A 144,179-nucleotide genomic window follows, 5' to 3' on the forward strand; every position below is an offset into this window, starting at 1 on the left:
GGTGTTTGATAAAGTGGGCAAAGCTTATACTTGGGCCAGAAGGCAGAATAAAGGAAACTACATGAAAACATGAATAATTCAGTGAAAATGACTGTAAACAGATGAGAACTTGTTTAGAACAGCTGAAAGAGAATCTCCAAGTCAGTTCTTAGTGTAGAAAAGGTAGCTAAGATAAGGAAAATCCTTAATTCGAGTTAAGATAACATCAAACACTGTATGAATCCTATATTCTTTACTTAAAGGAAACTAGAGTGGTAAATGTGTGTTATACAAGGCAGAATACCATTGAAATAGAGAAAGAAACACGTTTGGCAGCTTTGGAAAGCTTTACACTACACTGAAATGTTGTACTACACTCTATAACACAGTTGAGAGACAATGTTCCCTAGCTCCCTCAGTTAATAACAGTGTGTAGGAAGTTGTTTGATAAAGTGGGCAAAGCTTATACTTGGGCCAGAAGGCAGAATATAGGAAACTACATGAAAACATGAATAATTCATTGAAAATGACTGTAAACAGATGAGAACTTGTTTGGAACAGCTGAAAGAGAATCTCCAAGTCAGTTCTTAGTGTAGAAAAGGTAGCTAAGATAAGGGAAATCCTTAATTCGAGTTAAGATCACATGAAACACTGTATGAATCCTATATTCTTTACTTAAAGGAGACTAGAGTGGTAAATGTGTGTTATACAAGGCAGAATACCATTGAAATAGAGAAAGAAACAAGTTCGGCAGCTTTGGAAAGCCTTACACTTCACTGAAATGTAGTACTACACTCTATAACACAGTTGAGAGACAATGTTCCCTAGCTCCCTCAGTTCATAACAGTGTGTAGGAAGTTGTTTGATAAAGTGGCCAAAGCTTATACTTGGGCCAGAAGGCAGAATATAGGAAACTACATGAAAACATGAATAATTCAGTGAAAATGACTGTAAACAGATGAGAACTTGTTTAGAACAGCTGAAAGAGAATCTCCAAGTCAGTTCTTACTGTAGAAAAGGTAGCTAAGATAAGGAAAATCCTTAATTTGAGTTAAGATAACATCAAACACTGTATGAATCCTATATTCATTACTTAAAGGAGACTAGAGTGGTAAATGTGTGTTATACAAGGCAGAATACCATTGAAATAGAGAAAGAAACAAGTTCGGCAGCTTTGGAAAGCCTTACACTTCACTGAAATGTAGTACTACACTCTATAACACAGTTGAGAGACAATGTTCCCTAGCTCCCTCAGTTCATAACAGTGTGTAGGAAGTTGTTTGATAAAGTGGGCAAAGCTTAGACTTGGCCAGAAGGCAGAATATAGGAAACTACATGAAAACATGAATAATTCAGTGAAAATGACTGTGAACAGATGAGAACTTGTTTAGAACAGCTGAAAGAGAAACTCCAAGTCAGTTCTTAGTGTAGAAAAGGTAGCAAAGATAAGGGAAATCCTTAATACCAGTTAAGATCCCATGAAACACTGTATGAATCCTATATTCTTTACTTAAATGAGACTAGAGTGGTAAATGTGTATTATATAAGGCAGAATACCATTGAAATAGAGAAAGAAACACATTCGGCATCTTTGGAAAGCCTTACACTTCACTGAAATGTAGTACTACACTCTATAACACAGTTGAGAGACAATGTTCCCGAGCTCCCGCAGTTCATAACAGTGTGTAGGAAGTTGTTTGATAAAGTGGGCAAAGCTTATACTTGGGCCAGAAGGCAGAATATAGGAAACTACATGAAAACATGAATAATTCATTGAAAATGACTGTAAACAGATGAGAACTTGTTTAGAACAGCTGAAAGAGAATCTCCAAGTCAGTTCTTAGTGTAGAAAAGGTAGCTAAGATAAGGGAAATCCTTAATTCCAGTTAAGATCCCATGAAACACTGTATGAATCCTATATTCTTTACTTAAAGGAGACTAGAGTGGTAAATGTGTGTTATACAAGGCAGAATACCATTGAAATAGAGAAAGAAACACTTTCGGGAGCTTTGGAAAGCCTTACACTTCACTGAAATGTAGTACTACACTCTATAACACAGTTGAGAGACAATGTTCCCTAGCTGCCTCAGTTCATAACAGTGTGTAGGAAGTTGTTTGATAAAGTGGCCAAAGCTTATACTTGGGCCAGAAGGCAGAATATAGGAAATTACATGAAAACTTGAATAATTCAGTGGAAATGCCTGTAAACAGATGAGAACTTGTTTAGAAGAGCTGAAAGAGAATCTCCAAGTCAGTTCTTAGTGTAGAAAACGTAGCTAAAATTAGGGAAATCCTTAATTCGAGTTAAGATCACATGAAACACTGTATGAATCCTATATTCTTTACTTAAAGGAAACTAGAGTGGTAAATGTGTGTTATACAAGGCAGAATACCATTGAAATAGAGAAAGAAACACTTTCGGCAGCTTTGGAAATGCTTACACTTCACTGAAATGTAGTACTACACTCTATAACACAGTTGAGAGACAATGTTCCCTAGCTTCCTCAGTTCATAACAGAGTGTAGGAAGGTGTTTGATAAAGTGGGCAAAGCTTATACTTGGGCCAGAAGGCAGAATAAAGGAAACTACATGAAAACATGAATAATTCAGTGAAAATGACTGTAAACAGATGAGAACTTGTTTAGAACAGCTGAAAGAGAATCTCCAAGTCAGTTCTTAGTGTAGAAAAGGTAGCTAAGATAAGGAAAATCCTTAATTCGAGTTAAGATAACATCAAACACTGTATGAATCCTATATTCTTTACTTAAAGGAAACTAGTGTGGTAAATGTGTGTTATACAAGGCAGAAAACCATTGAAATAGAGAAAGAAACAAGTTCGGCAGCTTTGGAAAGCCTTACACTTCACTCTAATGTAGTACTACACTCTATAACACAGTTGAGAGACAATGTTCCCTAGCTCCCTCAGTTCATAACAGTGTGTAGGAAGTTGTTTGATAAAGTGGCCAAAGCTTATACTTGGGCCAGAAGGCAGAATATAGGAAACTACATGAAAACATGAATAATTCAGTGAAAATGACTGTAAACAGATGAGAACTTGTTTAGAACAGCTGAAAGAGAATCTCCAAGTCAGTTCTTAGTGTAGAAAAGATAGCTAAGATAAGGAAAATCCTTAATTCGAGTTAAGATAACATCAAACACTGTATGAATCCTATATTCATTACTTAAAGGAGACTAGAGTGGTAAATGTGTGTTATACAAGGCAGAATACCATTGAAATAGAGAAAGAAACAAGTTCGGCAGCTTTGGAAAGCCTTACACTTCACTGAAATGTAGTACTACACTCTATAACACAGTTGAGAGACAATGTTCCCTAGCTGCCTCAGTTCATAACAGTGTGTAGGAAGTTGTTTGATAAAGTGGCCAAAGCTTATACTTGGGCCAGAAGGCAGAAAATAGGAAACTACATGAAAACTTGAATAATTCAGTGGAAATGACTGTAAACAGATGAGAACTTGTTTAGAACAGCTGAAAGAGAATCTCCAAGTCAGTTCTTAGTGTAGAAAAGGTAGCTAAAATCTGGGAAATCCTTAATTCGAGTTAAGATCACATGAAACACTGTATGAATCCTATATTCTTTACTTAAAGGAAACTAGAGTGGTAAATGTGTGTTATACAAGGCAGAATACCATTGAAATAGAGAAAGAAACAAGTTCGGCAGCTTTGGAAAGCCTTACACTTCACTGAAATGTAGTACTACACTCTATAACACAGTTCAGAGACAATGTTCCCTAGCTCCCTCAGTTCATAACAGTGTGTAGGAAGTTGTTTGATAAGGTGGGCAAACCTTATACTTGGGCCAGAAGGCAGAATATAGGGAACTACATGAAAACATGAATAATTCATTGAAAATGACTGTAAACAGATGAGAACTTGTTTAGAACAGCTGAAAGAGAATCTCCAAGTCAGTTCTTAGTGTAGAAAAGGTAGCTCAGATAAGGGAAATCCTTAATTCCAGTTAAGATCCCATGAAACACTGTATGAATCCTATATTCATTACTTAAAGGAGACTAGAGTGGTAAATGTGTGTTATACAAGGCAGAATACCATTGAAATAGAGAAAGAAACAAGTTCGGCAGCTTTGGAAAGCCTTACACTTCACTGAAATGTAGTACTACACTCTATAACACAGTTGAGAGACAATGTTCCCTAGCTCCCTCAGTTCATAACAGTGTGTAGTAAGTTGTTTGATAAAGTGGCCAAAGCTAATACTTGGGCCAGAAGGCAGAATATAGGAAACTACATGAAAACATGAATAATTCAGTGAAAATGACTGTAAACAGATGAGAACTTGTTTAGAACAGCTGACAGAGAATCTCCAAGTCAGTTCTTAGTGTAGAAAAGGTAGCTAAGATAAGGAAAATCCATAATTCGAGTTAAGATAACATCAAACACTCTATGAATCCTATATTCTTTACTTAAAGGAGACTAGAGGGGTAAATGTGTGTTATACAAGGCAGAATACCATTGAAATAGAGAAACAAACACGTTCGGCAGCTTTGGAAAGCCTTACACTTCACTGAAATGTAGTACTACACTCTATAACACAGTTGAGAGACAATGTTCCCGAGCTGCCTCAGTTCATAACAGTGTGTAGGAAGCTGTTTGATAAAGTGGGCAAAGCTTATACTTGGGCCAGAAGGCAGAATATAGGAAACTACAAGAAAACATGAATAATTCAGTGAAAATGACTGTAAACAGATGAGAACTTGTTTAGAACAGATGAAAGAGATTCTCCAAGTCAGTTCTTAGTGTAGAAAAGGTAGCTAAATCCGGGAAATCCTTAATTCGAGTTAAGATAACATCAAACACTGTATGAATCAAATATTGTTTACTTAAAGGAGACTAGAGTGGTAAATGTGTGTTATATAAGGCAGAATACCATTGAAATAGAGAAAGAAACACGTTTGGCAGCTTTGGAAAGCCTTACACTTCACTGAAATGCAGTACTACACTCTATAACACAGTTGAGAGACAATGTTCCTAGCTCCCTCAGTTCATAACAGTGTGTAGGAAGTTGTTTGATAAAGTGGGAAAAGCTTATACTTGGGCCAGAAGGCAGAATATAGGAAACTACATGAAAACATGAATAATTCAGTGAAAATGACTGTAAACACATGAGAACTTGTTTAGAACAGCTGAAAGAGAATCTCCAAGTCAGTTCTTTGTGTAGAAAAGGTAGCTAAGATCCGGGAAATCCTTAATTCGAATTAAGATCACATGAAACACTGTATGAATCCTATATTCTTTACTTAAAGGAAACTAGAGTGGTAAATGTGTGTTATACAAGGCAGAATACCATTGAAATAGAGAAAGAAACAAGTTCGGCAGCTTTGGAAAGCCTTACACTTCACTGAAATGTAGTACTACACTCTATAACACAGTTGAGAGACAATGTTCCCTAGCTCCCTCAGTTCATAACAGTGTGTAGGAAGTTGTTTGATAAAGTGGCCAAAGCTTATACTTTGGCCAGAAGGCAGAATATAGGAAACTACATGAAAACATGAATAATTCATTGAAAATGACTGTAAACAGATGAGAACTTGTTTAGAACAGCTGAAAGAGAATCTCCAAGTCAGTTCTTAGTGTAGAAAAGGTAGCTAAGATAAGGGAAATCCTTAATTCCAGTTAAGATCACATGAAACACTCTATGAATCCTATATTCTTTACTTAAAGGAGACTAGAGTGGTAAATGTGTTATACAAGGCAGAATACCATTGAAATAGAGAAACAAACACGTTCGGCAGCTTTGGAAAGCCTTACACTTCACTGAAATGTAGTACTACACTCTATAACACAGTTGAGAGACAATGTTCCCGAGCTGCCTCAGTTCATAACAGTGTGTAGGAAATTGTTTGATAAAGTGGGCAAAGCTTATACTTGGGCCAGAAGGCAGAATATAGGAAACTACATGAAAACATGAATAATTCAGTGAAAATGACTGTAAACAGATGAGAACTTGTTTAGAACAGCTGAAAGAGAATCTCCAAGTCAGTTCTTAGTGTAGAAAAGGTAGCTAAGATAAGGAAAATCCTTAATTCGAGTTAAGATAACATCAAACACTGTATGTATCCTATATTCTTTACTTAAAGGAAACTAGAGTGGTAAATGTGTGTTATACAAGGCAGAATACCATTGAAATAGAGAAACAAACACGTTCGGCAGCTTTGGAAAGCCTTACACTTCACTGAAATGTAGTACTACACTCTATAACACAGTTGAGAGACAATGTTCCCTAGCTGCCTCAGTTCATAACAGTGTGTAGGAAGTTGTTTGATAAAGTGGGAAAAGCTTATACTTGGGCCAGAAGGCAGAAAATAGGAAACTACATGAAAACATGAATAATTCAGTGAAAATGACTGTAAACAGATGAGAACTTGTTTAGAAAAGCTGAAAGAGAATCTCCAAGTCAGTTCTTAGTGTAGAAAAGGTAGCTAAGATAAGGAAAACCCTTAATTCGAGTTAAGATAATATCAAACACTCTATGAATCCTATATTCTTTACTTAAAGGAGACTAGAGGGGTAAATGTGTGTTATACAAGGCAGAATACCATTGAAATAGAGAAACAAACACGTTCGGCAGCTTTGGAAAGCCTTACACTTCACTGAAATGTAGTACTACACTCTATAACACAGTTGAGAGACAATGTTCCCGAGCTGCCTCAGTTCATAACAGTGTGTAGGAAGCTGTTTGATAAAGTGGGCAAAGCTTATACTTGGGCCAGAAGGCAGAATATAGGAAACTACAAGAAAACATGAATAATTCAGTGAAAATGACTGTAAACAGATGAGAACTTGTTTAGAACAGATGAAAGAGATTCTCCAAGTCAGTTCTTAGTGTAGAAAAGATAGCTAAATCCGGGAAATCCTTAATTCGAGTTAAGATAACATCAAACACTGTATGAATCAAATATTGTTTACTTAAAGGAGACTAGAGTGGTAAATGTGTGTTATATAAGGCAGAATACCATTGAAATAGAGAAAGAAACACGTTTGGCAGCTTTGGAAAGCCTTACACTTCACTGAAATGTAGTACTACACTCTATAACGCAGTTGAGAGACAATGTTCCTAACTCCCTCAGTTCATAACAGTGTGTAGGAAGTTGTTTGATAAAGTGGGAAAAGCTTATCCATGGGCCAGAAGGCAGAATATAGGAAACTACATGAAAACATGAATAATTAATTGAAAATGACTGTAAACACATGAGAACTTGTTTAGAACAGCTGAAAGAGAATCTCCAAGGCAGTTCTTTGTGTAGAAAAGGTAGCTAAGATCCGGGAAATCCTTAATTCGAATTAAGATCACATGAAACACTGTATGAATCCTATATTCTTTACTTAAAGGAAACTAGAGTGGTAAATGTGTGTTATACAAGGCAGAATACCATTGAAATAGAGAAACAAACACGTTCGGCAGCTTTGGAAAGCCTTACACTTCACTGAAATGTAGTACTACACTCTATAACTCAGTTGAGAGACAATGTTCCCTAGCTGCCTCAGTTCATAACAGTGTGTAGGAAGTTGTTTGATAAAGTGGGCAAAGCTTATACTTGGGCCAGAAGGCAGAATATAGGAAACTACAAGAAAACATGAATAATTCAGTGAAAATGACTGTAAACAGATGAGAACTTGTTTAGAACAGATGAAAGAGATTCTCCAAGTCAGTTCTTAGTGTAGAAAAGGTAGCTAAATTCGGGAAATCCTTAATTCGAGTTAAGATAACATCAAACACTGTATGAATCCTATATTCTTTACTTAAAGGAAACTAGAGTGGTAAATGTGTGTTATACAAGGCAGAATACCATTGAAATAGAGAAAGAAACAAGTTCGGCAGCTTTGGAAAGCCTTACACTTCACTGAAATGTAGTACTACACTCTATAACATAGTTGAGAGACAATGTTCCCTAGCTCCCTCAGTTCACAACAGTGTGTAGGAAGTTGTTTGATAAAGTGGCCAAAGCTTATACTTGGGCCAGAAGGCAGAATATAGGAAACTACATGAAAACATGAATAATTCAGTGAAAATGACTGTAAACAGATGAGAACTTGTTTAGAACAGCTTAAAGAGAATCTCCAAGTCAGTTCTTAGTGTAGAAAAGGTAGCTAAGATAAGGAATATCCTTAATTCGAGTTAAGATAACATCAAACACTGTATCAATCCTATATTCATTACTTAAAGGAGACTAGAGTGGTAAATGTGTGTTATACAAGGCAGAATACCATTGAAATAGAGAAAGAAACACGTTCGGCAGCTTTGGAAAGCCTTACACTTCACTGAAATGTAGTACTACACTCTATAACACAGTTCAAAGACAATGTTCCCTAGCTCCCTCAGTTCATAACAGTGTGTAGGAAGTTGTTTGATAAGGTGGGCAAAGCTTATACTTGGGCCAGAAGGCAGAATATAGGAAACTACAAGAAAACATGAATAATTCATTGAAAATGACTGTAAACAGATGAGAACTTGTTTAGAACAGCTGAAAGAGAATCTCCAAGTCAGTTCTTAGTGTAGAAAAGGTAGCTAAGATAAGGGAAATCCTTAATTCCAGTTAAGATCACATGAAACACTCTATGAATCCTATATTCTTTACTTAAAAGAGACTAGAGTGGTAAATGTGTGTTATACAAGGCAGAATACCATTGAAATAGAGAAACAAACACGTTCGGCAGCTTTGGAAAGCCTTACACTTCACTGAAATGTAGTACTACACTCTATAACACAGTTGAGAGACAATGTTCCCGAGCTGCCTCAGTTCATAACAGTGTGTAGGAAATTGTTTGATAAAGTGGGCAAAGCTTATACTTGGGCCAGAAGGCAGAATATAGGAAACCACAAGAAAACATGAATAATTCAGTGAAAATGACTGTAAACAGATGAGAACTTGTTTAGAACAGATGAAAGAGATTCTCCAAGTCAGTTCTTAGTGTAGAAAAGGTAGCTAAATCCGGGAAATCCTTAATTCGAGTTAAGATAACATCAAACACTGTATGAATCAAATATTGTTTACTTAAAGGAGACTAGAGTGGTAAATGTGTGTTATATAAGGCAGAATACCATTGAAATAGAGAAAGAAACACGTTTGGCAGCTTTGGAAAGCCTTAAACTTCACTGAAATGTAGTACTACACTCTATAACACAGTTGAGAGACAATGTTCCTAGCTCCCTCAATTCATAACAGTGTGTAGGAAGTTGTTTGATAAAGTGGGAAAAGCTTATACATGGGCCAGAAGGCAGAATATAGGAAACTACATGAAAACATGAATAATTAATTGAAAATGACTGTAAACACATGAGAACTTGTTTAGAACAGCTGAAAGAGAATCTCCAAGGCAGTTCTTTGTGTAGAAAAGGTAGCTAAGATCCGGGAAATCCTTAATTCGAATTAAGATCACATGAAACACTGTATGAATCCTATATTCTTTACTTAAAGGAAACTAGAGTGGTAAATGTGTGTTATACAAGGCAGAATACCATTGAAATAGAGAAACAAACACGTTCGGCAGCTTTGGAAAGCCTTACACTTCACTGAAATGTAGTACTACACTCTATAACTCAGTTGAGAGACAATGTTCCCTAGCTGCCTCAGTTCATAACAGTGTGTAGGAAGTTGTTTGATAAAGTGGGCAAAGCTTATACTTGGGCCAGAAGGCAGAATATAGGAAACTACAAGAAAACATGAATAATTCAGTGAAAATGACTGTAAACAGATGAGAACTTGTTTAGAACAGATGAAAGAGATTCTCCAAGTCAGTTCTTAGTGTAGAAAAGGTAGCTAAATTCGGGAAATCCTTAATTCGAGTTAAGATAACATCAAACACTGTATGAATCCTATATTCTTTACTTAAAGGAAACTAGAGTGGTAAATGTGTGTTATACAAGGCAGAATACCATTGAAATAGAGAAAGAAACAAGTTCGGCAGCTTTGGAAAGCCTTACACTTCACTGAAATGTAGTACTACACTCTATAACATAGTTGAGAGACAATGTTCCCTAGCTCCCTCAGTTCACAACAGTGTGTAGGAAGTTGTTTGATAAAGTGGCCAAAGCTTATACTTGGGCCAGAAGGCAGAATATAGGAAACTACATGAAAACATGAATAATTCAGTGAAAATGACTGTAAACAGATGAGAACTTGTTTAGAACAGCTTAAAGAGAATCTCCAAGTCAGTTCTTAGTGTAGAAAAGGTAGCTAAGATAAGGAATATCCTTAATTCGAGTTAAGATAACATCAAACACTGTATCAATCCTATATTCATTACTTAAAGGAGACTAGAGTGGTAAATGTGTGTTATACAAGGCAGAATACCATTGAAATAGAGAAAGAAACACGTTCGGCAGCTTTGGAAAGCCTTACACTTCACTGAAATGTAGTACTACACTCTATAACACAGTTCAAAGACAATGTTCCCTAGCTCCCTCAGTTCATAACAGTGTGTAGGAAGTTGTTTGATAAGGTGGGCAAAGCTTATACTTGGGCCAGAAGGCAGAATATAGGAAACTACAAGAAAACATGAATAATTCATTGAAAATGACTGTAAACAGATGAGAACTTGTTTAGAACAGCTGAAAGAGAATCTCCAAGTCAGTTCTTAGTGTAGAAAAGGTAGCTAAGATAAGGGAAATCCTTAATTCCAGTTAAGATCACATGAAACACTCTATGAATCCTATATTCTTTACTTAAAAGAGACTAGAGTGGTAAATGTGTGTTATACAAGGCAGAATACCATTGAAATAGAGAAACAAACACGTTCGGCAGCTTTGGAAAGCCTTACACTTCACTGAAATGTAGTACTACACTCTATAACACAGTTGAGAGACAATGTTCCCGAGCTGCCTCAGTTCATAACAGTGTGTAGGAAATTGTTTGATAAAGTGGGCAAAGCTTATACTTGGGCCAGAAGGCAGAATATAGGAAACCACAAGAAAACATGAATAATTCAGTGAAAATGACTGTAAACAGATGAGAACTTGTTTAGAACAGATGAAAGAGATTCTCCAAGTCAGTTCTTAGTGTAGAAAAGGTAGCTAAATCCGGGAAATCCTTAATTCGAGTTAAGATAACATCAAACACTGTATGAATCAAATATTGTTTACTTAAAGGAGACTAGAGTGGTAAATGTGTGTTATATAAGGCAGAATACCATTGAAATAGAGAAAGAAACACGTTTGGCAGCTTTGGAAAGCCTTAAACTTCACTGAAATGTAGTACTACACTCTATAACACAGTTGAGAGACAATGTTCCTAGCTCCCTCAATTCATAACAGTGTGTAGGAAGTTGTTTGATAAAGTGGGAAAAGCTTATACATGGGCCAGAAGGCAGAATATAGGAAACTACATGAAAACATGAATAATTAATTGAAAATGACTGTAAACACATGAGAACTTGTTTAGAACAGCTGAAAGAGAATCTCCAAGGCAGTTCTTTGTGTAGAAAAGGTAGCTAAGATCCGGGAAATCCTTAATTCGAATTAAGATCACATGAAACACTGTATGAATCCTATATTCTTTACTTAAAGGAAACTAGAGTGGTAAATGTGTGTTATACAAGGCAGAATACCATTGAAATAGAGAAAGAAACACGTTCGGCAGCTTTGGAAATCCTTACACTTCACTGAAATGTAGTACTACACTCTATAACACAGTTGAGAGACATTGTTGCCTAGCTGCCTAAGTTCATAACAGAGTGTAGGAAGGTGTTTGATAAAGTAGGCAAAGCTTATACTTGGGCCAGAAGGCAGAATATAGAAAACTACATGAAAACATGAATAATTCAGTAAAAATGACTGTAAACAGATGAGAACTTGTTTATAACAGCTTAAAGAGAATCTCCAAGTCAGTTCTTAGTGTAGAAAAGGTAGCTAAGATAAGGGAAATCCTTAATTCCAGTTAAGATCACATGAAACACTCTATGAATCCTATATTCTTTACTTAAAGGAGACTAGAGTGGTAAATGTGTGTTATACAAGGCAGAATACCATTGAAATAGAGAAACAAACACGTTCGGCAGCTTTGGAAAGCCTTACACTTCACTGAAATGTAGTACTACACTCTATAACACAGTTGAGAGACAATGTTCCCGAGCTGCCTCAGTTCATAACAGTGTGTAGGAAATTGTTTGATAAAGTGGGCAAAGCTTATACTTGGGCCAGAAGGCAGAATATAGGAAACTACAAGAAAACATGAATAATTCAGTGAAAATGACTGTAAACAGATGAGAACTTGTTTAGAACAGCTGAAAGAGAATCTCCAAGGCAGTTCTTTGTGTAGAAAAGGTAGCTAAGATCCGGGAAATCCTTAATTCGAATTAAGATCACATGAAACACTGTATGAATCCTATATTCTTTACATAAAGGAAACTAGAGTGGTAAATGTGTGTTATACAAGGCAGAATACCATTGAAATAGAGAAAGAAACACGTTCGGCAGCTTTGGAAAGGCTTACACTTCACTGAAATGTAGTACTACACTCTATAACACAGTTGAGAGACATTGTTCCCTAGCTGCCTCAGTTCATAACAGAGTGTAGGAAGGTGTTTGATAAAGTAGGCAAAGCTTATACTTGGGCCAGAAGGCAGAATATAGAAAACTACATGAAAACATGAATAATTCAGTGAAAATGACTGTAAACAGATGAGAACTTGTTTACAACAGCTGAAAGAGAATCTCCAAGTCAGTTCTTAGTGTAGAAAAGGTAGCTAAGATAAGGAAAATCCTTAATTCGAGTTAAGATAACATCAAACACTGTATGAATCCTATATTCTTTACTTAAAGGAAACTAGAGTGGTAAATGTGTGTTATACAAGGCATAATACCATTGAAATAGAGAAACAAACACGTTCGGCAGCTTTGGAAAGCCTTACACTTCACTGAAATGTAGTACTACACTCTATAACACAGTTGAGAGACAATGTTCCTAGCTCCCTCAGTTCATAACAGTGTGTAGGAAGTTGTTTGATAAAGTGGGAAAAGCTTATACATGGGCCAGAAGGCAGAATATAGGAAACTACATGAAAACATGAATAATTAATTGAAAATGACTGTAAACACATGAGAACTTGTTTAGAACAGCTGAAAGAGAATCTCCAAGGCAGTTCTTTGTGTAGAAAAGGTAGCTAAGATCCGGGAAATCCTTAATTCGAATTAAGATCACATGAAACACTGTATGAATCCTATATTCTTTACATAAAGGAAACTAGAGTGGTAAATGTGTGTTATACAAGGCAGAATGCCATTGAAATAGAGAAAGAAACAAGTTCGGCAGCTTTGGAAAGCCTTACACTTCACTGAAATGTAGTACTACACTCTATAACACAGTTGAGAGACAATGTTCCCTAGCTCCCTCAGTTCATAACAGTGTGTAGGAAATTGTTTGATAAAGTGGCCAAAGCTTATACTTGGGCCAGAAGGCAGAATATAGGAAACTACATGAAAACATGAATAATTCATTGAAAATGACTGTAAACAGATGAGAACTTGTTTAGAACAGCTGAAAGAGAATCTCCAAGTCAGTTCTTAGTGTAGAAAAGGTAGCTAAGATAAGGAAAATCCTTAATTCGAGTTAAGATAACATCAAACACTGTATGAATCCTATATTCTTTACTTAAAGGACACTAGAGTGGTAAATGTGTGTTATACAAGGCAGAATACCATTGAAATAGAGAAAGAAAAAAGTTCGGCAGCTTTGGAAAGCCTTACACTTCACTGAAATGTAGTACTACACTCTATAACACAGTTGAGAGACAATGTTCCCTAGCTCCCTCAGTTCATAACAGTGTGTAGGAAGTTGTTTGATAAAGTGGCCAAAGCTTATACTTGGGCCAGAAGGCAGAATATAGGAAACTACATGAAAATATGGATAATTCAGTGAAAATGACTGTAAACAGATGAGAACTTGTTTAGAACAGCTGAAAGAGAATCTCCAAGTCAGTTCTTAGTATAGAAAAGGTAGCTAAGATAAGGAAAATCCTTAATTCGAGTTAAGATAACATCAAACACTGTATGAATCCTATATTCATTACTTAAAAGAGACTAGAGTGGTAAATGTGTGTTATACAAGGCAGAATACCATTGAAATAGAGAAAGAAAGAAGTTCGGCAGCTTTGGAAAGCCTTACACTTCACTGAAATATAGTACTACACTCTATAACACAGTTGAGAGACAATGTTCCCTAGCTCCCTCAGTTCATAACAGTGTGTAGGAAGTTGTTTGATAAAGTGTCCAAAGCTTATACTTGGGCCAGAAGGCAGAATATAGGAAACTACATGAAAACATGAATAATTCATTGAAAATGACTGTAAACACATGAGAACTTGTTTAGAACAGCTGAAAGAGAATCTCCAAGTCAGTTCTTAGTGTAGAAAAGGTAGCTAAGATCTGGGAAATCCTTAATTCGAGTTAAGATCACATGAAACACTGTATGAATCCTATATTCTTTACTTAAAGGAAACTAGAGTGGTAAATGTGTGTTATACAAGGCAAAATACCATTGAAATAGAGAAAGAAACAGGTTCGGCAGCTTTGGAAATCCTTACACTTCACTGAAATGTAGTACTACACTCTATAACACAGTTGAGAGACAATGTTCCCGAGGTGCCTCAGTTCATAACAGAGTATAGGAAGGTGTTTGATAAAGTAGGCAAAGCTTATACTTGGGCCAGAAGGCAGAATATAGGAAACTACATGAAAACATGAATAATTCAGTGAAAATGACTGTAAACAGATGAGAACTTGTTTATAACAGCATAAAGAGAATCTCCAAGTCAGTTCTTAGTGTAGAAAAGGTAGCTAAATCCGGGAAATCCTTAATTCGAGTTAAGATAACATCAAACACTGTATGAATCCTATATTGTTTACTTAAAGGAGACTAGAGTGGTAAATGTGTGTTATATAAGGCAGAATACCATTGAAATAGAGAAAGAAACACGTTTGGCAGCTTTGGAAAGCCTTACACTTCACTGAAATGTAGTACTACACTCTATAACACAGTTGAGAGACAATGTTCCTAGCTCCCTCAGTTCATAACAGTGTGTAGGAAGTTGTTTGATAAAGTGGGCAAAGTTTATACTTGGGCCAGAAGGCAGAATATAGGAAACTACATGAAAACATGAATAATTCATTGAAAATTACTGTAAACACATGAGAACTTGTTTAGAACAGCTGAAAGAGAATCTCCAAGTCAGTTCTTAGTGTAGAAAAGGTAGCTAAGATAAGGAAAATCCTTAATTCTAGTTAAGATAACATCAATCACTGTATGAATCCTATATTCATTACTTAAAGGAGACTAGAGTGGTAAATGTGTGTTATACAAGGCAGAATACCATTGAAATAGAGAAAGAAACAAGTTCGGCAGCTTTGGAAAGCCTTACACTTAACTGAAATGTAGTACTACACTCTATAACACAGTTGAGAGACAATGTTCCCTAGCTCCCTCAGTTCATAACAGTGTGTAGGAAGTTGTTTGATAAAGTGGCCAAAGCTTATGCTTGGGCCAGAAGGCAGAATATAGGAAACTACATGAAAACATGAATAATTCAGTGAAAATGACTCTAAACAGATGAGAACTTGTTTAGAACAGCTGAAAGAGAATCTCCAAGTCAGTTCTTAGTGTAGAAAAGGTAGCTAAGATAAGGAAAATCCTTAATTCCAGTTAAGATCACATGAAACACTCTATGAATCCTATATTCTTTACTTAAAGGAGACTAGAGTGGTAAATGTGTGTTATACAACGCAGAATACCATTGAAATAGAGAAACAAACACGTTCGGCAGCTTTGGAAAGCCTTACACTTCACTGAAATATAGTACTACACTCTATAACACAGTTGAGAGACAATGTTCCCGAGCTGCCTCAGTTCATAACAGTGTGTAGGAAGTTGTTTGATAAAGTGGGCAAAGCTTATACTTGGGCCAGAAGGCAGAATATAGGAAACTACAAGGAAACATGAATAATTCAGTGAAAATGACTGTAAACAGATGAGAACTTGTTTAGAACAGATGAAAGAGATTCTCCAAGTCAGTTCTTAGTGTAGAAAAGGTAGCTAAATACGGGAAATCCTTAATTCGAGTTAAGATAACATCAAACACTGTATGAATCAAATATTGTTTACTTAAAGGAGACTAGAGTGGTAAATGTGTGTTATATAAGGCAGAATACCATTGAAATAGAGAAAGAAACACGTTTGGCAGCTTTGGAAAGCCTTACACTTCACTGAAATGTAGTTCTACACTCTATAACACAGTTGAGAGACAATGTTTCCTAGCTCCCTCAGTTCATAACAGTGTGTAGGAAGTTGTTTGATAAAGTGGCCAAAGCTTATACTTTGGCCAGAAGGCAGAATATAGGAAACTACATGAAAACATGAATAATTCAGTGAAAATGACTGTAAACAGATGAGAACTTGTTTAGAACAGCTGAAAGAGAATCTCCAAGGCAGTTCTTTGTGTAGAAAAGGTAGCTAAGATCCGGGAAATCCTTAATTCGAATTAAGATCACATGAAACACTGTATGAATCCTATATTCTTTACATAAAGGAAACTAGAGTGGTAAATGTGTGTTATACAAGGCAGAATACCATTGAAATAGAGAAAGAAACACGTTCGGCAGCTTTGGAAAGGCTTACACTTCACTGAAATGTAGTACTACACTCTATAACACAGTTGAGAGACATTGTTCCCTAGCTGCCTCAGTTCATAACAGAGTGTAGGAAGGTGTTTGATAAAGTAGGCAAAGCTTATACTTGGGCCAGAAGGCAGAATATTGAAAACTACATGAAAACATGAATAATTCAGTGAAAATGACTGTAAACAGATGAGAACTTGTTTAGAACAGCTGAAAGAGAATCTCCAAGTCAGTTCTTAGTGTAGAAAAGGTAGCTAAGATAAGGAAAATCCTTAATTCGAGTTAAGATAACATCAAACACTGTATGAATCCTATATTCTTTACTTAAAGGAAACTAGAGTGGTAAATGTGTGTTATACAAGGCAGAATACCATTGAAATAGAGAAAGAAACAAGTTCGGCAGCTTTGGAAAGCCTTACACTTCACAGAAAAGCAGTACTACACTCTATAACACAGTTGAGAGACAATGTTCCCTAGCTCCCTCAGTTCATAACAGTGTGTAGGAAGTTGTTTGATAAAGTGGCCAAAGCTTATACTTGGGCCAGAAGGCAGAATATAGGAAACTACATGAAAACATGAATAATTCAGTGAAAATGACTGTAAACAGATGAGAACTTGTTTAGAACAGCTGAAAGAGAATCTCCAAGTCAGTTCTTAGTGTAGAAAAGGTAGCTAAGATAAGGAAAATCCTTAATTCGAGTTAAGATAACATCAAACACTCTATGAATCCTATATTCTTTACTTAAAGGAGACTGGAGTGGTAAATGTGTGTTATACAAGGCATAATACCATTGAAATAGAGAAACAAACACGTTCGGCAGCTTTGGAAAGCCTTACACTTCACTGAAATGTAGTACTACACTCTATAACACAGTTGAGAGACAGTGTTCCCGAGCTGCCTCAGTTCATAACAGTGTGTAGGAAGCTGTTTGATAAAGTGGGCAAAGCTTATGCTTGGGCCAGAAGGCAGAATATAGGAAACTACAAGAAAACATGAATAATTCAGTGAAAATAACTGTAAACAGATGAGAACTTGTTTAGAACAGATGAAAGAGATTCTCCAAGTCAGTTCTTAGTGTAGAAAAGGTAGCTAAATCCGGGAAATCCTTAATTCGAGTTAAGATAACATCAAACACTGTATGAATCAAATATTGTTTACTTAAAGGAGACTAGAGTGGTAAATGTGTGTTATATAAGGCAGAATACCATTGAAATAGAGAAAGAAACACGTTTGGCAGCTTTGGAAAGCCTTACACTTCACTGAAATGTAGTACTACACTCTATAACACAGTTGAGAGACAATGTTCCTAGCTCCCTCAGTTCATAACAGTGTGTAGGAAGTTGTTTGATAAAGTGGGAAAATCTTATACATGGGCCAGAAGGCAGAATATAGGAAACTACATGAAAACATGAATAATTAATTGAAAATGACTGTAAACACATGAGAACTTGTTTAGAACAGCTGAAAGAGAATCTCCAAGGCAGTTCTTTGTGTAGAAAAGGTAGCTAAGATCCGGGAAATCCTTAATTCGAATTAAGATCACATGAAACACTGTATGAATCCTATATTCTTTACATAAAGGAAACTAGAGTGGTAAATGTGTGTTATACAAGGCAGAATACCATTGAAATAGAGAAAGAAACACGTTCGGCAGCTTTGGAAAGGCTTACACTTCACTGAAATATAGTACTACACTCTATAACACAGTTGAGAGACATTGTTCCCTAGCTGCCTCAGTTCATAACAGAGTGTAGGAAGGTGTTTGATAAAGTAGGCAAAGCTTATACTTGGGCCAGAAGGCAGAATATAGAAAACTACATGAAAACATGAATAATTCAGTGAAAATGACTGTAAACAGATGAGAACTTGTTTATAACAGCTGAAAGAGAATCTCCAAGTCAGTTCTTAGTGTAGAAAAGGTAGCTAAGATAAGGAAAATCCTTAATTCGAGTTAAGATAACATCAAACACTGTATGAATCCTATATTCTTTACTTAAAGGAAACTAGAGTGGTAAATGTGTGTTATACAAGGCAGAATACCATTGAAATAGAGAAAGAAACAAGTTCGGCAGCTTTGGAAAGCCTTACACTTCACTGAAATGTAGTACTACACTCTATAACACAGTTGAGAGACAATGTTCCCTAGCTCCCTCATTTCATAACAGTGTGTAGGAAGTTGTTTGATAAAGTGGCCAAAGCTTATACTTGGGCCAGAAGGCAGAATATAGGAAACTACATGAAAACATGAATAATTCAGTGAAAATGACTCTAAACAGATGAGAACTTGTTTAGAACAGCTGAAAGAGAATCTCCAAGTCAGTTCTTAGTGTAGAAAAGGTAGCTAAGATAAGGAAAATCCTTAATTCGAGTTAAGATAACATCAAACACTGTATGAATCCTATATTCTTTACTTAAAGGACACTAGAGTGGTAAATGTGTGTTATACAAGGCAGAATACCATTGAAATAGAGAAAGAAACAAGTTCGGCAGCTTTGGAAAGCCTTACACTTCACTGAAATGTAGTACTACACACTATAACACAGTTGAGAGACAATGTTCCCTAGCTCCCTCAGTTCATAACAGTGTGTAGGAAGTTGTTTGATAAAGTGGCCAAAGCTTATACTTGGGCCAGAAGGCAGAATATAGGAAACTACATGAAAACATGAATAATTCAGTGAAAATGACTGTAAACAGATGAGAACTTGTTTAGAACAGCTGAAAGAGAATCTCCAAGTCAGTTCTTAGTGTAGAAAAGGTAGCTAAGATAAGGAAAATCCTTAATTCGAGTTAAGATAACATCAAACACTGTATGAATCCTATATTCATTGCTTAAAAGGAGACTAGAGTGGTAAATGTGTGTTATACAAGGCAGAATACCATTGAAATAGAGAAAGAAACAAGTTCGGCAGCTTTGGAAAGCCTTACACTTCACTGAAATATAGTACTACACTCTATAACACAGTTGAGAGACAATGTTCCCTAGCTCCCTCAGTTCATAACAGAGTGTAGGAAGGTGTTTGATAAAGTAGGCAAAGCTTATACTTGGGCCAGAAGGCAGAATATAGGAAACTACATGAAAACATGAATAATTCAGTGAAAATTACTGTAAACAGATGAGAACTTGTTTATAACAGCATAAAGAGAATCTCCAAGTCAGTTCTTAGTGTAGAAAAGGTAGATAAATCCGGGAAATCCTTAATTCGAGTTAAGATAACATCAAACACTGTATGAATCAAATATTGTTTACTTAAAGGAGACTAGAGTGGTAAATGTGTGTTATATAAGGCAGAATACCATTGAAATAGAGAAAGAAACACGTTTGGCAGCTTTGGAAAGCCTTACACTTCACTGAAATGTAGTTCTACACTCTATAACACAGTTGAGAGACAATGTTCCTAGCTCCCTCAGTTCATAACAGTGTGTAGGAAGTTGTTTGATAAAGTGGCCAAAGCTTATACTTTGGCCAGAAGGCAGAATATAGGAAACTACATGAAAACATGAATAATTCAGTGAAAATGACTGTAAACAGATGAGAACTTGTTTAGAACAGCTGAAAGAGAATCTCCAAGTCAGTTCTTAGTGTAGAAAAGGTAGCTAAGATAAGGAAAATCCTTAATTCGAGTTAAGATAACATCAAACACTGTATGAATCCTATATTCTTTACTTAAAGGAAACTAGAGTGGTAAATGTGTGTTATACCAGGCAGAATACCATTGAAATAGAGAAAGAAACAAGTTCGGCAGCTTTGGAAAGCCTTACACTTCACTGAAATGTAGTACTACACTCTATAACACAGTTGAGAGACAATGTTCCCTAGCTCCCTCAGTTCATAACAGTGTGTAGGAAGTTGTTTGATAAAGTGGCCAAAGCTTATACTTGGGCCAGAGGGCAGAATATAGGAAACTACATGAAAACATGAATAATTCAGTGAAAATGACTGTAAACAGATGAGAACTTGTTTAGAACAGCTGACAGAGAATTTCCAAGTCAGTTCTTAGTGTAGAAAAGGTAGCTAAGATAAGGAAAATCCTTAATTCGAGTTAAGATAACATCAAACACTCTATGAATCCTATATTCTTTACTTAAAGGAGACTAGAGGGGTAAATGTGTGTTATACAAGGCAGAATACCATTGAAATAGAGAAACAAACACGTTCGGCAGCTTTGGAAAGCCTTACACTTCACTGAAATGTAGTACTACACTCTATAACACAGTTGAGAGACAATGTTCCCGAGCTGCCTCAGTCCATAACAGTGTGTAGGAAGCTGTTTGATAAAGTGGGCAAAGCTTATACTTGGGTCAGAAGGCAGAATATAGGAAACTACAAGAAAACATGAATAATTCAGTGAAAATGACTGTAAACAGATGAGAACTTGTTTAGAACAGATGAAAGAGATTCTCCAAGTCAGTTCTTAGTTTAGAAAAGGTAGCTAAATCCGGGAAATCCTTAATTCGAGTTAAGATAACATCAAACACTGTATGAATCCTATATTCTTTACTTAAAGGAAACTAGAGTGGTAAATGTGTGTTATATAAGGCAGAATACCATTGAAATAGAGAAAGAAACACGTTTGGCAGCTTTGGAAAGCCTTACACTTCACTGAAATGTAGTACTACACTCTATAACACAGTTGAGAGACAATGTTCCTAGCTCCCTCAGTTCATAACAGTGTGTAGGAAGTTGTTTGATAAAGTGGGCAAAGTTTATACTTGGGCCAGAAGGCAGAATATAGGAAACTACATGAAAACATGAATAATTCATTGAAAATTACTGTAAACACATGAGAACTTGTTTAGAACAGCTGAAAGAGAATCTCCAAGTCAGTTCTTAGTGTAGAAAAGGTAGCTAAGATAAGGAAAATCCTTAATTCGAGTTAAGATAACATCAATCACTGTATGAATCCTATATTCATTTCTTAAAGGAGACTAGAGTGGTAAATGTGTGTTATACAAGGCAGAATACCATTGAAATAGAGAAAGAAACAAGTTCGGCAGCTTTGGAAAGCCTTACACTTCACTGAAATGTAGTACTACACTCTATAACACAGTTGAGAGACAATGTTCCCTAGCTCCCTCAGTTCATAACAGTGTGTAGGAAGTTGTTTGATAAAGTGGCCAAAGCTTATGCTTGGGCCAGAAGGCAGAATATAGGAAAGTACATGAAAACATGAATAATTCAGTGAAAATGACTCAAAACAGATGAGAACTTGTTTAGAACAGCTGAAAGAGAATCTCCAAGTCAGTTCTTAGTGTAGAAAAGGTAGCTAAGATAAGGAAAATCCTTAATTCCAGTTAAGATCACATGAAACACTCTATGAATCCTATATTCTTTACTTAAAGGAGACTAGAGTGGTAAATGTGTGTTATACAAGGCAGAATACCATTGAAATAGAGAAACAAACACGTTCGGCAGCTTTGGAAAGCCTTACACTTCACTGAAATGTAGTACTACACTCTATAACACAGTTGAGAGACAATGTTCCCTAGCTCCCTCAGTTCATAACAGTGTGTAGGAAGTTGTTTGATAAAGTGGCCAAAGCTTATACTTGGGCCAGAAGGCAGAATATAGGAAACTACATGAAAACATGAATAATTCAGTGAAAATGACTGTAAACAGATGAGAACTTGTTTAGAACAGCTGAAAGAGAATCTCCAAGTCAGTTCTTAGTGTAGAAAAGGTAGCTAAGATAAGGAAAATCCTTAATTCGAGTTAAGATAACATCAAACACTGTATGAATCCTATATTCATTACTTAAAGGAGACTAGAGTGGTAAATGTGTGTTATACAAGGCAGAATACCATTGAAATAGAGAAAGAAACAAGTTCGGCAGCTTTGGAAAGCCTTACACTTCACTGAAATATAGTACTACACTCTATAACACAGTTGAGAGACAATGTTCCCTAGCTCCCTCAGTTCATAACAGTGTGTAGGAAGTTGTTTGATAAAGTGGCCAAAGCTTATACTTGGGCCAGAAGGCAGAATATAGGAAACTACATGAAAACATGAATAATTCAGTGAAAATGACTGTAAACAGATGAGAACTTGTTTAGAACAGCTGACAGAGAATCTCCAAGTCAGTTCTTAGTGTAGAAAAGGTAGCTAAGATAAGGAAAATCCTTAATTCGAGTTAAGATAACATCAAACACTCTATGAATCCTATATTCTTTACTTAAAGGAGACTAGAGGGGTAAATGTGTGTTATACAAGGCAGAATACCATTGAAATAGAGAAACAAACACGTTCGGCAGCTTTGGAAAGCCTTACACTTCACTGAAATGTAGTACTACACTCTATAACACAGTTGAGAGACAACGTTCCTAGCTCCCTCAGTTCATAACAGTGTGTAGGAAGTTGTTTGATAAAGTGGGAAAAGCTTATACATGGGCCAGAAGGCAGAATATAGGAAACTACATGAAAACATGAATAATTAATTGAAAATGACTGTAAACACATGAGAACTTGTTTAGAACAGATGAAAGAGATTCTCCAAGTCAGTTCTTAGTGTAGAAAAGGTAGCTAAGATAAGGAAAATCCTTAATTCGAGTTAAGATAACTTCAAACACTGTATGAATCCTATATTCTTTACTTAAAGGAAACTAGAGTGGTAAATGTGTGTTATACAAGGCAGAATACCATTGAAATAGAGAAAGAAACAAGTTCGGCAGCTTTGGAAAGCCTTACACTTCACTGAAATGTAGTACTACACTCTATAACACAGTTGAGAGACAATGTTCCCTAGCTCCCTCAGTTCATAACAGTGTGTAGGAAGTTGTTTGATAAAGTGGCCAAAGCTTATGCTTGGGCCAGAAGGCAGAATATAGGAAACTACATGAAAACATGAATAATTCAGTGAAAATGACTCTAAACAGATGAGAACTTGTTTAGAACAGCTGAAAGAGAATCTCCAAGTCAGTTCTTAGTGTAGAAAAGGTAGCTCAGATAAGGAAAATCCTTAATTCCAGTTAAGATCACATGAAACACTCTATGAATCCTATATTCTTTACTTAAAGGAGACTAGAGTGGTAAATGTGTGTTATACAAGGCAGAATACCATTGAAATAGAGAAACAAACACGTTCGGCAGCTTTGGAAAGCCTTACACTTCACTGAAATGTAGTACTACACTCTATAACACAGTTGAGAGACAATGTTCCCGAGCTGCCTCAGTTCATAACAGTGTGTAGGAAGTTGTTTGATAAAGTGGGCAAAGCTTATACTTGGGCCAGAAGGCAGAATATAGGAAACTACAAGGAAACATGAATAATTCAGTGAAAATGACTGTAAACAGATGAGAACTTGTTTAGAACAGATGAAAGAGATTCTCCAAGTCAGTTCTTAGTGTAGAAAAGGTAGCTAAATCCGGGAAATCCTTAATTCGAGTTAAGATAACATCAAACACTGTATGAATCAAATATTGTTTACTTAAAGGAGACTAGAGTGGTAAATGTGTGTTATATAAGGCAGAATACCATTGAAATAGAGAAAGAAACACGTTTGGCAGCTTTGGAAAGCCTTACACTTCACTGAAATGTAGTTCTACACTCTATAACACAGTTGAGAGACATTGTTCCTAGCTCCCTCAGTTCATAACAGTGTGTAGGAAGTTGTTTGATAAAGTGGCCAAAGCTTATACTTTGGCCAGAAGGCAGAATATAGGAAACTACATGAAAACATGAATAATTCAGTGAAAATGACTGTAAACAGATGAGAACTTGTTTAGAACAGCTGAAAGAGAATCTCCAAGGCAGTTCTTTGTGTAGAAAAGGTAGCTAAGATCCGGGAAATCCTTAATTCGAATTAAGATCACATGAAACACTGTATGAATCCTATATTCTTTACATAAAGGAAACTAGAGTGGTAAATGTGTGTTATACAAGGCAGAATACCATTGAAATAGAGAAACAAACACGTTCGGCAGCTTTGGAAAGCCTTACACTTCACTGAAATGTAGTACTACACTCTATAACACAGTTGAGAGACATTGTTCCCTAGCTGCCTCAGTTCATAACAGAGTGTAGGAAGGTGTTTGATAAAGTAGGCAAAGCTTATACTTGGGCCAGAAGGCAGAATATAGAAAACTACATGAAAACATGAATAATTCAGTGAAAATGACTGTAAACAGATGAGAACTTGTTTAGAACAGCTGAAAGAGAATCTCCAAGTCAGTTCTTAGTGTAGAAAAGGTAGCTAAGATAAGGAAAATCCTTAATTCGAGTTAAGATAACATCAAACACTGTATGAATCCTATATTCTTTACTTAAAGGAAACTAGAGTGGTAAATGTGTGTTATACAAGGCAGAATACTATTGAAATAGAGAAAGAAACACGTTCGGCAGCTTTGGAAAGCCTTACACTTCACTGAAATGTAGTACTACACTCTATAACACAGTTCAAAGACAATGTTCCCTAGCTCCCTCAGTTCATAACAGTGTGTAGGAAGTTGTTTGATAAGGTGGGCAAAGCTTATACTTGGGCCAGAAGGCAGAATATAGGAAACTACATGAAAACATGAATAATTCATTGAAAATGACTGTAAACAGATGAGAACTTGTTTAGAACAGCTGAAAGAGAATCTCCAAGTCAGTTCTTAGTGTAGAAAAGGTAGCTAAGATAAGGGAAATCCTTAATTCCAGTTAAGATCACATGAAACACTCTATGAATCCTATATTCTTTACTTAAAGGAAACTAGAGTGGTAAATGTGTGTTATACAAGGCAGAATACCATTGAAATAGAGAAAGAAACACGTTCGGCAGCTTTGGAAAGCCTTACACTTCACTGAAATGTAGTACTACACTCTATAACACAGTTCAAAGACAATGTTCCCTAGCTCCCTCAGTTCATAACAGTGTGTAGGAAGTTGTTTGATAAGGTGGGCAAAGCTTATACTTGGGCCAGAAGGCAGAATATAGGAAACTACAAGAAAACATGAATAATTCAGTGAAAATGACTGTACACAGATGAGAACTTGTTTAGAACAGATGAAAGAGATTCTCCAAGTCAGTTCTTAGTGTAGAAAAGGTAGCTAAATCCGGGAAATCCTTAATTCGAGTTAAGATAACATCAAACACTGTATGAATCAAATATTGTTTACTTAAAGGAGACTAGAGTGGTAAATGTGTGTTATATAAGGCAGAATACCATTGAAATAGAGAAAGAAACACGTTTGGCAGCTTTGGAAAGCCTTAAACTTCACTGAAATGTAGTACTACACTCTATAACACAGTTGAGAGACAATGTTCCTAGCTCCCTCAATTCATAACAGTGTGTAGGAAGTTGTTTGATAAAGTGGGAAAAGCTTATACATGGGCCAGAAGGCAGAATATAGGAAACTACATGAAAACATGAATAATTAATTGAAAATGACTGTAAACACATGAGAACTTGTTTAGAACAGCTGAAAGAGAATCTCCAAGGCAGTTCTTTGTGTAGAAAAGGTAGCTAAGATCCGGGAAATCCTTAATTCGAATTAAGATCACATGAAACACTGTATGAATCCTATATTCTTTACTTAAAGGAAACTAGAGTGGTAAATGTGTGTTATACAAGGCAGAATACCATTGAAATAGAGAAAGAAACACGTTCGGCAGCTTTGGAAAGGCTTACATTTCACTGAAATGTAGTACTACACTCTATAACACAGTTGAGAGACATTGTTCCCTAGCTGCCTCAGTTCATAACAGAGTGTAGGAGGTGTTTGATAAAGTAGGCAAAGCTTATACTTGGGCCAGAAGGCAGAATATAGAAAACTACATGAAAACATGAATAATTCAGTGAAAATGACTGTAAACAGATGAGAACTTGTTTAGAACAGATGAAAGAGATTCTCCAAGTCAGTTCTTAGTGTAGAAAAGGTAGCTAAATCCGGGAAATCCTTAATTCGAGTTAAGATAACATCAAACACTGTATGAATCCTATATTCATTACTTAAAGGAGACTAGAGTGGTAAATGTGTGTTATACAAGGCAGAATACCATTGAAATAGAGAAAGAAACAAGTTCGGCAGCTTTGGAAAGCCTTACACTTCACTGAAATGTAGTACTACACTCTATAACACAGTTGAGAGACAATGTTCCCTAGCTCCCTCAGTTCATAACAGTGTGTAGGAAGTTGTTTGACAAAGTGGCCAAAGCTTATACTTGGGCCAGAAGGCAGAATATAGGAAACTACATGAAAACATGAATAAATCAGTGAAAATGACCCTAACAGATGAGAACTTGTTTAGAACAGCTGAAAGAGAATCTCCAAGTCAGTTCTTAGTGTAGAAAAGGTAGCTAAGATAAGGAAAATCCTTAATTCGAGTTAAGATAACATCAAACACTGTATGAATCCTATATTCTTTACTTAAAGGAGACTAGAGTGGTAAATGTGTGTTATACAAGGCAGAATACCATTGAAATAGAAAAAGAAACACGTTCGGCAGCTTTGGAAAGCCTTACACTACACTGAAATGTAGTACTACACTCTATAACACAGTTCAGAGACAATGTTCCCTAGCTCCCTCAGTTCATAACAGTGTGTAGGAAGTTGTTTGATAAGGTGGCCAAAGCTTATACTTGGGCCAGAAGGCAGAATATAGGAAACTACATGAAAACATGAATAATTCATTGAAAATGACTGTAAACAGATGAGAACTTGTTTAGAACAGCTGAAAGAGAATCTCCAAGGCAGTTCTTTGTGTAGAAAAGGTAGCTAAGATCCGGGAAATCCTTAATTCGTATTAAGATCACATGAAACACTGTATGAATCCTATATTCTTTACTTAAAGGAAACTAGAGTGGTAAATGTGTGTTATACAAGGCAGAATACCATTGAAATAGAGAAAGAAACAAGTTCGGCAGCTTTGGAAAGCCTTACACTTCACAGAAAAGTAGTACTACACTCTATAACACAGTTGAGAGACAATGTTCCCTAGCTCCCTCAGTTTATAACAGTGTGTAGGAAGTTGTTTGATAAAGTGGCCAAAGCTTATACTTGGGCCAGAAGGCAGAATATAGGAAACTACATGAAAACATGAATAATTCAGTGAAAATTATTGTAAACAGATGAGAACTTGTTTAGAACAGCTGACAGAGAATCTCCAAGTCAGTTCTTAGTGTAGAAAAGGTAGCTAAGATAAGGAAAATCCTTAATTCGAGTTAAGATAACATCAAACACTCTATGAATCCTATATTCTTTACTTAAAGGAGACTAGAGTGGTAAATGTGTGTTATACAAGGCAGAATACCATTGAAATAGAGAAAGAAACACGTTCGGCAGCTTTGGAAAGGCTTACACTTCACTGAAATGTAGTACTACACTCTATAGCACAGTTGAGAGACATTGTTCCCTAGCTGCCTCAGTTCATAACAGTGTGTAGGAAGTTGTTTGATAAAGTGGCCAAAGCTTATACTTGGGCCAGAAGGCAGAATATAGGAAACTACATGAAAACATGAATAATTCAGTGAAAATGACTGTAAACAGATGAGAACTTGTTTAGAACAGCTGAAAGAGAATCTCCAAGTCAGTTCTTACTGTAGAAAAGGTAGCTAAGATAAGGAAAATCCTTAATTTGAGTTAAGATAACATCAAACACTGTATGAATCCTATATTCATTACTTAAAGGAGACTAGAGTGGTAAATGTGTGTTATACAAGGCAGAATACCATTGAAATAGAGAAAGAAACAAGTTCGGCAGCTTTGGAAAGCCTTACACTTCACTGAAATGTAGTACTACACTCTACAACACAGTTGAGAGACAATGTTCCCTAGCTCCCTCAGTTCATAACAGTGTGTAGGAAGGTGTTTGATAAAGTGGGCAAAGCTTAGACTTGGCCAGAAGGCAGAATATAGGAAACTACATGAAAACATGAATAATTCAGTGAAAATGACTGTGAACAGATGAGAACTTGTTTAGAACAGCTGAAAGAGAAACTCCAAGTCAGTTCTTAGTGTAGAAAAGGTAGCTAAGATAAGGGAAATCCTTAATACCAGTTAAGATCCCATGAAACACTGTATGAATCCTATATTCTTTACTTAAATGAGACTAGAGTGGTAAATGTGTATTATATAAGGCAGAATACCATTGAAATAGAGAAAGAAACACATTCGGCAGCTTTGGAAAGCCTTACACTTCACTGAAATGTAGTACTACACTCTATAACACAGTTGAGAGACAATGTTCCCGAGCTCCCGCAGTTCATAACAGTGTGTAGGAAGTTGTTTGATAAAGTGGGCAAAGCTTATACTTGGGCCAGAAGGCAGAATATAGGAAACTACATGAAAACATGAATAATTCATTGAAAATGACTGTAAACAGATGAGAATTTGTTTAGAACAGCTGAAAGAGAATCTCCAAGTCAGTTCTTAGTGTAGAAAAGGTAGCTAAGATAAGGGAAATCCTTAATTCCAGTTAAGATCCCATGAAACACTGTATGAATCCTATATTCTTTACTTAAAGGAGACTAGAGTGGTAAATGTGTGTTATATAAGGCAGAATACCATTGAAATAGAGAAAGAAACACTTTCGGGAGCTTTGGAAAGCCTTACACTTCACTGAAATGTAGTACTACACTCTATAACACAGTTGAGAGACAATGTTCCCTAGCTGCCTCAGTTCATAACAGTGTGTAGGAAGTTGTTTGATAAAGTGGCCAAAGCTTATACTTGGGCCAGAAGGCAGAATATAGGAAATTACATGAAAACTTGAATAATTCAGTGGAAATGCCTGTAAACAGATGAGAACTTGTTTAGAAGAGCTGAAAGAGAATCTCCAAGTCAGTTCTTAGTGTAGAAAACGTAGCTAAAATCCGGGAAATCCTTAATTCGAGTTAAGATCACATGAAACACTGTATGAATCCTATATTCTTTACTTAAAGGAAACTAGAGTGGTAAATGTGTGTTATACAAGGCAGAATACCATTGAAATAGAGAAAGAAACACTTTCGGCAGCTTTGGAAATGCTTACACTTCACTGAAATGTAGTACTACACTCTATAACACAGTTGAGAGACAATGTTCCCTAGCTTCCTCAGTTCATAACAGAGTGTAGGAAGGTGTTTGATAAAGTGGGCAAAGCTTATACTTGGGCCAGAAGGCAGAATAAAGGAAACTACATGAAAACATGAATAATTCAGTGAAAATGACTGTAAACAGATGAGAACTTGTTTAGAACAGCTGAAAGAGAATCTCCAAGTCAGTTCTTAGTGTAGAAAAGGTAGCTAAGATAAGGAAAATCCTTAATTCGAGTTAAGATAACATCAAACACTGTATGAATCCTATATTCTTTACTTAAAGGAAACTAGAGTGGTAAATGTGTGTTATACAAGGCAGAATACCATTGAAATAGAGAAAGAAACAAGTTCGGCAGCTTTGGAAAGCCTTACACTTCACTCAAATGTAGTACTACACTCTATAACACAGTTGAGAGACAATGTTCCCTAGCTCCCTCAGTTCATAACAGTGTGTAGGAAGTTGTTTGATAAAGTGGCCAAAGCTTATACTTGGGCCAGAAGGCAGAATATAGGAAACTACATGAAAACATGAATAATTCAGTGAAAATGACTGTAAACAGATGAGAACTTGTTTAGAACAGCTGAAAGAGAATCTCCAAGTCAGTTCTTAGTGTAGAAAAGGTAGCTAAGATAAGGAAAATCCTTAATTCGAGTTAAGATAACATCAAACACTGTATGAATCCTATATTCATTACTTAAAGGAGACTAGAGTGGTAAATGTGTGTTATACAAGGCAGAATACCATTGAAATAGAGAAAGAAACAAGTTCGGCAGCTTTGGAAAGCCTTACACTTCACTGAAATGTAGTACTACACTCTATAACACAGTTGAGAGACAATGTTCCCTAGCTGCCTCAGTTCATAACAGTGTGTAGGAAGTTGTTTGATAAAGTGGCCAAAGCTTATACTTGGGCCAGAAGGCAGAATATAGGAAACTACATGAAAACTTGAATAATTCAGTGGAAATGCCTGTAAACAGATGAGAACTTGTTTAGAAGAGCTGAAAGAGAATCTCCAAGTCAGTTCTTAGTGTAGAAAAGGTAGCTAAAATCTGGGAAATCCTTAATTCGAGTTAAGATAACATGAAACACTGTATGAATCCTATATTCTTTACTTAAAGGAAACTAGAGTGGTAAATGTGTGTTATACAAGGCAGAATACCATTGAAATAGAGAAAGAAACAAGTTCGGCAGCTTAGGAAAGCCTTACACTTCACTGAAATGTAGTACTACACTCTATAACACAGTTCAGAGACAATGTTCCCTAGCTCCCTCAGTTCATAACAGTGTGTAGGAAGTTGTTTGATAAGGTGGGCAAACCTTAAACTTGGGCCAGAAGGCAGAATATAGGAAACTACATGAAAACATGAATAATTCATTGAAAATGACTGTAAACAGATGAGAACTTGTTTAGAACAGCTGAAAGAGAATCTCCAAGTCAGTTCTTAGTGTAGAAAAGGTAGCTCACATAAGGGAAATCCTTAATTCCAGTTAAGATCCCATGAAACACTGTATGAATCCTATATTCTTTACTTAAAGGAGACTAGAGTGGTAAATGTGTGTTATACAAGGCAGAATACCATTGAAATAGAGAAAGAAACACTTTCGGCAGCTTTGGAAAGCCTTACACTTCACTGAAATGTAGTACTACACTCTATAACACAGTTGAGAGACAATGTTCCCTAGCTTCCTCAGTTCATAACAGAGTGTAGGAAGGTGTTTGATAAAGTGGGCAAAGCTTATACTTGGGCCAGAAGGCAGAATATAGGAAACTACATGAAAACATGAATAATTCAGTGAAAATGACTGTAAACAGATGAGAACTTGTTTAGAACAGCTGACAGAGAATCTCCAAGTCAGTTCTTAGTGTAGAAAAGGTAGCTAAGATAAGGAAAATCCTTAATTCGAGTTAAGATAACATCAAACACTCTATGAATCCTATATTCTTTACTTAAAGGAGACTAGAGGGGTAAATGTGTGTTATACAAGGCAGAATACCATTGAAATAGAGAAACAAACACATTCGGCAGCTTTGGAAAGCCTTACACTTCACTGAAATGTAGTACTACACTCTATAACACAGTTGAGAGACAATGTTCCCGAGCTGCCTCAGTTCATAACAGTGTGTAGGAAGCTGTTTGATAAAGTGGGCAAAGCTTATACTTGGGCCAGAAGGCAGAATATAGGAAACTACAAGAAAACATGAATAATTCAGTGAAAATGACTGTAAACAGATGAGAACTTGTTTAGAACAGATGAAAGAGATTCTCCAAGTCAGTTCTTAGTGTAGAAAAGGTAGCTAAATCCGGGAAATCCTTAATTCGAGTTAAGATAACATCAAACACTGTATAAATCAAATATTGTTTACTTAAAGGAGACTAGAGTGGTAAATGTGTGTTATATAAGGCAGAATACCATTGAAATAGAGAAAGAAACACGTTTGGCAGCTTTGGAAATCCTTATACTTCACTGAAATGTAGTACTACACTGTATAACACAGTTGAGAGACAATGTTCCTAGCTCCCTCAGTTCATAACAGTGTGTAGGAAGTTGTTTGATAAAGTGGGAAAAGCTTATACATGGGCCAGAAGGCAGAATATAGGAAACTACATGAAAACATAAATAATTAATTGAAAATGACTGTAAACACATGAGAACTTGTTTAGAACAGCTGAAAGAGAATCTCCAAGGCAGTTCTTTGTGTAGAAAAGGTAGCTAAGATCCGGGAAATCCTTAATTCGAATTAAGATCACATGAAACACTGTATGAATCCTATATTCTTTACTTAAAGGAAACTAGAGTGGTAAATGTGTGTTATACAAGGCAGAATACCATTGAAATAGAGAAAGAAACACTTTAGGCAGCTTTGGAAAGGCTTACACTTCACTGAAATGTAGTACTACACTCTATAACACAGTTGAGAGACAATGTTCCCTTGCTGCCTCAGTTCATAACAGAGTGTAGGAAGGTGTTTGATAAAGTGGGCAAAGCTTATACTTGGGCCAGAAGGCAGAATATAGGAAACTACAAGAAAACATGAATAATTCAGTGAAAATGACTGTAAACAGATGAGAACTTGTTTAGAACAGATGAAAGAGATTCTCCAAGTCAGTTCTTAGTGTAGAAAAGGTAGCTAAATCCGGGAAATCCTTAATTCGAGTTAAGATAACATAAAACACTGTATGAATCCTATATTCATTACTTAAAGGAGACTAGAGTGGTAAATGTGTGTTATACAAGGCAGAATACCATTGAAATAGAGAAAGAAACACGTTCGGCAGCTTTGGAAAGGCTTACACTTCACTGAAATGTAGTACTACACTCTATAACACAGTTGAGAGACATTGTTCCCTAGCTGCCTCAGTTCATAACAGAGTGTAGGAAGGTGTTTGATAAAGTAGGCAAAGCTTATACTTGGGCCAGAAGGCAGAATATAGAAAACTACATGAAAACATGAATAATTCAGTGAAAATGACTGTAAACAGATGAGAACTTGTTTAGAACAGCTGAAAGAGAATCTCCAAGTCAGTTCTTAGTGTAGAAAAGGTAGCTAAGATAAGGAAAATCCTTAATTCGAGTTAAGATAACATCAAACACTGTATGAATCCTATATTCTTTACTTAAAGGAAACTAGAGTGGTAAATGTGTGTTATACAAGGCAGAATACCATTGAAATAGAGAAAGAAACAAGTTCGGCAGCTTTGGAAAGCCTTACACTTCACTGAAATGTAGTACTACACTCTATAACACAGTTGAGATACAATGTTCCCTAGCTCCCTCAGTTCATAACAGTGTGTAGGAAGTTGTTTGATAAAGTGGCCAAAGCTTATACTTTGGCCAGAAGGCAGAATATAGGAAACTACATGAAAACATGAATAATTCAGTGAAAATGTCTGTAAACAGATGAGAACTTGTTTAGAACAGCTGAAAGAGAATCTCCAAGTCAGTTCTTAGTGTAGAAAAGGTAGCTAAGATAAGGAAAATCCTTAATTCGAGTTAAGATAACATCAAACACTGTATGAATCCTATATTCATTACTTAAAGGAGACTAGAGTGGTAAATGTGTGTTATACAAGGCAGAATACCATTGAAATAGAGAAAGAAACACGTTCGGCAGCTTTGGAAATCCGTACACTTCACTGAAATGTAGTACTACACTCTATAACACAGTTCAAAGACAATGTTCCCTAGCTCCCTCAGTTCATAACAGTGTGTAGGAAGTTGTTTGACAAGGTGGGCAAAGCTTATACTTGGGCCAGAAGGCAGAATATAGGAAACTACATGAAAACATGAATAATTCATTGAAAATGACTGTAAACAGATGAGAACTTGTTTAGAACAGCTGAAAGAGAATCTCCAAGTCAGTTCTTAGTGTAGAAAAGGTAGCTAAGATAAGGGAAATCCTTAATTCCAGTTAAGATCACATGAAACACTCTATGAATCCTATATTCTTTACTTAAAGGAGACTAGAGTGGTAAATGTGTGTTATACAAGGCAGAATACCATTGAAATAGAGAAACAAACACGTTCGGCAGCTTTGGAAAGCCTTACACTTCACTGAAATGTAGTACTACACTCTATAACACAGTTGAGAGACAATGTTCCCGAGCTGCCTCAGTTCATAACAGTGTGTAGGAAATTGTTTGATAAAGTGGGCAAAGCTTATACTTGGGCCAGAAGGCAGAATATAGGAAACTACATGAAAACATGAATAATTCAGTGAAAATGACTGTAAACAGATGAGAACTTGTTTAGAACAGCTGAAAGAGAATCTCCAAGTCAGTTCTTAGTGTAGAAAAGGTAGCTAAGATAAGGAAAATCCTTAATTCGAGTTAAGATAACATCAAACACTGTATGAATCCTATATTCTTTACTTAAAAGAAACTAGAGTGGTAAATGTGTGTTATACAAGGCAGAATACCATTGAAATAGAGAAACAAACACGTTCGGCAGCTTTGGAAAGCCTTACACTTCACTGAAATGTAGTACTACACTCTATAACACAGTTGAGAGACAATGTTCCCTAGCTGCCTCAGTTCATAACAGTGTGTAGGAAGTTGTTTGATAAAGTGGGCAAAGCTTATACTTGGGCCAGAAGGCAGAATATAGGAAACTACATGAAAACATGAATAATTCAGTGAAAATGACTGTAAACAGATGAGAACTTGTTTAGAACAGCTGAAAGAGAATCTCCAAGTCAGTTCTTAGTGTAGAAAAGGTAGCTAAGATAAGGAAAATCCTTAATTCGAGTTAAGATAACATCAAACACTGTATGAATCCTATATTCTTTACTTAAAGGAATCTAGAGTGGTAAATGTGTGTTATACAAGGCAGAATACCATTGAAATAGAGAAAGAAACAAGTTCGGCAGCTTTGGAAAGCCTTACACTTCACTGAAATGTAGTACTACACTCTATAACGCAGTTGAGAGACAATGTTCCTAACTCCCTCAGTTCATAACAGTGTGTAGGAAGTTGTTTGATAAAGTGGGAAAAGCTTATACATGGGCCAGAAGGCAGAATATAGGAAACTACATGAAAACATGAATAATTAATTGAAAATGACTGTAAACACATGAGAACTTGTTTAGAACAGCTGAAAGAGAATCTCCAAGGCAGTTCTTTGTGTAGAAAATGTAGCTAAGATCCGGGAAATCCTTAATTCGAATTAAGATCACATGAAACACTGTATGAATCCTATATTCTTTACTTAAAGGAAACTAGAGTGGTAAATGTGTGTTATACAAGGCAGAATACCATTGAAATAGAAACAAACACGTTCGGCAGCTTTGGAAAGCCTTACACTTCACTGAAATGTAGTACTACACTCTATAACACAGTTGAGAGACAATGTTCCCTAGATGCCTCAGTTCATAACAGTGTGTAGGTAGTTGTTTGATAAAGTGGGCAAAGCTTATACTTGGGCCAGAAGGCAGAATATAGGAAACTACAAGAAAACATGAATAATTCAGTGAAAATGACTGTAAACAGATGAGAACTTGTTTAGAACAGATGAAAGAGATTCTCCAAGTCAGTTCTTAGTGTAGAAAAGGTAGCTAAATCCGGGAAATCCTTAATTCGAGTTAAGATAACATCAAACACTGTATGAATCCTATATTCTTTACTTAAAGGAAACTAGAGTGGTAAATGTGTGTTATACAAGGCAGAATACCATTGAAATAGAGAAAGAAACAAGTTCGGCAGCTTTGGAAAGCCTTACACTTCACTGAAATGTAGTACTACACTCTATAACACAGTTGAGAGACAATGTTCCCTAGCTCCCTCAGTTCACAACAGTGTGTAGGAAGTTGTTTGATAAAGTGGCCAAAGCTTATACTTGGGCCAGAAGGCAGAATATAGGAAACTACATGAAAACATGAATAATTCAGTGAAAATGACTGTAAACAGATGAGAACTTGTTTAGAACAGCTTAAAGAGAATCTCCAAGTCAGTTCTTAGTGTAGAAAAGGTAGCTAAGATAAGGAAAATCCTTAATTCGAGTTAAGATAACATCAAACACTGTATGAATCCTATATTCATTACTTAAAGGAGACTAGAGTGGTAAATGTGTGTTATACAAGGCAGAATACCATTGAAATAGAGAAAGAAACACGTTCGGCAGCTTTGGAAATCCGTACACTTCACTGAAATGTAGTACTACACTCTATAACACAGTTCAAAGACAATGTTCCCTAGCTCCCTCAGTTCATAACAGTGTGTAGGAAGTTGTTTGACAAGGTGGGCAAAGCTTATACTTGGGCCAGAAGGCAGAATATAGGAAACTACATGAAAACATGAATAATTCATTGAAAATGACTGTAAACAGATGAGAACTTGTTTAGAACAGCTGAAAGAGAATCTCCAAGTCAGTTCTTAGTGTAGAAAAGGTAGCTAAGATAAGGGAAATCCTTAATTCCAGTTAAGATCACATGAAACACTCTATGAATCCTATATTCTTTACTTAAAGGAGACTAGAGTGGTAAATGTGTGTTATACAAGGCAGAATACCATTGAAATAGAGAAACAAACACGTTCGGCAGCTTTGGAAAGCCTTACACTTCACTGAAATGTAGTACTACACTCTATAACACAGTTGAGAGACAATGTTCCCGAGCTGCCTCAGTTCATAACAGTGTGTAGGAAATTGTTTGATAAAGTGGGCAAAGCTTATACTTGGGCCAGAAGGCAGAATATAGGAAACTACATGAAAACATGAATAATTCAGTGAAAATGACTGTAAACAGATGAGAACTTGTTTAGAACAGCTGAAAGAGAATCTCCAAGTCAGTTCTTAGTGTAGAAAAGGTAGCTAAGATAAGGAAAATCCTTAATTCGAGTTAAGATAACATCAAACACTGTATGAATCCTATATTCTTTACTTAAAGGAAACTAGAGTGGTAAATGTGTGTTATACAAGGCAGAATACCATTGAAATAGAGAAACAAACACGTTCGGCAGCTTTGGAAAGCCTTACACTTCACTGAAATGTAGTACTACACTCTATAACACAGTTGAGAGACAATGTTCCCTAGCTGCCTCAGTTCATAACAGTGTGTAGGAAGTTGTTTGATAAAGTGGGCAAAGCTTATACTTGGGCCAGAAGGCAGAATATAGGAAACTACATGAAAACATGAATAATTCAGTGAAAATGACTGTAAACAGATGAGAACTTGTTTAGAACAGCTGAAAGAGAATCTCCAAGTCAGTTCTTAGTGTAGAAAAGGTAGCTAAGATAAGGAAAATCCTTAATTCGAGTTAAGATAACATCAAACACTGTATGAATCCTATATTCTTTACTTAAAGGAATCTAGAGTGGTAAATGTGTGTTATACAAGGCAGAATACCATTGAAATAGAGAAAGAAACAAGTTCGGCAGCTTTGGAAAGCCTTACACTTCACTGAAATGTAGTACTACACTCTATAACACAGTTGAGAGACAATGTTCCCTAGCTCCCTCAGTTCATAACAGTGTGTAGGAAGTTGTTTGATAAAGTGGCCAAAGCTTATACTTGGGCCAGAAGGCAGAATATAGGAAACTACATGAAAACATGAATAATTCAGTGAAAATGACTGTAAACAGATGAGAACTTGTTTAGAACAGCTGACAGAGAATCTCCAAGTCAGTTCTTAGTGTAGAAAAGGTAGCTAAGATAAGGAAAATCCTTAATTCGAGTTAAGATAATATCAAACACTCTATGAATCCTATATTCTTTACTTAAAGGAGACTAGAGGGGTAAATGTGTGTTATACAAGGCAGAATACCATTGAAATAGAGAAACAAACACGTTCGGCAGCTTTGGAAAGCCTTACACTTCACTGAAATGTAGTACTACACTCTATAACACAGTTGAGAGACAATGTTCCCGAGCTGCCTCAGTTCATAACAGTGTGTAGGAAGCTGTTTGATAAAGTGGGCAAAGCTTATACTTGGGCCAGAAGGCAGAATATAGGAAACTACAAGAAAACATGAATAATTCAGTGAAAATGACTGTAAACAGATGAGAACTTGTTTAGAACAGATGAAAGAGATTCTCCAAGTCAGTTATTAGTGTAGAAAAGGTAGCTAAATCCGGGAAATCCTTAATTCGAGTTAAGATAACATCAAACACTGTATGAATCAAATATTGTTTACTTAAAGGAGACTAGAGTGGTAAATGTGTGTTATGTACGGCAGAATACCATTGAAATAGAGAAAGAAACACGTTTGGCAGCTTTGGAAAGCCTTACACTTCACTGAAATGTAGTACTACACTCTATAACGCAGTTGAGAGACAATGTTCCTAACTCCCTCAGTTCATAACAGTGTGTAGGAAGTTGTTTGATAAAGTGGGAAAAGCTTATACATGGGCCAGAAGGCAGAATATAGGAAACTACATGAAAACATGAATAATTAATTGAAAATGACTGTAAACACATGAGAACTTGTTTAGAACAGCTGAAAGAGAATCTCCAAGGCAGTTCTTTGTGTAGAAAATGTAGCTAAGATCCGGGAAATCCTTAATTCGAATTAAGATCACATGAAACACTGTATGAATCCTATATTCTTTACTTAAAGGAAACTAGAGTGGTAAATGTGTGTTATACAAGGCAGAATACCATTGAAATAGAAACAAACACGTTCGGCAGCTTTGGAAAGCCTTACACTTCACTGAAATGTAGTACTACACTCTATAACACAGTTGAGAGACAATGTTCCCTAGATGCCTCAGTTCATAACAGTGTGTAGGTAGTTGTTTGATAAAGTGGGCAAAGCTTATACTTGGGCCAGAAGGCAGAATATAGGAAACTACAAGAAAACATGAATAATTCAGTGAAAATGACTGTAAACAGATGAGAACTTGTTTAGAACAGATGAAAGAGATTCTCCAAGTCAGTTCTTAGTGTAGAAAAGGTAGCTAAATCCGGGAAATCCTTAATTCGAGTTAAGATAACATCAAACACTGTATGAATCCTATATTCTTTACTTAAAGGAAACTAGAGTGGTAAATGTGTGTTATACAAGGCAGAATACCATTGAAATAGAGAAAGAAACAAGTTCGGCAGCTTTGGAAAGCCTTACACTTCACTGAAATGTAGTACTACACTCTATAACACAGTTGAGAGACAATGTTCCCTAGCTCCCTCAGTTCACAACAGTGTGTAGGAAGTTGTTTGATAAAGTGGCCAAAGCTTATACTTGGGCCAGAAGGCAGAATATAGGAAACTACATGAAAACATGAATAATTCAGTGAAAATGACTGTAAACAGATGAGAACTTGTTTAGAACAGCTTAAAGAGAATCTCCAAGTCAGTTCTTAGTGTAGAAAAGGTAGCTAAGATAAGGAAAATCCTTAATTCGAGTTAAGATAACATCAAACACTGTATGAATCCTATATTCATTACTTAAAGGAGACTAGAGTGGTAAATGTGTGTTATACAAGGCAGAATACCATTGAAATAGAGAAAGAAACACGTTCGGCAGCTTTGGAAAGCCTTACACTTCACTGAAATGTAGTACTACACTCTATAACACAGTTCAAAGACAATGTTCCCTAGCTCCCTCAGTTCATAACAGTGTGTAGGAAGTTGTTTGATAAGGTGGGCAAAGCTTATACTTGGGCCAGAAGGCAGAATATAGGAAACTACATGAAAACATGAATAATTCATTGAAAATGACTGTAATCAGATGAGAACTTGTTTAGAACAGCTGAAAGAGAATCTCCAAGTCAGTTCTTAGTGTAGAAAAGGTAGCTAAGATAAGGGAAATCCTTAATTCCAGTTAAGATCACATGAAACACTCTATGAATCCTATATTCTTTACTTAAAAGAGACTAGAGTGGTAAATGTGTGTTATACAAGGCAGAATACCATTGAAATAGAAACAAACACGTTCGGCAGCTTTGGAAAGCCTTACACTTCACTGAAATGTAGTACTACACTCTATAACACAGTTGAGAGACAATGTTCCCTAGCTGCCTTAGTTCATAACAGTGTGTAGGAAGTTGTTTGATAAAGTGGGCAAAGCTTATACTTGGGCCAGAAGGCAGAATATAGGAAACTACAAGAAAACATGAATAATTCAGTGAAAATGACTGTAAACAGATGAGAACTTGTTTAGAACAGATGAAAGAGATTCTCCAAGTCAGTTCTTAGTGTAGAAAAGGTAGCTAAATCCGGGAAATCCTTAATTCGAGTTAAGATAACATCAAACACTGTATGAATCCTATATTCTTTACTTAAAGGAAACTAGAGTGGTAAATGTGTGTTATACAAGGCAGAATACCATTGAAATAGAGAAAGAAACAAGTTCGGCAGCTTTGGAAAGCCTTACACTTCACTGAAATGTAGTACTACACTCTATAACACAGTTGAGAGACAATGTTCCCTAGCTCCCTCAGTTCACAACAGTGTGTAGGAAGTTGTTTGATAAAGTGGCCAAAGCTTATACTTGGGCCAGAAGGCAGAATATAGGAAACTACATGAAAACATGAATAATTCAGTGAAAATGACTGTAAACAGATGAGAACTTGTTTAGAACAGCTTAAAGAGAATCTCCAAGTCAGTTCTTAGTGTAGAAAAGGTAGCTAAGATAAGGAAAATCCTTAATTCGAGTTAAGATAACATCAAACACTGTATGAATCCTATATTCATTACTTAAAGGAGACTAGAGTGGTAAATGTGTGTTATACAAGGCAGAATACCATTGAAATAGAGAAAGAAACACGTTCGGCAGCTTTGGAAAGCCTTACACTTCACTGAAATGTAGTACTACACTCTATAACACAGTTCAAAGACAATGTTCCCTAGCTCCCTCAGTTCATAACAGTGTGTAGGAAGTTGTTTGATAAGGTGGGCAAAGCTTATACTTGGGCCAGAAGGCAGAATATAGGAAACTACATGAAAACATGAATAATTCATTGAAAATGACTGTAAACAGATGAGAACTTGTTTAGAACAGCTGAAAGAGAATCTCCAAGTCAGTTCTTAGTGTAGAAAAGGTAGCTAAGATAAGGGAAATCCTTAATTCCAGTTAAGATCACATGAAACACTCTATGAATCCTATATTCTTTACTTAAAAGAGACTAGAGTGGTAAATGTGTGTTATACAAGGCAGAATACCATTGAAATAGAGAAAGAAACACGTTCGGCAGCTTTGGAAAGCCTTACACTTCACTGAAATGTAGTACTACACTCTATAACACAGTTGAGAGACAATGTTCCCGAGCTGCCTCAGTTCATAACAGTGTGTAGGAAATTGTTTGATAAAGTGGGCAAAGCTTATACTTGGGCCAGAAGGCAGAATATAGGAAACTACAAGAAAACATGAATAATTCAGTGAAAATGACTGTAAACAGATGAGAACTTGTTTAGAACAGATGAAAGAGATTCTCCAAGTCAGTTCTTAGTGTAGAAAAGGTAGCTAAATCCGGGAAATCCTTAATTCGAGTTAAGATAACATCAAACACTGTATGAATCAAATATTGTTTACTTAAAGGAGACTAGAGTGGTAAATGTGTGTTATATAAGGCAGAATACCATTGAAATAGAGAAAGAAACACGTTTGGCAGCTTTGGAAAGCCTTAAACTTCACTGAAATGTAGTACTACACTTTATAACACAGTTGAGAGACAATGTTCCTAGCTCCCTCAATTCATAACAGTGTGTAGGAAGTTGTTTGATAAAGTGGGAAAAGCTTATACATGGGCCAGAAGGCAGAATATAGGAAACTACATGAAAACATGAATAATTAATTGAAAATGACTGTAAACAGATGAGAACTTGTTTAGAACAGCTGAAAGAGAATCTCCAAGTCAGTTCTTAGTGTAGAAAAGGTAGCTAAGATAAGGAAAATCCTTAATTCGAGTTAAGATAACATCAAACACTGTATGAATCCTATATTCTTTACTTAAAGGAAACTAGAGTGGTAAATGTGTGTTATACAAGGCAGAATACCATTGAAATAGAGAAAGAAACAAGTTCGGCAGCTTTGGAAAGCCTTACACTTCACTGAAATGTAGTACTACACTCTATAACACAGTTGAGAGACAATGTTCCCTAGCTCCCTCAGTTCATAACAGTGTGTAGGAAGTTGTTTGATAAAGTGGCCAAAGCTTATACTTTGGCCAGAAGGCAGAATATAGGAAACTACATGAAAACATGAATAATTCAGTGAAAATGTCTGTAAACAGATGAGAACTTGTTTAGAACAGCTGAAAGAGAATCTCCAAGTCAGTTCTTAGTGTAGAAAAGGTAGCTAAGATAAGGAAAATCCTTAATTCGAGTTAAGATAACATCAAACACTGTATGAATCCTATATTCATTACTTAAAGGAGACTAGAGTGGTAAATGTGTGTTATACAAGGCAGAATACCATTGAAATAGAGAAAGAAACACGTTCGGCAGCTTTGGAAATCCGTACACTTCACTGAAATGTAGTACTACACTCTATAACACAGTTCAAAGACAATGTTCCCTAGCTCCCTCAGTTCATAACAGTGTGTAGGAAGTTGTTTGACAAGGTGGGCAAAGCTTATACTTGGGCCAGAAGGCAGAATATAGGAAACTACATGAAAACATGAATAATTCATTGAAAATGACTGTAAACAGATGAGAACTTGTTTAGAACAGCTGAAAGAGAATCTCCAAGTCAGTTCTTAGTGTAGAAAAGGTAGCTAAGATAAGGGAAATCCTTAATTCCAGTTAAGATCACATGAAACACTCGATGAATCCTATATTCTTTACTTAAAGGAGACTAGAGTGGTAAATGTGTGTTATACAAGGCAGAATACCATTGAAATAGAGAAACAAACACGTTCGGCAGCTTTGGAAAGCCTTACACTTCACTGAAATGTAGTACTACACTCTATAACACAGTTGAGAGACAATGTTCCCGAGCTGCCTCAGTTCATAACAGTGTGTAGGAAATTGTTTGATAAAGTGGGCAAAGCTTATACTTGGGCCAGAAGGCAGAATATAGGAAACTACATGAAAACATGAATAATTCATTGAAAATGACTGTAAACAGATGAGAACTTGTTTAGAACAGCTGAAAGAGAATCTCCAAGTCAGTTCTTAGAGTAGAAAAGGTAGCTAAGATAAGGGAAATCCTTAATTCCAGTTAAGATCACATGAAACACTCTATGAATCCTATATTCTTTACTTAAAAGAGACTAGAGTGGTAAATGTGTGTTATACAAGGCAGAATACCATTGAAATAGAGAAAGAAACACGTTCGGCAGCTTTGGAAAGCCTTACACTTCACTGAAATGTAGTACTACACTCTATAACACAGTTGAGAGACAATGTTCCCTAGCTGCCTCAGTTCATAACAGTGTGTAGGAAGTTGTTTGATAAAGTGGGCAAAGCTTATACTTGGGCCAGAAGGCAGAATATAGGAAACTACAAGAAAACATGAATAATTCAGTGAAAATGACTGTAAACAGATGAGAACTTGTTTAGAACAGATGAAACAGATTCTCCAAGTCAGTTCTTAGTGTAGAAAAGGTAGCTAAATCCGGGAAATCCTTAATTCGAGTTAAGATAACATCAAACACTGTATGAATCCTATATTCTTTACTTAAAGGAAACTAGAGTGGTAAATGTGTGTTATACAAGGCAGAATACCATTGAAATAGAGAAAGAAACAAGTTCGGCAGCTTTGGAAAGCCTTACACTTCACTGAAATGTAGTACTACACTCTATAACACAGTTGAGAGACAATGTTCCCTAGCTCCCTCAGTTCACAACAGTGTGTAGGAAGTTGTTTGATAAAGTGGCCAAAGCTTATACTTGGGCAAGAAGGCAGAATATAGGAAACTACATGAAAACATGAATAATTCAGTGAAAATGACTGTAAACAGATGAGAACTTGTTTAGAACAGCTTAAAGAGAATCTCCAAGTCAGTTCTTAGTGCAGAAAAGGTAGCTAAGATAAGGAAAATCCTTAATTCGAGTTAAGATAACATCAAACACTGTATGAATCCTATATTCATTACTTAAAGGAGACTAGAGTGGTAAATGTGTGTTATACAAGGCAGAATACCATTGAAATAGAGAAAGAAACACGTTCGGCAGCTTTGGAAAGCCTTACACTTCACTGAAATGTAGTACTACACTCTATAACACAGTTCAAAGACAATGTTCCCTAGCTCCCTCAGTTCATAACAGTGTGTAGGAAGTTGTTTGATAAGGTGGGCAAAGCTTATACTTGGGCCAGAAGGCAGAATATAGGAAACTACATGAAAACATGAATAATTCATTGAAAATGACTGTAAACAGATGAGAACTTGTTTAGAACAGCTGAAAGAGAATCTCCAAGTCAGTTCTTAGTGTAGAAAAGGTAGCTAAGATAAGGGAAATCCTTAATTCCAGTTAAGATCACATGAAACACTCTATGAATCCTATATTCTTTACTTAAAAGAGACTAGAGTGGTAAATGTGTGTTATACAAGGCAGAATACCATTGAAATAGAGAAAGAAACACGTTCGGCAGCTTTGGAAAGCCTTACACTTCACTGAAATGTAGTACTACACTCTATAACACAGTTGAGAGACAATGTTCCCGAGCTGCCTCAGTTCATAACAGTGTGTAGGAAATTGTTTGATAAAGTGGGCAAAGCTTATACTTGGGCCAGAAGGCAGAATATAGGAAACTACAAGAAAACATGAATAATTCAGTGAAAATGACTGTAAACAGATGAGAACTTGTTTAGAACAGATGAAAGAGATTCTCCAAGTCAGTTCTTAGTGTAGAAAAGGTAGCTAAATCCGGGAAATCCTTAATTCGAGTTAAGATAACATCAAACACTGTATGAATCAAATATTGTTTACTTAAAGGAGACTAGAGTGGTAAATGTGTGTTATATAAGGCAGAATACCATTGAAATAGAGAAAGAAACACGTTTGGCAGCTTTGGAAAGCCTTAAACTTCACTGAAATGTAGTACTACACTCTATAACACAGTTGAGAGACAATGTTCCTAGCTCCCTCAATTCATAACAGTGTGTAGGAAGTTGTTTGATAAAGTGGGAAAAGCTTATACATGGGCCAGAAGGCAGAATATAGGAAACTACATGAAAACATGAATAATTAATTGAAAATGACTGTAAACAGATGAGAACTTGTTTAGAACAGCTGAAAGAGAATCTCCAAGTCAGTTCTTAGTGTAGAAAAGGTAGCTAAGATAAGGAAAATCCTTAATTCGAGTTAAGATAACATCAAACACTGTATGAATCCTATATTCTTTACTTAAAGGAAACTAGAGTGGTAAATGTGTGTTATACAAGGCAGAATACCATTGAAATAGAGAAAGAAACAAGTTCGGCAGCTTTGGAAAGCCTTACACTTCACTGAAATGTAGTACTACACTCTATAACACAGTTGAGAGACAATGTTCCCTAGCTCCCTCAGTTCATAACAGTGTGTAGGAAGTTGTTTGATAAAGTGGCCAAAGCTTATACTTTGGCCAGAAGGCAGAATATAGGAAACTACATGAAAACATGAATAATTCAGTGAAAATGACTGTAAACAGATGAGAACTTGTTTAGAACAGATGAAAGAGATTCTCCAAGTCAGTTCTTAGTGTAGAAAAGGTAGCTAAATCCGGGAAATCCTTAATTCGAGTTAAGATAACATCAAACACTGTATGAATCAAATATTGTTTACTTAAAGGAGACTAGAGTGGTAAATGTGTGTTATATAAGGCAGAATACCATTGAAATAGAGAAAGAAACACGTTTGGCAGCTTTGGAAAGCCTTAAACTTCACTGAAATGTAGTACTACACTCTATAACACAGTTGAGAGACAATGTTCCTAGCTCCCTCAATTCATAACAGTGTGTAGGAAGTTGTTTGACAAGGTGGGCAAAGCTTATACTTGGGCCAGAAGGCAGAATATAGGAAACTACATGAAAACATGAATAATTCATTGAAAATGACTGTAAACAGATGAGAACTTGTTTAGAACAGCTGAAAGAGAATCTCCAAGTCAGTTCTTAGTGTAGAAAAGGTAGCTAAGATAAGGGAAATCCTTAATTCCAGTTAAGATCACATGAAACACTCTATGAATCCTATATTCTTTACTTAAAGGAGACTAGAGTGGTAAATGTGTGTTATACAAGGCAGAATACCATTGAAATAGAGAAACAAACACGTTCGGCAGCTTTGGAAAGCCTTACACTTCACTGAAATGTCGTACTACACTCTATAACACAGTTGTGAGACAATGTTCCCTAGCTGCCTCAGTTCATAACAGTGTGTAGGAAGTTGTTTGATAAAGTGGGCAAAGCTTATACTTGGGCCAGAAGGCAGAATATAGGAAACTACATGAAAACATGAATAATTCAGTGAAAATGACTGTAAACAGATGAGAACTTGTTTAGAACAGCTGAAAGAGAATCTCCAAGTCAGTTCTTAGTGTAGAAAAGGTAGCTAAGATAAGGAAAATCCTTAATTCGAGTTAAGATAACATCAAACACTGTATGAATCCTATATTCTTTACTTAAAGGAAACTAGAGTGGTAAATGTGTGTTATACAAGGCAGAATACCATTGAAATAGAGAAACAAACACGTTCGGCAGCTTTGGAAAGCCTTACACTTCACTGAAATGTAGTACTACACTCTATAACACAGTTGAGAGACAATGTTCCCTAGCTGCCTCAGTTCATAACAGTGTGTAGGAAGTTGTTTGATAAAGTGGGCAAAGCTTATACTTGGGCCAGAAGGCAGAATATAGGAAACTATATGAAAACATGAATAATTCAGTGAAAATGACTGTAAACAGATGAGAACTTGTTTAGAACAGCTGAAAGAGAATCTCCAAGTCAGTTCTTAGTGTAGAAAAGGTAGCTAAGATAAGGAAAATCCTTAATTCGAGTTAAGATAACATCAAACACTGTATGAATCCTATATTCTTTACTTAAAGGAATCTAGAGTGGTAAATGTGTGTTATACAAGGCAGAATACCATTGAAATAGAGAAAGAAACAAGTTCGGCAGCTTTGGAAAGCCTTACACTTCACTGAAATGTAGTACTACACTCTATAACACAGTTGAGAGACAATGTTCCCGAGCTGCCTTAGTTCATAACAGTGTGTAGGAAGCTGTTTGATAAAGTGGGCAAAGCTTATACTTGGGCCAGAAGGCAGAATATAGGAAACTACAAGAAAACATGAATAATTCAGTGAAAATGACTGTAAACAGATGAGAACTTGTTTAGAACAGATGAAAGAGATTCTCCAAGTCAGTTCTTAGTGTAGAAAAGGTAGCTAAATCCGGGAAATCCTTAATTCGAGTTAAGATAACATCAAACACTGTATGAATCAAATATTGTTTACTTAAAGGAGACTAGAGTGGTAAATGTGTGTTATGTAAGGCAGAATACCATTGAAATAGAGAAAGAAACACGTTTGGCAGCTTTGGAAAGCCTTACACTTCACTGAAATGTAGTACTACACTCTATAACGCAGTTGAGAGACAATGTTCCTAACTCCCTCAGTTCATAACAGTGTGTAGGAAGTTGTTTAATAAAGTGGGAAAAGCTTATACATGGGCCAGAAGGCAGAATATAGGAAACTACATGAAAACATGAATAATTAATTGAAAATGACTGTAAACACATGAGAACTTGTTTAGAACAGCTGAAAGAGAATCTCCAAGGCAGTTCTTTGTGTAGAAAAGGTAGCTAAGATCCGGGAAATCCTTAATTCGAATTAAGATCACATGAAACACTGTATGAATCCTATATTCTTTACTTAAAGGAAACTAGAGTGGTAAATGTGTGTTATACAAGGCAGAATACCATTGAAATAGAAACAAACACGTTCGGCAGCTTTGGAAAGCCTTACACTTCACTGAAATGTAGTACTACACTCTATAACACAGTTGAGAGACAATGTTCCCTAGCTGCCTCAGTTCATAACAGTGTGAAGGAAGTTGTTTGATAAAGTGGGCAAAGCTTATACTTGGGCCAGAAGGCAGAATATAGGAAACTACAAGAAAACATGAATAATTCAGTGAAAATGACTGTAAACAGATGAGAACTTGTTTAGAACAGATGAAAGAGATTCTCCAAGTCAGTTCTTAGTGTAGAAAAGGTAGCTAAATCCGGGAAATCCTTAATTCGAGTTAAGATAACATCAAACACTGTATGAATCCTATATTCTTTACTTAAAGGAAACTAGAGTGGTAAATGTGTGTTATACAAGGCAGAATACCATTGAAATAGAGAAAGAAACAAGTTCGGCAGCTTTGGAAAGCCTTACACTTCACTGAAATGTAGTACTACACTCTATAACACAGTTGAGAGACAATGTTCCCTAGCTCCCTCAGTTCACAACAGTGTGTAGGAAGTTGTTTGATAAAGTGGCCAAAGCTTATACTTGGGCCAGAAGGCAGAATATAGGAAACTACATGAAAACATGAATAATTCAGTGAAAATGACAGTAAACAGATGAGAACTTGTTTAGAACAGCTTAAAGAGAATCTCCAAGTCAGTTCTTAGTGTAGAAAAGGTAGCTAAGATAAGGAAAATCCTTAATTCGAGTTAAGATAACATCAAACACTGTATGAATCCTATATTCATTAATTAAAGGAGACTAGAGTGGTAAATGTGTGTTATACAAGGCAGAATACCATTGAAATAGAGAAAGAAACACGTTCGGCAGCTTTGGAAAGCCTTACACTTCACTGAAATGTAGTACTACACTCTATAACACAGTTCAAAGACAATGTTCCCTAGCTCCCTCAGTTCATAACAGTGTGTAGGAAGTTGTTTGATAAGGTGGGCAAAGCTTATACTTGGGCCAGAAGGCAGAATATAGGAAACTACATGAAAACATGAATAATTCATTGAAAATGACTGTAAACAGATGAGAACTTGTTTAGAACAGCTGAAAGAGAATCTCCAAGTCAGTTCTTAGTGTAGAAAAGGTAGCTAAGATAAGGGAAATCCTTAATTCCAGTTAAGATCACATGAAACACTCTATGAATCCTATATTCTTTACTTAAAAGAGACTAGAGTGGTAAATGTGTGTTAAACAAGGCAGAATACCATTGAAATAGAGAAACAAACACGTTCGGCAGCTTTGGAAAGCCTTACACTTCACTGAAATGTAGTACTACACTCTATAACACAGTTGAGAGACAATGTTCCCGAGCTGCCTCAGTTCATAACAGTGTGTAGGAAATTGTTTGATAAAGTGGGCAAAGCTTATACTTGGGCCAGAAGGCAGAATATAGGAAACTACAAGAAAACATGAATAATTCAGTGAAAATGACTGTAAACAGATGAGAACTTGTTTAGAACAGATGAAAGAGATTCTCCAAGTCAGTTCTTAGTGTAGAAAAGGTAGCTAAATCCGGGAAATCCTTAATTCGAGTTAAGATAACATCAAACACTGTATGAATCAAATATTGTTTACTTAAAGGAGACTAGAGTGGTAAATGTGTGTTATATAAGGCAGAATACCATTGAAATAGAGAAAGAAACACGTTTGGCAGCTTTGGAAAGCCTTAAACTTCACTGAAATGTAGTACTACACTCTATAACACAGTTGAGAGACAATGTTCCTAGCTCCCTCAATTCATAACAGTGTGTAGGAAGTTGTTTGACAAGGTGGGCAAAGCTTATACTTGGGCCAGAAGGCAGAATATAGGAAACTACATGAAAACATGAATAATTCATTGAAAATGACTGTAAACAGATGAGAACTTGTTTAGAACAGCTGAAAGAGAATCTCCAAGTCAGTTCTTAGTGTAGAAAAGGTAGCTAAGATAAGGGAAATCCTTAATTCCAGTTAAGATCACATGAAACACTCTATGAATCCTATATTCTTTACTTAAAGGAGACTAGAGTGGTAAATGTGTGTTATACAAGGCAGAATACCATTGAAATAGAAAAACAAACACGTTCGGCAGCTTTGGAAAGCCTTACACTTCACTGAAATGTCGTACTACACTCTATAACACAGTTGTGAGACAATGTTCCCTAGCTGCCTCAGTTCATAACAGTGTGTAGGAAGTTGTTTGATAAAGTGGGCAAAGCTTATACTTGGGCCAGAAGGCAGAATATAGGAAACTACATGAAAACATGAATAATTCAGTGAAAATGACTGTAAACAGATGAGAACTTGTTTAGAACAGCTGAAAGAGAATCTCCAAGTCAGTTCTTAGTGTAGAAAAGGTAGCTAAGATAAGGAAAATCCTTAATTCGAGTTAAGATAACATCAAACACTGTATGAATCCTATATTCTTTACTTAAAGGAAACTAGAGTGGTAAATGTGTGTTATACAAGGCAGAATACCATTGAAATAGAGAAACAAACACGTTCGGCAGCTTTGGAAAGCCTTACACTTCACTGAAATGTAGTACTACACTCTATAACACAGTTGAGAGACAATGTTCCCTAGCTGCCTCAGTTCATAACAGTGTGTAGGAAGTTGTTTGATAAAGTGGGCAAAGCTTATACTTGGGCCAGAAGGCAGAATATAGGAAACTATATGAAAACATGAATAATTCAGTGAAAATGACTGTAAACAGATGAGAACTTGTTTAGAACAGCTGAAAGAGAATCTCCAAGTCAGTTCTTAGTGTAGAAAAGGTAGCTAAGATAAGGAAAATCCTTAATTCGAGTTAAGATAACATCAAACACTGTATGAATCCTATATTCTTTACTTAAAGGAATCTAGAGTGGTAAATGTGTGTTATACAAGGCAGAATACCATTGAAATAGAGAAAGAAACAAGTTCGGCAGCTTTGGAAAGCCTTACACTTCACTGAAATGTAGTACTACACTCTATAACACAGTTGAGAGACAATGTTCCCGAGCTGCCTTAGTTCATAACAGTGTGTAGGAAGCTGTTTGATAAAGTGGGCAAAGCTTATACTTGGGCCAGAAGGCAGAATATAGGAAACTACAAGAAAACATGAATAATTCAGTGAAAATGACTGTAAACAGATGAGAACTTGTTTAGAACAGATGAAAGAGATTCTCCAAGTCAGTTCTTAGTGTAGAAAAGGTAGCTAAATCCGGGAAATCCTTAATTCGAGTTAAGATAACATCAAACACTGTATGAATCAAATATTGTTTACTTAAAGGAGACTAGAGTGGTAAATGTGTGTTATGTAAGGCAGAATACCATTGAAATAGAGAAAGAAACACGTTTGGCAGCTTTGGAAAGCCTTACACTTCACTGAAATGTAGTACTACACTCTATAACGCAGTTGAGAGACAATGTTCCTAACTCCCTCAGTTCATAACAGTGTGTAGGAAGTTGTTTGATAAAGTGGGAAAAGCTTATACATGGGCCAGAAGGCAGAATATAGGAAACTACATGAAAACATGAATAATTAATTGAAAATGACTGTAAACACATGAGAACTTGTTTAGAACAGCTGAAAGAGAATCTCCAAGGCAGTTCTTTGTGTAGAAAAGGTAGCTAAGATCCGGGAAATCCTTAATTCGAATTAAGATCACATGAAACACTGTATGAATCCTATATTCTTTACTTAAAGGAAACTAGAGTGGTAAATGTGTGTTATACAAGGCAGAATACCATTGAAATAGAAACAAACACGTTCGGCAGCTTTGGAAAGCCTTACACTTCACTGAAATGTAGTACTACACTCTATAACACAGTTGAGAGACAATGTTCCCTAGCTGCCTCAGTTCATAACAGTGTGAAGGAAGTTGTTTGATAAAGTGGGCAAAGCTTATACTTGGGCCAGAAGGCAGAATATAGGAAACTACAAGAAAACATGAATAATTCAGTGAAAATGACTGTAAACAGATGAGAACTTGTTTAGAACAGATGAAAGAGATTCTCCAAGTCAGTTCTTAGTGTAGAAAAGGTAGCTAAATCCGGGAAATCCTTAATTCGAGTTAAGATAACATCAAACACTGTATGAATCCTATATTCTTTACTTAAAGGAAACTAGAGTGGTAAATGTGTGTTATACAAGGCAGAATACCATTGAAATAGAGAAAGAAACAAGTTCGGCAGCTTTGGAAAGCCTTACACTTCACTGAAATGTAGTACTACACTCTATAACACAGTTGAGAGACAATGTTCCCTAGCTCCCTCAGTTCACAACAGTGTGTAGGAAGTTGTTTGATAAAGTGGCCAAAGCTTATACTTGGGCCAGAAGGCAGAATATAGGAAACTACATGAAAACATGAATAATTCAGTGAAAATGACAGTAAACAGATGAGAACTTGTTTAGAACAGCTTAAAGAGAATCTCCAAGTCAGTTCTTAGTGTAGAAAAGGTAGCTAAGATAAGGAAAATCCTTAATTCGAGTTAAGATAACATCAAACACTGTATGAATCCTATATTCATTACTTAAAGGAGACTAGAGTGGTAAATGTGTGTTATACAAGGCAGAATACCATTGAAATAGAGAAAGAAACACGTTCGGCAGCTTTGGAAAGCCTTACACTTCACTGAAATGTAGTACTACACTCTATAACACAGTTCAAAGACAATGTTCCCTAGCTCCCTCAGTTCATAACAGTGTGTAGGAAGTTGTTTGATAAGGTGGGCAAAGCTTATACTTGGGCCAGAAGGCAGAATATAGGAAACTACATGAAAACATGAATAATTCATTGAAAATGACTGTAAACAGATGAGAACTTGTTTAGAACAGCTGAAAGAGAATCTCCAAGTCAGTTCTTAGTGTAGAAAAGGTAGCTAAGATAAGGGAAATCCTTAATTCCAGTTAAGATCACATGAAACACTCTATGAATCCTATATTCTTTACTTAAAAGAGACTAGAGTGGTAAATGTGTGTTATACAAGGCAGAATACCATTGAAATAGAGAAAGAAACACGTTCGGCAGCTTTGGAAAGCCTTACACTTCACTGAAATGTAGTACTACACTCTATAACACAGTTGAGAGACAATGTTCCCGAGCTGCCTCAGTTCATAACAGTGTGTAGGAAATTGTTTGATAAAGTGGGCAAAGCTTATACTTGGGCCAGAAGGCAGAATATAGGAAACTACAAGAAAACATGAATAATTCAGTGAAAATGACTGTAAACAGATGAGAACTTGTTTAGAACAGATGAAAGAGATTCTCCAAGTCAGTTCTTAGTGTAGAAAAGGTAGCTAAATCCGGGAAATCCTTAATTCGAGTTAAGATAACATCAAACACTGTATGAATCAAATATTGTTTACTTAAAGGAGACTAGAGTGGTAAATGTGTGTTATATAAGGCAGAATACCATTGAAATAGAGAAAGAAACACGTTTGGCAGCTTTGGAAAGCCTTAAACTTCACTGAAATGTAGTACTACACTCTATAACACAGTTGAGAGACAATGTTCCTAGCTCCCTCAATTCATAACAGTGTGTAGGAAGTTGTTTGATAAAGTGGGAAAAGCTTATACATGGGCCAGAAGGCAGAATATAGGAAACTACATGAAAACATGAATAATTAATTGAAAATGACTGTAAACAGATGAGAACTTGTTTAGAACAGCTGAAAGAGAATCTCCAAGTCAGTTCTTAGTGTAGAAAAGGTAGCTAAGATAAGGAAAATCCTTAATTCGAGTTAAGATAACATCAAACACTGTATGAATCCTATATTCTTTACTTAAAGGAAACTAGAGTGGTAAATGTGTGTTATACAAGGCAGAATACCATTGAAATAGAGAAAGAAACAAGTTCGGCAGCTTTGGAAAGCCTTACACTTCACTGAAATGTAGTACTACACTCTATAACACAGTTGAGAGACAATGTTCCCTAGCTCCCTCAGTTCATAACAGTGTGTAGGAAGTTGTTTGATAAAGTGGCCAAAGCTTATACTTTGGCCAGAAGGCAGAATATAGGAAACTACATGAAAACATGAATAATTCAGTGAAAATGACTGTAAACAGATGAGAACTTGTTTAGAACAGATGAAAGAGATTCTCCAAGTCAGTTCTTAGTGTAGAAAAGGTAGCTAAATCCGGGAAATCCTTAATTCGAGTTAAGATAACATCAAACACTGTATGAATCAAATATTGTTTACTTAAAGGAGACTAGAGTGGTAAATGTGTGTTATATAAGGCAGAATACCATTGAAATAGAGAAAGAAACACGTTTGGCAGCTTTGGAAAGCCTTAAACTTCACTGAAATGTAGTACTACACTCTATAACACAGTTGAGAGACAATGTTCCTAGCTCCCTCAATTCATAACAGTGTGTAGGAAGTTGTTTGACAAGGTGGGCAAAGCTTATACTTGGGCCAGAAGGCAGAATATAGGAAACTACATGAAAACATGAATAATTCATTGAAAATGACTGTAAACAGATGAGAACTTGTTTAGAACAGCTGAAAGAGAATCTCCAAGTCAGTTCTTAGTGTAGAAAAGGTAGCTAAGATAAGGGAAATCCTTAATTCCAGTTAAGATCACATGAAACACTCTATGAATCCTATATTCTTTACTTAAAGGAGACTAGAGTGGTAAATGTGTGTTATACAAGGCAGAATACCATTGAAATAGAGAAACAAACACGTTCGGCAGCTTTGGAAAGCCTTACACTTCACTGAAATGTCGTACTACACTCTATAACACAGTTGTGAGACAATGTTCCCTAGCTGCCTCAGTTCATAACAGTGTGTAGGAAGTTGTTTGATAAAGTGGGCAAAGCTTATACTTGGGCCAGAAGGCAGAATATAGGAAACTACATGAAAACATGAATAATTCAGTGAAAATGACTGTAAACAGATGAGAACTTGTTTAGAACAGCTGAAAGAGAATCTCCAAGTCAGTTCTTAGTGTAGAAAAGGTAGCTAAGATAAGGAAAATCCTTAATTCGAGTTAAGATAACATCAAACACTGTATGAATCCTATATTCTTTACTTAAAGGAAACTAGAGTGGTAAATGTGTGTTATACAAGGCAGAATACCATTGAAATAGAGAAACAAACACGTTCGGCAGCTTTGGAAAGCCTTACACTTCACTGAAATGTAGTACTACACTCTATAACACAGTTGAGAGACAATGTTCCCTAGCTGCCTCAGTTCATAACAGTGTGTAGGAAGTTGTTTGATAAAGTGGGCAAAGCTTATACTTGGGCCAGAAGGCAGAATATAGGAAACTATATGAAAACATGAATAATTCAGTGAAAATGACTGTAAACAGATGAGAACTTGTTTAGAACAGCTGAAAGAGAATCTCCAAGTCAGTTCTTAGTGTAGAAAAGGTAGCTAAGATAAGGAAAATCCTTAATTCGAGTTAAGATAACATCAAACACTGTATGAATCCTATATTCTTTACTTAAAGGAATCTAGAGTGGTAAATGTGTGTTATACAAGGCAGAATACCATTGAAATAGAGAAAGAAACAAGTTCGGCAGCTTTGGAAAGCCTTACACTTCACTGAAATGTAGTACTACACTCTATAACACAGTTGAGAGACAATGTTCCCGAGCTGCCTTAGTTCATAACAGTGTGTAGGAAGCTGTTTGATAAAGTGGGCAAAGCTTATACTTGGGCCAGAAGGCAGAATATAGGAAACTACAAGAAAACATGAATAATTCAGTGAAAATGACTGTAAACAGATGAGAACTTGTTTAGAACAGATGAAAGAGATTCTCCAAGTCAGTTCTTAGTGTAGAAAAGGTAGCTAAATCCGGGAAATCCTTAATTCGAGTTAAGATAACATCAAACACTGTATGAATCAAATATTGTTTACTTAAAGGAGACTAGAGTGGTAAATGTGTGTTATGTAAGGCAGAATACCATTGAAATAGAGAAAGAAACACGTTTGGCAGCTTTGGAAAGCCTTACACTTCACTGAAATGTAGTACTACACTCTATAACGCAGTTGAGAGACAATGTTCCTAACTCCCTCAGTTCATAACAGTGTGTAGGAAGTTGTTTAATAAAGTGGGAAAAGCTTATACATGGGCCAGAAGGCAGAATATAGGAAACTACATGAAAACATGAATAATTAATTGAAAATGACTGTAAACACATGAGAACTTGTTTAGAACAGCTGAAAGAGAATCTCCAAGGCAGTTCTTTGTGTAGAAAAGGTAGCTAAGATCCGGGAAATCCTTAATTCGAATTAAGATCACATGAAACACTGTATGAATCCTATATTCTTTACTTAAAGGAAACTAGAGTGGTAAATGTGTGTTATACAAGGCAGAATACCATTGAAATAGAAACAAACACGTTCGGCAGCTTTGGAAAGCCTTACACTTCACTGAAATGTAGTACTACACTCTATAACACAGTTGAGAGACAATGTTCCCTAGCTGCCTCAGTTCATAACAGTGTGAAGGAAGTTGTTTGATAAAGTGGGCAAAGCTTATACTTGGGCCAGAAGGCAGAATATAGGAAACTACAAGAAAACATGAATAATTCAGTGAAAATGACTGTAAACAGATGAGAACTTGTTTAGAACAGATGAAAGAGATTCTCCAAGTCAGTTCTTAGTGTAGAAAAGGTAGCTAAATCCGGGAAATCCTTAATTCGAGTTAAGATAACATCAAACACTGTATGAATCCTATATTCTTTACTTAAAGGAAACTAGAGTGGTAAATGTGTGTTATACAAGGCAGAATACCATTGAAATAGAGAAAGAAACAAGTTCGGCAGCTTTGGAAAGCCTTACACTTCACTGAAATGTAGTACTACACTCTATAACACAGTTGAGAGACAATGTTCCCTAGCTCCCTCAGTTCACAACAGTGTGTAGGAAGTTGTTTGATAAAGTGGCCAAAGCTTATACTTGGGCCAGAAGGCAGAATATAGGAAACTACATGAAAACATGAATAATTCAGTGAAAATGACAGTAAACAGATGAGAACTTGTTTAGAACAGCTTAAAGAGAATCTCCAAGTCAGTTCTTAGTGTAGAAAAGGTAGCTAAGATAAGGAAAATCCTTAATTCGAGTTAAGATAACATCAAACACTGTATGAATCCTATATTCATTAATTAAAGGAGACTAGAGTGGTAAATGTGTGTTATACAAGGCAGAATACCATTGAAATAGAGAAAGAAACACGTTCGGCAGCTTTGGAAAGCCTTACACTTCACTGAAATGTAGTACTACACTCTATAACACAGTTCAAAGACAATGTTCCCTAGCTCCCTCAGTTCATAACAGTGTGTAGGAAGTTGTTTGATAAGGTGGGCAAAGCTTATACTTGGGCCAGAAGGCAGAATATAGGAAACTACATGAAAACATGAATAATTCATTGAAAATGACTGTAAACAGATGAGAACTTGTTTAGAACAGCTGAAAGAGAATCTCCAAGTCAGTTCTTAGTGTAGAAAAGGTAGCTAAGATAAGGGAAATCCTTAATTCCAGTTAAGATCACATGAAACACTCTATGAATCCTATATTCTTTACTTAAAAGAGACTAGAGTGGTAAATGTGTGTTAAACAAGGCAGAATACCATTGAAATAGAGAAACAAACACGTTCGGCAGCTTTGGAAAGCCTTACACTTCACTGAAATGTAGTACTACACTCTATAACACAGTTGAGAGACAATGTTCCCGAGCTGCCTCAGTTCATAACAGTGTGTAGGAAATTGTTTGATAAAGTGGGCAAAGCTTATACTTGGGCCAGAAGGCAGAATATAGGAAACTACAAGAAAACATGAATAATTCAGTGAAAATGACTGTAAACAGATGAGAACTTGTTTAGAACAGATGAAAGAGATTCTCCAAGTCAGTTCTTAGTGTAGAAAAGGTAGCTAAATCCGGGAAATCCTTAATTCGAGTTAAGATAACATCAAACACTGTATGAATCAAATATTGTTTACTTAAAGGAGACTAGAGTGGTAAATGTGTGTTATATAAGGCAGAATACCATTGAAATAGAGAAAGAAACACGTTTGGCAGCTTTGGAAAGCCTTAAACTTCACTGAAATGTAGTACTACACTCTATAACACAGTTGAGAGACAATGTTCCTAGCTCCCTCAATTCATAACAGTGTGTAGGAAGTTGTTTGACAAGGTGGGCAAAGCTTATACTTGGGCCAGAAGGCAGAATATAGGAAACTACATGAAAACATGAATAATTCATTGAAAATGACTGTAAACAGATGAGAACTTGTTTAGAACAGCTGAAAGAGAATCTCCAAGTCAGTTCTTAGTGTAGAAAAGGTAGCTAAGATAAGGGAAATCCTTAATTCCAGTTAAGATCACATGAAACACTCTATGAATCCTATATTCTTTACTTAAAGGAGACTAGAGTGGTAAATGTGTGTTATACAAGGCAGAATACCATTGAAATAGAAAAACAAACACGTTCGGCAGCTTTGGAAAGCCTTACACTTCACTGAAATGTCGTACTACACTCTATAACACAGTTGTGAGACAATGTTCCCTAGCTGCCTCAGTTCATAACAGTGTGTAGGAAGTTGTTTGATAAAGTGGGCAAAGCTTATACTTGGGCCAGAAGGCAGAATATAGGAAACTACATGAAAACATGAATAATTCAGTGAAAATGACTGTAAACAGATGAGAACTTGTTTAGAACAGCTGAAAGAGAATCTCCAAGTCAGTTCTTAGTGTAGAAAAGGTAGCTAAGATAAGGAAAATCCTTAATTCGAGTTAAGATAACATCAAACACTGTATGAATCCTATATTCTTTACTTAAAGGAAACTAGAGTGGTAAATGTGTGTTATACAAGGCAGAATACCATTGAAATAGAGAAACAAACACGTTCGGCAGCTTTGGAAAGCCTTACACTTCACTGAAATGTAGTACTACACTCTATAACACAGTTGAGAGACAATGTTCCCTAGCTGCCTCAGTTCATAACAGTGTGTAGGAAGTTGTTTGATAAAGTGGGCAAAGCTTATACTTGGGCCAGAAGGCAGAATATAGGAAACTATATGAAAACATGAATAATTCAGTGAAAATGACTGTAAACAGATGAGAACTTGTTTAGAACAGCTGAAAGAGAATCTCCAAGTCAGTTCTTAGTGTAGAAAAGGTAGCTAAGATAAGGAAAATCCTTAATTCGAGTTAAGATAACATCAAACACTGTATGAATCCTATATTCTTTACTTAAAGGAATCTAGAGTGGTAAATGTGTGTTATACAAGGCAGAATACCATTGAAATAGAGAAAGAAACAAGTTCGGCAGCTTTGGAAAGCCTTACACTTCACTGAAATGTAGTACTACACTCTATAACACAGTTGAGAGACAATGTTCCCGAGCTGCCTTAGTTCATAACAGTGTGTAGGAAGCTGTTTGATAAAGTGGGCAAAGCTTATACTTGGGCCAGAAGGCAGAATATAGGAAACTACAAGAAAACATGAATAATTCAGTGAAAATGACTGTAAACAGATGAGAACTTGTTTAGAACAGATGAAAGAGATTCTCCAAGTCAGTTCTTAGTGTAGAAAAGGTAGCTAAATCCGGGAAATCCTTAATTCGAGTTAAGATAACATCAAACACTGTATGAATCAAATATTGTTTACTTAAAGGAGACTAGAGTGGTAAATGTGTGTTATGTAAGGCAGAATACCATTGAAATAGAGAAAGAAACACGTTTGGCAGCTTTGGAAAGCCTTACACTTCACTGAAATGTAGTACTACACTCTATAACGCAGTTGAGAGACAATGTTCCTAACTCCCTCAGTTCATAACAGTGTGTAGGAAGTTGTTTGATAAAGTGGGAAAAGCTTATACATGGGCCAGAAGGCAGAATATAGGAAACTACATGAAAACATGAATAATTAATTGAAAATGACTGTAAACACATGAGAACTTGTTTAGAACAGCTGAAAGAGAATCTCCAAGGCAGTTCTTTGTGTAGAAAAGGTAGCTAAGATCCGGGAAATCCTTAATTCGAATTAAGATCACATGAAACACTGTATGAATCCTATATTCTTTACTTAAAGGAAACTAGAGTGGTAAATGTGTGTTATACAAGGCAGAATACCATTGAAATAGAAACAAACACGTTCGGCAGCTTTGGAAAGCCTTACACTTCACTGAAATGTAGTACTACACTCTATAACACAGTTGAGAGACAATGTTCCCTAGCTGCCTCAGTTCATAACAGTGTGAAGGAAGTTGTTTGATAAAGTGGGCAAAGCTTATACTTGGGCCAGAAGGCAGAATATAGGAAACTACAAGAAAACATGAATAATTCAGTGAAAATGACTGTAAACAGATGAGAACTTGTTTAGAACAGATGAAAGAGATTCTCCAAGTCAGTTCTTAGTGTAGAAAAGGTAGCTAAATCCGGGAAATCCTTAATTCGAGTTAAGATAACATCAAACACTGTATGAATCCTATATTCTTTACTTAAAGGAAACTAGAGTGGTAAATGTGTGTTATACAAGGCAGAATACCATTGAAATAGAGAAAGAAACAAGTTCGGCAGCTTTGGAAAGCCTTACACTTCACTGAAATGTAGTACTACACTCTATAACACAGTTGAGAGACAATGTTCCCTAGCTCCCTCAGTTCACAACAGTGTGTAGGAAGTTGTTTGATAAAGTGGCCAAAGCTTATACTTGGGCCAGAAGGCAGAATATAGGAAACTACATGAAAACATGAATAATTCAGTGAAAATGACAGTAAACAGATGAGAACTTGTTTAGAACAGCTTAAAGAGAATCTCCAAGTCAGTTCTTAGTGTAGAAAAGGTAGCTAAGATAAGGAAAATCCTTAATTCGAGTTAAGATAACATCAAACACTGTATGAATCCTATATTCATTACTTAAAGGAGACTAGAGTGGTAAATGTGTGTTATACAAGGCAGAATACCATTGAAATAGAGAAAGAAACACGTTCGGCAGCTTTGGAAAGCCTTACACTTCACTGAAATGTAGTACTACACTCTATAACACAGTTCAAAGACAATGTTCCCTAGCTCCCTCAGTTCATAACAGTGTGTAGGAAGTTGTTTGATAAGGTGGGCAAAGCTTATACTTGGGCCAGAAGGCAGAATATAGGAAACTACATGAAAACATGAATAATTCATTGAAAATGACTGTAAACAGATGAGAACTTGTTTAGAACAGCTGAAAGAGAATCTCCAAGTCAGTTCTTAGTGTAGAAAAGGTAGCTAAGATAAGGGAAATCCTTAATTCCAGTTAAGATCACATGAAACACTCTATGAATCCTATATTCTTTACTTAAAAGAGACTAGAGTGGTAAATGTGTGTTATACAAGGCAGAATACCATTGAAATAGAGAAACAAACACGTTCGGCAGCTTTGGAAAGCCTTACACTTCACTGAAATGTAGTACTACACTCTATAACACAGTTGAGAGACAATGTTCCCGAGCTGCCTCAGTTCATAACAGTGTGTAGGAAATTGTTTGATAAAGTGGCCAAAGCTTATACTTGGGCCAGAAGGCAGAATATAGGAAACTACAAGAAAACATGAATAATTCAGTGAAAATGACTGTAAACAGATGAGAACTTGTTTAGAACAGATGAAAGAGATTCTCCAAGTCAGTTCTTAGTGTAGAAAAGGTAGCTAAATCCGGGAAATCCTTAATTCGAGTTAAGATAACATCAAACACTGTATGAATCAAATATTGTTTACTTAAAGGAGACTAGAGTGGTAAATGTGTGTTATATAAGGCAGAATACCATTGAAATAGAGAAAGAAACACGTTTGGCAGCTTTGGAAAGCCTTAAACTTCACTGAAATGTAGTACTACACACTATAACACAGTTGAGAGACAATGTTCCTAGCTCCCTCAATTCATAACAGTGTGTAGGAAGTTGTTTGATAAAGTGGGAAAAGCTTATACATGGGCCAGAAGGCAGAATATAGGAAACTACATGAAAACATGAATAATTAATTGAAAATGACTGTAAACACATGAGAACTTGTTTAGAACAGCTGAAAGAGAATCTCCAAGGCAGTTCTTTGTGTAGAAAAGGTAGCTAAGATCCGGGAAATCCTTAATTCGAATTAAGATCACATGAAACACTGTATGAATCCTATATTCTTAACTTAAAGGAAACTAGAGTGGTAAATGTGTGTTATACAAGGCAGAATACCATTGAAATAGAGAAAGAAACACGTTCGGCAGCTTTGGAAATGCTTACACTTCACTGAAATGTAGTACTACACTCTATAACACAGTTGAGAGACATTGTTCCCTAGTTGCCTCAGTTAATAACAGAGTGTAGGAAGGTGTTTGATAAAGTAAGCAAAGCTTATACCTGGGCCAGAAGGCAGAATATAGGAAACTACAAGAAAACATGAATAATTCAGTGAAAATGACTGTAAACAGATGAGAACTTGTTTAGAACAGATGAAAGAGATTCTCCAAGTCAGTTCTTAGTGTAGAAAAGGTAGCTAAATCCGGGAAATCCTTAATTCGAGTTAAGATAACATCAAACACTGTATGAATCCTATATTCTTTACTTAAAGGAAACTAGAGTGGTAAATGTGTGTTATACAAGGCAGAATACCATTGAAATAGAGAAAGAAACAAGTTCGGCAGCTTTGGAAAGCCTTACACTTCACTGAAATGTAGTACTACACTCTATAACACAGTTGAGAGACAATGTTCCCTAGCTCCCTCAGTTCACAACAGTGTGTAGGAAGTTGTTTGATAAAGTGGCCAAAGCTTATACTTGGGCCAGAAGGCAGAATATAGGAAACTACATGAAAACATGAATAATTCAGTGAAAATGACTGTAAACAGATGAGAACTTGTTTAGAACAGCTTAAAGAGAATCTCCAAGTCAGTTCTTAGTGTAGAAAAGGTAGCTAAGATAAGGAAAATCCTTAATTCGAGTTAAGATAACATCAAACACTGTATGAATCCTATATTCATTACTTAAAGGAGACTAGAGTGGTAAATGTGTGTTATACAAGGCAGAATACCATTGAAATAGAGAAAGAAACACGTTCGGCAGCTTTGGAAATCCGTACACTTCACTGAAATGTAGTACTACACTCTATAACACAGTTCAAAGACAATGTTCCCTAGCTCCCTCAGTTCATAACAGTGTGTAGGAAGTTGTTTGACAAGGTGGGCAAAGCTTATACTTGGGCCAGAAGGCAGAATATAGGAAACTACATGAAAACATGAATAATTCATTGAAAATGACTGTAAACAGATGAGAACTTGTTTAGAACAGCTGAAAGAGAATCTCCAAGTCAGTTCTTAGTGTAGAAAAGGTAGCTAAGATAAGGGAAATCCTTAATTCCAGTTAAGATCACATGAAACACTCTATGAATCCTATATTCTTTACTTAAAGGAGACTAGAGTGGTAAATGTGTGTTATACAAGGCAGAATACCATTGAAATAGAGAAACAAACACGTTCGGCAGCTTTGGAAAGCCTTACACTTCACTGAAATGTCGTACTACACTCTATAACACAGTTGTGAGACAATGTTCCCTAGCTGCCTCAGTTCATAACAGTGTGTAGGAAGTTGTTTGATAAAGTGGGCAAAGCTTATACTTGGGCCAGAAGGCAGAATATAGGAAACTACAAGAAAACATGAATAATTCAGTGAAAATGACTGTAAACAGATGAGAACTTGTTTAGAACAGCTGAAAGAGAATCTCCAAGTCAGTTCTTAGTGTAGAAAAGGTAGCTAAGATAAGGAAAATCCTTAATTCCAGTTAAGATCACATGAAACACTCTATGAATCCTATATTCTTTACTTAAAAGAGACTAGAGTGGTAAATGTGTGTTATACAAGGCAGAATACCATTGAAATAGAAACAAACACGTTCGGCAGCTTTGGAAAGCCTTACACTTCACTGAAATGTAGTACTACACTCTATAACACAGTTGAGAGACAATGTTCCCTAGCTCCCTCAGTTCACAACAGTGTGTAGGAAGTTGTTTGATAAAGTGGCCAAAGCTTATACTTGGGCCAGAAGGCAGAATATAGGAAACTACATGAAAACATGAATAATTCAGTGAAAATGACTGTAAACAGATGAGAACTTGTTTAGAACAGCTTAAAGAGAATCTCCAAGTCAGTTCTTAGTGTAGAAAAGGTAGCTAAGATATGGAAAATCCTTAATTCGAGTTAAGATAACATCAAACACTGTATGAATCCTATATTCATTACTTAAAGGAGACTAGAGTGGTAAATGTGTGTTATACAAGGCAGAATACCATTGAAATAGAGAAAGAAACACGTTCGGCAGCTTTGGAAAGCCTTACACTTCACTGAAATGTAGTACTACACTCTATAACACAGTTCAAAGACAATGTTCCCTAGCTCCCTCAGTTCATAACAGTGTGTAGGAAGTTGTTTGATAAGGTGGGCAAAGCTTATACTTGGGCCAGAAGGCAGAATATAGGAAACTACATGAAAGCATGAATAATTCATTGAAAATGACTGTAAACAGATGAGAACTTGTTTAGAACAGCTGAAAGAGAATCTCCAAGTCAGTTCTTAGTGTAGAAAAGGTAGCTAAGATAAGGGAAATCCTTAATTCCAGTTAAGATCACATGAAACACTCTATGAATCCTATATTCTTTACTTAAAAGAGACTAGAGTGGTAAATGTGTGTTATACAAGGCAGAATACCATTGAAATAGAGAAAGAAACACGTTCGGCAGCTTTGGAAAGCCTTACACTTCACTGAAATGTAGTACTACACTCTATAACACAGTTGAGAGACAATGTTCCCTAGCTGCCTCAGTTCATAACAGTGTGTAGGAAGTTGTTTGATAAAGTGGGCAAAGCTTATACTTGGGCCAGAAGGCAGAATATAGGAAACTACAAGAAAACATGAATAATTCAGTGAAAATGACTGTAAACAGATGAGAACTTGTTTAGAACAGATGAAAGAGATTCTCCAAGTCAGTTCTTAGTGTAGAAAAGGTAGCTAAATCCGGGAAATCCTTAATTCGAGTTAAGATAACATCAAACACTGTATGAATCAAATATTGTTTACTTAAAGGAGACTAGAGTGGTAAATGTGTGTTATATAAGGCAGAATACCATTGAAATAGAGAAAGAAACACGTTTGGCAGCTTTGGAAAGCCTTAAACTTCACTGAAATGTAGTACTACACTCTATAACACAGTTGAGAGACAATGTTCCTAGCTCCCTCAATTCATAACAGTGTGTAGGAAGTTGTTTGATAAAGTGGGAAAAGCTTATACATGGGCGAGAAGGCAGAATATAGGAAACTACATGAAAACATGAATAATTAATTGAAAATGACTGTAAACAGATGAGAACTTGTTTAGAACAGCTGAAAGAGAATCTCCAAGTCAGTTCTTAGTGTAGAAAAGGTAGCTAAGATAAGGAAAATCCTTAATTCGAGTTAAGATAACATCAAACACTGTATGAATCCTATATTCTTTACTTAAAGGAAACTAGAGTGGTAAATGTGTGTTATACAAGGCAGAATACCATTGAAATAGAGAAAGAAACAAGTTCGGCAGCTTTGGAAAGCCTTACACTTCACTGAAATGTAGTACTACACTGTATAACACAGTTGAGAGACAATGTTCCCTAGCTCCCTCAGTTCATAACAGTGTGTAGGAAGTTGTTTGATAAAGTGGCCAAAGCTTATACTTTGGCCAGAAGGCAGAATATAGGAAACTACATGAAAACATGAATAATTCAGTGAAAATGTCTGTAAACAGATGAGAACTTGTTTAGAACAGCTGAAAGAGAATCTCCAAGTCAGTTCTTAGTGTAGAAAAGGTAGCTAAGATAAGGAAAATCCTTAATTCGAGTTAAGATAACATCAAACACTGTATGAATCCTATATTCATTACTTAAAGGAGACTAGAGTGGTAAATGTGTGTTATACAAGGCAGAATACCATTGAAATAGAGAAAGAAACACGTTCGGCAGCTTTGGAAATCCGTACACTTCACTGAAATGTAGTACTACACTCTATAACACAGTTCAAAGACAATGTTCCCTAGCTCCCTCAGTTCATAACAGTGTGTAGGAAGTTGTTTGACAAGGTGGGCAAAGCTTATACTTGGGCCAGAAGGCAGAATATAGGAAACTACATGAAAACATGAATAATTCATTGAAAATGACTGTAAACAGATGAGAACTTGTTTAGAACAGCTGAAAGAGAATCTCCAAGTCAGTTCTTAGTGTAGAAAAGGTAGCTAAGATAAGGGAAATCCTTAATTCCAGTTAAGATCACATGAAACACTCTATGAATCCTATATTCTTTACTTAAAGGAGACTAGAGTGGTAAATGTGTGTTATACAAGGCAGAATACCATTGAAATAGAGAAACAAACACGTTCGGCAGCTTTGGAAAGCCTTACACTTCACTGAAATGTAGTACTACACTCTATAACACAGTTGAGAGACAATGTTCCCGAGCTGCCTCAGTTCATAACAGTGTGTAGGAAATTGTTTGATAAAGTGGGCAAAGCTTATACTTGGGCCAGAAGGCAGAATATAGGAAACTACATGAAAACATGAATAATTCAGTGAAAATGACTGTAAACAGATGAGAACTTGTTTAGAACAGCTGAAAGAGAATCTCCAAGTCAGTTCTTAGTGTAGAAAAGGTAGCTAAGATAAGGAAAATCCTTAATTCGAGTTAAGATAACATCAAACACTGTATGAATCCTATATTCTTTACTTAAAGGAAACTAGAGTGGTAAATGTGTGTTATACAAGGCAGAATACCATTGAAATAGAGAAACAAACACGTTCGGCAGCTTTGGAAAGCCTTACACTTCACTGAAATGTAGTACTACACTCTATAACACAGTTGAGAGACAATGTTCCCTAGCTGCCTCAGTTCATAACAGTGTGTAGGAAGTTGTTTGATAAAGTGGGCAAAGCTTATACTTGGGCCAGAAGGCAGAATATAGGAAACTACATGAAAACATGAATAATTCAGTGAAAATGACTGTAAACAGATGAGAACTTGTTTAGAACAGCTGAAAGAGAATCTCCAAGTCAGTTCTTAGTGTAGAAAAGGTAGCTAAGATAAGGAAAATCCTTAATTCGAGTTAAGATAACATCAAACACTGTATGAATCCTATATTCTTTACTTAAAGGAATCTAGAGTGGTAAATGTGTGTTATACAAGGCAGAATACCATTGAAATAGAGAAAGAAACAAGTTCGGCAGCTTTGGAAAGCCTTACACTTCACTGAAATGTAGTACTACACTCTATAACACAGTTGAGAGACAATGTTCCCGAGCTGCCTCAGTTCATAACAGTGTGTAGGAAGCTGTTTGATAAAGTGGGCAAAGCTTATACTTGGGCCAGAAGGCAGAATATAGGAAACTACAAGAAAACATGAATAATTCAGTGAAAATGACTGTAAACAGATGAGAACTTGTTTAGAACAGATGAAAGAGATTCTCCAAGTCAGTTCTTAGTGTAGAAAAGGTAGCTAAATCCGGGAAATCCTTAATTTGAGTTAAGATAACATCAAACACTGTATGAATCAAATATTGATTACTTAAAGGAGACTAGAGTGGTAAATGTGTGTTATGTAAGGCAGAATACCATTGAAATAGAGAAAGAAACACGTTTGGCAGCTTTGGAAAGCCTTACACTTCACTGAAATGTAGTACTACACTCTATAACGCAGTTGAGAGACAATGTTCCTAACTCCCTCAGTTCATAACAGTGTGTAGGAAGTTGTTTGATAAAGTGGGAAAAGCTTATACATGGGCCAGAAGGCAGAATATAGGAAACTACATGAAAACATGAATAATTAATTGAAAATGACTGTAAACACATGAGAACTTGTTTAGAACAGCTGAAAGAGAATCTCCAAGGCAGTTCTTTGTGTAGAAAAGGTAGCTAAGATCCGGGAAATCCTTAATTCGAATTAAGATCACATGAAACACTGTATGAATCCTATATTCTTTACTTAAAGGAAACTAGAGTGGTAAATGTGTGTTATACAAGGCAGAATACCATTGAAATAGAAACAAACACGTTCGGCAGCTTTGGAAAGCCTTACACTTCACTGAAATGTAGTACTACACTCTATAACACAGTTGAGAGACAATGTTCCCTAGCTGCCTCAGTTCATAACAGTGTGAAGGAAGTTGTTTGATAAAGTGGGCAAAGCTTATACTTGGGCCAGAAGGCAGAATATAGGAAACTACAAGAAAACATGAATAATTCAGTGAAAATGACTGTAAACAGATGAGAACTTGTTTAGAACAGATGAAAGAGATTCTCCAAGTCAGTTCTTAGTGTAGAAAAGGTAGCTAAATCCGGGAAATCCTTAATTCGAGTTAAGATAACATCAAACACTGTATGAATCCTATATTCTTTACTTAAAGGAAACTAGAGTGGTAAATGTGTGTTATACAAGGCAGAATACCATTGAAATAGAGAAAGAAACAAGTTCGGCAGCTTTGGAAAGCCTTACACTTCACTGAAATGTAGTACTACACTCTATAACACAGTTGAGAGACAATGTTCCCTAGCTCCCTCAGTTCACAACAGTGTGTAGGAAGTTGTTTGATAAAGTGGCCAAAGCTTATACTTGGGCCAGAAGGCAGAATATAGGAAACTACATGAAAACATGAATAATTCAGTGAAAATGACTGTAAACAGATGAGAACTTGTTTAGAACAGCTTAAAGAGAATCTCCAAGTCAGTTCTTAGTGTAGAAAAGGTAGCTAAGATAAGGAAAATCCTTAATTCGAGTTAAGATAACATCAAACACTGTATGAATCCTATATTCATTACTTAAAGGAGACTAGAGTGGTAAATGTGTGTTATACAAGGCAGAATACCATTGAAATAGAGCAAGAAACACGTTCGGCAGCTTTGGAAAGCCTTACACTTCACTGAAATGTAGTACTACACTCTATAACACAGTTCAAAGACAATGTTCCCTAGCTCCCTCAGTTCATAACAGTGTGTAGGAAGTTGTTTGATAAGGTGGGCAAAGCTTATACTTGGGCCAGAAGGCAGAATATAGGAAACTACATGAAAACATGAATAATTCATTGAAAATGACTGTAAACAGATGAGAACTTGTTTAGAACAGCTGAAAGAGAATCTCCAAGTCAGTTCTTAGTGTAGAAAAGGTAGCTAAGATAAGGGAAATCCTTAATTCCAGTTAAGATCACATGAAACACTCTATGAATCCTATATTCTTTACTTAAAAGAGACTAGAGTGGTAAATGTGTGTTATACAAGGCAGAATACCATTGAAATAGAGAAACAAACACGTTCGGCAGCTTTGGAAAGCCTTACACTTCACTGGAATGTAGTACTACACTCTATAACACAGTTGAGAGACAATGTTCCCGAGCTGCCTCAGTTCATAACAGTGTGTAGGAAATTGTTTGATAAAGTGGGCAAAGCTTATACTTGGGCCAGAAGGCAGAATATAGGAAACTACAAGAAAACATGAATAATTCAGTGAAAATGACTGTAAACAGATGAGAACTTGTTTAGAACAGATGAAAGAGATTCTCCAAGTCAGTTCTTAGTGTAGAAAAGGTAGCTAAATCCGGGAAATCCTTAATTCGAGTTAAGATAACATCAAACACTGTATGAATCCTATATTCTTTACTTAAAGGAAACTAGAGTGGTAAATGTGTGTTATACAAGGCAGAATACCATTGAAATAGAGAAAGAAACAAGTTCGGCAGCTTTGGATAGCCTTACACTTCACTGAAATGTAGTACTACACTCTATAACACAGTTGAGAGACAATGTTCCCTAGCTCCCTCAGTTCACAACAGTGTGTAGGAAGTTGTTTGATAAAGTGGCCAAAGCTTATACTTGGGCCAGAAGGCAGAATATAGGAAACTACATGAAAACATGAATAATTCAGTGAAAATGACTGTAAACAGATGAGAACTTGTTTAGAACAGCTTAAAGAGAATCTCCAAGTCAGTTCTTAGTGTAGAAAAGGTAGCTAAGATAAGGAAAATCCTTAATTCGAGTTAAGATAACATCAAACACTGTATGAATCCTATATTCATTACTTAAAGGAGACTAGAGTGGTAAATGTGTGTTATACAAGGCAGAATACCATTGAAATAGAGAAAGAAACACGTTCGGCAGCTTTGGAAAGCCTTACACTTCACTGAAATGTAGTACTACACTCTATACACAGTTCAAAGACAATGTTCCCTAGCTCCCTCAGTTCATAACAGTGTGTAGGAAGTTGTTTGATAAAGTGGGCAAAGCTTATACTTGGGCCAGAAGGCAGAATATAGGAAACTACATGAAAACATGAATAATTCAGTGAAAATGACTGTAAACAGATGAGAACTTGTTTAGAACAGCTGAAAGAGAATCTCCAAGTCAGTTCTTAGTGTAGAAAAGGTAGCTAAGATAAGGAAAATCCTTAATTCGAGTTAAGATAACATCAAACACTGTATGAATCCTATATTCTTTACTTAAAGGAATCTAGAGTGGTAAATGTGTGTTATACAAGGCAGAATACCATTGAAATAGAGAAAGAAACAAGTTCGGCAGCTTTGGAAAGCCTTACACTTCACTGAAATGTAGTACTACACTCTATAACACAGTTGAGAGACAATGTTCCCGAGCTGCCTCAGTTCATAACAGTGTGTAGGAAGCTGTTTGATAAAGTGGGCAAAGCTTATACTTGGGCCAGAAGGCAGAATATAGGAAACTACAAGAAAACATGAATAATTCAGTGAAAATGACTGTAAACAGATGAGAACTTGTTTAGAACAGATGAAGGAGATTCTCCAAGTCAGTTCTTAGTGTAGAAAAGGTAGCTAAATCCGGGAAATCCTTAATTCGAGTTAAGATAACATCAAACACTGTATGAATCAAATATTGATTACTTAAAGGAGACTAGAGTGGTAAATGTGTGTTATGTAAGGCAGAATACCATTGAAATAGAGAAAGAAACACGTTTGGCAGCTTTGGAAAGCCTTACACTTCACTGAAATGTAGTACTACACTCTATAACGCAGTTGAGAGACAATGTTCCTAACTCCCTCAGTTCATAACAGTGTGTAGGAAGTTGTTTGATAAAGTGGGAAAAGCTTATACATGGGCCAGAAGGCAGAATATAGGAAACTACATGAAAACATGAATAATTAATTGAAAATGACTGTAAACACATGAGAAGTTGTTTAGAACAGCTGAAAGAGAATCTCCAAGTCAGTTCTTAGTGTAGAAAAGGTAGCTAAGATAAGGGAAATCCTTAATTCCAGTTAAGATCACATGAAACACTCTATGAATCCTATATTCTTTACTTAAAAGAGACTAGAGTGGTAAATGTGTGTTATACAAGGCAGAATACCATTGAAATAGAGAAACAAACACGTTCGGCAGCTTTGGAAAGCCTTACACTTCACTGAAATGTAGTACTACACTCTATAACACAGTTGAGAGACAATGTTCCCGAGCTGCCTCAGTTCATAACAGTGTGTAGGAAATTGTTTGATAAAGTGGGCAAAGCTTATACTTGGGCCAGAAGGCAGAATATAGGAAACTACAAGAAAACATGAATAATTCAGTGAAAATGACTGTAAACAGATGAGAACTTGTTTAGAACAGATGAAAGAGATTCTCCAAGTCAGTTCTTAGTGTAGAAAAGGTAGCTAAATCCGGGAAATCCTTAATTCGAGTTAAGATAACATCAAACACTGTATGAATCCTATATTCTTTACTTAAAGGAAACTAGAGTGGTAAATGTGTGTTATACAAGGCAGAATACCATTGCAATAGAGAAAGAAACAAGTTCGGCAGCTTTGGAAAGCCTTACACTTCACTGAAATGTAGTACTACACTCTATAACACAGTTGAGAGACAATGTTCCCTAGCTCCCTCAGTTCACAACAGTGTGTAGGAAGTTGTTTGATAAAGTGGCCAAAGCTTATACTTGGGCCAGAAGGCAGAATATAGGAAACTACATGAAAACATGAATAATTCAGTGAAAATGACTGTAAACAGATGAGAACTTGTTTAGAACAGCTTAAAGAGAATCTCCAAGTCAGTTCTTAGTGTAGAAAAGGTAGCTAAGATAAGGAAAATCCTTAATTCGAGTTAAGATAACATCAAACACTGTATGAATCCTATATTCATTACTTACAGGAGACTAGAGTGGTAAATGTGTGTTATACAAGGCAGAATACCATTGAAATAGAGAAAGAAACACGTTCGGCAGCTTTGGAAAGCCTTACACTTCACTGAAATGTAGTACTACACTCTATAACACAGTTCAAAGACAATGTTCCCTAGCTCCCTCAGTTCATAACAGTGTGTAGGAAGTTGTTTGATAAGGTGGGCAAAGCTTATACTTGGGCCAGAAGGCAGAATATAGGAAACTACATGAAAACATGAATAATTCATTGAAAATGACTGTAAACAGATGAGAACTTGTTTAGAACAGCTGAAAGAGAATCTCCAAGTCAGTTCTTAGTGTAGAAAAGGTAGCTAAGATAAGGGAAATCCTTAATTCCAGTTAAGATCACATGAAACACTCTATGAATCCTATATTCTTTACTTAAAAGAGACTAGAGTGGTAAATGTGTGTTATACAAGGCAGAATACCATTGAAATAGAGAAACAAACACGTTCGGCAGCTTTGGAAAGCCTTACACTTCACTGAAATGTAGTACTACACTCTATAACACAGTTGAGAGACAATGTTCCCGAGCTGCCTCAGTTCATAACAGTGTGTAGGAAATTGTTTGATAAAGTGGGCAAAGCTTATACTTGGGCCAGAAGGCAGAATATAGGAAACTACAAGAAAACATGAATAATTCAGTGAAAATGACTGTAAACAGATGAGAACTTGTTTAGAACAGATGAAAGAGATTCTCCAAGTCAGTTCTTAGTGTAGAAAAGGTAGCTAAATCCGGGAAATCCTTAATTCGAGTTAAGATAACATCAAACACTGTATGAATCAAATATTGTTTACTTAAAGGAGACTAGAGTGGTAAATGTGTGTTATATAAGGCAGAATACCATTGAAATAGAGAAAGAAACACGTTTGGCAGCTTTGGAAAGCCTTAAACTTCACTGAAATGTAGTACTACACTCTATAACACAGTTGAGAGACAATGTTCCTAGCTCCCTCAATTCATAACAGTGTGTAGGAAGTTGTTTGATAAAGTGGGAAAAGCTTATACTTGGGCCAGAAGGCAGAATATAGAAAACTACATGAAAACATGAATAATTCAGTGAAAATGACTGTAAACAGATGAGAACTTGTTTATAACAGCTTAAAGAGAGTCTCCAAGTCAGTTCTTAGTGTAGAAAAGGTAGCTAAGATAAGGAAAATCCTTAATTCGAGTTAAGATAACATCAAACACTGTATGAATCCTATATTCTTTACTTAAAGGAAACTAGAGTGGTAAATGTGTGTTATACAAGGCAGAATACCATTGAAATAGAGAAAGAAACAAGTTCGGCAGCTTTGGAAAGCCTTACACTTCACTGAAATGTAGTACTACACTCTATAACACAGTTGAGAGACAATGTTCCATAGCTCCCTCAGTTCACAACAGTGTGTAGGAAGTTGTTTGATAAAGTGGCCAAAGCTTATACTTGGGCCAGAAGGCAGAATATAGGAAACTACATGAAAACATGAATAATTCATTGAAAATGACTGTAAACAGATGAGAACTTGTTTAGAACAGCTGAAAGAGAATCTCCAAGTCAGTTCTTAGTGTAGAAAAGGTAGCTAAGATAAGGGAAATCCTTAATTCCAGTTAAGATCACATGAAACACTCTATGAATCCTATATTCTTTACTTAAAAGAGACTAGAGTGGTAAATGTGTGTTATACAAGGCAGAATACCATTGAAATAGAGAAACAAACACGTTCGGCAGCTTTGGAAAGCCTTACACTTCACTGAAATGTAGTACTACACTCTATAACACAGTTGAGAGACAATGTTCCCGAGCTGCCTCAGTTCATAACAGTGTGTAGGAAATTGTTTGATAAAGTGGGCAAAGCTTATACTTGGGCCAGAAGGCAGAATATAGGAAACTACAAGAAAACATGAATAATTCAGTGAAAATGACTGTAAACAGATGAGAACTTGTTTAGAACAGATGAAAGAGATTCTCCAAGTCAGTTCTTAGTGTAGAAAAGGTAGCTAAATCCGGGAAATCCTTAATTCGAGTTAAGATAACATCAAACACTGTATGAATCAAATATTGTTTACTTAAAGGAGACTAGAGTGGTAAATGTGTGTTATATAAGGCAGAATACCATTGAAATAGAGAAATAAACACGTTTGGCAGCTTTGGAAAGCCTTAAACTTCACTGAAATGTAGTACTACACTCTATAACACAGTTGAGAGACAATGTTCCTAGCTCCCTCAATTCATAACAGTGTGTAGGAAGTTGTTTGATAAAGTGGGAAAAGCTTATACTTGGGCCAGAAGGCAGAATATAGAAAACTACATGAAAACATGAATAATTCAGTGAAAATGACTGTAAACAGATGAGAACTTGTTTATAACAGCTTAAAGAGAATCTCCAAGTCAGTTCTTAGTGTAGAAAAGGTAGCTAAGATAAGGAAAATCCTTAATTCGAGTTAAGATAACATCAAACACTGTATGAATCCTATATTCATTACTTAAAGGAGACTAGAGTGGTAAATGTGTGTTATACAAGGCAGAATACCATTGAAATAGAGAAAGAAACAAGTTCGGCAGCTTTGGAAAGCCTTACACTTCACTGAAATGTAGTACTACACTCTATAACACAGTTGAGAGACAATGTTCCCTAGCTCCCTCAGTTCATAACAGTGTGTAGGAAGTTGTTTGATAAAGTGGCCAAAGCTTATGCTTGGGCCAGAAGGCAGAATATAGGAAACTACATGAAAACATGAATAATTCAGTGAAAATGACTCTAAACAGATGAGAACTTGTTTAGAACAGCTGAAAGAGAATCTCCAAGTCAGTTCTTAGTGTAGAAAAGGTAGCTAAGATAAGGAAAATCCTTAATTCCAGTTAAGATCACATGAAACACTCTATGAATCCTATATTCTTTACTTAAAGGAGACTAGAGTGGTAAATGTGTGTTATACAACGCAGAATACCATTGAAATAGAGAAACAAACACGTTCGGCAGCTTTGGAAAGCCTTACACTTCACTGAAATGTAGTACTACACTCTATAACACAGTTGAGAGACAATGTTCCCGAGCTGCCTCAGTTCATAACAGTTTGTAGGAAGTTGTTTGATAAAGTGGGCAAAGCTTATACTTGGGCCAGAAGGCAGAATATAGGAAACTACAAGGAAACATGAATAATTCAGTGAAAATGACTGTAAACAGATGAGAACTTGTTTAGAACAGATGAAAGAGATTCTCCAAGTCAGTTCTTAGTGTAGAAAAGGTAGCTAAATCCGGGAAATCCTTAATTCGAGTTAAGATAACATCAAACACTGTATGAATCAAATATTGTTTACTTAAAGGAGACTAGAGTGGTAAATGTGTGTTATATAAGGCAGAATACCATTGAAATAGAGAAAGAAACACGTTTGGCAGCTTTGGAAAGCCTTACACTTCACTGAAATGTAGTTCTACACTCTATAACACAGTTGAGAGACAATATTCCTAGCTCCCTCAGTTCATAACAGTGTGTAGGAAGTTGTTTGATAAAGTGGCCAAAGCTTATACTTTGGCCAGAAGGCAGAATATAGGAAACTACATGAAAACATGAATAATTCAGTGAAAATGACTGTAAACAGATGAGAACTTGTTTAGAACAGCTGAAAGAGAATCTCCAAGGCAGTTCTTTGTGTAGAAAAGGTAGCTATGATCCGGGAAATCCTTAATTCGAATTAAGATCACATGAAACACTGTATGAATCCTATATTCTTTACATAAAGGAAACTAGAGTGGTAAATGTGTGTTATACAAGGCAGAATACCATTGAAATAGAGAAAGAAACACGTTCGGCAGCTTTGGAAAGGCTTACACTTCACTGAAATGTAGTACTACACTCTATAACACAGTTGAGAGACATTGTTCCCTAGCTGCCTCAGTTCATAACAAAGTGTAGGAAGGTGTTTGATAAAGTAGGCAAAGCTTATACTTGGGCCAGAAGGCAGAATATAGAAAACTACATGAAAACATGAATAATTCAGTGAAAATGACTGTAAACAGATGAGAACCTGTTTAGAACAGCTGAAAGAGAATCTCCAAGTCAGTTCTTAGTGTAGAAAAGGTAGCTAAGATAAGGAAAATCCTTAATTCGAGTTAAGATAACATCAAACACTGTATGAATCCTATATTCTTTACTTAAAGGAAACTAGAGTGGTAAATGTGTGTTATACAAGGCAGAATACCATTGAAATAGAGAAAGAAACAAGTTCGGCAGCTTTGGAAAGCCTTACACTTCACAGAAAAGCAGTACTACACTCTATAACACAGTTGAGAGACAATGTTCCCTAGCTCCCTCAGTTCATAACAGTGTGTAGGAAGTTGTTTGATAAAGTGGCCAAAGCTTATACTTGGGCCAGAAGGCAGAATATAGGAAACTACATGAAAACATGAATAATTCAGTGAAAATGACTGTAAACAGATGAGAACTTGTTTAGAACAGCTGAAAGAGAATCTCCAAGTCAGTTCTTAGTGTAGAAAAGGTAGCTAAGATAAGGAAAATCCTTAATTCGAGTTAAGATAACATCAAACACTCTATGAATCCTATATTCTTTACTTAAAGGAGACTAGAGTGGTAAATGTGTGTTATACAAGGCATAATACCATTGAAATAGAGAAACAAACACGTTCGGCAGCTTTGGAAAGCCTTACACTTCACTGAAATGTAGTACTACACTCTATAACACAGTTGAGAGACAATGTTCCCGAGCTGCCTCAGTTCATAACAGTGTGTAGGAAGCTGTTTGATAAAGTGGGCAAAGCTTATACATGGGCCAGAAGGCAGAATATAGGAAACTACAAGAAAACATGAATAATTCAGTGAAAATGACTGTAAACAGATGAGAACTTGTTTAGAACAGATGAAAGAGATTCTCCAAGTCAGTTCTTAGTGTAGAAAAGGTAGCTAAATCCGGGAAATCCTTAATTCGAGTTAAGATAACATCAAACACTGTATGAATCAAATATTGTTTACTTAAAGGAGACTACAGTGGTAAATGTGTGTTATATAAGGCAGAATACCATTCAAATAGAGAAAGAAACACGTTTGGCAGCTTTGGAAAGCCTTACACTTCACTGAAATGTAGTACTACACTCTATAACACAGTTGAGAGACAATGTTCCTAGCTCCCTCAGTTCATAACAGTGTGTAGGAAGTTGTTTGATAAAGTGGGAAAATCTTATACATGGGCCAGAAGGCAGAATATAGGAAACTACATGAAAACATGAATAATTAATTGAAAATGACTGTAAACACATGAGAACTTGTTTAGAACAGCTGAAAGAGAATCTCCAAGGCAGTTCTTTGTGTAGAAAAGGTAGCTAAGATCTGGGAAATCCTTAATTCGAATTAAGATCACATGAAACACTGTATGAATCCTATATTCTTTACATAAAGGAAACTAGAGTGGTAAATGTGTGTTATACAAGGCAGAATACCATTGAAATAGAGAAAGAAACACGTTCGGCAGCTTTGGAAAGGCTTACACTTCACTGAAATATAGTACTACACTCTATAACACAGTTGAGAGACATTGTTCCCTAGCTGCCTCAGTTCATAACAGAGTGTAGGAAGGTGTTTGATAAAGTAGGCAAAGCTTATACTTGGGCCAGAAGGCAGAATATAGAAAACTACATGAAAACATGAATAATTCAGTGAAAATGACTGTAAACAGATGAGAACTTGTTTATAACAGCTGAAAGAGAATCTCCAAGTCAGTTCTTAGTGTAGAAAAGGTAGCTAAGATAAGGAAAATCCTTAATTCGAGTTAAGATAACATCAAATACTGTATGAATCCTATATTCTTTACTTAAAGGAAACTAGAGTGGTAAATGTGTGTTATACAAGGCAGAATACCATTGAAATAGAGAAAGAAACAAGTTCGGCAGCTTTGGAAAGCCTTACACTTCACTGAAATGTAGTACTACACTCTATAACACAGTTGAGAGACAATGTTCCCTAGCTGCCTCAGTTCATAACAGAGTGTAGGAAGTTGTTTGATAAAGTGGCCAAAGCTTATACTTGGGCCAGAAGGCAGAATATAGGAAACTACATGAAAACATGAATAATTCATTGAAAATGACTGTAAACAGATGAGAACTTGTTTAGAACAGCTGAAAGAGAATCTCCAAGTCAGTTCTTAGTGTAGAAAAGGTAGGTAAGATAAGGAAAATCCTTAATTGGAGTTAAGATAACATCAAACACTGTATGAATCCTATATTCTTTACTTAAAGGACACTAGAGTGGTAAATGTGTGTTATACAAGGCAGAATACCATTGAAATAGAGAAAGAAACAAGTTCGGCAGCTTTGGAAAGCCTTACACTTCACTGAAATGTAGTACTACACTCTATAACACAGTTGAGAGACAATGTTCCCTAGCTCCCTCAGTTCATAACAGTGTGTAGGAAGTTGTTTGATAAAGTGGCCAAAGCTTATACTTGGGCCAGAAGGCAGAATATAGGAAACTACATGAAAACATGAATAATTCAGTGAAAATGACTGTAAACAGATGAGAACTTGTTTAGAACAGCTGAAAGAGAATCTCCAAGTCAGTTCTTTGTGTAGAAAAGGTAGCTAAGATCCGGGAAATCCTTAATTCGAGTTAAGATCACATGAAACACTGTATGAATCCTATATTCTTTACTTAAAGGAAACTAGAGTGGTAAATGTGTGTTATACAAGGCAGAATACCATTGAAATAGAGAAAGAAACACGTTCGGCAGCTTTGGAAAGCCTTACACTTCACTGAAATGTAGTACTACACTCTATAACACAGTTGAGAGACAATGTTCCCGAGCTGCCTCAGTTCATAACAGAGTGTAGGAAGGTGTTTGATAAAGTAGGCAAAGCTTATACTTGGGCCAGAAGGCAGAATATAGGAAACTACATGAAAACATGAATAATTCAGTGAAAATGACTGTAAACAGATGAGAACTTGTTTATAACAGCATAAAGAGAATCTCCAAGTCAGTTCTTAGTGTAGAAAAGGTAGCTAAATCCGGGAAATCCTTAATTCGAGTTAAGATAACATCAAACACTGTATGAATCCTATATTGTTTACTTAAAGGAGACTAGAGTGGTAAATGTGTGTTATATAAGGCAGAATACCATTGAAATAGAGAAAGAAACACGTTTGGCAGCTTTGGAAAGCCTTACACTTCACTGAAATGTAGTACTACACTCTATAACACAGTTGAGAGACAATGTTCCCTAGCTCCCTCAGTTCATAACAGTGTGTAGGAAGTTGTTTGATAAAGTGGCCAAAGCTTATACTTGGGCCAGAAGGCAGAATATAGGAAACTACATGAAAACATGAATAATTCAGTGAAAATGACTGTAAACAGATGAGAACTTGTTTAGAACAGCTGAAAGAGAATCTCCAAGTCAGTTCTTAGTGTAGAAAAGGTAGCTAAGATAAGGAAAATCCTTAATTCGAGTTAAGATAACATCAAACACTCTATGAATCCTATATTCTTTACTTAAAGGAGACTAGAGTGGTAAATGTGTGTTATACAAGGCATAATACCATTGAAATAGAGAAACAAACACGTTCGGCAGCTTTGGAAAGCCTTACACTTCACTGAAATGTAGTACTACACTCTATAACACAGTTGAGAGACAATGTTCCCGAGCTGCCTCAGTTCATAACAGTGTGTAGGAAGCTGTTTGATAAAGTGGGCAAAGCTTATACATGGGCCAGAAGGCAGAATATAGGAAACTACAAGAAAACATGAATAATTCAGTGAAAATGACTGTAAACAGATGAGAACTTGTTTAGAACAGATGAAAGAGATTCTCCAAGTCAGTTCTTAGTGTAGAAAAGGTAGCTAAATCCGGGAAATCCTTAATTCGAGTTAAGATAACATCAAACACTGTATGAATCAAATATTGTTTACTTAAAGGAGACTAGAGTGGTAAATGTGTGTTATATAAGGCAGAATACCATTCAAATAGAGAAAGAAACACGTTTGGCAGCTTTGGAAAGCCTTACACTTCACTGAAATGTAGTACTACACTCTATAACACAGTTGAGAGACAATGTTCCTAGCTCCCTCAGTTCATAACAGTGTGTAGGAAGTTGTTTGATAAAGTGGGAAAATCTTATACATGGGCCAGAAGGCAGAATATAGGAAACTACATGAAAACATGAATAATTAATTGAAAATGACTGTAAACACATGAGAACTTGTTTAGAACAGCTGAAAGAGAATCTCCAAGGCAGTTCTTTGTGTAGAAAAGGTAGCTAAGATCCGGGAAATCCTTAATTCGAATTAAGATCACATGAAACACTGTATGAATCCTATATTCTTTACATAAAGGAAACTAGAGTGGTAAATGTGTGTTATACAAGGCAGAATACCATTGAAATAGAGAAAGAAACACGTTCGGCAGCTTTGGAAAGGCTTACACTTCACTGAAATATAGTACTACACTCTATAACACAGTTGAGAGACATTGTTCCCTAGCTGCCTCAGTTCATAACAGAGTGTAGGAAGGTGTTTGATAAAGTAGGCAAAGCTTATACTTGGGCCAGAAGGCAGAATATAGAAAACTACATGAAAACATGAATAATTCAGTGAAAATGACTGTAAACAGATGAGAACTTGTTTATAACAGCTGAAAGAGAATCTCCAAGTCAGTTCTTAGTGTAGAAAAGGTAGCTAAGATAAGGAAAATCCTTAATTCGAGTTAAGATAACATCAAATACTGTATGAATCCTATATTCTTTACTTAAAGGAAACTAGAGTGGTAAATGTGTGTTATACAAGGCAGAATACCATTGAAATAGAGAAAGAAACAAGTTCGGCAGCTTTGGAAAGCCTTACACTTCACTGAAATGTAGTACTACACTCTATAACACAGTTGAGAGACAATGTTCCCTAGCTGCCTCAGTTCATAACAGAGTGTAGGAAGTTGTTTGATAAAGTGGCCAAAGCTTATACTTGGGCCAGAAGGCAGAATATAGGAAACTACATGAAAACATGAATAATTCATTGAAAATGACTGTAAACAGATGAGAACTTGTTTAGAACAGCTGAAAGAGAATCTCCAAGTCAGTTCTTAGTGTAGAAAAGGTAGCTAAGATAAGGAAAATCCTTAATTCGAGTTAAGATAACATCAAACACTGTATGAATCCTATATTCTTTACTTAAAGGACACTAGAGTGGTAAATGTGTGTTATACAAGGCAGAATACCATTGAAATAGAGAAAGAAACAAGTTCGGCAGCTTTGGAAAGCCTTACACTTCACTGAAATGTAGTACTACACTCTATAACACAGTTGAGAGACAATGTTCCCTAGCTCCCTCAGTTCATAACAGTGTGTAGGAAGTTGTTTGATAAAGTGGCCAAAGCTTATACTTGGGCCAGAAGGCAGAATATAGGAAACTACATGAAAACATGAATAATTCAGTGAAAATGACTGTAAACAGATGAGAACTTGTTTAGAACAGCTGAAAGAGAATCTCCAAGTCAGTTCTTTGTGTAGAAAAGGTAGCTAAGATCCGGGAAATCCTTAATTCGAGTTAAGATCACATGAAACACTGTATGAATCCTATATTCTTTACTTAAAGGAAACTAGAGTGGTAAATGTGTGTTATACAAGGCAGAATACCATTGAAATAGAGAAAGAAACACGTTCGGCAGCTTTGGAAAGCCTTACACTTCACTGAAATGTAGTACTACACTCTATAACACAGTTGAGAGACAATGTTCCCGAGCTGCCTCAGTTCATAACAGAGTGTAGGAAGGTGTTTGATAAAGTAGGCAAAGCTTATACTTGGGCCAGAAGGCAGAATATAGGAAACTACATGAAAACATGAATAATTCAGTGAAAATGACTGTAAACAGATGAGAACTTGTTTATAACAGCATAAAGAGAATCTCCAAGTCAGTTCTTAGTGTAGAAAAGGTAGCTAAATCCGGGAAATCCTTAATTCGAGTTAAGATAACATCAAACACTGTATGAATCCTATATTGTTTACTTAAAGGAGACTAGAGTGGTAAATGTGTGTTATATAAGGCAGAATACCATTGAAATAGAGAAAGAAACACGTTTGGCAGCTTTGGAAAGCCTTACACTTCACTGAAATGTAGTACTACACTCTATAACACAGTTGAGAGACAATGTTCCTAGCTCCCTCAGTTCATAACAGTGTGTAGGAAGTTGTTTGATAAAGTGGGCAAAGTTTATACTTGGGCCAGAAGGCAGAATATAGGAAACTACATGAAAACATGAATAATTCATTGAAAATGACTGTAAACACATGAGAACTTGTTTAGAACAGCTGAAAGAGAATCTCCAAGTCAGTTCTTAGTGTAGAAAATGTAGCTAAGATAAGGAAAATCCTTAATTCGAGTTAAGATAACATCAATCACTGTATGAATCCTATATTCATTACTTAAAGGAGACTAGAGTGGTAAATGTGTGTTATACAAGGCAGAATACCATTGAAATAGAGAAAGAAACAAGTTCGGCAGCTTTGGAAAGCCTTACACTTCACTGAAATGTAGTACTACACTCTATAACACAGTTGAGAGACAATGTTCCCTAGCTCCCTCAGTTCATAACAGTGTGTAGGAAGTTGTTTGATAAAGTGGCCAAAGCTTATGCTTGGGCCAGAAGGCAGAATATAGGAAACTACATGAAAACATGAATAATTCAGTGAAAATGACTCTAAACAGATGAGAACTTGTTTAGAACAGCTGAAAGCGAATCTCCAAGTCAGTTCTTAGTGTAGAAAAGGTAGCTAAGATAAGGAAAATCCTTAATTCGAGTTAAGATAACATCAAACACTCTATGAATCCTATATTCTTTACTTAAAGGAGACTAGAGGGGTAAATGTGTGTTATACAAGGCAGAATACCATTGAAATAGAGAAACAAACACGTTCGGCAGCTTTGGAAAGCCTTACACTTCACTGAAATGTAGTACTACACTCTATAACACAGTTGAGAGACAATGTTCCCGAGCTGCCTCAGTCCATAACAGTGTGTAGGAAGCTGTTTGATAAAGTGGGCAAAGCTTATACTTGGGCCAGAAGGCAGAATATAGGAAACTACAAGAAAACATGAATAATTCAGTGAAAATGACTGTAAACAGATGAGAACTTGTTTAGAACAGATGAAAGAGATTCTCCAAGTCAGTTCTTAGTGTAGAAAAGGTAGCTAAATCCGGGAAATCCTTAATTCGAGTTAAGATAACATCAAACACTGTATGAATCAAATATTGTTTACTTAAAGGAGACTAGAGTGGTAAATGTGTGTTATATAAGGCAGAATACCATTGAAATAGAGAAAGAAACACGTTTGGCAGCTTTGGAAAGCCTTACACTTCACTGAAATGTAGTACTACACTCTATAACACAGTTGAGAGACAATGTTCCTAGCTCCCTCAGTTCATAACAGTGTGTAGGAAGTTGTTTGATAAAGTGGGAAAAGCTTATACATGGGCCAGAAGGCAGAATATAGGAAACTACATGAAAACATCAATAATTCATTGAAAATGACTGTAAACACATGAGAACTTGTTTATAACAGCTGAAAGAGAATCTCCAAGTCAGTTCTTAGTGTAGAAAAGGTAGCTAAGATAAGGAAAATCCTTAATTCGAGTTAAGATAACATCAAATACTGTATGAATCCTATATTCTTTACTTAAAGGAAACGAGAGTGGTAAATGTGTGTTATACAAGGCAGAATACCATTGAAATAGAGAAAGAAACAAGTTCGGCAGCTTTGGAAAGCCTTACACTTCACTGAAATGTAGTACTACACTCTATAACACAGTTGAGAGACAATGTTCCCTAGCTGCCTCAGTTCATAACAGAGTGTAGGAAGTTGTTTGATAAAGTGGCCAAAGCTTATACTTGGGCCAGAAGGCAGAATATAGGAAACTACATGAAAACATGAATAATTCATTGAAAATGACTGTAAACAGATGAGAACTTGTTTAGAACAGCTGAAAGAGAATCTCCAAGTCAGTTCTTAGTGTAGAAAAGGTAGCTAAGATAAGGAAAATCCTTAATTCGAGTTAAGATAACATCAAACACTGTATGAATCCTATATTCTTTACTTAAAGGACACTAGAGTGGTAAATGTGTGTTATACAAGGCAGAATACCATTGAAATAGAGAAAGAAACAAGTTCGGCAGCTTTGGAAAGCCTTACACTTCACTGAAATGTAGTACTACACTCTATAACACAGTTGAGAGACAATGTTCCCTAGCTCCCTCAGTTCATAACAGTGTGTAGGAAGTTGTTTGATAAAGTGGCCAAAGCTTATACTTGTGCCAGAAGGCAGAATATAGGAAACTACATGAAAACATGAATAATTCAGTGAAAATGACTGTAAACAGATGAGAACTTGTTTAGAACAGCTGAAAGAGAATCTCCAAGTCAGTTCTTTGTGTAGAAAAGGTAGCTAAGATCCGGGAAATCCTTAATTCGAGTTAAGATCACATGAAACACTGTATGAATCCTATATTCTTTACTTAAAGGAAACTAGAGTGGTAAATGTGTGTTATACAAGGCAGAATACCATTGAAATAGAGAAACAAACACGCTCGGCAGCTTTGGAAAGCCTTACACTTCACTGAAATGTAGTACTACACTCTATAACACAGTTGAGAGACAATGTTCCCTAGCTCCCTCAGTTCATAACAGTGTGTAGGAAGTTGTTTGATAAAGTGGCCAAAGCTTATGCTTGGGCCAGAAGGCAGAATATAGGAAACTACATGAAAACATGAATAATTCAGTGAAAATGACTCTAAACAGATGAGAACTTGTTTAGAACAGCTGAAAGAGAATCTCCAAGTCAGTTCTTAGTGTAGAAAAGGTAGCTAAGATAAGGAAAATCCTTAATTCCAGTTAAGATCACATGAAACACTCTATGAATCCTATATTCTTTACTTAAAGGAGACTAGAGTGGTAAATGTGTGTTATACAAGGCAGAATACCATTGAAATAGAGAAACAAACACGTTCGGCAGCTTTGGAAAGCCTTACACTTCACTGAAATGTAGTACTACACTCTATAACACAGTTGAGAGACAATGTTCCCGAGCTGCCTCAGTTCATAACAGTGTGTAGGAAGTTGTTTGATAAAGTGGGCAAAGCTTATACTTGGGCCAGAAGGCAGAATATAGGAAACTACAAGGAAACATGAATAATTCAGTGAAAATGACTGTAAACAGATGAGAACTTGTTTAGAACAGATGAAAGAGATTCTCCAAGTCAGTTCTTAGTGTAGAAAAGGTAGCTAAATCCGGGAAATCCTTAATTCGAGTTAAGATAACATCAAACACTGTATGAATCAAATATTGTTTACTTAAAGGAGACTAGAGTGGTAAATGTGTGTTATATAAGGCAGAATACCGCTGAAATAGAGAAAGAAACACGTTTGGCAGCTTTGGAAAGCCTTACACTTCACTGAAATGTAGTACGACACTCTATAACACAGTTGAGAGACAATGTTCCTAGCTTCCTCAGTTCATAACAGTGTGTAGGAAGTTGTTTGATAAAGTGGCCAAAGCTTATACTTTGGCCAGAAGGCAGAATATAGGAAACTACATGAAAACATGAATAATTCAGTGAAAATGACTGTAAACAGATGAGAACTTGTTTAGAACAGCTGAAAGAGAATCTCCAAGTCAGTTCTTAGTGTAGAAAAGGTAGCTAAGATAAGGAAAATCCTTAATTCGAGTTAAGATAACATCAAACACTGTATGAATCCTATATTCTTTACTTAAAGGAAACTAGAGTGGTAAATGTGTGTTATACAAGGCAGAATACCATTGAAATAGAGAAAGAAACAAGTTCGGCAGCTTTGGAAAGCCTTACACTTCACTGAAATGTAGTACTACACTCTATAACACAGTTGAGAGACAATGTTCCCTAGCTCCCTCAGTTCATAACAGTGTGTAGGAAGTTGTTTGATAAAGTGGCCAAAGCTTATACTTGGGCCAGAAGGCAGAATATAGGAAACTACATGAAAACATGAATAATTCAGTGAAAATGACTGTAAACAGATGAGAACTTGTTTAGAACAGCTGACAGAGAATTTCCAAGTCAGTTCTTAGTGTAGAAAAGGTAGCTAAGATAAGGAAAATCCTTAATTCGAGTTAAGATAACATCAAACACTCTATGAATCCTATATTCTTTACTTAAAGGAGACTAGAGGGGTAAATGTGTGTTATACAAGGCAGAATACCATTGAAATAGAGAAACAAACACGTTCGGCAGCTTTGGAAAGCCTTACACTTCACTGAAATGTAGTACTACACTCTATAACACAGTTGAGAGACAATGTTCCCGAGCTGCCTCAGTCCATAACAGTGTGTAGGAAGCTGTTTGATAAAGTGGGCAAAGCTTATACTTGGGCCAGAAGGCAGAATATAGGAAACTACAAGAAAACATGAATAATTCAGTGAAAATGACTGTAAACAGATGAGAACTTGTTTAGAACAGATGAAAGAGATTCTCCAAGTCAGTTCTTAGTGTAGAAAAGGTAGCTAAATCCGGGAAATCCTTAATTCGAGTTAAGATAACATCAAACACTGTATGAATCAAATATTGTTTACTTAAAGGAGACTAGAGTGGTAAATGTGTGTTATATAAGGCAGAATACCATTGAAATAGAGAAAGAAACACGTTTGGCAGCTTTGGAAAGCCTTACACTTCACTGAAATGTAGTACTACACTCTATAACACAGTTGAGAGACAATGTTCCTAGCTCCCTCAGTTCATAACAGTGTGTAGGAAGTTGTTTGATAAAGTGGGCAAAGTTTATACTTGGGCCAGAAGGCAGAATATAGGAAACTACATGAAAACATGAATAATTCATTGAAAATGACTGTAAACACATGAGAACTTGTTTAGAACAGCTGAAAGAGAATCTCCAAGTCAGTTCTTAGTGTAGAAAAGGTAGCTAAGATAAGGAAAATCCTTAATTCGAGTTAAGATAACATCAATCACTGTATGAATCCTATATTCATTACTTAAAGGAGACTAGAGTGGTAAATGTGTGTTATACAAGGCAGAATACCATTGAAATAGAGAAAGAAACAAGTTCGGCAGCTTTGGAAAGCCTTACACTTCACTGAAATGTAGTACTACACTCTATAACACAGTTGAGAGACAATGTTCCCTAGCGCCCTCAGTTCATAACAGTGTGTAGGAAGTTGTTTGATAAAGTGGCCAAAGCTTATGCTTGGGCCAGAAGGCAGAATATAGGAAACTACATGAAAACATGAATAATTCAGTGAAAATGACTCTAAACAGATGAGAACTTGTTTAGAACAGCTGAAAGCGAATCTCCAAGTCAGTTCTTAGTGTAGAAAAGGTAGCTAAGATAAGGAAAATCCTTAATTCCAGTTAAGATCACATGAAACACTCTATGAATCCTATATTCTTTACTTAAAGGAGACTAGAGTGGTAAATGTGTGTTATACAAGGCAGAATACCATTGAAATAGAGAAACAAACACGTTCGGCAGCTTTGGAAAGCCTTACACTTCACTGAAATGTAGTACTACACTCTATAACACAGTTGAGAGACAATGTTCCCTAGCTCCCTCAGTTCATAACAGTGTGTAGGAAGTTGTTTGATAAAGTGGCCAAAGCTTATACTTGGGCCAGAAGGCAGAATATAGGGAACTACATGAAAACATGAATAATTCAGTGAAAATGACTGTAAACAGATGAGAACTTGTTTAGAACAGCTGAAAGAGAATCTCCAAGTCAGTTCTTAGTGTAGAAAAGGTAGCTAAGATAAGGAAAATCCTTAATTCGAGTTAAGATAACATCAAACACTGTATGAATCCTATATTCATTACTTAAAGGAGACTAGAGTGGTAAATGTGTGTTATACAAGGCAGAATACCATTGAAATAGAGAAAGAAACAAGTTCGGCAGCTTTGGAAAGCCTTACACTTCACTGAAATGTAGTACTACACTCTATAACACAGTTGAGAGACAATGTTCCCTAGCTCCCTCAGTTCATAACAGTGTGTAGGAAGTTGTTTGATAAAGTGGCCAAAGCTTATGCTTGGGCCAGAAGGCAGAATATAGGAAACTACATGAAAACATGAATAATTCAGTGAAAATGACTCTAAACAGATGAGAACTTGTTTAGAACAGCTGAAAGCGAATCTCCAAGTCAGTTCTTAGTGTAGAAAAGGTAGCTAAGATAAGGAAAATCCTTAATTCCAGTTAAGATCACATGAAACACTCTATGAATCCTATATTCTTTACTTAAAGGAGACTAGAGTGGTAAATGTGTGTTATACAAGGCAGAATACCATTGAAATAGAGAAACAAACACGTTCGGCAGCTTTGGAAAGCCTTACACTTCACTGAAATGTAGTACTACACTCTATAACACAGTTGAGAGACAATGTTCCCGAGCTGCCTCAGTTCATAACAGTGTGTAGGAAGTTGTTTGATAAAGTGGGCAAAGCTTATACTTGGGCCAGAAGGCAGAATATAGGAAACTACCAGGAAACATGAATAATTCAGTGAAAATGACTGTAAACAGATGAGAACTTGTTTAGAACAGATGAAAGAGATTCTCCAAGTCAGTTCTTAGTGTAGAAAAGGTAGCTAAATCCGGGAAATCCTTAATTCGAGTTAAGATAACATCAAACACTGTATGAATCAAATATTGTTTACTTAAAGGAGACTAGAGTGGTAAATGTGTGTTATATAAGGCAGAATACCATTGAAATAGAGAAAGAAACACGTTTGGCAGCTTTGGAAAGCCTTACACTTCACTGAAATGTAGTACGACACTCTATAACACTGTTGAGAGACAATGTTCCTAGCTCCCTCAGTTCATAACAGTGTGTAGGAAGTTGTTTGATAAAGTGGCCAAAGCTTATACTTTGGCCAGAAGGCAGAATATAGGAAACTACATGAAAACATGAATAATTCAGTGAAAATGACTGTAAACAGATGAGAACTTGTTTAGAACAGCTGAAAGAGAATCTCCAAGTCAGTTCTTAGTGTAGAAAAGGTAGCTAAGATAAGGAAAATCCTTAATTCGAGTTAAGATAACATCAAACACTGTATGAATCCTATATTCTTTACTTAAAGGAAACTAGAGTGGTAAATGTGTGTTATACAAGGCAGAATACCATTGAAATAGAGAAAGAAACAAGTTCGGCAGCTTTGGAAAGCCTTACACTTCACTGAAATGTAGTACTACACTCTATAACACAGTTGAGAGACAATGTTCCCTAGCTCCCTCAGTTCATAACAGTGTGTAGGAAGTTGTTTGATAAAGTGGCCAAAGCTTATACTTGGGCCAGAAGGCAGAATATAGGAAACTACATGAAAACATGAATAATTCAGTGAAAATGACTGTAAACAGATGAGAACTTGTTTAGAACAGCTGACAGAGAATTTCCAAGTCAGTTCTTAGTGTAGAAAAGGTAGCTAAGATAAGGAAAATCCTTAATTCGAGTTAAGATAACATCAAACACTCTATGAATCCTATATTCTTTACTTAAAGGAGACTAGAGGGGTAAATGTGTGTTATACAAGGCAGAATACCATTGAAATAGAGAAACAAACACGTTCGGCAGCTTTGGAAAGCCTTACACTTCACTGAAATGTAGTACTACACTCTATAACACAGTTGAGAGACAATGTTCCCGAGCTGCCTCAGTCCATAACAGTGTGTAGGAAGCTGTTTGATAAAGTGGGCAAAGCTTATACTTGGGCCAGAAGGCAGAATATAGGAAACTACAAGAAAACATGAATAATTCAGTGAAAATGACTGTAAACAGATGAGAACTTGTTTAGAACAGATGAAAGAGATTCTCCAAGTCAGTTCTTAGTGTAGAAAAGGTAGCTAAATCCGGGAAATCCTTAATTCGAGTTAAGATAACATCAAACACTGTATGAATCAAATATTGTTTACTTAAAGGAGACTAGAGTGGTAAATGTGTGTTATATAAGGCAGAATACCATTGAAATAGAGAAAGAAACACGTTTGGCAGCTTTGGAAAGCCTTACACTTCACTGAAATGTAGTACTACACTCTATAACACAGTTGAGAGACAATGTTCCTAGCTCCCTCAGTTCATAACAGTGTGTAGGAAGTTGTTTGATAAAGTGGGAAAAGCTTATACATGGGCCAGAAGGCAGAATATAGGAAACTACATGAAAACATCAATAATTCATTGAAAATGACTGTAAACACATGAGAACTTGTTTAGAACAGCTGAAAGAGAATCTCCAAGGCAGTTCTTTGTGTAGAAAAGGTAGCTAAGATCCGGGAAATCCTTAATTCGAATTAAGATCACATGAAACACTGTATGAATCCTATATTCTTTACTTAAAGGAAACTAGAGTGGTAAATGTGTGTTATACAAGGCAGAATACCATTGAAATAGAGAAACAAACACGTTCGGCAGCTTTGGAAAGCCTTACACTTCACTGAAATGTAGTACTACACTCTATAACACAGTTGAGAGACAATGTTCCCGAGCTGCCTCAGTTCATAACAGTGTGTAGGAAGTTGTTTGATAAAGTGGGCAAAGCTTATACTTGGGCCAGAAGGCAGAATATAGGAAACTACAAGAAAACATGAATAATTCAGTGAAAATGACTGTAAACAGATGAGAACTTGTTTAGAACAGATGAAAGAGATTCTCCAAGTCAGTTCTTAGTGTAGAAAAGGTAGCTAAGATAAGGAAAATCCTTAATTCGAGTTAAGATAACATCAAACACTGTATGAATCCTATATTCTTTACTTAAAGGAAACTAGAGTGGTAAATGTGTGTTATATAAGGCAGAATACCATTGAAATAGAGAAAGAAACACGTTTGGCAGCTTTGGAAAGCCTTACACTTCACTGAAATGTAGTACTACACTCTATAACACAGTTGAGAGACAATGTTCCTAGCTCCCTCAGTTCATAACAGTGTGTAGGAAGTTGTTTGATAAAGTGGGCAAAGTTTATACTTGGGCCAGAAGGCAGAATATAGGAAACTACATGAAAACATGAATAATTCATTGAAAATTACTGTAAACACATGAGAACTTGTTTAGAACAGCTGAAAGAGAATCTCCAAGTCAGTTCTTAGTGTAGAAAAGGTAGCTAAGATAAGGAAAATCCTTAATTCGAGTTAAGATAACATCAATCACTGTATGAATCCTATATTCATTACTTAAAGGAGACTAGAGTGGTAAATGTGTGTTATACAAGGCAGAATACCATTGAAATAGAGAAAGAAACAAGTTCGGCAGCTTTGGAAAGCCTTACACTTCACTGAAATGTAGTACTACACTCTATAACACAGTTGAGAGACAATGTTCCCTAGCTCCCTCAGTTCATAACAGTGTGTAGGAAGTTGTTTGATAAAGTGGCCAAAGCTTATGCTTGGGCCAGAAGGCAGAATATAGGAAACTACATGAAAACATGAATAATTCAGTGAAAATGACTCTAAACAGATGAGAACTTGTTTAGAACAGCTGAAAGAGAATCTCCAAGTCAGTTCTTAGTGTAGAAAAGGTAGCTAAGATAAGGAAAATCCTTAATTCCAGTTAAGATCACATGAAACACTCTATGAATCCTATATTCTTTACTTAAAGGAGACTAGAGTGGTAAATGTGTGTTATACAAGGCAGAATACCATTGAAATAGAGAAACAAACACGTTCGGCAGCTTTGGAAAGCCTTACACTTCACTGAAATGTAGTACTACACTCTATAACACAGTTGAGAGACAATGTTCCCTAGCTCCCTCAGTTCATAACAGTGTGTAGGAAGTTGTTTGATAAAGTGGCCAAAGCTTATACTTGGGCCAGAAGGCAGAATATAGGAAACTACATGAAAACATGAATAATTCATTGAAAATGACTGTAAACACATGAGAACTTGTTTAGAACAGCTGAAAGAGAATCTCCAAGTCAGTTCTTAGTGTAGAAAAGGTAGCTAAGATCCGGGAAATCCTTAATTCGAGTTAAGATCACATGAAACACTGTATGAATCCTATATTCTTTACTTAAAGGAAACTAGAGTGGTAAATGTGTGTTATACAAGGCAAAATACCATTGAAATAGAGAAAGAAACACGTTCGGCAGCTTTGGAAAGCCTTACACTTCACTGAAATGTAGTACTACACTCTATAACACAGTTGAGAGACAATGTTCCCGAGCTGCCTCAGTTCATAACAGAGTGTAGGAAGGTGTTTGATAAAGTAGGCAAAGCTTATACTTGGGCCAGAAGGCAGAATATAGGAAACTACATGAAAACATGAATAATTCAGTGAATATGACTGTAAACGGATGAGAACTTGTTTATAACAGCATAAAGAGAATCTCCAAGTCAGTTCTTAGTGTAGAAAAGGTAGCTAAATCCGGGAAATCCTTAATTCGAGTTAAGATAACATCAAACACTGTATGAATCCTATATTGTTTACTTAAAGGAGACTAGAGTGGTAAATGTGTGTTATATAAGGCAGAATACCATTGAAATAGAGAAAGAAACACGTTTGGCAGCTTTGGAAAGCCTTACACTTCACTGAAATGTAGTACTACACTCTATAACACAGTTGAGAGACAATGTTCCTAGCTCCCTCAGTTCATAACAGTGTGTAGGAAGTTGTTTGATAAAGTGGCCAAAGCTTATACTTTGGCCAGAAGGCAGAATATAGGAAACTACATGAAAACATGAATAATTCAGTGAAAATGACTGTAAACAGATGAGAACTTGTTTAGAACAGCTGAAAGAGAATCTCCAAGTCAGTTCTTAGTGTAGAAAAGGTAGCTAAGATAAGGAAAATCCTTAATTCGAGTTAAGATAACATCAAACACTGTATGAATCCTATATTCCTTACTTAAAGGAAACTAGAGTGGTAAATGTGTGTTATACAAGGCAGAATACCATTGAAATAGAGAAAGAAACAAGTTCGGCAGCTTTGGAAAGCCTTACACTTCACTGAAATGTAGTACTACACTCTATAACACAGTTGAGAGACAATGTTCCCTAGCTCCCTCAGTTCATAACAGTGTGTAGGAAGTTGTTTGATAAAGTGGCCAAAGCTTATACTTGGGCCAGAAGGCAGAATATAGGAAACTAAATGAAAACATGAATAATTCAGTGAAAATGACTGTAAACAGATGAGAACTTGTTTAGAACAGCTGACAGAGAATCTCCAAGTCAGTTCTTAGTGTAGAAAAGGTAGCTAAGATAAGGAAAATCCTTAATTCGAGTTAAGATAACATCAAACACTCTATGAATCCTATATTCTTTACTTAAAGGAGACTAGAGGGGTAAATGTGTGTTATACAAGGCAGAATACCATTGAAATAGAGAAACAAACACGTTCGGCAGCTTTGGAAAGCCTTACACTTCACTGAAATGTAGTACTACACTCTATAACACAGTTGAGAGACAATGTTCCTAGCTCCCTCAGTTCATAACAGTGTGTAGGAAGTTGTTTGATAAAGTGGGAAAAGCTTATACATGGGCCAGAAGGCAGAATATAGGAAACTACATGAAAACATGAATAATTAATTGAAAATGACTGTAAACACATGAGAACTTGTTTAGAACAGCTGAAAGAGAATCTCCAAGGCAGTTCTTTGTGTAGAAAAGGTAGCTAAGATCCGGGAAATCCTTAATTCGAATTAAGATCACATGAAACACTGTATGAATCCTATATTCTTTACATAAAGGAAACTAGAGTGGTAAATGTGTGTTATACAAGGCAGAATACCATTGAAATAGAGAAACAAACACGTTCGGCAGCTTTGGAAAGCCTTACACTTCACTGAAATGTAGTACTACACTCTATAACACAGTTGAGAGACATTGTTCCCTAGCTGCCTCAGTTCATAACAGAGTGTAGGAAGGTGTTTGATAAAGTAGGCAAAGCTTATACTTGGGCCAGAAGGCAGAATATAGAAAACTACATGAAAACATGAATAATTCAGTGAAAATGACTGTAAACAGATGAGAACTTGTTTAGAACAGCTGAAAGAGAATCTCCAAGTCAGTTCTTAGTGTAGAAAAGGTAGCTAAGATAAGGAAAATCCTTAATTCGAGTTAAGATAACATCAAACACTGTATGAATCCTATATTCTTTACTTAAAGGAAACTAGAGTGGTAAATGTGTGTTATACAAGGCAGAATACCATTGAAATAGAGAAAGAAACAAGTTCGGCAGCTTTGGAAAGCCTTACACTTCACAGAAAAGCAGTACTACACTCTATAACACAGTTGAGAGACAATGTTCCCTAGCTCCCTCAGTTCATAACAGTGTGTAGGAAGTTGTTTGATAAAGTGGCCAAAGCTTATACTTGGGCCAGAAGGCAGAATATAGGAAACTACATGAAAACATGAATAATTCAGTGAAAATGACTGTAAACAGATGAGAACTTGTTTAGAACAGCTGACAGAGAATCTCCAAGTCAGTTCTTAGTGTAGAAAAGGTAGCTAAGATAAGGAAAATCCTTAATTCGAGTTAAGATAACATCAAACACTCTATGAATCCTATATTCTTTACTTAAAGGAGACTAGAGTGGTAAATGTGTGTTATACAAGGCAGAATACCATTGAAATAGAGAAAGAAACACGTTCGGCAGCTTTGGAAAGCCTTACACTTCACTGAAATGTAGTACTACACTCTATAACACAGTTCAAAGACAATGTTCCCTAGCTCCCTCAGTTCATAACAGTGTGTAGGAAGTTGTTTGATAAGGTGGGCAAAGCTTATACTTGGGCCAGAAGGCAGAATATAGGAAACTACATGAAAACATGAATAATTCATTGAAAATGACTGTAAACAGATGAGAACTTGTTTAGAACAGCTGAAAGAGAATCTCCAAGTCAGTTCTTAGTGTAGAAAAGGTAGCTAAGATAAGGGAAATCCTTAATTCCAGTTAAGATCACATGAAACACTCTATGAATCCTATATTCTTTACTTAAAGGAGACTAGAGTGGTAAATGTGTGTTATACAAGGCAGAATACCATTGAAATAGAGAAACAAACACGTTCGGCAGCTTTGGAAAGCCTTACACTTCACTGAAATGTAGTACTACACTCTATAACACAGTTGAGAGACAATGTTCCCGAGCTGCCTCAGTTCATAACAGTGTGTAGGAAATTGTTTGAAAAAGTGGGCAAAGCTTATACTTGGGCCAGAACGCAGAATATAGGAAACTACAAGAAAACATGAATAATTCAGTGAAAATGACTGTACACAGATGAGAACTTGTTTAGAACAGATGAAAGAGATTCTCCAAGTCAGTTCTTAGTGTAGAAAAGGTAGCTAAATCCGGGAAATCCTTAATTCGAGTTAAGATAACATCAAACACTGTATGAATCAAATATTGTTTACTTAAAGGAGACTAGAGTGGTAAATGTGTGTTATATAAGGCAGAATACCATTGAAATAGAGAAAGAAACACGTTTGGCAGCTTTGGAAAGCCTTAAACTTCACTGAAATGTAGTACTACACTCTATAACACAGTTGAGAGACAATGTTCCTCGCTCCCTCAATTCATAACAGTTTGTAGGAAGTTGTTTGATAAAGTGGGAAAAGCTTATACATGGGCCAGAAGGCAGAATATAGGAAACTACATGAAAACATGAATAATTAATTGAAAATGACTGTAAACACATGAGAACTTGTTTAGAACAGCTGAAAGAGAATCTCCAAGGCAGTTCTTTGTGTAGAAAAGGTAGCTAAGATCCGGGAAATCCTTAATTCGAATTAAGATCACATGAAACACTGTATGAATCCTATATTCTTTACTTAAAGGAAACTAGAGTGGTAAATGTGTGTTATACAAGGCAGAATACCATTGAAATAGAGAAAGAAACACGTTCGGCAGCTTTGGAAAGGCTTACATTTCACTGAAATGTAGTACTACACTCTATAACACAGTTGAGAGACATTGTTCCCTAGCTGCCTCAGTTCATAACAGAGTGTAGGAAGGTGTTTGATAAAGTAGGCAAAGCTTATACTTGGGCCAGAAGGCAGAATATAGGAAACTACAAGAAAACATGAATAATTCAGTGAAAATGACTGTAAACAGATGAGAACTTGTTTAGAACAGATGAAAGAGATTCTCCAAGTCAGTTCTTAGTGTAGAAAAGGTAGCTAAATCCGGGAAATCCTTAATTCGAGTTAAGATATCATCAAACACTGTATGAATCCTATATTCATTACTTAAAGGAGACTAGAGTGGTAAATGTGTGTTATACAAGGCAGAATACCATCGAAATAGAGAAAGAAACAAGTTCGGCAGCTTTGGAAAGCCTTACACTTCACTGAAATGTAGTACTACACTCTATAACACAGTTGAGAGACAATGTTCCCTAGCTCCCTCAGTTCATAACAGTGTGTAGGAAGTTGTTTGATAAAGTGGCCAAAGCTTATACTTGGGCCAGAAGGCAGAATATAGGAAACTACATGAAAACATGAATAAATCAGTGAAAATGACCCTAACAGATGAGAACTTGTTTAGAACAGCTGAAAGAGAATCTCCAAGTCAGTTCTTAGTGTAGAAAAGGTAGCTAAGATAAGGAAAATCCTTAATTCGAGTTAAGATAACATCAAACACTCTATGAATCCTATATTCTTTACTTAAAGGAGACTAGAGGGGTAAATGTGTGTTATACAAGGCAGAATACCATTGAAATAGAGAAACAAACACGTTCGGCAGCTTTGGAAAGCCTTACACTTCACTGAAATGTAGTACTACACTCTATAACACAGTTGAGAGACAATGTTCCCGAGCTGCCTCAGTCCATAACAGTGTGTAGGAAGCTGTTTGATAAAGTGGGCAAAGCTTATACTTGGGCCAGAAGGCAGAATATAGGAAACTACAAGAAAACATGAATAATTCAGTGAAAATGACTGTAAACAGATGAGAACTTGTTTAGAACAGATGAAAGAGATTCTCCAAGTCAGTTCTTAGTGTAGAAAAGGTAGCTAAATCCGGGAAATCCTTAATTCGAGTTAAGATAACATCAAACACTGTATGAATCAAATATTGTTTACTTAAAGGAGACTAGAGTGGTAAATGTGTGTTATATAAGGCAGAATACCATTGAAATAGAGAAAGAAACACGTTTGGCAGCTTTGGAAAGCCTTACACTTCACTGAAATGTAGTACTACACTCTATAACACAGTTGAGAGACAATGTTCCTAGCTCCCTCAGTTCATAACAGTGTGTAGGAAGTTGTTTGATAAAGTGGGAAAAGCTTATACATGGGCCAGAAGGCAGAATATAGGAAACTACATGAAAACATCAATAATTCATTGAAAATGACTGTAAACACATGAGAACTTGTTTATAACAGCTGAAAGAGAATCTCCAAGTCAGTTCTTAGTGTAGAAAAGGTAGCTAAGATAAGGAAAATCCTTAATTCGAGTTAAGATAACATCAAATACTGTATGAATCCTATATTCTTTACTTAAAGGAAACGAGAGTGGTAAATGTGTGTTATACAAGGCAGAATACCATTGAAATAGAGAAAGAAACAAGTTCGGCAGCTTTGGAAAGCCTTACACTTCACTGAAATGTAGTACTACACTCTATAACACAGTTGAGAGACAATGTTCCCTAGCTGCCTCAGTTCATAACAGAGTGTAGGAAGTTGTTTGATAAAGTGGCCAAAGCTTATACTTGGGCCAGAAGGCAGAATATAGGAAACTACATGAAAACATGAATAATTCATTGAAAATGACTGTAAACAGATGAGAACTTGTTTAGAACAGCTGAAAGAGAATCTCCAAGTCAGTTCTTAGTGTAGAAAAGGTAGCTAAGATAAGGAAAATCCTTAATTCGAGTTAAGATAACATCAAACACTGTATGAATCCTATATTCTTTACTTAAAGGACACTAGAGTGGTAAATGTGTGTTATACAAGGCAGAATACCATTGAAATAGAGAAAGAAACAAGTTCGGCAGCTTTGGAAAGCCTTACACTTCACTGAAATGTAGTACTACACTCTATAACACAGTTGAGAGACAATGTTCCCTAGCTCCCTCAGTTCATAACAGTGTGTAGGAAGTTGTTTGATAAAGTGGCCAAAGCTTATACTTGTGCCAGAAGGCAGAATATAGGAAACTACATGAAAACATGAATAATTCAGTGAAAATGACTGTAAACAGATGAGAACTTGTTTAGAACAGCTGAAAGAGAATCTCCAAGTCAGTTCTTTGTGTAGAAAAGGTAGCTAAGATCCGGGAAATCCTTAATTCGAGTTAAGATCACATGAAACACTGTATGAATCCTATATTCTTTACTTAAAGGAAACTAGAGTGGTAAATGTGTGTTATACAAGGCAGAATACCATTGAAATAGAGAAACAAACACGTTCGGCAGCTTTGGAAAGCCTTACACTTCACTGAAATGTAGTACTACACTCTATAACACAGTTGAGAGACAATGTTCCCGAGCTGCCTCAGTTCATAACAGTGTGTAGGAAGTTGTTTGATAAAGTGGGCAAAGCTTATACTTGGGCCAGAAGGCAGAATATAGGAAACTACAAGGAAACATGAATAATTCAGTGAAAATGACTGTAAACAGATGAGAACTTGTTTAGAACAGATGAAAGAGATTCTCCAAGTCAGTTCTTAGTGTAGAAAAGGTAGCTAAATCCGGGAAATCCTTAATTCGAGTTAAGATAACATCAAACACTGTATGAATCAAATATTGTTTACTTAAAGGAGACTAGAGTGGTAAATGTGTGTTATATAAGGCAGAATACCACTGAAATAGAGAAAGAAACACCTTTGGCAGCTTTGGAAAGCCTTACACTTCACTGAAATGTAGTACGACACTCTATAACACAGTTGAGAGACAATGTTCCTAGCTCCCTCAGTTCATAACAGTGTGTAGGAAGTTGTTTGATAAAGTGGCCAAAGCTTATACTTTGGCCAGAAGGCAGAATATAGGAAACTACATGAAAACATGAATAATTCAGTGAAAATGACTGTAAACAGATGAGAACTTGTTTAGAACAGCTGAAAGAGAATCTCCAAGTCAGTTCTTAGTGTAGAAAAGGTAGCTAAGATAAGGAAAATCCTTAATTCGAGTTAAGATAACATCAAACACTGTATGAATCCTATATTCTTTACTTAAAGGAAACTAGAGTGGTAAATGTGTGTTATACAAGGCAGAATACCATTGAAATAGAGAAAGAAACAAGTTCGGCAGCTTTGGAAAGCCTTACACTTCACTGAAATGTAGTACTACACTCTATAACACAGTTGAGAGACAATGTTCCCTAGCTCCCTCAGTTCATAACAGTGTGTAGGAAGTTGTTTGATAAAGTGGCCAAAGCTTATACTTGGGCCAGAAGGCAGAATATAGGAAACTACATGAAAACATGAATAATTCAGTGAAAATGACTGTAAACAGATGAGAACTTGTTTAGAACAGCTGACAGAGAATTTCCAAGTCAGTTCTTAGTGTAGAAAAGGTAGCTAAGATAAGGAAAATCCTTAATTCGAGTTAAGATAACATCAAACACTCTATGAATCCTATATTCTTTACTTAAAGGAGACTAGAGGGGTAAATGTGTGTTATACAAGGCAGAATACCATTGAAATAGAGAAACAAACACGTTCGGCAGCTTTGGAAAGCCTTACACTTCACTGAAATGTAGTACTACACTCTATAACACAGTTGAGAGACAATGTTCCTAGCTCCCTCAGTTCATAACAGTGTGTAGGAAGTTGTTTGATAAAGTGGGCAAAGTTTATACTTGGGCCAGAAGGCAGAATATAGGAAACTACATGAAAACATGAATAATTCATTGAAAATGACTGTAAACACATGAGAACTTGTTTAGAACAGCTGAAAGAGAATCTCCAAGTCAGTTCTTAGTGTAGAAAAGGTAGCTAAGATAAGGAAAATCCTTAATTCGAGTTAAGATAACATCAAACACTCTATGAATCCTATATTCTTTACTTAAAGGAGACTAGAGGGGTAAATGTGTGTTATACAAGGCAGAATACCATTGAAATAGAGAAACAAACACGTTCGGCAGCTTTGGAAAGCCTTACACTTCACTGAAATGTAGTACTACACTCTATAACACAGTTGAGAGACAATGTTCCTAGCTCCCTCAGTTCATAACAGTGTGTAGGAAGTTGTTTGATAAAGTGGGCAAAGTTTATACTTGGGCCAGAAGGCAGAATATAGGAAACTACATGAAAACATGAATAATTCATTGAAAATGACTGTAAACACATGAGAACTTGTTTAGAACAGCTGAAAGAGAATCTCCAAGTCAGTTCTTAGTGTAGAAAAGGTAGCTAAGATAAGGAAAATCCTTAATTCGAGTTAAGATAACATCAATCACTGTATGAATCCTATATTCATTACTTAAAGGAGACTAGAGTGGTAAATGTGTGTTATACAAGGCAGAATACCATTGAAATAGAGAAAGAAACAAGTTCGGCAGCTTTGGAAAGCCTTACACTTCACTGAAATGTAGTACTACACTCTATAACACAGTTGAGAGACAATGTTCCCTAGCGCCCTCAGTTCATAACAGTGTGTAGGAAGTTGTTTGATAAAGTGGCCAAAGCTTATGCTTGGGCCAGAAGGCAGAATATAGGAAACTACATGAAAACATGAATAATTCAGTGAAAATGACTCTAAACAGATGAGAACTTGTTTAGAACAGCTGAAAGCGAATCTCCAAGTCAGTTCTTAGTGTAGAAAAGGTAGCTAAGATAAGGAAAATCCTTAATTCCAGTTAAGATCACATGAAACACTCTATGAATCCTATATTCTTTACTTAAAGGAGACTAGAGTGGTAAATGTGTGTTATACAAGGCAGAATACCATTGAAATAGAGAAACAAACACGTTCGGCAGCTTTGGAAAGCCTTACACTTCACTGAAATGTAGTACTACACTCTATAACACAGTTGAGAGACAATGTTCCCTAGCTCCCTCAGTTCATAACAGTGTGTAGGAAGTTGTTTGATAAAGTGGCCAAAGCTTATACTTGGGCCAGAAGGCAGAATATAGGGAACTACATGAAAACATGAATAATTCAGTGAAAATGACTGTAAACAGATGAGAACTTGTTTAGAACAGCTGAAAGAGAATCTCCAAGTCAGTTCTTAGTGTAGAAAAGGTAGCTAAGATAAGGAAAATCCTTAATTCGAGTTAAGATAACATCAAACACTGTATGAATCCTATATTCATTACTTAAAGGAGACTAGAGTGGTAAATGTGTGTTATACAAGGCAGAATACCATTGAAATAGAGAAAGAAACAAGTTCGGCAGCTTTGGAAAGCCTTACACTTCACTGAAATGTAGTACTACACTCTATAACACAGTTGAGAGACAATGTTCCCTAGCTCCCTCAGTTCATAACAGTGTGTAGGAAGTTGTTTGATAAAGTGGCCAAAGCTTATGCTTGGGCCAGAAGGCAGAATATAGGAAACTACATGAAAACATGAATAATTCAGTGAAAATGACTCTAAACAGATGAGAACTTGTTTAGAACAGCTGAAAGCGAATCTCCAAGTCAGTTCTTAGTGTAGAAAAGGTAGCTAAGATAAGGAAAATCCTTAATTCCAGTTAAGATCACATGAAACACTCTATGAATCCTATATTCTTTACTTAAAGGAGACTAGAGTGGTAAATGTGTGTTATACAAGGCAGAATACCATTGAAATAGAGAAACAAACACGTTCGGCAGCTTTGGAAAGCCTTACACTTCACTGAAATGTAGTACTACACTCTATAACACAGTTGAGAGACAATGTTCCCGAGCTGCCTCAGTTCATAACAGTGTGTAGGAAGTTGTTTGATAAAGTGGGCAAAGCTTATACTTGGGCCAGAAGGCAGAATATAGGAAACTACCAGGAAACATGAATAATTCAGTGAAAATGACTGTAAACAGATGAGAACTTGTTTAGAACAGATGAAAGAGATTCTCCAAGTCAGTTCTTAGTGTAGAAAAGGTAGCTAAATCCGGGAAATCCTTAATTCGAGTTAAGATAACATCAAACACTGTATGAATCAAATATTGTTTACTTAAAGGAGACTAGAGTGGTAAATGTGTGTTATATAAGGCAGAATACCATTGAAATAGAGAAAGAAACACGTTTGGCAGCTTTGGAAAGCCTTACACTTCACTGAAATGTAGTACGACACTCTATAACACTGTTGAGAGACAATGTTCCTAGCTCCCTCAGTTCATAACAGTGTGTAGGAAGTTGTTTGATAAAGTGGCCAAAGCTTATACTTTGGCCAGAAGGCAGAATATAGGAAACTACATGAAAACATGAATAATTCAGTGAAAATGACTGTAAACAGATGAGAACTTGTTTAGAACAGCTGAAAGAGAATCTCCAAGTCAGTTCTTAGTGTAGAAAAGGTAGCTAAGATAAGGAAAATCCTTAATTCGAGTTAAGATAACATCAAACACTGTATGAATCCTATATTCTTTACTTAAAGGAAACTAGAGTGGTAAATGTGTGTTATACAAGGCAGAATACCATTGAAATAGAGAAACAAACAAGTTCGGCAGCTTTGGAAAGCCTTACACTTCACTGAAATGTAGTACTACACTCTATAACACAGTTGAGAGACAATGTTCCCTAGCTCCCTCAGTTCATAACAGTGTGTAGGAAGTTGTTTGATAAAGTGGCCAAAGCTTATACTTGGGCCAGAAGGCAGAATATAGGAAACTACATGAAAACATGAATAATTCAGTGAAAATGACTGTAAACAGATGAGAACTTGTTTAGAACAGCTGACAGAGAATTTCCAAGTCAGTTCTTAGTGTAGAAAAGGTAGCTAAGATAAGGAAAATCCTTAATTCGAGTTAAGATAACATCAAACACTCTATGAATCCTATATTCTTTACTTAAAGGAGACTAGAGGGGTAAATGTGTGTTATACAAGGCAGAATACCATTGAAATAGAGAAACAAACACGTTCGGCAGCTTTGGAAAGCCTTACACTTCACTGAAATGTAGTACTACACTCTATAACACAGTTGAGAGACAATGTTCCCGAGCTGCCTCAGTCCATAACAGTGTGTAGGAAGCTGTTTGATAAAGTGGGCAAAGCTTATACTTGGGCCAGAAGGCAGAATATAGGAAACTACAAGAAAACATGAATAATTCAGTGAAAATGACTGTAAACAGATGAGAACTTGTTTAGAACAGATGAAAGAGATTCTCCAAGTCAGTTCTTAGTGTAGAAAAGGTAGCTAAATCCGGGAAATCCTTAATTCGAGTTAAGATAACATCAAACACTGTATGAATCAAATATTGTTTACTTAAAGGAGACTAGAGTGGTAAATGTGTGTTATATAAGGCAGAATACCATTGAAATAGAGAAAGAAACACGTTTGGCAGCTTTGGAAAGCCTTACACTTCACTGAAATGTAGTACTACACTCTATAACACAGTTGAGAGACAATGTTCCTAGCTCCCTCAGTTCATAACAGTGTGTAGGAAGTTGTTTGATAAAGTGGGAAAAGCTTATACATGGGCCAGAAGGCAGAATATAGGAAACTACATGAAAACATCAATAATTCATTGAAAATGACTGTAAACACATGAGAACTTGTTTAGAACAGCTGAAAGAGAATCTCCAAGGCAGTTCTTTGTGTAGAAAAGGTAGCTAAGATCCGGGAAATCCTTAATTCGAATTAAGATCACATGAAACACTGTATGAATCCTATATTCTTTACTTAAAGGAAACTAGAGTGGTAAATGTGTGTTATACAAGGCAGAATACCATTGAAATAGAGAAACAAACACGTTCGGCAGCTTTGGAAAGCCTTACACTTCACTGAAATGTAGTACTACACTCTATAACACAGTTGAGAGACAATGTTCCCGAGCTGCCTCAGTTCATAACAGTGTGTAGGAAGTTGTTTGATAAAGTGGGCAAAGCTTATACTTGGGCCAGAAGGCAGAATATAGGAAACTACAAGAAAACATGAATAATTCAGTGAAAATGACTGTAAACAGATGAGAACTTGTTTAGAACAGATGAAAGAGATTCTCCAAGTCAGTTCTTAGTGTAGAAAAGGTAGCTAAGATAAGGAAAATCCTTAATTCGAGTTAAGATAACATCAAACACTGTATGAATCCTATATTCTTTACTTAAAGGAAACTAGAGTGGTAAATGTGTGTTATATAAGGCAGAATACCATTGAAATAGAGAAAGAAACACGTTTGGCAGCTTTGGAAAGCCTTACACTTCACTGAAATGTAGTACTACACTCTATAACACAGTTGAGAGACAATGTTCCTAGCTCCCTCAGTTCATAACAGTGTGTAGGAAGTTGTTTGATAAAGTGGGCAAAGTTTATACTTGGGCCAGAAGGCAGAATATAGGAAACTACATGAAAACATGAATAATTCATTGAAAATTACTGTAAACACATGAGAACTTGTTTAGAACAGCTGAAAGAGAATCTCCAAGTCAGTTCTTAGTGTAGAAAAGGTAGCTAAGATAAGGAAAATCCTTAATTCGAGTTAAGATAACATCAATCACTGTATGAATCCTATATTCATTACTTAAAGGAGACTAGAGTGGTAAATGTGTGTTATACAAGGCAGAATACCATTGAAATAGAGAAAGAAACAAGTTCGGCAGCTTTGGAAAGCCTTACACTTCACTGAAATGTAGTACTACACTCTATAACACAGTTGAGAGACAATGTTCCCTAGCTCCCTCAGTTCATAACAGTGTGTAGGAAGTTGTTTGATAAAGTGGCCAAAGCTTATGCTTGGGCCAGAAGGCAGAATATAGGAAACTACATGAAAACATGAATAATTCAGTGAAAATGACTCTAAACAGATGAGAACTTGTTTAGAACAGCTGAAAGAGAATCTCCAAGTCAGTTCTTAGTGTAGAAAAGGTAGCTAAGATAAGGAAAATCCTTAATTCCAGTTAAGATCACATGAAACACTCTATGAATCCTATATTCTTTACTTAAAGGAGACTAGAGTGGTAAATGTGTGTTATACAAGGCAGAATACCATTGAAATAGAGAAACAAACACGTTCGGCAGCTTTGGAAAGCCTTACACTTCACTGAAATGTAGTACTACACTCTATAACACAGTTGAGAGACAATGTTCCCTAGCTCCCTCAGTTCATAACAGTGTGTAGGAAGTTGTTTGATAAAGTGGCCAAAGCTTATACTTGGGCCAGAAGGCAGAATATAGGAAACTACATGAAAACATGAATAATTCAGTGAAAATGACTGTAAACAGATGAGAACTTGTTTAGAACAGCTGAAAGAGAATCTCCAAGTCAGTTCTTAGTGTAGAAAAGGTAGCTAAGATAAGGAAAATCCTTAATTCGAGTTAAGATAACATCAAACACTGTATGAATCCTATATTCATTACTTAAAGGAGACTAGAGTGGTAAATGTGTGTTATACAAGGCAGAATACCATTGAAATAGAGAAAGAAACAAGTTCGGCAGCTTTGGAAAGCCTTACACTTCACTGAAATATAGCACTACACTCTATAACACAGTTGAGAGACAATGTTCCCTAGCTCCCTCAGTTCATAACAGTGTGTAGGAAGTTGTTTGATAAAGTGGCCAAAGCTTATACTTGGGCCAGAAGGCAGAATATAGGAAACTACATGAAAACATGAATAATTCATTGAAAATGACTGTAAACACATGAGAACTTGTTTAGAACAGCTGAAAGAGAATCTCCAAGTCAGTTCTTAGTGTAGAAAAGGTAGCTAAGATCCGGGAAATCCTTAATTCGAGTTAAGATCACATGAAACACTGTATGAATCCTATATTCTTTACTTAAAGGAAACTAGAGTGGTAAATGTGTGTTATACAAGGCAAAATACCATTGAAATAGAGAAAGAAACACGTTCGGCAGCTTTGGAAAGCCTTACACTTCACTGAAATGTAGTACTACACTCTATAACACAGTTGAGAGACAATGTTCCCGAGCTGCCTCAGTTCATAACAGAGTGTAGGAAGGTGTTTGATAAAGTAGGCAAAGCTTATACTTGGGCCAGAAGGCAGAATATAGGAAACTACATGAAAACATGAATAATTCAGTGAATATGACTGTAAACGGATGAGAACTTGTTTATAACAGCATAAAGAGAATCTCCAAGTCAGTTCTTAGTGTAGAAAAGGTAGCTAAATCCGGGAAATCCTTAATTCGAGTTAAGATAACATCAAACACTGTATGAATCCTATATTGTTTACTTAAAGGAGACTAGAGTGGTAAATGTGTGTTATATAAGGCAGAATACCATTGAAATAGAGAAAGAAACACGTTTGGCAGCTTTGGAAAGCCTTACACTTCACTGAAATGTAGTACTACACTCTATAACACAGTTGAGAGACAATGTTCCTAGCTCCCTCAGTTCATAACAGTGTGTAGGAAGTTGTTTGATAAAGTGGCCAAAGCTTATACTTTGGCCAGAAGGCAGAATATAGGAAACTACATGAAAACATGAATAATTCAGTGAAAATGACTGTAAACAGATGAGAACTTGTTTAGAACAGCTGAAAGAGAATCTCCAAGTCAGTTCTTAGTGTAGAAAAGGTAGCTAAGATAAGGAAAATCCTTAATTCGAGTTAAGATAACATCAAACACTGTATGAATCCTATATTCCTTACTTAAAGGAAACTAGAGTGGTAAATGTGTGTTATACAAGGCAGAATACCATTGAAATAGAGAAAGAAACAAGTTCGGCAGCTTTGGAAAGCCTTACACTTCACTGAAATGTAGTACTACACTCTATAACACAGTTGAGAGACAATGTTCCCTAGCTCCCTCAGTTCATAACAGTGTGTAGGAAGTTGTTTGATAAAGTGGCCAAAGCTTATACTTGGGCCAGAAGGCAGAATATAGGAAACTAAATGAAAACATGAATAATTCAGTGAAAATGACTGTAAACAGATGAGAACTTGTTTAGAACAGCTGACAGAGAATCTCCAAGTCAGTTCTTAGTGTAGAAAAGGTAGCTAAGATAAGGAAAATCCTTAATTCGAGTTAAGATAACATCAAACACTCTATGAATCCTATATTCTTTACTTAAAGGAGACTAGAGGGGTAAATGTGTGTTATACAAGGCAGAATACCATTGAAATAGAGAAACAAACACGTTCGGCAGCTTTGGAAAGCCTTACACTTCACTGAAATGTAGTACTACACTCTATAACACAGTTGAGAGACAATGTTCCTAGCTCCCTCAGTTCATAACAGTGTGTAGGAAGTTGTTTGATAAAGTGGGAAAAGCTTATACATGGGCCAGAAGGCAGAATATAGGAAACTACATGAAAACATGAATAATTAATTGAAAATGACTGTAAACACATGAGAACTTGTTTAGAACAGCTGAAAGAGAATCTCCAAGGCAGTTCTTTGTGTAGAAAAGGTAGCTAAGATCCGGGAAATCCTTAATTCGAATTAAGATCACATGAAACACTGTATGAATCCTATATTCTTTACATAAAGGAAACTAGAGTGGTAAATGTGTGTTATACAAGGCAGAATACCATTGAAATAGAGAAACAAACACGTTCGGCAGCTTTGGAAAGCCTTACACTTCACTGAAATGTAGTACTACACTCTATAACACAGTTGAGAGACATTGTTCCCTAGCTGCCTCAGTTCATAACAGAGTGTAGGAAGGTGTTTGATAAAGTAGGCAAAGCTTATACTTGGGCCAGAAGGCAGAATATAGAAAACTACATGAAAACATGAATAATTCAGTGAAAATGACTGTAAACAGATGAGAACTTGTTTAGAACAGCTGAAAGAGAATCTCCAAGTCAGTTCTTAGTGTAGAAAAGGTAGCTAAGATAAGGAAAATCCTTAATTCGAGTTAAGATAACATCAAACACTGTATGAATCCTATATTCTTTACTTAAAGGAAACTAGAGTGGTAAATGTGTGTTATACAAGGCAGAATACCATTGAAATAGAGAAAGAAACAAGTTCGGCAGCTTTGGAAAGCCTTACACTTCACAGAAAAGCAGTACTACACTCTATAACACAGTTGAGAGACAATGTTCCCTAGCTCCCTCAGTTCATAACAGTGTGTAGGAAGTTGTTTGATAAAGTGGCCAAAGCTTATACTTGGGCCAGAAGGCAGAATATAGGAAACTACATGAAAACATGAATAATTCAGTGAAAATGACTGTAAACAGATGAGAACTTGTTTAGAACAGCTGACAGAGAATCTCCAAGTCAGTTCTTAGTGTAGAAAAGGTAGCTAAGATAAGGAAAATCCTTAATTCGAGTTAAGATAACATCAAACACTCTATGAATCCTATATTCTTTACTTAAAGGAGACTAGAGTGGTAAATGTGTGTTATACAAGGCAGAATACCATTGAAATAGAGAAAGAAACACGTTCGGCAGCTTTGGAAAGCCTTACACTTCACTGAAATGTAGTACTACACTCTATAACACAGTTCAAAGACAATGTTCCCTAGCTCCCTCAGTTCATAACAGTGTGTAGGAAGTTGTTTGATAAGGTGGGCAAAGCTTATACTTGGGCCAGAAGGCAGAATATAGGAAACTACATGAAAACATGAATAATTCATTGAAAATGACTGTAAACAGATGAGAACTTGTTTAGAACAGCTGAAAGAGAATCTCCAAGTCAGTTCTTAGTGTAGAAAAGGTAGCTAAGATAAGGGAAATCCTTAATTCCAGTTAAGATCACATGAAACACTCTATGAATCCTATATTCTTTACTTAAAGGAGACTAGAGTGGTAAATGTGTGTTATACAAGGCAGAATACCATTGAAATAGAGAAACAAACACGTTCGGCAGCTTTGGAAAGCCTTACACTTCACTGAAATGTAGTACTACACTCTATAACACAGTTGAGAGACAATGTTCCTAGCTCCCTCAGTTCATAACAGTGTGTAGGAAGTTGTTTGATAAAGTGGGAAAAGCTTATACATGGGCCAGAAGGCAGAATATAGGAAACTACATGAAAACATCAATAATTCATTGAAAATGACTGTAAACACATGAGAACTTGTTTAGAACAGCTGAAAGAGAATCTCCAAGGCAGTTCTTTGTGTAGAAAAGGTAGCTAAGATCCGGGAAATCCTTAATTCGAATTAAGATCACATGAAACACTGTATGAATCCTATATTCTTTACTTAAAGGAAACTAGAGTGGTAAATGTGTGTTATACAAGGCAGAATACCATTGAAATAGAGAAACAAACACGTTCGGCAGCTTTGGAAAGCCTTACACTTCACTGAAATGTAGTACTACACTCTATAACACAGTTGAGAGACAATGTTCCCGAGCTGCCTCAGTTCATAACAGTGTGTAGGAAGTTGTTTGATAAAGTGGGCAAAGCTTATACTTGGGCCAGAAGGCAGAATATAGGAAACTACAAGAAAACATGAATAATTCAGTGAAAATGACTGTAAACAGATGAGAACTTGTTTAGAACAGATGAAAGAGATTCTCCAAGTCAGTTCTTAGTGTAGAAAAGGTAGCTAAGATAAGGAAAATCCTTAATTCGAGTTAAGATAACATCAAACACTGTATGAATCCTATATTCTTTACTTAAAGGAAACTAGAGTGGTAAATGTGTGTTATATAAGGCAGAATACCATTGAAATAGAGAAAGAAACACGTTTGGCAGCTTTGGAAAGCCTTACACTTCACTGAAATGTAGTACTACACTCTATAACACAGTTGAGAGACAATGTTCCTAGCTCCCTCAGTTCATAACAGTGTGTAGGAAGTTATTTGATAAAGTGGGCAAAGTTTATACTTGGGCCAGAAGGCAGAATATAGGAAACTACATGAAAACATGAATAATTCATTGAAAATTACTGTAAACACATGAGAACTTGTTTAGAACAGCTGAAAGAGAATCTCCAAGTCAGTTCTTAGTGTAGAAAAGGTAGCTAAGATAAGGAAAATCCTTAATTCGAGTTAAGATAACATCAATCACTGTATGAATCCTATATTCATTACTTAAAGGAGACTAGAGTGGTAAATGTGTGTTATACAAGGCAGAATACCATTGAAATAGAGAAAGAAACAAGTTCGGCAGCTTTGGAAAGCCTTACACTTCACTGAAATGTAGTACTACACTCTATAACACAGTTGAGAGACAATGTTCCCTAGCTCCCTCAGTTCATAACAGTGTGTAGGAAGTTGTTTGATAAAGTGGCCAAAGCTTATGCTTGGGCCAGAAGGCAGAATATAGGAAACTACATGAAAACATGAATAATTCAGTGAAAATGACTCTAAACAGATGAGAACTTGTTTAGAACAGCTGAAAGAGAATCTCCAAGTCAGTTCTTAGTGTAGAAAAGGTAGCTAAGATAAGGAAAATCCTTAATTCCAGTTAAGATCACATGAAACACTCTATGAATCCTATATTCTTTACTTAAAGGAGACTAGAGTGGTAAATGTGTGTTATACAAGGCAGAATACCATTGAAATAGAGAAACAAACACGTTCGGCAGCTTTGGAAAGCCTTACACTTCACTGAAATGTAGTACTACACTCTATAACACAGTTGAGAGACAATGTTCCCTAGCTCCCTCAGTTCATAACAGTGTGTAGGAAGTTGTTTGATAAAGTGGCCAAAGCTTATACTTGGGCCAGAAGGCAGAATATAGGAAACTACATGAAAACATGAATAATTCAGTGAAAATGACTGTAAACAGATGAGAACTTGTTTAGAACAGCTGAAAGAGAATCTCCAAGTCAGTTCTTAGTGTAGAAAAGGTAGCTAAGATAAGGAAAATCCTTAATTCGAGTTAAGATAACATCAAACACTGTATGAATCCTATATTCATTACTTAAAGGAGACTAGAGTGGTAAATGTGTGTTATACAAGGCAGAATACCATTGAAATAGAGAAAGAAACAAGTTCGGCAGCTTTGGAAAGCCTTACACTTCACTGAAATATAGCACTACACTCTATAACACAGTTGAGAGACAATGTTCCCTAGCTCCCTCAGTTCATAACAGTGTGTAGGAAGTTGTTTGATAAAGTGGCCAAAGCTTATACTTGGGCCAGAAGGCAGAATATAGGAAACTACATGAAAACATGAATAATTCATTGAAAATGACTGTAAACACATGAGAACTTGTTTAGAACAGCTGAAAGAGAATCTCCAAGTCAGTTCTTAGTGTAGAAAAGGTAGCTAAGATCCGGGAAATCCTTAATTCGAGTTAAGATCACATGAAACACTGTATGAATCCTATATTCTTTACTTAAAGGAAACTAGAGTGGTAAATGTGTGTTATACAAGGCAAAATACCATTGAAATAGAGAAAGAAACACGTTCGGCAGCTTTGGAAAGCCTTACACTTCACTGAAATGTAGTACTACACTCTATAACACAGTTGAGAGACAATGTTCCCGAGCTGCCTCAGTTCATAACAGAGTGTAGGAAGGTGTTTGATAAAGTAGGCAAAGCTTATACTTGGGCCAGAAGGCAGAATATAGGAAACTACATGAAAACATGAATAATTCAGTGAATATGACTGTAAACGGATGAGAACTTGTTTATAACAGCATAAAGAGAATCTCCAAGTCAGTTCTTAGTGTAGAAAAGGTAGCTAAATCCGGGAAATCCTTAATTCGAGTTAAGATAACATCAAACACTGTATGAATCCTATATTGTTTACTTAAAGGAGACTAGAGTGGTAAATGTGTGTTATATAAGGCAGAATACCATTGAAATAGAGAAAGAAACACGTTTGGCAGCTTTGGAAAGCCTTACACTTCACTGAAATGTAGTACTACACTCTATAACACAGTTGAGAGACAATGTTCCTAGCTCCCTCAGTTCATAACAGTGTGTAGGAAGTTGTTTGATAAAGTGGCCAAAGCTTATACTTTGGCCAGAAGGCAGAATATAGGAAACTACATGAAAACATGAATAATTCAGTGAAAATGACTGTAAACAGATGAGAACTTGTTTAGAACAGCTGAAAGAGAATCTCCAAGTCAGTTCTTAGTGTAGAAAAGGTAGCTAAGATAAGGAAAATCCTTAATTCGAGTTAAGATAACATCAAACACTGTATGAATCCTATATTCCTTACTTAAAGGAAACTAGAGTGGTAAATGTGTGTTATACAAGGCAGAATACCATTGAAATAGAGAAAGAAACAAGTTCGGCAGCTTTGGAAAGCCTTACACTTCACTGAAATGTAGTACTACACTCTATAACACAGTTGAGAGACAATGTTCCCTAGCTCCCTCAGTTCATAACAGTGTGTAGGAAGTTGTTTGATAAAGTGGCCAAAGCTTATACTTGGGCCAGAAGGCAGAATATAGGAAACTAAATGAAAACATGAATAATTCAGTGAAAATGACTGTAAACAGATGAGAACTTGTTTAGAACAGCTGACAGAGAATCTCCAAGTCAGTTCTTAGTGTAGAAAAGGTAGCTAAGATAAGGAAAATCCTTAATTCGAGTTAAGATAACATCAAACACTCTATGAATCCTATATTCTTTACTTAAAGGAGACTAGAGGGGTAAATGTGTGTTATACAAGGCAGAATACCATTGAAATAGAGAAACAAACACGTTCGGCAGCTTTGGAAAGCCTTACACTTCACTGAAATGTAGTACTACACTCTATAACACAGTTGAGAGACAATGTTCCTAGCTCCCTCAGTTCATAACAGTGTGTAGGAAGTTGTTTGATAAAGTGGGAAAAGCTTATACATGGGCCAGAAGGCAGAATATAGGAAACTACATGAAAACATGAATAATTAATTGAAAATGACTGTAAACACATGAGAACTTGTTTAGAACAGCTGAAAGAGAATCTCCAAGGCAGTTCTTTGTGTAGAAAAGGTAGCTAAGATCCGGGAAATCCTTAATTCGAATTAAGATCACATGAAACACTGTATGAATCCTATATTCTTTACATAAAGGAAACTAGAGTGGTAAATGTGTGTTATACAAGGCAGAATACCATTGAAATAGAGAAACAAACACGTTCGGCAGCTTTGGAAAGCCTTACACTTCACTGAAATGTAGTACTACACTCTATAACACAGTTGAGAGACATTGTTCCCTAGCTGCCTCAGTTCATAACAGAGTGTAGGAAGGTGTTTGATAAAGTAGGCAAAGCTTATACTTGGGCCAGAAGGCAGAATATAGAAAACTACATGAAAACATGAATAATTCAGTGAAAATGACTGTAAACAGATGAGAACTTGTTTAGAACAGCTGAAAGAGAATCTCCAAGTCAGTTCTTAGTGTAGAAAAGGTAGCTAAGATAAGGAAAATCCTTAATTCGAGTTAAGATAACATCAAACACTGTATGAATCCTATATTCTTTACTTAAAGGAAACTAGAGTGGTAAATGTGTGTTATACAAGGCAGAATACCATTGAAATAGAGAAAGAAACAAGTTCGGCAGCTTTGGAAAGCCTTACACTTCACAGAAAAGCAGTACTACACTCTATAACACAGTTGAGAGACAATGTTCCCTAGCTCCCTCAGTTCATAACAGTGTGTAGGAAGTTGTTTGATAAAGTGGCCAAAGCTTATACTTGGGCCAGAAGGCAGAATATAGGAAACTACATGAAAACATGAATAATTCAGTGAAAATGACTGTAAACAGATGAGAACTTGTTTAGAACAGCTGACAGAGAATCTCCAAGTCAGTTCTTAGTGTAGAAAAGGTAGCTAAGATAAGGAAAATCCTTAATTCGAGTTAAGATAACATCAAACACTCTATGAATCCTATATTCTTTACTTAAAGGAGACTAGAGTGGTAAATGTGTGTTATACAAGGCAGAATACCATTGAAATAGAGAAAGAAACACGTTCGGCAGCTTTGGAAAGCCTTACACTTCACTGAAATGTAGTACTACACTCTATAACACAGTTCAAAGACAATGTTCCCTAGCTCCCTCAGTTCATAACAGTATGTAGGAAGTTGTTTGATAAGGTGGGCAAAGCTTATACTTGGGCCAGAAGGCAGAATATAGGAAACTACATGAAAACATGAATAATTCATTGAAAATGACTGTAAACAGATGAGAACTTGTTTAGAACAGCTGAAAGAGAATCTCCAAGTCAGTTCTTAGTGTAGAAAAGGTAGCTAAGATAAGGGAAATCCTTAATTCCAGTTAAGATCACATGAAACACTCTATGAATCCTATATTCTTTACTTAAAGGAGACTAGAGTGGTAAATGTGTGTTATACAAGGCAGAATACCATTGAAATAGAGAAACAAACACGTTCGGCAGCTTTGGAAAGCCTTACACTTCACTGAAATGTAGTACTACACTCTATAACACAGTTGAGAGACAATGTTCCCGAGCTGCCTCAGTTCATAACAGTGTGTAGGAAATTGTTTGAAAAAGTGGGCAAAGCTTATACTTGGGCCAGAACGCAGAATATAGGAAACTACAAGAAAACATGAATAATTCAGTGAAAATGACTGTACACAGATGAGAACTTGTTTAGAACAGATGAAAGAGATTCTCCAAGTCAGTTCTTAGTGTAGAAAAGGTAGCTAAATCCGGGAAATCCTTAATTCGAGTTAAGATAACATCAAACACTGTATGAATCAAATATTGTTTACTTAAAGGAGACTAGAGTGGTAAATGTGTGTTATATAAGGCAGAATACCATTGAAATAGAGAAAGAAACACGTTTGGCAGCTTTGGAAAGCCTTAAACTTCACTGAAATGTAGTACTACACTCTATAACACAGTTGAGAGACAATGTTCCTCGCTCCCTCAATTCATAACAGTTTGTAGGAAGTTGTTTGATAAAGTGGGAAAAGCTTATACATGGGCCAGAAGGCAGAATATAGGAAACTACATGAAAACATGAATAATTAATTGAAAATGACTGTAAACACATGAGAACTTGTTTAGAACAGCTGAAAGAGAATCTCCAAGGCAGTTCTTTGTGTAGAAAAGGTAGCTAAGATCCGGGAAATCCTTAATTCGAATTAAGATCACATGAAACACTGTATGAATCCTATATTCTTTACTTAAAGGAAACTAGAGTGGTAAATGTGTGTTATACAAGGCAGAATACCATTGAAATAGAGAAAGAAACACGTTCGGCAGCTTTGGAAAGGCTTACATTTCACTGAAATGTAGTACTACACTCTATAACACAGTTGAGAGACATTGTTCCCTAGCTGCCTCAGTTCATAACAGAGTGTAGGAAGGTGTTTGATAAAGTAGGCAAAGCTTATACTTGGGCCAGAAGGCAGAATATAGGAAACTACAAGAAAACATGAATAATTCAGTGAAAATGACTGTAAACAGATGAGAACTTGTTTAGAACAGATGAAAGAGATTCTCCAAGTCAGTTCTTAGTGTAGAAAAGGTAGCTAAATCCGGGAAATCCTTAATTCGAGTTAAGATATCATCAAACACTGTATGAATCCTATATTCATTACTTAAAGGAGACTAGAGTGGTAAATGTGTGTTATACAAGGCAGAATACCATCGAAATAGAGAAAGAAACAAGTTCGGCAGCTTTGGAAAGCCTTACACTTCACTGAAATGTAGTACTACACTCTATAACACAGTTGAGAGACAATGTTCCCTAGCTCCCTCAGTTCATAACAGTGTGTAGGAAGTTGTTTGATAAAGTGGCCAAAGCTTATACTTGGGCCAGAAGGCAGAATATAGGAAACTACATGAAAACATGAATAAATCAGTGAAAATGACCCTAACAGATGAGAACTTGTTTAGAACAGCTGAAAGAGAATCTCCAAGTCAGTTCTTAGTGTAGAAAAGGTAGCTAAGATAAGGAAAATCCTTAATTCGAGTTAAGATAACATCAAACACTCTATGAATCCTATATTCTTTACTTAAAGGAGACTAGAGGGGTAAATGTGTGTTATACAAGGCAGAATACCATTGAAATAGAGAAACAAACACGTTCGGCAGCTTTGGAAAGCCTTACACTTCACTGAAATGTAGTACTACACTCTATAACACAGTTGAGAGACAATGTTCCCGAGCTGCCTCAGTCCATAACAGTGTGTAGGAAGCTGTTTGATAAAGTGGGCAAAGCTTATACTTGGGCCAGAAGGCAGAATATAGGAAACTACAAGAAAACATGAATAATTCAGTGAAAATGACTGTAAACAGATGAGAACTTGTTTAGAACAGATGAAAGAGATTCTCCAAGTCAGTTCTTAGTGTAGAAAAGGTAGCTAAATCCGGGAAATCCTTAATTCGAGTTAAGATAACATCAAACACTGTATGAATCAAATATTGTTTACTTAAAGGAGACTAGAGTGGTAAATGTGTGTTATATAAGGCAGAATACCATTGAAATAGAGAAAGAAACACGTTTGGCAGCTTTGGAAAGCCTTACACTTCACTGAAATGTAGTACTACACTCTATAACACAGTTGAGAGACAATGTTCCTAGCTCCCTCAGTTCATAACAGTGTGTAGGAAGTTGTTTGATAAAGTGGGAAAAGCTTATACATGGGCCAGAAGGCAGAATATAGGAAACTACATGAAAACATCAATAATTCATTGAAAATGACTGTAAACACATGAGAACTTGTTTATAACAGCTGAAAGAGAATCTCCAAGTCAGTTCTTAGTGTAGAAAAGGTAGCTAAGATAAGGAAAATCCTTAATTCGAGTTAAGATAACATCAAATACTGTATGAATCCTATATTCTTTACTTAAAGGAAACGAGAGTGGTAAATGTGTGTTATACAAGGCAGAATACCATTGAAATAGAGAAAGAAACAAGTTCGGCAGCTTTGGAAAGCCTTACACTTCACTGAAATGTAGTACTACACTCTATAACACAGTTGAGAGACAATGTTCCCTAGCTGCCTCAGTTCATAACAGAGTGTAGGAAGTTGTTTGATAAAGTGGCCAAAGCTTATACTTGGGCCAGAAGGCAGAATATAGGAAACTACATGAAAACATGAATAATTCATTGAAATGACTGTAAACAGATGAGAACTTGTTTAGAACAGCTGAAAGAGAATCTCCAAGTCAGTTCTTAGTGTAGAAAAGGTAGCTAAGATAAGGAAAATCCTTAATTCGAGTTAAGATAACATCAAACACTGTATGAATCCTATATTCTTTACTTAAAGGACACTAGAGTGGTAAATGTGTGTTATACAAGGCAGAATACCATTGAAATAGAGAAAGAAACAAGTTCGGCAGCTTTGGAAAGCCTTACACTTCACTGAAATGTAGTACTACACTCTATAACACAGTTGAGAGACAATGTTCCCTAGCTCCCTCAGTTCATAACAGTGTGTAGGAAGTTGTTTGATAAAGTGGCCAAAGCTTATACTTGTGCCAGAAGGCAGAATATAGGAAACTACATGAAAACATGAATAATTCAGTGAAAATGACTGTAAACAGATGAGAACTTGTTTAGAACAGCTGAAAGAGAATCTCCAAGTCAGTTCTTTGTGTAGAAAAGGTAGCTAAGATCCGGGAAATCCTTAATTCGAGTTAAGATCACATGAAACACTGTATGAATCCTATATTCTTTACTTAAAGGAAACTAGAGTGGTAAATGTGTGTTATACAAGGCAGAATACCATTGAAATAGAGAAACAAACACGTTCGGCAGCTTTGGAAAGCCTTACACTTCACTGAAATGTAGTACTACACTCTATAACACAGTTGAGAGACAATGTTCCCGAGCTGCCTCAGTTCATAACAGTGTGTAGGAAGTTGTTTGATAAAGTGGGCAAAGCTTATACTTGGGCCAGAAGGCAGAATATAGGAAACTACAAGGAAACATGAATAATTCAGTGAAAATGACTGTAAACAGATGAGAACTTGTTTAGAACAGATGAAAGAGATTCTCCAAGTCAGTTCTTAGTGTAGAAAAGGTAGCTAAATCCGGGAAATCCTTAATTCGAGTTAAGATAACATCAAACACTGTATGAATCAAATATTGTTTACTTAAAGGAGACTAGAGTGGTAAATGTGTGTTATATAAGGCAGAATACCACTGAAATAGAGAAAGAAACACGTTTGGCAGCTTTGGAAAGCCTTACACTTCACTGAAATGTAGTACGACACTCTATAACACAGTTGAGAGACAATGTTCCTAGCTCCCTCAGTTCATAACAGTGTGTAGGAAGTTGTTTGATAAAGTGGCCAAAGCTTATACTTTGGCCAGAAGGCAGAATATAGGAAACTACATGAAAACATGAATAATTCAGTGAAAATGACTGTAAACAGATGAGAACTTGTTTAGAACAGCTGAAAGAGAATCTCCAAGTCAGTTCTTAGTGTAGAAAAGGTAGCTAAGATAAGGAAAATCCTTAATTCGAGTTAAGATAACATCAAACACTGTATGAATCCTATATTCTTTACTTAAAGGAAACTAGAGTGGTAAATGTGTGTTATACAAGGCAGAATACCATTGAAATAGAGAAAGAAACAAGTTCGGCAGCTTTGGAAAGCCTTACACTTCACTGAAATGTAGTACTACACTCTATAACACAGTTGAGAGACAATGTTCCCTAGCTCCCTCAGTTCATAACAGTGTGTAGGAAGTTGTTTGATAAAGTGGCCAAAGCTTATACTTGGGCCAGAAGGCAGAATATAGGAAACTACATGAAAACATGAATAATTCAGTGAAAATGACTGTAAACAGATGAGAACTTGTTTAGAACAGCTGACAGAGAATTTCCAAGTCAGTTCTTAGTGTAGAAAAGGTAGCTAAGATAAGGAAAATCCTTAATTCGAGTTAAGATAACATCAAACACTCTATGAATCCTATATTCTTTACTTAAAGGAGACTAGAGGGGTAAATGTGTGTTATACAAGGCAGAATACCATTGAAATAGAGAAACAAACACGTTCGGCAGCTTTGGAAAGCCTTACACTTCACTGAAATGTAGTACTACACTCTATAACACAGTTGAGAGACAATGTTCCTAGCTCCCTCAGTTCATAACAGTGTGTAGGAAGTTGTTTGATAAAGTGGGCAAAGTTTATACTTGGGCCAGAAGGCAGAATATAGGAAACTACATGAAAACATGAATAATTCATTGAAAATGACTGTAAACACATGAGAACTTGTTTAGAACAGCTGAAAGAGAATCTCCAAGTCAGTTCTTAGTGTAGAAAAGGTAGCTAAGATAAGGAAAATCCTTAATTCGAGTTAAGATAACATCAAACACTCTATGAATCCTATATTCTTTACTTAAAGGAGACTAGAGGGGTAAATGTGTGTTATACAAGGCAGAATACCATTGAAATAGAGAAACAAACACGTTCGGCAGCTTTGGAAAGCCTTACACTTCACTGAAATGTAGTACTACACTCTATAACACAGTTGAGAGACAATGTTCCTAGCTCCCTCAGTTCATAACAGTGTGTAGGAAGTTGTTTGATAAAGTGGGCAAAGTTTATACTTGGGCCAGAAGGCAGAATATAGGAAACTACATGAAAACATGAATAATTCATTGAAAATGACTGTAAACACATGAGAACTTGTTTAGAACAGCTGAAAGAGAATCTCCAAGTCAGTTCTTAGTGTAGAAAAGGTAGCTAAGATAAGGAAAATCCTTAATTCGAGTTAAGATAACATCAATCACTGTATGAATCCTATATTCATTACTTAAAGGAGACTAGAGTGGTAAATGTGTGTTATACAAGGCAGAATACCATTGAAATAGAGAAAGAAACAAGTTCGGCAGCTTTGGAAAGCCTTACACTTCACTGAAATGTAGTACTACACTCTATAACACAGTTGAGAGACAATGTTCCCTAGCGCCCTCAGTTCATAACAGTGTGTAGGAAGTTGTTTGATAAAGTGGCCAAAGCTTATGCTTGGGCCAGAAGGCAGAATATAGGAAACTACATGAAAACATGAATAATTCAGTGAAAATGACTCTAAACAGATGAGAACTTGTTTAGAACAGCTGAAAGCGAATCTCCAAGTCAGTTCTTAGTGTAGAAAAGGTAGCTAAGATAAGGAAAATCCTTAATTCCAGTTAAGATCACATGAAACACTCTATGAATCCTATATTCTTTACTTAAAGGAGACTAGAGTGGTAAATGTGTGTTATACAAGGCAGAATACCATTGAAATAGAGAAACAAACACGTTCGGCAGCTTTGGAAAGCCTTACACTTCACTGAAATGTAGTACTACACTCTATAACACAGTTGAGAGACAATGTTCCCTAGCTCCCTCAGTTCATAACAGTGTGTAGGAAGTTGTTTGATAAAGTGGCCAAAGCTTATACTTGGGCCAGAAGGCAGAATATAGGGAACTACATGAAAACATGAATAATTCAGTGAAAATGACTGTAAACAGATGAGAACTTGTTTAGAACAGCTGAAAGAGAATCTCCAAGTCAGTTCTTAGTGTAGAAAAGGTAGCTAAGATAAGGAAAATCCTTAATTCGAGTTAAGATAACATCAAACACTGTATGAATCCTATATTCATTACTTAAAGGAGACTAGAGTGGTAAATGTGTGTTATATAAGGCAGAATACCATTGAAATAGAGAAAGAAACACGTTTGGCAGCTTTGGAAAGCCTTACACTTCACTGAAATGTAGTACGACACTCTATAACACTGTTGAGAGACAATGTTCCTAGCTCCCTCAGTTCATAACAGTGTGTAGGAAGTTGTTTGATAAAGTGGCCAAAGCTTATACTTTGGCCAGAAGGCAGAATATAGGAAACTACATGAAAACATGAATAATTCAGTGAAAATGACTGTAAACAGATGAGAACTTGTTTAGAACAGCTGAAAGAGAATCTCCAAGTCAGTTCTTAGTGTAGAAAAGGTAGCTAAGATAAGGAAAATCCTTAATTCGAGTTAAGATAACATCAAACACTGTATGAATCCTATATTCTTTACTTAAAGGAAACTAGAGTGGTAAATGTGTGTTATACAAGGCAGAATACCATTGAAATAGAGAAAGAAACAAGTTCGGCAGCTTTGGAAAGCCTTACACTTCACTGAAATGTAGTACTACACTCTATAACACAGTTGAGAGACAATGTTCCCTAGCTCCCTCAGTTCATAACAGTGTGTAGGAAGTTGTTTGATAAAGTGGCCAAAGCTTATACTTGGGCCAGAAGGCAGAATATAGGAAACTACATGAAAACATGAATAATTCAGTGAAAATGACTGTAAACAGATGAGAACTTGTTTAGAACAGCTGACAGAGAATTTCCAAGTCAGTTCTTAGTGTAGAAAAGGTAGCTAAGATAAGGAAAATCCTTAATTCGAGTTAAGATAACATCAAACACTCTATGAATCCTATATTCTTTACTTAAAGGAGACTAGAGGGGTAAATGTGTGTTATACAAGGCAGAATACCATTGAAATAGAGAAACAAACACGTTCGGCAGCTTTGGAAAGCCTTACACTTCACTGAAATGTAGTACTACACTCTATAACACAGTTGAGAGACAATGTTCCCGAGCTGCCTCAGTCCATAACAGTGTGTAGGAAGCTGTTTGATAAAGTGGGCAAAGCTTATACTTGGGCCAGAAGGCAGAATATAGGAAACTACAAGAAAACATGAATAATTCAGTGAAAATGACTGTAAACAGATGAGAACTTGTTTAGAACAGATGAAAGAGATTCTCCAAGTCAGTTCTTAGTGTAGAAAAGGTAGCTAAATCCGGGAAATCCTTAATTCGAGTTAAGATAACATCAAACACTGTATGAATCAAATATTGTTTACTTAAAGGAGACTAGAGTGGTAAATGTGTGTTATATAAGGCAGAATACCATTGAAATAGAGAAAGAAACACGTTTGGCAGCTTTGGAAAGCCTTACACTTCACTGAAATGTAGTACTACACTCTATAACACAGTTGAGAGACAATGTTCCTAGCTCCCTCAGTTCATAACAGTGTGTAGGAAGTTGTTTGATAAAGTGGGAAAAGCTTATACATGGGCCAGAAGGCAGAATATAGGAAACTACATGAAAACATCAATAATTCATTGAAAATGACTGTAAACACATGAGAACTTGTTTAGAACAGCTGAAAGAGAATCTCCAAGGCAGTTCTTTGTGTAGAAAAGGTAGCTAAGATCCGGGAAATCCTTAATTCGAATTAAGATCACATGAAACACTGTATGAATCCTATATTCTTTACTTAAAGGAAACTAGAGTGGTAAATGTGTGTTATACAAGGCAGAATACCATTGAAATAGAGAAACAAACACGTTCGGCAGCTTTGGAAAGCCTTACACTTCACTGAAATGTAGTACTACACTCTATAACACAGTTGAGAGACAATGTTCCCGAGCTGCCTCAGTTCATAACAGTGTGTAGGAAGTTGTTTGATAAAGTGGGCAAAGCTTATACTTGGGCCAGAAGGCAGAATATAGGAAACTACAAGAAAACATGAATAATTCAGTGAAAATGACTGTAAACAGATGAGAACTTGTTTAGAACAGATGAAAGAGATTCTCCAAGTCAGTTCTTAGTGTAGAAAAGGTAGCTAAGATAAGGAAAATCCTTAATTCGAGTTAAGATAACATCAAACACTGTATGAATCCTATATTCTTTACTTAAAGGAAACTAGAGTGGTAAATGTGTGTTATATAAGGCAGAATACCATTGAAATAGAGAAAGAAACACGTTTGGCAGCTTTGGAAAGCCTTACACTTCACTGAAATGTAGTACTACACTCTATAACACAGTTGAGAGACAATGTTCCTAGCTCCCTCAGTTCATAACAGTGTGTAGGAAGTTGTTTGATAAAGTGGGCAAAGTTTATACTTGGGCCAGAAGGCAGAATATAGGAAACTACATGAAAACATGAATAATTCATTGAAAATTACTGTAAACACATGAGAACTTGTTTAGAACAGCTGAAAGAGAATCTCCAAGTCAGTTCTTAGTGTAGAAAAGGTAGCTAAGATAAGGAAAATCCTTAATTCGAGTTAAGATAACATCAATCACTGTATGAATCCTATATTCATTACTTAAAGGAGACTAGAGTGGTAAATGTGTGTTATACAAGGCAGAATACCATTGAAATAGAGAAAGAAACAAGTTCGGCAGCTTTGGAAAGCCTTACACTTCACTGAAATGTAGTACTACACTCTATAACACAGTTGAGAGACAATGTTCCCTAGCTCCCTCAGTTCATAACAGTGTGTAGGAAGTTGTTTGATAAAGTGGCCAAAGCTTATGCTTGGGCCAGAAGGCAGAATATAGGAAACTACATGAAAACATGAATAATTCAGTGAAAATGACTCTAAACAGATGAGAACTTGTTTAGAACAGCTGAAAGAGAATCTCCAAGTCAGTTCTTAGTGTAGAAAAGGTAGCTAAGATAAGGAAAATCCTTAATTCCAGTTAAGATCACATGAAACACTCTATGAATCCTATATTCTTTACTTAAAGGAGACTAGAGTGGTAAATGTGTGTTATACAAGGCAGAATACCATTGAAATAGAGAAACAAACACGTTCGGCAGCTTTGGAAAGCCTTACACTTCACTGAAATGTAGTACTACACTCTATAACACAGTTGAGAGACAATGTTCCCTAGCTCCCTCAGTTCATAACAGTGTGTAGGAAGTTGTTTGATAAAGTGGCCAAAGCTTATACTTGGGCCAGAAGGCAGAATATAGGAAACTACATGAAAACATGAATAATTCAGTGAAAATGACTGTAAACAGATGAGAACTTGTTTAGAACAGCTGAAAGAGAATCTCCAAGTCAGTTCTTAGTGTAGAAAAGGTAGCTAAGATAAGGAAAATCCTTAATTCGAGTTAAGATAACATCAAACACTGTATGAATCCTATATTCATTACTTAAAGGAGACTAGAGTGGTAAATGTGTGTTATACAAGGCAGAATACCATTGAAATAGAGAAAGAAACAAGTTCGGCAGCTTTGGAAAGCCTTACACTTCACTGAAATATAGCACTACACTCTATAACACAGTTGAGAGACAATGTTCCCTAGCTCCCTCAGTTCATAACAGTGTGTAGGAAGTTGTTTGATAAAGTGGCCAAAGCTTATACTTGGGCCAGAAGGCAGAATATAGGAAACTACATGAAAACATGAATAATTCATTGAAAATGACTGTAAACACATGAGAACTTGTTTAGAACAGCTGAAAGAGAATCTCCAAGTCAGTTCTTAGTGTAGAAAAGGTAGCTAAGATCCGGGAAATCCTTAATTCGAGTTAAGATCACATGAAACACTGTATGAATCCTATATTCTTTACTTAAAGGAAACTAGAGTGGTAAATGTGTGTTATACAAGGCAAAATACCATTGAAATAGAGAAAGAAACACGTTCGGCAGCTTTGGAAAGCCTTACACTTCACTGAAATGTAGTACTACACTCTATAACACAGTTGAGAGACAATGTTCCCGAGCTGCCTCAGTTCATAACAGAGTGTAGGAAGGTGTTTGATAAAGTAGGCAAAGCTTATACTTGGGCCAGAAGGCAGAATATAGGAAACTACATGAAAACATGAATAATTCAGTGAATATGACTGTAAACGGATGAGAACTTGTTTATAACAGCATAAAGAGAATCTCCAAGTCAGTTCTTAGTGTAGAAAAGGTAGCTAAATCCGGGAAATCCTTAATTCGAGTTAAGATAACATCAAACACTGTATGAATCCTATATTGTTTACTTAAAGGAGACTAGAGTGGTAAATGTGTGTTATATAAGGCAGAATACCATTGAAATAGAGAAAGAAACACGTTTGGCAGCTTTGGAAAGCCTTACACTTCACTGAAATGTAGTACTACACTCTATAACACAGTTGAGAGACAATGTTCCTAGCTCCCTCAGTTCATAACAGTGTGTAGGAAGTTGTTTGATAAAGTGGCCAAAGCTTATACTTTGGCCAGAAGGCAGAATATAGGAAACTACATGAAAACATGAATAATTCAGTGAAAATGACTGTAAACAGATGAGAACTTGTTTAGAACAGCTGAAAGAGAATCTCCAAGTCAGTTCTTAGTGTAGAAAAGGTAGCTAAGATAAGGAAAATCCTTAATTCGAGTTAAGATAACATCAAACACTGTATGAATCCTATATTCCTTACTTAAAGGAAACTAGAGTGGTAAATGTGTGTTATACAAGGCAGAATACCATTGAAATAGAGAAAGAAACAAGTTCGGCAGCTTTGGAAAGCCTTACACTTCACTGAAATGTAGTACTACACTCTATAACACAGTTGAGAGACAATGTTCCCTAGCTCCCTCAGTTCATAACAGTGTGTAGGAAGTTGTTTGATAAAGTGGCCAAAGCTTATACTTGGGCCAGAAGGCAGAATATAGGAAACTAAATGAAAACATGAATAATTCAGTGAAAATGACTGTAAACAGATGAGAACTTGTTTAGAACAGCTGACAGAGAATCTCCAAGTCAGTTCTTAGTGTAGAAAAGGTAGCTAAGATAAGGAAAATCCTTAATTCGAGTTAAGATAACATCAAACACTCTATGAATCCTATATTCTTTACTTAAAGGAGACTAGAGGGGTAAATGTGTGTTATACAAGGCAGAATACCATTGAAATAGAGAAACAAACACGTTCGGCAGCTTTGGAAAGCCTTACACTTCACTGAAATGTAGTACTACACTCTATAACACAGTTGAGAGACAATGTTCCTAGCTCCCTCAGTTCATAACAGTGTGTAGGAAGTTGTTTGATAAAGTGGGAAAAGCTTATACATGGGCCAGAAGGCAGAATATAGGAAACTACATGAAAACATGAATAATTAATTGAAAATGACTGTAAACACATGAGAACTTGTTTAGAACAGCTGAAAGAGAATCTCCAAGGCAGTTCTTTGTGTAGAAAAGGTAGCTAAGATCCGGGAAATCCTTAATTCGAATTAAGATCACATGAAACACTGTATGAATCCTATATTCTTTACATAAAGGAAACTAGAGTGGTAAATGTGTGTTATACAAGGCAGAATACCATTGAAATAGAGAAACAAACACGTTCGGCAGCTTTGGAAAGCCTTACACTTCACTGAAATGTAGTACTACACTCTATAACACAGTTGAGAGACATTGTTCCCTAGCTGCCTCAGTTCATAACAGAGTGTAGGAAGGTGTTTGATAAAGTAGGCAAAGCTTATACTTGGGCCAGAAGGCAGAATATAGAAAACTACATGAAAACATGAATAATTCAGTGAAAATGACTGTAAACAGATGAGAACTTGTTTAGAACAGCTGAAAGAGAATCTCCAAGTCAGTTCTTAGTGTAGAAAAGGTAGCTAAGATAAGGAAAATCCTTAATTCGAGTTAAGATAACATCAAACACTGTATGAATCCTATATTCTTTACTTAAAGGAAACTAGAGTGGTAAATGTGTGTTATACAAGGCAGAATACCATTGAAATAGAGAAAGAAACAAGTTCGGCAGCTTTGGAAAGCCTTACACTTCACAGAAAAGCAGTACTACACTCTATAACACAGTTGAGAGACAATGTTCCCTAGCTCCCTCAGTTCATAACAGTGTGTAGGAAGTTGTTTGATAAAGTGGCCAAAGCTTATACTTGGGCCAGAAGGCAGAATATAGGAAACTACATGAAAACATGAATAATTCAGTGAAAATGACTGTAAACAGATGAGAACTTGTTTAGAACAGCTGACAGAGAATCTCCAAGTCAGTTCTTAGTGTAGAAAAGGTAGCTAAGATAAGGAAAATCCTTAATTCGAGTTAAGATAACATCAAACACTCTATGAATCCTATATTCTTTACTTAAAGGAGACTAGAGTGGTAAATGTGTGTTATACAAGGCAGAATACCATTGAAATAGAGAAAGAAACACGTTCGGCAGCTTTGGAAAGCCTTACACTTCACTGAAATGTAGTACTACACTCTATAACACAGTTCAAAGACAATGTTCCCTAGCTCCCTCAGTTCATAACAGTGTGTAGGAAGTTGTTTGATAAGGTGGGCAAAGCTTATACTTGGGCCAGAAGGCAGAATATAGGAAACTACATGAAAACATGAATAATTCATTGAAAATGACTGTAAACAGATGAGAACTTGTTTAGAACAGCTGAAAGAGAATCTCCAAGTCAGTTCTTAGTGTAGAAAAGGTAGCTAAGATAAGGGAAATCCTTAATTCCAGTTAAGATCACATGAAACACTCTATGAATCCTATATTCTTTACTTAAAGGAGACTAGAGTGGTAAATGTGTGTTATACAAGGCAGAATACCATTGAAATAGAGAAACAAACACGTTCGGCAGCTTTGGAAAGCCTTACACTTCACTGAAATGTAGTACTACACTCTATAACACAGTTGAGAGACAATGTTCCTAGCTCCCTCAGTTCATAACAGTGTGTAGGAAGTTGTTTGATAAAGTGGGAAAAGCTTATACATGGGCCAGAAGGCAGAATATAGGAAACTACATGAAAACATCAATAATTCATTGAAAATGACTGTAAACACATGAGAACTTGTTTAGAACAGCTGAAAGAGAATCTCCAAGGCAGTTCTTTGTGTAGAAAAGGTAGCTAAGATCCGGGAAATCCTTAATTCGAATTAAGATCACATGAAACACTGTATGAATCCTATATTCTTTACTTAAAGGAAACTAGAGTGGTAAATGTGTGTTATACAAGGCAGAATACCATTGAAATAGAGAAACAAACACGTTCGGCAGCTTTGGAAAGCCTTACACTTCACTGAAATGTAGTACTACACTCTATAACACAGTTGAGAGACAATGTTCCCGAGCTGCCTCAGTTCATAACAGTGTGTAGGAAGTTGTTTGATAAAGTGGGCAAAGCTTATACTTGGGCCAGAAGGCAGAATATAGGAAACTACAAGAAAACATGAATAATTCAGTGAAAATGACTGTAAACAGATGAGAACTTGTTTAGAACAGATGAAAGAGATTCTCCAAGTCAGTTCTTAGTGTAGAAAAGGTAGCTAAGATAAGGAAAATCCTTAATTCGAGTTAAGATAACATCAAACACTGTATGAATCCTATATTCTTTACTTAAAGGAAACTAGAGTGGTAAATGTGTGTTATATAAGGCAGAATACCATTGAAATAGAGAAAGAAACACGTTTGGCAGCTTTGGAAAGCCTTACACTTCACTGAAATGTAGTACTACACTCTATAACACAGTTGAGAGACAATGTTCCTAGCTCCCTCAGTTCATAACAGTGTGTAGGAAGTTATTTGATAAAGTGGGCAAAGTTTATACTTGGGCCAGAAGGCAGAATATAGGAAACTACATGAAAACATGAATAATTCATTGAAAATTACTGTAAACACATGAGAACTTGTTTAGAACAGCTGAAAGAGAATCTCCAAGTCAGTTCTTAGTGTAGAAAAGGTAGCTAAGATAAGGAAAATCCTTAATTCGAGTTAAGATAACATCAATCACTGTATGAATCCTATATTCATTACTTAAAGGAGACTAGAGTGGTAAATGTGTGTTATACAAGGCAGAATACCATTGAAATAGAGAAAGAAACAAGTTCGGCAGCTTTGGAAAGCCTTACACTTCACTGAAATGTAGTACTACACTCTATAACACAGTTGAGAGACAATGTTCCCTAGCTCCCTCAGTTCATAACAGTGTGTAGGAAGTTGTTTGATAAAGTGGCCAAAGCTTATGCTTGGGCCAGAAGGCAGAATATAGGGAACTACATGAAAACATGAATAATTCAGTGAAAATGACTCTAAACAGATGAGAACTTGTTTAGAACAGCTGAAAGAGAATCTCCAAGTCAGTTCTTAGTGTAGAAAAGGTAGCTAAGATAAGGAAAATCCTTAATTCCAGTTAAGATCACATGAAACACTCTATGAATCCTATATTCTTTACTTAAAGGAGACTAGAGTGGTAAATGTGTGTTATACAAGGCAGAATACCATTGAAATAGAGAAACAAACACGTTCGGCAGCTTTGGAAAGCCTTACACTTCACTGAAATGTAGTACTACACTCTATAACACAGTTGAGAGACAATGTTCCCTAGCTCCCTCAGTTCATAACAGTGTGTAGGAAGTTGTTTGATAAAGTGGCCAAAGCTTATACTTGGGCCAGAAGGCAGAATATAGGAAACTACATGAAAACATGAATAATTCAGTGAAAATGACTGTAAACAGATGAGAACTTGTTTAGAACAGCTGAAAGAGAATCTCCAAGTCAGTTCTTAGTGTAGAAAAGGTAGCTAAGATAAGGAAAATCCTTAATTCGAGTTAAGATAACATCAAACACTGTATGAATCCTATATTCATTACTTAAAGGAGACTAGAGTGGTAAATGTGTGTTATACAAGGCAGAATACCATTGAAATAGAGAAAGAAACAAGTTCGGCAGCTTTGGAAAGCCTTACACTTCACTGAAATATAGCACTACACTCTATAACACAGTTGAGAGACAATGTTCCCTAGCTCCCTCAGTTCATAACAGTGTGTAGGAAGTTGTTTGATAAAGTGGCCAAAGCTTATACTTGGGCCAGAAGGCAGAATATAGGAAACTACATGAAAACATGAATAATTCATTGAAAATGACTGTAAACACATGAGAACTTGTTTAGAACAGCTGAAAGAGAATCTCCAAGTCAGTTCTTAGTGTAGAAAAGGTAGCTAAGATCCGGGAAATCCTTAATTCGAGTTAAGATCACATGAAACACTGTATGAATCCTATATTCTTTACTTAAAGGAAACTAGAGTGGTAAATGTGTGTTATACAAGGCAAAATACCATTGAAATAGAGAAAGAAACACGTTCGGCAGCTTTGGAAAGCCTTACACTTCACTGAAATGTAGTACTACACTCTATAACACAGTTGAGAGACAATGTTCCCGAGCTGCCTCAGTTCATAACAGAGTGTAGGAAGGTGTTTGATAAAGTAGGCAAAGCTTATACTTGGGCCAGAAGGCAGAATATAGGAAACTACATGAAAACATGAATAATTCAGTGAATATGACTGTAAACGGATGAGAACTTGTTTATAACAGCATAAAGAGAATCTCCAAGTCAGTTCTTAGTGTAGAAAAGGTAGCTAAATCCGGGAAATCCTTAATTCGAGTTAAGATAACATCAAACACTGTATGAATCCTATATTGTTTACTTAAAGGAGACTAGAGTGGTAAATGTGTGTTATATAAGGCAGAATACCATTGAAATAGAGAAAGAAACACGTTTGGCAGCTTTGGAAAGCCTTACACTTCACTGAAATGTAGTACTACACTCTATAACACAGTTGAGAGACAATGTTCCTAGCTCCCTCAGTTCATAACAGTGTGTAGGAAGTTGTTTGATAAAGTGGCCAAAGCTTATACTTTGGCCAGAAGGCAGAATATAGGAAACTACATGAAAACATGAATAATTCAGTGAAAATGACTGTAAACAGATGAGAACTTGTTTAGAACAGCTGAAAGAGAATCTCCAAGTCAGTTCTTAGTGTAGAAAAGGTAGCTAAGATAAGGAAAATCCTTAATTCGAGTTAAGATAACATCAAACACTGTATGAATCCTATATTCCTTACTTAAAGGAAACTAGAGTGGTAAATGTGTGTTATACAAGGCAGAATACCATTGAAATAGAGAAAGAAACAAGTTCGGCAGCTTTGGAAAGCCTTACACTTCACTGAAATGTAGTACTACACTCTATAACACAGTTGAGAGACAATGTTCCCTAGCTCCCTCAGTTCATAACAGTGTGTAGGAAGTTGTTTGATAAAGTGGCCAAAGCTTATACTTGGGCCAGAAGGCAGAATATAGGAAACTAAATGAAAACATGAATAATTCAGTGAAAATGACTGTAAACAGATGAGAACTTGTTTAGAACAGCTGACAGAGAATCTCCAAGTCAGTTCTTAGTGTAGAAAAGGTAGCTAAGATAAGGAAAATCCTTAATTCGAGTTAAGATAACATCAAACACTCTATGAATCCTATATTCTTTACTTAAAGGAGACTAGAGGGGTAAATGTGTGTTATACAAGGCAGAATACCATTGAAATAGAGAAACAAACACGTTCGGCAGCTTTGGAAAGCCTTACACTTCACTGAAATGTAGTACTACACTCTATAACACAGTTGAGAGACAATGTTCCTAGCTCCCTCAGTTCATAACAGTGTGTAGGAAGTTGTTTGATAAAGTGGGAAAAGCTTATACATGGGCCAGAAGGCAGAATATAGGAAACTACATGAAAACATGAATAATTAATTGAAAATGACTGTAAACACATGAGAACTTGTTTAGAACAGCTGAAAGAGAATCTCCAAGGCAGTTCTTTGTGTAGAAAAGGTAGCTAAGATCCGGGAAATCCTTAATTCGAATTAAGATCACATGAAACACTGTATGAATCCTATATTCTTTACATAAAGGAAACTAGAGTGGTAAATGTGTGTTATACAAGGCAGAATACCATTGAAATAGAGAAACAAACACGTTCGGCAGCTTTGGAAAGCCTTACACTTCACTGAAATGTAGTACTACACTCTATAACACAGTTGAGAGACATTGTTCCCTAGCTGCCTCAGTTCATAACAGAGTGTAGGAAGGTGTTTGATAAAGTAGGCAAAGCTTATACTTGGGCCAGAAGGCAGAATATAGAAAACTACATGAAAACATGAATAATTCAGTGAAAATGACTGTAAACAGATGAGAACTTGTTTAGAACAGCTGAAAGAGAATCTCCAAGTCAGTTCTTAGTGTAGAAAAGGTAGCTAAGATAAGGAAAATCCTTAATTCGAGTTAAGATAACATCAAACACTGTATGAATCCTATATTCTTTACTTAAAGGAAACTAGAGTGGTAAATGTGTGTTATACAAGGCAGAATACCATTGAAATAGAGAAAGAAACAAGTTCGGCAGCTTTGGAAAGCCTTACACTTCACAGAAAAGCAGTACTACACTCTATAACACAGTTGAGAGACAATGTTCCCTAGCTCCCTCAGTTCATAACAGTGTGTAGGAAGTTGTTTGATAAAGTGGCCAAAGCTTATACTTGGGCCAGAAGGCAGAATATAGGAAACTACATGAAAACATGAATAATTCAGTGAAAATGACTGTAAACAGATGAGAACTTGTTTAGAACAGCTGACAGAGAATCTCCAAGTCAGTTCTTAGTGTAGAAAAGGTAGCTAAGATAAGGAAAATCCTTAATTCGAGTTAAGATAACATCAAACACTCTATGAATCCTATATTCTTTACTTAAAGGAGACTAGAGTGGTAAATGTGTGTTATACAAGGCAGAATACCATTGAAATAGAGAAAGAAACACGTTCGGCAGCTTTGGAAAGCCTTACACTTCACTGAAATGTAGTACTACACTCTATAACACAGTTCAAAGACAATGTTCCCTAGCTCCCTCAGTTCATAACAGTATGTAGGAAGTTGTTTGATAAGGTGGGCAAAGCTTATACTTGGGCCAGAAGGCAGAATATAGGAAACTACATGAAAACATGAATAATTCATTGAAAATGACTGTAAACAGATGAGAACTTGTTTAGAACAGCTGAAAGAGAATCTCCAAGTCAGTTCTTAGTGTAGAAAAGGTAGCTAAGATAAGGGAAATCCTTAATTCCAGTTAAGATCACATGAAACACTCTATGAATCCTATATTCTTTACTTAAAGGAGACTAGAGTGGTAAATGTGTGTTATACAAGGCAGAATACCATTGAAATAGAGAAACAAACACGTTCGGCAGCTTTGGAAAGCCTTACACTTCACTGAAATGTAGTACTACACTCTATAACACAGTTGAGAGACAATGTTCCTAGCTCCCTCAGTTCATAACAGTGTGTAGGAAGTTGTTTGATAAAGTGGGAAAAGCTTATACATGGGCCAGAAGGCAGAATATAGGAAACTACATGAAAACATCAATAATTCATTGAAAATGACTGTAAACACATGAGAACTTGTTTAGAACAGCTGAAAGAGAATCTCCAAGGCAGTTCTTTGTGTAGAAAAGGTAGCTAAGATCCGGGAAATCCTTAATTCGAATTAAGATCACATGAAACACTGTATGAATCCTATATTCTTTACTTAAAGGAAACTAGAGTGGTAAATGTGTGTTATACAAGGCAGAATACCATTGAAATAGAGAAACAAACACGTTCGGCAGCTTTGGAAAGCCTTACACTTCACTGAAATGTAGTACTACACTCTATAACACAGTTGAGAGACAATGTTCCCGAGCTGCCTCAGTTCATAACAGTGTGTAGGAAGTTGTTTGATAAAGTGGGCAAAGCTTATACTTGGGCCAGAAGGCAGAATATAGGAAACTACAAGAAAACATGAATAATTCAGTGAAAATGACTGTAAACAGATGAGAACTTGTTTAGAACAGATGAAAGAGATTCTCCAAGTCAGTTCTTAGTGTAGAAAAGGTAGCTAAGATAAGGAAAATCCTTAATTCGAGTTAAGATAACATCAAACACTGTATGAATCCTATATTCTTTACTTAAAGGAAACTAGAGTGGTAAATGTGTGTTATATAAGGCAGAATACCATTGAAATAGAGAAAGAAACACGTTTGGCAGCTTTGGAAAGCCTTACACTTCACTGAAATGTAGTACTACACTCTATAACACAGTTGAGAGACAATGTTCCTAGCTCCCTCAGTTCATAACAGTGTGTAGGAAGTTATTTGATAAAGTGGGCAAAGTTTATACTTGGGCCAGAAGGCAGAATATAGGAAACTACATGAAAACATGAATAATTCATTGAAAATTACTGTAAACACATGAGAACTTGTTTAGAACAGCTGAAAGAGAATCTCCAAGTCAGTTCTTAGTGTAGAAAAGGTAGCTAAGATAAGGAAAATCCTTAATTCGAGTTAAGATAACATCAATCACTGTATGAATCCTATATTCATTACTTAAAGGAGACTAGAGTGGTAAATGTGTGTTATACAAGGCAGAATACCATTGAAATAGAGAAAGAAACAAGTTCGGCAGCTTTGGAAAGCCTTACACTTCACTGAAATGTAGTACTACACTCTATAACACAGTTGAGAGACAATGTTCCCTAGCTCCCTCAGTTCATAACAGTGTGTAGGAAGTTGTTTGATAAAGTGGCCAAAGCTTATGCTTGGGCCAGAAGGCAGAATATAGGAAACTACATGAAAACATGAATAATTCAGTGAAAATGACTCTAAACAGATGAGAACTTGTTTAGAACAGCTGAAAGAGAATCTCCAAGTCAGTTCTTAGTGTAGAAAAGGTAGCTAAGATAAGGAAAATCCTTAATTCCAGTTAAGATCACATGAAACACTCTATGAATCCTATATTCTTTACTTAAAGGAGACTAGAGTGGTAAATGTGTGTTATACAAGGCAGAATACCATTGAAATAGAGAAACAAACACGTTCGGCAGCTTTGGAAAGCCTTACACTTCACTGAAATGTAGTACTACACTCTATAACACAGTTGAGAGACAATGTTCCCTAGCTCCCTCAGTTCATAACAGTGTGTAGGAAGTTGTTTGATAAAGTGGCCAAAGCTTATACTTGGGCCAGAAGGCAGAATATAGGAAACTACATGAAAACATGAATAATTCAGTGAAAATGACTGTAAACAGATGAGAACTTGTTTAGAACAGCTGAAAGAGAATCTCCAAGTCAGTTCTTAGTGTAGAAAAGGTAGCTAAGATAAGGAAAATCCTTAATTCGAGTTAAGATAACATCAAACACTGTATGAATCCTATATTCATTACTTAAAGGAGACTAGAGTGGTAAATGTGTGTTATACAAGGCAGAATACCATTGAAATAGAGAAAGAAACAAGTTCGGCAGCTTTGGAAAGCCTTACACTTCACTGAAATATAGCACTACACTCTATAACACAGTTGAGAGACAATGTTCCCTAGCTCCCTCAGTTCATAACAGTGTGTAGGAAGTTGTTTGATAAAGTGGCCAAAGCTTATACTTGGGCCAGAAGGCAGAATATAGGAAACTACATGAAAACATGAATAATTCATTGAAAATGACTGTAAACACATGAGAACTTGTTTAGAACAGCTGAAAGAGAATCTCCAAGTCAGTTCTTAGTGTAGAAAAGGTAGCTAAGATCCGGGAAATCCTTAATTCGAGTTAAGATCACATGAAACACTGTATGAATCCTATATTCTTTACTTAAAGGAAACTAGAGTGGTAAATGTGTGTTATACAAGGCAAAATACCATTGAAATAGAGAAAGAAACACGTTCGGCAGCTTTGGAAAGCCTTACACTTCACTGAAATGTAGTACTACACTCTATAACACAGTTGAGAGACAATGTTCCCGAGCTGCCTCAGTTCATAACAGAGTGTAGGAAGGTGTTTGATAAAGTAGGCAAAGCTTATACTTGGGCCAGAAGGCAGAATATAGGAAACTACATGAAAACATGAATAATTCAGTGAATATGACTGTAAACGGATGAGAACTTGTTTATAACAGCATAAAGAGAATCTCCAAGTCAGTTCTTAGTGTAGAAAAGGTAGCTAAATCCGGGAAATCCTTAATTCGAGTTAAGATAACATCAAACACTGTATGAATCCTATATTGTTTACTTAAAGGAGACTAGAGTGGTAAATGTGTGTTATATAAGGCAGAATACCATTGAAATAGAGAAAGAAACACGTTTGGCAGCTTTGGAAAGCCTTACACTTCACTGAAATGTAGTACTACACTCTATAACACAGTTGAGAGACAATGTTCCTAGCTCCCTCAGTTCATAACAGTGTGTAGGAAGTTGTTTGATAAAGTGGCCAAAGCTTATACTTTGGCCAGAAGGCAGAATATAGGAAACTACATGAAAACATGAATAATTCAGTGAAAATGACTGTAAACAGATGAGAACTTGTTTAGAACAGCTGAAAGAGAATCTCCAAGTCAGTTCTTAGTGTAGAAAAGGTAGCTAAGATAAGGAAAATCCTTAATTCGAGTTAAGATAACATCAAACACTGTATGAATCCTATATTCCTTACTTAAAGGAAACTAGAGTGGTAAATGTGTGTTATACAAGGCAGAATACCATTGAAATAGAGAAAGAAACAAGTTCGGCAGCTTTGGAAAGCCTTACACTTCACTGAAATGTAGTACTACACTCTATAACACAGTTGAGAGACAATGTTCCCTAGCTCCCTCAGTTCATAACAGTGTGTAGGAAGTTGTTTGATAAAGTGGCCAAAGCTTATACTTGGGCCAGAAGGCAGAATATAGGAAACTAAATGAAAACATGAATAATTCAGTGAAAATGACTGTAAACAGATGAGAACTTGTTTAGAACAGCTGACAGAGAATCTCCAAGTCAGTTCTTAGTGTAGAAAAGGTAGCTAAGATAAGGAAAATCCTTAATTCGAGTTAAGATAACATCAAACACTCTATGAATCCTATATTCTTTACTTAAAGGAGACTAGAGGGGTAAATGTGTGTTATACAAGGCAGAATACCATTGAAATAGAGAAACAAACACGTTCGGCAGCTTTGGAAAGCCTTACACTTCACTGAAATGTAGTACTACACTCTATAACACAGTTGAGAGACAATGTTCCTAGCTCCCTCAGTTCATAACAGTGTGTAGGAAGTTGTTTGATAAAGTGGGAAAAGCTTATACATGGGCCAGAAGGCAGAATATAGGAAACTACATGAAAACATGAATAATTAATTGAAAATGACTGTAAACACATGAGAACTTGTTTAGAACAGCTGAAAGAGAATCTCCAAGGCAGTTCTTTGTGTAGAAAAGGTAGCTAAGATCCGGGAAATCCTTAATTCGAATTAAGATCACATGAAACACTGTATGAATCCTATATTCTTTACATAAAGGAAACTAGAGTGGTAAATGTGTGTTATACAAGGCAGAATACCATTGAAATAGAGAAACAAACACGTTCGGCAGCTTTGGAAAGCCTTACACTTCACTGAAATGTAGTACTACACTCTATAACACAGTTGAGAGACATTGTTCCCTAGCTGCCTCAGTTCATAACAGAGTGTAGGAAGGTGTTTGATAAAGTAGGCAAAGCTTATACTTGGGCCAGAAGGCAGAATATAGAAAACTACATGAAAACATGAATAATTCAGTGAAAATGACTGTAAACAGATGAGAACTTGTTTAGAACAGCTGAAAGAGAATCTCCAAGTCAGTTCTTAGTGTAGAAAAGGTAGCTAAGATAAGGAAAATCCTTAATTCGAGTTAAGATAACATCAAACACTGTATGAATCCTATATTCTTTACTTAAAGGAAACTAGAGTGGTAAATGTGTGTTATACAAGGCAGAATACCATTGAAATAGAGAAAGAAACAAGTTCGGCAGCTTTGGAAAGCCTTACACTTCACAGAAAAGCAGTACTACACTCTATAACACAGTTGAGAGACAATGTTCCCTAGCTCCCTCAGTTCATAACAGTGTGTAGGAAGTTGTTTGATAAAGTGGCCAAAGCTTATACTTGGGCCAGAAGGCAGAATATAGGAAACTACATGAAAACATGAATAATTCAGTGAAAATGACTGTAAACAGATGAGAACTTGTTTAGAACAGCTGACAGAGAATCTCCAAGTCAGTTCTTAGTGTAGAAAAGGTAGCTAAGATAAGGAAAATCCTTAATTCGAGTTAAGATAACATCAAACACTCTATGAATCCTATATTCTTTACTTAAAGGAGACTAGAGTGGTAAATGTGTGTTATACAAGGCAGAATACCATTGAAATAGAGAAAGAAACACGTTCGGCAGCTTTGGAAAGCCTTACACTTCACTGAAATGTAGTACTACACTCTATAACACAGTTCAAAGACAATGTTCCCTAGCTCCCTCAGTTCATAACAGTGTGTAGGAAGTTGTTTGATAAGGTGGGCAAAGCTTATACTTGGGCCAGAAGGCAGAATATAGGAAACTACATGAAAACATGAATAATTCATTGAAAATGACTGTAAACAGATGAGAACTTGTTTAGAACAGCTGAAAGAGAATCTCCAAGTCAGTTCTTAGTGTAGAAAAGGTAGCTAAGATAAGGGAAATCCTTAATTCCAGTTAAGATCACATGAAACACTCTATGAATCCTATATTCTTTACTTAAAGGAGACTAGAGTGGTAAATGTGTGTTATACAAGGCAGAATACCATTGAAATAGAGAAACAAACACGTTCGGCAGCTTTGGAAAGCCTTACACTTCACTGAAATGTAGTACTACACTCTATAACACAGTTGAGAGACAATGTTCCCGAGCTGCCTCAGTTCATAACAGTGTGTAGGAAATTGTTTGAAAAAGTGGGCAAAGCTTATACTTGGGCCAGAACGCAGAATATAGGAAACTACAAGAAAACATGAATAATTCAGTGAAAATGACTGTACACAGATGAGAACTTGTTTAGAACAGATGAAAGAGATTCTCCAAGTCAGTTCTTAGTGTAGAAAAGGTAGCTAAATCCGGGAAATCCTTAATTCGAGTTAAGATAACATCAAACACTGTATGAATCAAATATTGTTTACTTAAAGGAGACTAGAGTGGTAAATGTGTGTTATATAAGGCAGAATACCATTGAAATAGAGAAAGAAACACGTTTGGCAGCTTTGGAAAGCCTTAAACTTCACTGAAATGTAGTACTACACTCTATAACACAGTTGAGAGACAATGTTCCTCGCTCCCTCAATTCATAACAGTTTGTAGGAAGTTGTTTGATAAAGTGGGAAAAGCTTATACATGGGCCAGAAGGCAGAATATAGGAAACTACATGAAAACATGAATAATTAATTGAAAATGACTGTAAACACATGAGAACTTGTTTAGAACAGCTGAAAGAGAATCTCCAAGGCAGTTCTTTGTGTAGAAAAGGTAGCTAAGATCCGGGAAATCCTTAATTCGAATTAAGATCACATGAAACACTGTATGAATCCTATATTCTTTACTTAAAGGAAACTAGAGTGGTAAATGTGTGTTATACAAGGCAGAATACCATTGAAATAGAGAAAGAAACACGTTCGGCAGCTTTGGAAAGGCTTACATTTCACTGAAATGTAGTACTACACTCTATAACACAGTTGAGAGACATTGTTCCCTAGCTGCCTCAGTTCATAACAGAGTGTAGGAAGGTGTTTGATAAAGTAGGCAAAGCTTATACTTGGGCCAGAAGGCAGAATATAGGAAACTACAAGAAAACATGAATAATTCAGTGAAAATGACTGTAAACAGATGAGAACTTGTTTAGAACAGATGAAAGAGATTCTCCAAGTCAGTTCTTAGTGTAGAAAAGGTAGCTAAATCCGGGAAATCCTTAATTCGAGTTAAGATATCATCAAACACTGTATGAATCCTATATTCATTACTTAAAGGAGACTAGAGTGGTAAATGTGTGTTATACAAGGCAGAATACCATCGAAATAGAGAAAGAAACAAGTTCGGCAGCTTTGGAAAGCCTTACACTTCACTGAAATGTAGTACTACACTCTATAACACAGTTGAGAGACAATGTTCCCTAGCTCCCTCAGTTCATAACAGTGTGTAGGAAGTTGTTTGATAAAGTGGCCAAAGCTTATACTTGGGCCAGAAGGCAGAATATAGGAAACTACATGAAAACATGAATAAATCAGTGAAAATGACCCTAACAGATGAGAACTTGTTTAGAACAGCTGAAAGAGAATCTCCAAGTCAGTTCTTAGTGTAGAAAAGGTAGCTAAGATAAGGAAAATCCTTAATTCGAGTTAAGATAACATCAAACACTGTATGAATCCTATATTCATTACTTAAAGGAGACTAGAGTGGTAAATGTGTGTTATACAAGGCAGAATACCATTGAAATAGAGAAAGAAACACGTTCGGCAGCTTTGGAAAGCCTTACACTACACTGAAATGTAGTACTACACTCTATAACACAGTTCAGAGACAATGTTCCCTAGCTCCCTCAGTTCATAACAGTGTGTAGGAAGTTGTTTGATAAGGTGGCCAAAGCTTATACTTGGGCCAGAAGGCAGAATATAGGAAACTACATGAAAACATGAATAATTCATTGAAAATGACTGTAAACAGATGAGAACTTGTTTAGAACAGCTGAAAGAGAATCTCCAAGGCAGTTCTTTGTGTAGAAAAGGTAGCTAAGGTCCGGGAAATCCTTAATTCGAATTAAGATCACATGAAACACTGTATGAATCCTATATTCTTTACTTAAAGGAAACTAGAGTGGTAAATGTGTGTTATACAAGGCAGAATACCATTGAAATAGAGAAAGAAACAAGTTCGGCAGCTTTGGAAAGCCTTACACTTCACAGAAAAGTAGTACTACACTCTATAACACAGTTGAGAGACAATGTTCCCTAGCTCCCTCAGTTCATAACAGTGTGTAGGAAGTTGTTTGATAAAGTGGCCAAAGCTTATACTTGGGCCAGAAGGCAGAATATAGGAAACTACATGAAAACATGAATAATTCAGTGAAAATGACTGTAAACAGATGAGAACTTGTTTAGAACAGCTGACAGAGAATCTCCAAGTCAGTTCTTAGTGTAGAAAAGGTAGCTAAGATAAGGAAAATCCTTAATTCGAGTTAAGATAACATCAAACACTCTATGAATCCTATATTCTTTACTTAAAGGAGACTAGAGTGGTAAATGTGTGTTATACAAGGCATAATACCATTGAAATAGAGAAACAAACACGTTCGGCAGCTTTGGAAAGCCTTACACTTCACTGAAATGTAGTACTACACTCTATAACACAGTTGAGAGACAATGTTCCCGAGCTGCCTCAGTTCATAACAGTGTGTAGGAAGCTGTTTGATAAAGTGGGCAAAGCTTATACTTGGGCCAGAAGGCAGAATACAGGAAACTACAAGAAAACATGAATAATTCAGTGAAAATGACTGTAAACAGATGAGAACTTGTTTAGAACAGCTGTAAGAGAATCTCCAAGGCAGTTCTTTGTGTAGAAAAGGTAGCTAAGATCCGGGAAATCCTTAATTCGAATTAAGATCACATGAAACACTGTATGAATCCTATATTCTTTACTTAAAGGAAAATAGAGTGGTAAATGTGTGTTATACAAGGCAGAATACCATTGAAATAGAGAAAGAAACACGTTCGGCAGCTTTGGAAAGGCTTACACTTCACTGAAATGTAGTACTACACTCTATAGCACAGTTGAGAGACATTGTTCCCTAGCTGCCTCAGTTCATAACAGAGTGTAGGAAGGTGTTTGATAAAGTAGGCAAAGCTTATACTTGGGCCAGAAGGCAGAATATAGAAAACTACATGAAAACATGAATAATTCAGTGAAAATGACTGTAAACAGATGAGAACTTGTTTATAACAGCTTAAAGAGAATCTCCAAGTCAGTTCTTAGTGTAGAAAAGGTAGCTAAGATAAGGAAAATCCTTAATTCGAGTTAAGATAACATCAAACACTGTATGAATCCTATATTCTTTACTTAAAGGAAACTAGAGTGGTAAATGTGTGTTATACAAGGCAGAATACCATTGAAATAGAGAAAGAAACAAGTTCGGCAGCTTTGGAAAGCCTTACACTTCACTGAAATGTAGTACTACACTCTATAACACAGTTGAGAGACAATGTTCCCTAGCTCCCTCAGTTCATAACAGTGTGTAGGAAGTTTTTTGATAAAGTGGCCAAAGCTTATACTTGGGCCAGAAGGCAGAATATAGGAAACTACATGAAAACATGAATAATTCAGTGAAAATGACTGTAAACAGATGAGAACTTGTTTAGAACAGCGGAAAGAGAATCTCCAAGTCAGTTCTTAGTGTAGAAAAGGTAGCAAAGATAAGGAAAATCCTTAATTCAAGTTAAGATAACATCAAACACTGTATGAATCCTATATTCATTACTTAAAGGAGACGAGAGTGGTAAATGTGTGTTATACAAGGCAGAATACCATAGAAATAGAGAAAGAAACAAGTTCGGCAGCTTTGGAAAGCCTTACACTTCACTGAAATGTAGTACTACACTCTATAACACAGTTGAGAGACAATGTTCCTAGCTCCCTCAGTTCATAACAGTGTGTAGGAAGTTGTTTGATAAAGTGGGCAAAGTTTATACTTGGGCCAGAAGGCAGAATATAGGAAACTACATGAAAACATGAATAATTCATTGAAAATGACTGTAAACACATGAGAACTTGTTTAGAACAGCTGAAAGAGAATCTCCAAGTCAGTTCTTAGTGTAGAAAAGGTAGCTAAGATAAGGAAAATCCTTAATTCGAGTTAAGATAACATCAAACACTGTATGAATCCTATATTCATTACTTAAAGGAGACTAGAGTGGTAAATGTGTGTTATACAAGGCAGAATACCATTGAAATAGAGAAAGAAACAAGTTGGGCAGCTTTGGAAAGCCTTACACTTCACTGAAATGTAGTACTACACTCTATAACACAGTTGAGAGACAATGTTCCCTAGCTCCCTCAGTTCATAACAGTGTGTAGGAAGTTGTTTGATAAAGTGGCCAAAGCTTATACTTGGGCCAGAAGGCAGAATATAGGAAACTACATGAAAACATGAATAATTCAGTGAAAATGACTGTAAACAGATGAGAACTTGTTTAGAACAGCTGAAAGAGAATCTCCAAGTCAGTTCTTAGTGTAGAAAAGGTAGCTAAGATAAGGGAAATCCTTAATACAAGTTAAGATCCCATGAAACATTGTATGAATCCTATATTCTTTACTTAAAGGAAACTAGAGTGGTAAATGTGTGTTATACAAGGCAGAATACCATTGAAATAGAGAAAGAAACAAGTTCGGCAGCTTTGGAAAGCCTTACACTTCACTGAAATGTAGTACTACACTCTATAACACAGTTGAGAGACAATGTTCCCTAGCTGCCTCAGTTCATAACAGAGTGTAGGAAGGTGTTTGATAAAGTGGCCAAAGCTTATACTTGGGCCAGAAGGCAGAATATAGGAAACTACATGAAAACATGAATAATTCAGTGAAAATGACTGTAAACAGATGAGAACTTGTTTAGAACAGCTGAAAGAGAATCTCCAAGTCAGTTCTTAGTGTAGAAAAGGTAGCTAAGATAAGGAAAATCCTTAATTCGAGTTAAGATAACATCAAACACTGTATGAATCCTATATTCCTTACTTAAAGGAAACTAGAGTGGTAAATGTGTGTTATACAAGGCAGAATACCATTGAAATAGAGAAAGAAACAAGTTCGGCAGCTTTGGAAAGCCTTACACTTCACTGAAATGTAGTACTACACTCTATAACACAGTTGAGAGACAATGTTCCCTAGCTCCCTCAGTTCATAACAGTGTGTAGGAAGTTGTTTGATAAAGTGGCCAAAGCTTATACTTGGGCCAGAAGGCAGAATATAGGAAACTAAATGAAAACATGAATAATTCAGTGAAAATGACTGTAAACAGATGAGAACTTGTTTAGAACAGCTGACAGAGAATCTCCAAGTCAGTTCTTAGTGTAGAAAAGGTAGCTAAGATAAGGAAAATCCTTAATTCGAGTTAAGATAACATCAAACACTCTATGAATCCTATATTCTTTACTTAAAGGAGACTAGAGGGGTAAATGTGTGTTATACAAGGCAGAATACCATTGAAATAGAGAAACAAACACGTTCGGCAGCTTTGGAAAGCCTTACACTTCACTGAAATGTAGTACTACACTCTATAACACAGTTGAGAGACAATGTTCCTAGCTCCCTCAGTTCATAACAGTGTGTAGGAAGTTGTTTGATAAAGTGGGAAAAGCTTATACATGGGCCAGAAGGCAGAATATAGGAAACTACATGAAAACATGAATAATTAATTGAAAATGACTGTAAACACATGAGAACTTGTTTAGAACAGCTGAAAGAGAATCTCCAAGGCAGTTCTTTGTGTAGAAAAGGTAGCTAAGATCCGGGAAATCCTTAATTCGAATTAAGATCACATGAAACACTGTATGAATCCTATATTCTTTACATAAAGGAAACTAGAGTGGTAAATGTGTGTTATACAAGGCAGAATACCATTGAAATAGAGAAACAAACACGTTCGGCAGCTTTGGAAAGCCTTACACTTCACTGAAATGTAGTACTACACTCTATAACACAGTTGAGAGACATTGTTCCCTAGCTGCCTCAGTTCATAACAGAGTGTAGGAAGGTGTTTGATAAAGTAGGCAAAGCTTATACTTGGGCCAGAAGGCAGAATATAGAAAACTACATGAAAACATGAATAATTCAGTGAAAATGACTGTAAACAGATGAGAACTTGTTTAGAACAGCTGAAAGAGAATCTCCAAGTCAGTTCTTA

Source organism: Pipistrellus hanaki (genome assembly GCF_964339955.1).
Source record: "Pipistrellus hanaki genome assembly, contig: scaffold_24, whole genome shotgun sequence".
Lineage (NCBI taxonomy): Eukaryota > Metazoa > Chordata > Mammalia > Chiroptera > Vespertilionidae > Pipistrellus > Pipistrellus hanaki.